Source organism: Ambystoma mexicanum, chromosome 10, assembly GCF_040938575.1.
Source record: "Ambystoma mexicanum isolate Mex_15411 chromosome 10, UKY_AmexF1_1, whole genome shotgun sequence".
Classification (NCBI taxonomy): Eukaryota; Metazoa; Chordata; class Amphibia; order Caudata; family Ambystomatidae; genus Ambystoma; species Ambystoma mexicanum.
The window spans coordinates 1,061,716,428-1,061,860,606 of NC_090932.1; positions in this window are offsets into that span (position 1 = coordinate 1,061,716,428).

Sequence of the window (144,179 nt, forward strand, 5' to 3'; positions counted from 1 at the left end):
TGTGTATAAGAGGTACTAGACTCCCCATCAAACTGAAAGCAGATAACATAATAGGCTGATCAATGGTTCCAGTAATGCAAAAATCAGAAGTATAATGCTTTTTGAAAATAAGGAGTGCATATAAGGTGACATATATGTTTGTGCTCAGAATAACCAGGATATGGAGGTTGTCTCCATATGGAGGAGTCATGCACATCATGACTATCTAAAAATATAATCTGAAAACTGAATAGAAAACAAGTTATACTCAAAAGTAAATAACAACTCACCATTGGTAGCTAAACATCTATGCTAACAGACTGAAATAGATTATAAAATGGATGCCAAAATACAAAATGGCTTCTTGGGAGCAGGTGGCAAAAGGCCTGCATTATGCTGATGGTGAATAATTATTTGCCAGCCGTTCAGTGTGAGATAGGTACGTTTGGAAGGGTATATTTAGAAATGTTGGCAAGAAAAGCAGACATGATCAATAGCAAATCAGATATGTGCATGGGAAAGCAACCAATTAAACAGACCAGCTACTTACTTAGCAACAAATAAGATGAGCTCATGAGGGTTCTCTCAGTAATAGCTGCCAAGTAAATTTGGCAGGACCTCAAAAAATAGATAAGAGCTGATTCTTGGCAGGCGTTAAAGGATGTATAATTATGTTAGCTGAGTTTGAAGAAAGCTTATCAGTTTAGGTGACAGTCAACCTATGTTTGCCAAAATGAGCTAATGTGGGCTTTGTAAGTGACATATAAGCCAACCAATCAAAGACAAGGAGGGTTTATATTCTAGATCAGTGAACCAATTTGAAATGTATCCTGAAATTGCATGAAAACATTGCATCATTAAAATAAGCCTATATAAGCAAGATGATTGTAGGAGCTCTGTGTGCTGCTTGCAGTGTCTTCTGAACCTGCATTATAGATGACTGTGAACTTATGCCCGGGCGTCTGTTCCTGTGTTCTTGTCTCCAGTGCCAGAGTCCACAGATGTCGAAGGGCTTGAGTGGATACAGAGTGTCCCCCTTTATAACTGTCTCAAAAACGTTCTGAAAAGATGGACACTGGATGATGCTTGTGTGGCACTCCTCCTAGCTCTGAACCAGGACAGCCAACCCAGCCCTTTAAGACGAGGTAGCAATACTTTGAGATGAATGAGTATGCAGAAGATACTCATAGATTAATAATAAAAACGACTCAGAAAGTTGACAAAGTCGACTGTTTTAATGTCAATTATCTAAAACAGGGAGTACAACGGACATTAACAGACATCTCACAGCATGATCTTAACAAAGTTCATAAAAACATCACTTTTATAGCAAAAACTTGTCATTGCCGGTGTCAACCTATGTGTTTTCTTAACGCCATCCTACGTGGCAAATTACAAAAACCTAGTGGTAAATGTTATAGGCTTAGAAAGAACATCTAGGTATATGTTCCATACTAGTCTAAGAGGGTGATAGGGTCTCTAGCATCAGGTGGGGAAACTAAGCCCGTTCCTGAAACAGATCACTATGAATGTCACTAAATGCACAACCTCCCATTGGTTATACAAGCTATAGGGCCCTTAACTACGTGCCCCCCTGAAATTGGTTGGCACTCTTATATTCGTCAGTACTTTTCCACCTACGGTAGTAGCACACAGGCTGGTCTCCAGGTGCTGGTGGGTTGGTCTTGACCATAGCTTCCGTCCAATTAGCATATTGTTATTGTTATTGTTGTTATTGTTATTTTGCACTTATATAGCGCCTTATATACCATTGGTATGGTCTGAAGGCGCTTGTAGGTTGAACGCCCTTGGGAACCGAAGTTCAGATCAGTAGAGAGAGTAGGGAGAGTCAAAAGGTGCGTGTGAGCACCGGGTATGTGTGCAGCTCGTGCGGTACTCGTGTAATAGCTGCTTCTTAGCGGTAGGTGTGGTGGTTGAGAAATCAGGAGAATGTGTTCGTTCTGGCAGGATTTATCCGGAACGGATGTGGCTGCGTTAGGCCTGAGGAAAACGCCTGGCTGGGGGTGTGGAACCAGCAGTGATTACATAGAATGATGTGGAGTAAGCGGCGGAATGTTGGTATGAGAACAGTTATACCGAATGGTGTCATAGTATCTCTGTGTTCTAGTTGAGTGGTGATGTAAGGAGAGAGTAAGCATGGTGGTGTGGTATGGTCGGTTATATGCTCTTTCACTGAGCACACTTCTAATTGCAACTTTCCCAGAGAGGGTACTGGGTGTATTTCTAAATACAGTTTTCCACAGAGAGGCTAATTGGGCACACTTCTAGATTCAGTTTACTAGAGGCTATTGGGCACACTTATAAATGAGACTTTCCAGAGTGTCTATAGGATACAGTTCTATAGTCAACTTTCACAGATGCTATTGGGGACACTTCTAAATTCAACTTTACAGAGCGTCTATTGGATACACTTCTATAATCAACTTTCACAGAGGGTATTGGTTGCACTTCTAGATGCAACCTTCATAGCGACGCTATTGGGCGCAATTCTAAATTCAATTTTCTACGTAGTGGATTCTGGGCGCACTATTAAGTCAATTTCAGAGAGGCTTTTCCAGAGAGGGTGTTGGGAACACTTCTAAATTGAATTTAACAGAGAGACTATTGGGCACACTTCTAAATGCAACTTTCAAGAGTGTCTAAAGGATACATTTCTATAGTCAACTTTCATAGATGCAATTGGGAATACTTCTAAATTCAACTTTACAGAGCGTCTATTGGATGCACTTCTATAATCAACTTTCACAGAGGGTATTGGTTACACTTCTAAAATGCAACCTTCACAGCGATGCTATTGGGCGCATTTCTAAATTCCATTTTCTACGGAGAGGCTACTGGGCGCACTATTAAGTCAGTTTTTCAGAGAGGCTTTTCCAGAGAGGGTGCTGGGAACACTTCTAAATTCAATTTACTAGAGAGACTATTGGGCACATTTCTAAATGCAACTCTCAGGGAGGCTATGGGTACACTTCTACATTTCACTGAGGGGATAATGGACATACTTCTAAATGCAACTTTTAGAGTGTCTATTGGGAACCCTACTAAATTCATAGCGAGGTTATTGGGCACACTTCTAGATGCAACTTTCCAGAGTGTCTATTGGGCACACTTCTAAATGCAACTGTCACAGAGGATCTTGGGTAACTTCTAAATTCAGTTTACCAGACAGGCTATTGGGCACATTTCTAAATTTATGGAGAGGCTATAGGGCACGCTTTCTTAATGCATCTTTCACATGTTAACATTTATAATTCCATCTAGATGCGACGCAGGCGGATATTAACAACTACATCTAAGTGTGGATATGCTAACATTCACAATTCTATCCAAGTGTGGACATGCTAACATTCACAATTCCATTTGAGAGTGGGCATGCTAACATTTACAATTCTGTCTAAGTGTGGACATGCCAACATTTACAATTCTATCCAGGTGTGGACATGCCAGTATTCGCAATTCCATCTGAGAGTGGGCATGCTAACATTAACAATTCCATCCCAATGTGGACGTGCCAACAATCACAATTCTATCTAGGTGTGGACATGCCAGCGTTCACAATTCCATCTGAGAGTGGGCATGCTAACATTCACAATTCTATCCAAGTGTGGACATGCTAACTTTCACAATTCTATTCAGATGAGGACATGCTAACTTTCACAACTCCATCCAAGAGTGGACATGCCAACATTCACAATTCTGTCTAAGTGTGGACATGCTAACATTCACAATTATATCCAGGTGTGGACAATGCTAACATTCACAATTCTATCGAAAACTGGAAACTTGAGAATCCATGCTAACAATCATGTTTCTGTCTAGATTTGGCGCGGGCTCGTCTTTGTGGTTCACTCGTGGTATGGTTAGCATTATACTGCAGGCAGTGTTTGATGTCCCGCCATTAATAGGTTTGGGCTTGTGGTCACATCTCTCTTATAATGCATGGTGCAGGTCTGTAGCAGTCTAGGCGATTGATAGGTAAGTTAGAGTGGCAGGAACTTTCTGGAGTAGAGTGATTGCTCTACTCCCCACCCATGCCACACTCACGGTTTTTGTTGGTGTCAGTTGGGTGCTGGCTTCCTTGGCGTCCCCTGCGGACACCTGCAGACACTTTCTGGAGCCGCCTCTGTTGGAGCCGCCCTTGGCCTCGGGGCCCTTGGCTGCCGGGCAGAGGGCTGCCCTGGGAGGACAAGTGATGAAGGGCTCACGGCCCAATCAGAGCGGGGATGGGCGGGTTGGGAGGCGGGAATCAGGAAGAGGGTGCGGGTGGGAGAGGGACGCTCGGAGGGCCTGGGGGCCCAGTTGGCGCCCGAAAAATGGGCGGCGTGCCCGGATGGGCTTCCTCACCTCGCGCCGGCTGCCTGCAGTGAATGCAGGGGCCGGTGCGAGGAGGGTCGCTAGACCCTTTCAACCTGGGCTCACGGCCCAATCAGAGCGGGGATGGGCGGGTTGGGAGGCGGGAATCAGGAAGAGGGTGCGGGTGGGAGAGGGACGCTCGGAGGGCCTGGGGGCCCAGTTGGCGCCCGAAAAATGGGCGGCGTGCCCGGATGGGCTTCCTCACCTCGCGCCGGCTGCCTGCAGTGAATGCAGGGGCCGGTGCGAGGAGGGTCGCTAGACCCTTTCAACCTGGGCTCACGGCCCAATCAGAGCGGGGATGGGCGGGTTGGGAGGCGGGAATCAGCAAGAGGGTGCGGGTGGGAGAGGGACGCTCGGAGGGCCTGGGGGCCCAGTTGGCGCCCGAAAAATGGGCGGCGTGCCCGGATGGGCTTCCTCACCTCGCGCCGGCTGCCTGCAGTGAATGCAGGGGCCAGTGCGAGGAGGGTCGCTAGACCCTTTCAACCTGGGCTCACGGCCCAATCAGAGCGGGGATGGGCCGGTTGGGAGGCGGGAATCAGGAAGAGGGTGCGGGTGGGAGAGGGACGCTCGGAGGGCCTGGGGGCCCAGTTGGCGCCCGAAAAATGGGCGGCGTGCCCGGATGGGCTTCCTCACCTCGCGCCGGCTGCCTGCAGTGAATGCAGGGGCCGGTGCGAGGAGGGTCGCTAGACCCTTTCAACCTGGGCTCACGGCCCAATCAGAGCGGGGATGGGCGGGTTGGGAGGCGGGAATCAGGAAGAGGGTGCGGGTGGGAGAGGGACGCTCGGAGGGCCTGGGGGCCCAGTTGGCGCCCGAAAAATGGGCGGCGTGCCCGGATGGGCTTCCTCACCTCGCGCCGGCTGCCTGCAGTGAATGCAGGGGCCGGTGCGAGCAGGGTCGCTAGACCCTTTCAACCTGGGCTCACGGCCCAATCAGAGCGGGGATGGGCGGGTTGGGAGGCGGGAATCAGGAAGAGGGTGCGGGTGGGAGAGGGACGCTCGGAGGGCCTGGGGGCCCAGTTGGCGCCCGAAAAATGGGCGGCGTGCCCGGATGGGCTTCCTCACCTCACGCCGGCTGCCTGCAGTGAATGCAGGGGCCGGTGCGAGGAGGGTCGCTAGACCCTTTCAACCTGGGCTCACGGCCCAATCAGAGCGGGGATGGGCGGGTTGGGAGGCGGGAATCAGGAAGAGGGTGCGGGTGGGAGAGGGACGCTCGGAGGGCCTGGGGGCCCAGTTGGCGCCCGAAAAATGGGCGGCGTGCCCGGATGGGCTTCCTCACCTCGCGCCGGCTGCCTGCAGTGAATCTATATCATCTATCATCACCTCAGTGGTCTGCACGTCAATGAAGCCTTTGAACTTGGCCTTGAAAATGTTCTTTGCTCTTTAGATAATGAGGGAGTGGAGGCACGCTCTGTCTCCTTGCATAGGTGTGGTTTGTCATTATTGTCAATTTTCACCCCTCCATTTGAACTCTGGTGCATTTAAAACACTATTTTTTAATGAACCTCTGACGTCTTCCTTGTTTTCGTGCCTGTCTTCTGAACAGGAGTATTGTTCTTTCACCCAATTGTAGCTAATGTCTGTTCATCCCAGCCTGACATGGCTTGGCTTCTTGGGGCTGGTCCAGCCACGCCCTTCTAAGATTCACTCCTGTAATTCAATTGCTTTCTCAACTGCGACACACTGGAAAAGGCCTTCCTTTTCTTAGTCCATCTCTTCTGTAATGCGTAGGGGAATCATTAGTAATTCACTCACTCCTTTATATATATATATATATATATATATATATATATATATATATATATATATATATATATATATATATATATATATATATACGTTGGTGCTTGCAGTAATCTTTTCACTACATAGCTAGCCTCAATAATACTATTTCTGCTTGCATTTTCTTGCATCTGCACACGTTTAAAATAACTTGATATCTTCATCATTTCTGCAGAATAAGCCTCTACATCTTGAACCTGAGATGTTACTTATCTTTGATACTTTCTTGATGCCTATAGAATGTCTATGTTCTTTTGCCTCTGCATCTCTTCTGGCTGCATAAGTCTTACTTTGTGTGACGTCACCAATGAGCTCTTTTGCTCATTTCTGACTCATCTTCTGGGATTTCATTCAAATGGCCATGATATTGTCTTGTATGCAGGTTTGGTTTTCTCAGTTGGAACCTTGCTTCCAATATTCTCCTGGGCATTGGTATTTTCACTGGTACTGAACGTACTTCACACTCTGGTTCCCAATATATAGGCAATATGGGTGGGGTGCTTGAGGTGGGAGGTACTTGGCTCATTCTCTACACTTCTTTGCAAGGCTTGTGTCCTTTTAAGGCAGACTGCCCAGAGCTCAAGAGAGTGATTGCAGGCAACAGCCTGGTCCTTTGTCCAGAGACTCTCCGGCACTTCCCACCTGGGAAGCTTGCTGGCAGAATCTAGCAAAGCATGCAGTGTGCTGTCTGGGTACTGGTTTTGGAGCTGCTGAACGGGTTCTCTGAGCCCTTATCTCCCTCTGTTCCCTGGGAGATGTGTAGGGGAGGGATCTTGCTTCCCTCTTGGAACTCATGGCCTTCCTTCACTGGTGGAAGGTATAAGGTAGACTGTATCATCAGCTTGCGTCCAAATGAGTCCTTCTTACTCCTTTAGAAGTCCTCAGAGGATCTGCTAAGTGAGGGTTTCAGGCCTCTTTAAAAGCCAAATTGGCCCCAGTGATTGGTGCTGGTTAAGCCCACCTTAATGAACTAATCCTGAATCCCCTCCACCAATCTTCTGTTATGCATGAGTGTTCTGTAACAGGACAGACAAAAGGTGAAAACATATACCTAAGTCCCACCGATCTTCCTGTCTGTTGGAGATCAACATGTCTCTCTGGTTAACTGAACCCTCTGTGTCTCTTTATTAATGTACAGGTTTCCCTTGAAGTATGTAGCAAGAACAGACTTCTTGTCTCCCCCAAATCACATTCTTCTCCCTTCTGAAAGGGGTCTGCTCTGCAGGGACACCTGCGGTAACTGCTGGACCCAGACAGGCAATTTACTGCCTTTCATGCAGAGAGGTTGGAACTAGCTTCAAGTTGACACATTGCATACCAAAGGGACATTAGGCCCACCTTCCTGTTGTCTCTTCCAGCAACCAAGCCTCTCAGGCTTGCCTCAATTATCGTGTTAGTATGTACTGCCACCAGCCACAGCAGAGAAAAGCAATGCAGATCCATGGATCCTTTGATATTTAAATTAAGCTGCCCATGGCTGGAGGAAGGTGTGCCTTTCCCGCCTTCTTGAGATGCTTTATTGTACCCATGGCTGTCACATTACAGCTGAACATAACAAGGGAGGACAGCACCTGTAGGCTTTGTCTGCCCAGAGTACACATGACTATGCATTTTGTGTGGGAAGCAGATGAAATGTGTGCAGAGTGGCCTCGCACACTTCTTGGAGGCTGATCTACCTTCATTCATTTTCATTATTAAAAAATCAAAAAAGCGCAGGCGAGCATACTCTCACTGTGCAGATGTTTGAATTCCTCATAGCAACACCCCAATTGAATACATTTACCTGGAATTTGATTTTAGGAACATTCGAGCTAAGGCCTTAATACAATGCCTTTCTCTATATTGAAAGCTAGGTAATGCTTCATGTTATTCCCTACAATGGCTCCTTTGGAAGGTTATAAAAACTTGTAAAGCTTTTTTGAAAAAAAAGTATTATTGTGAATATACACAAGAGTTTGATGTTTGGGCTGCATAGCTGCCGGAGGGTGTTCGCGGTAAATCGTTTAAATTATACAGTACGAGTGTACATGAAACATTGTTTACTCATTGCAGGGATCATGTTTATGTTGAGTTGGCCACTAAAAGTCTTTTTGAGATGTCTGCTATTTATTTTGCAGTCTGAGAATCAACTCCTAATTACATTAAGGCAATTATTTGGTGTTGGAATATCTGAAAATCAAATTTAACATGACTACTACTCTTTAAGTAACAGGAGCTTGGCTTGGGATCCCAAAGGAAGAAAGGCTTTGTAAATTATGTGGAGAACAGCTAATGGAAAGTGTAAAACATCTACTGCTAAAATGTCCCTGCCTGACCCTCTTTAGGATAAAACATTTAGTGGCAGCCGGCTTGTGCATGAATGACCCTGACATCACTGACAACATTTCCAATTAATCTATAGGTGTAACAATGATGCTTGTATTTATTATTTGATGAGATTTCGGAAACATATCAAAGACGTTTTAAGTATTTTTCAATCTGATTGTGACCTTTAATAACTGTCACATACTTATTGTGTGATGACATAACGACATTCGATTATGTGCTCATATCTTTTACTAAAAGTAATGTTGGTGTGTAGTAAAAGTCGACTATTGTTGGCTGTATAATACTAAATAAAAACATAAAGAAAAACCCAGCAAATACCACACATGCAGTGTAATTTAACACTGCAATTGTGGATTGAACAGATCGTGTGACAGGTTCCCTTTACTTACAGTCACAATAATCTTTGTGTTTATTTTTATTTTACCAATGTTTTTACATATCATAAGGGGATGTATTTAACTCTGAATTAGTTCTCCCTGGATACATTATGATCAAATTAGACTGAAACAATTATATCCTCGGTAATGTCTTGTATGGACCAGTGCCCTTGATTAGACCTTTATATCAATAAGTCCTGAGGCCTGCTGTCGTATGGCGTGTTAGAAGAATTCAAATAAATACATGCATACATGCCCCACTTACAAGGAAAAAGTGAATTCAGAAATATCCTTCAAGTCTCTGTATCAGTAGCCGTAACTGAGTAATTAAAATATGTGAATGTTTGAATAATGCATACATTTTATTATATCCTTCTTATATGGAAATTATTGGGTCCACTCCAGAAATGTATACGCATGACAATGCATAGATAGTAACATGGATCTACAAACAGTTGCTTGGTCGATGTACATTTATCAATAAAGTAATCCCAGGACTGATGTTCCAGTTACAATCAGGCCCCTTCATTATTCTCACTCTCTCCTTCAAACAAGTGGAATCTTCCTCCAACATTCCAAATTTCAAACTCCAGACAGCACAACACAATAATCTGCAAAACTGCCAAATGCAGATGAGAGCCATTTTAGGCGAAAACAAACTTTCTCCTTTATAACTTAATACAAAGTACTCACTCCCCCTAAACAGCTCATTAAAGTTAATGACGAGGCAGAGAACATTTACATTTGATCTTTGTGTGATTTGTTAGAAATCTTTCTATCATCATTCTTTTTACAGATCCCGACTACCTTGATATATTTGGAGAAGGTGGAGGGTTATAAGAATAGAGGTTGGTAATATTTCCAAAAATGTTATACTTAATTAAAATGCATAGCTAGGAAAATAGGCAAATTGCTTCTTATTCTGACCTTCTTTGCACTACACTTATAGAAAGAACAGCATCAGCTGGGTTCACAGGCCTCTGGTACCTCTTTTAAACAGGTTTGCTGCAATGTCTGCCCCAATGTGTTCAATGCCTGTTGTGTCTACATTCCAAACACACCGCCACAATTCCTTGACATGTGTTAATTAATGACCAGTTGCCATAATCTATAATAGCAAAAACACAAGTTGAGAGGTCTATTGCATCCCCTGGGCATGATATTTGCTTCCTGTTGTTCTCTTCTCACCTTGCCTTAGCGCCTACTTAACTCACACTGTGTGTGTCACATGTCTTATTTCCGCTGGCATCTTTTACTTTTTCATCAACAAATCACAAAACAATGTCCCTCTTTTGTGCTAATTTGATCACTTCATCCAGAGTGGGTTTTTCTTCAATCAGATTTCTTCCTTGATGCATTGGTTCATGTATCTAAATCTAAGTACAAAACTGGTCACCTATATGTTCATCATAAACCACCTTAAAAGTACAGTCCATGACCAACCTCAGTAGAGAAGTACATTGTTCTGCTATCACTTCTTGCTTCTTGTCTCGTGCAGGGAAGCACACTCATTTTTAGATTGTAATTGTTATCACATCCCCTAATGCTTTCTCATAGACATTCAAACAATTGTCATCTGCTACCTCTTCTTTATCTCCTTCTCATAGTTCTGGGAGACTTTTGAAGACGTTTGAAAACACATTTGCCTTTTTTCCTAAAGCAATGCAGTGGAAACTCAGACTTGTTTCCCCAGTGAAACAGGAACCTTTGTTGTCATACAATGATATGCTTTCCATGTGGGCATCCTTTAATATGGCAACACCTTCCATCGGGACTTGTTTTCCACTTGAACTGGAATCATTGATTCAACACCAGGATTAAAGATTTTAGTTAATTGCAGGTGGACACATCATCCCTCAGCACCACTGAATGTTCACCCACCTCAGAAAACGTGATGGGATGCAAAGGCCTGACGCAAGATGACGATTGCTACATTGACAATTCGTTAATGTGTTTAGTAGCCCCGAGCCTCTAGCAAGTGTTAATCGTTCAGCTGAGTCCCAATTATAAGTCCCACTCAAAAGAGAAACCTTGGGAATGACCTCCCACAACGAGATGTACAAAATAGTACACTTTATTTAATCACTCTATAGAAACTAATTAGAGGCACACAGCCAATGAAGAGAACTAAGGAGTACTTTGAAGTACGTCAGCTGGCTGTCCCTTTCATCTTTCAAAAAACAACACCAATGAGTCTTACTTGACTGGACACTTAAAGAAAGGGCTTATGAGGTCTAGGATACCATTTCTACAGCATTGCCAATAAAGGAGCTGCAACACTCTGTAGGCATGAACAGGAAACTGCAGAAGGTCATCAGAACACTGTAGTTTGAGCTAGTACATTTCACATTAAACAGACGCAAGATCTATGTTCCAGCTCCAACCAGGTCACACTATAACAGTCATCCTCTCCTTAAAACCTTCAGAATCTTCCACCAACATTGCAAATCTGAAACCTCAAACAATACAAAAGAACTACAAACCAGAAAGTTGCTAGATTTAGATACCATACATTTTGTGCAATGCAATACATGTCACTTGGAATTAATCTTTGTTTGACACAAATTTTGCAGATTGTTATTAATGATGCATTGAAGAACATGTAAATTTTAGTAATAGTAAAGTTGTGTGTCAGATAAGCAGACCTGACTATAATCGTGCCAGGGGCATCTGACATGTGGTATGCTCTCATCTCTCTATGACCCTTTGCAACCATATGGACTACATGAAAATAAATATAAAACAATAGGCTACACATTGCCACCAGCATGTTAGACTGGCAAACATTTTGAATGAGCACAGCACAGTACTACACAGTGACATAAGATAATTTACTTATTGACACAGTCCGATAGCAAAGACAGGATATTAGCTTCAATGCTTTGGTTCCTCTGTTCCGATTTATCTACCAACCAAACTGTCCCGACTAACAAAATATGCTCTTTATTGGGGAGTGATCAAAATAATGCCATCCTTGATGCTGCTGCTTAGTTTTTACAACCTGTGCTTCGAGGGAGAAAGCTCCAGGCTTGCACCTTAGTGATGTGATGCACATTTTAATAGCTTAGTTTTCTAGCACAGTAAATGTTATGAACACATTTTATCAACCTCAGAAAGAGGTAATGCTGAGTCACCCTTGCCAGGATTTGGCACCATGAGCTGGCATGTGAACACAGGTCTCTGCAAAAGTGCTTTGCACAGTGTAATATCTTCTGAAGCATTGAGAAACACAAATGTATCAATATGCTTTTCATTGTTGGTTATTGCTCAACAGCAATATAGTCCCAAATGAAAGGTGAAAACTCTAGCCAGGTTGTGTTATAGTTACCTCCCAAATTGTATGCAATACAACAGGAGTCTGCAACCTGCAGCTCCCTATATTTTTCAGACTAAACTGATCCCACATTATTAACCATGCTGGCTATGGCTGATGGCAGTTTTATCTGGGTAGTGTGAGAGACCTGACGGTGTCTCACCTGCCAATCCCCGGGGATCAGTCATCCATGTGACCAGGACAGGGCCATCACTTTTGAATCCATTTCCTGGAGGTGGACCAGTACGGGAGGATCAACTGGAGGAGGAGTCTTCAGGCAGTGGAAGCGGGACACCTGATGGTGAGACGCGGTATCCCCTTCCCTGTAACACCTTTTCCACATCTTAGGATACTTAGGTACTCAACCCCCCGCCCCTTTCCTAAAATGAACACATTCTCATGGACAGCTCACTGTGAGAGAAAATGGACTAACACCCAAGCCGCATACCGGACATTTCCAACAGAATGGTCAGGCAGCGTCAGGCAATTACTGATCATTACACACACTGACTTCTATCACACTTCCCCAAATGGATAAAAGGAGGAGCACAAAAGCACACTCTGAGCAAAGCAAAGCACACAAGGAAGCAGCAGTTCCAAGATGGAAGTTAAAACAAGTAGAAAGACGGGAAAAGGTTGCAAGGAGGAAAGTGCCCTTGACCTTTTCAGAGAAAGACTGTTACTTTAAAGAGCCTTCGAGAATAAGAAACATAAGACCTGGAATAAAAGCTGAAGAAACCTGTATTGTGTGTCAGAGGTACCCGGGGGTCTCCTGCATCGATAACCAAGGTGAGGAGGAGTGTTTGCCACCGTGGTACTATCCTTGGCTCACACAACAAAGCAGCGCCAGTAAAGTCAGCACAGCTGGTGATTCGGGAAGACTGATAACAGAACGGTCTGTGCTACAGCCAAGGCTGCAAGCTTCAATGTTGTATAGAGAAATCTGAAGAAAAAAGTGTGTGAAGCATATGTGATGAGTGGCACAAATAATTAAACAGCAGATGAGTGACTGAACTTTTGGAAGCCAAGATAGATACTGCTAACAGAGTGGTACGACACGACGTGGGTGCTCATTCGAAGGTCTCTGTTAGGAATCCAACTAAGAGGTGATGAATGTAATAAGGAATTTTGAAACCGAAGTGGTCCTGCAACAGGTCAAGTAAACCCTTTGCACATTTGAAAGTCTTTGATAGTACATACTAGCTGAAATTGTCCCAAACACGACTGAGGGATACTTATTGAGTAAGAGGAAGGATCTGAGCCCAGCTGAGGGGGATCCGGGGTGAACCGTGAGTCACCTGAGAAAGAATATTCTATGAACATTGCAAAAGGGTATCTCAGCCCGGAAGAGGGGGATCCAAAGTGATGATTGTTGTATTAAAGGGATCTGAGCACAGCTGAGGCGGATCCAGAGTGAAGAGTGAATCACCTGAATTGAGAACTTGCAAGAGGAGAATGACATTTAGTTGGTTTTGGTACATCAGGCCCTCTGAATCAAAACACTTTGATAAGTAAAGAGATATTGTGCTACGCTCGAATTAACTGCCTTATCCCGTGCTGAAAACATGTGGAAAGGAGGCCACTGGCCTGAACAGCCTGAACATCCTTACATATCATTTTTGTGAACACTTCTTTCTTTTTCATAAACACTACCTCCACACTATTTGTTTTTAGAGGTAAGGATCGGCAATAGTTTTTTTAGTATAGGCCGTTTCATTTTGACAAGTCACCACAAGGACTGCGTTATTATTATTTGATGGTTGCAGCTTGCCCCCATCTGTAGATTTAGGATTAGATAGGTGTTTATCGTACCCTTGCTGAAGTTCAATAAACATGCTTGAGCTGTGGTCACTTGTGTCTGTCTTACTGTTGATACCATGCCTTCTTTACAGTGGCCAAAGGTTATAAACACTTCACTAAAGAGTGAACAGAAAGAACAATTGGTTCAAATGATCAGATCAGAACCTATTTGTCAACAAAAGACACACATCAGTTTCAGAAACTCAGTAGCTTTCTTTACTATATCAAGATGTGTTAAGTATTGTACAGCACATGCTCTGGTTTCTCTGCATTAGGCAGAGAGGTGATGAAATATGGCACATACTGAATTCTCCAACCATTAATATATATGGGCCTGGGATTGTTATTCTTGTTTGTGGTCCCTCTGGGATAGAGAATGAACACTAAAGCTGGATAAAATGGCTATTTTTTTTTTCTTCTAAACATCCCATATCCTCTGGTGTTTTTTCTTTGGCATCCATCTCTCCTTAATGTTGGACTCATAGCCAAGGCCAACAATGAAAAAAGAGCCCTCTTCAAAGCCATCAAACACTGCTTGAACCCTCTGCCTGAGCCTCCCAAAGCACACTCCCTCAAAAAATCCACTGCCATCAGCTCTTTCTTCATATGCAAGGTCCACATGTTCCTCCAACACATAGACACCAACACCACAAATGACAGCTCACTACATATTCCATCTCATAAAAACACCACTACCATGAAAATCTTCAAGACACTAACTATGGAAGAGCTCACTGCCCCCTTAGAATCTGTCAAGGCAACGTCATATGCAGATGACAACTTCACTGCCTATGTACTCAAGACCTTTTCGACTGAAGCACTCATCCTTTACCTGACAATGATCAACAGCTCCCTAATTCAAGGCACCTTACACTCGACCCTCAAGACCAGAAAAATCCTTCCATTTGCAAGAAACCAACTGTGGACCCTGACGATCTCAGCAGCTACTGCCCCATCACTCATCTTCCAGTCCATGGTAAGATACTTGAGCAGTTGCCACACAACTCCTCCAACACATCAAAGCAATAAACTCCTTCAGTCCTACCAATCAAGCTTCTGACCCAGATTCAGCACAGAAACGGCTGCCATGGAGTCGATTGGCAATGCCCTTAAAATCTGCAATTGCTGACCAACAACACAGAACCCTGACATTCAGACCTTTCTCTCTGCTATGAACCTGGAAGGCTTCATACCCCATCTGACCACCTGTGCCAAATCCCTTGGGTATAACATCAAAAGACACCTCATATTCAAAAAGCACATTGCAAGTAAGACACAAATGGCTTGATATAATATGATATGATAGGTTATTTATAATGTGCTTAATACCCAGAGGTTTATAAGCGTGGACACGGGAATCGAACCTGTGGTGCTTCATGTTGTCTTGCTTCCAAGGGGAGCGTGTTTCCCCTGAGCTATCCTCCAGAGGCTTGGTATCAACAGTCTCTCATTTGGAAAATCAAGCTCTTTATCCCACAAAACAACTTCAGATCCTCTGTCCAAGCCTTGGTCCTCTGCCAACTGGATGGTGGAAATAACCTTTTGGATGGCCTTCTGGGAATCAACCTGGCACCTCTGAGATGTTACCTGCATGCTGCAGCAATACTCAATAAAGGACTCGGCAAATTTGACCACATCACTCCGATCCTCATCAAACTGCAATGGCTCCCATTTCAAACCTATTTTATATTCAAAACCTGCTGCATCATCTACAATGCTATCACCCTGAAGTCTGCAAGCAACCGCACTGAGGAACTCAGCATTTCTGGAGGCCTGCGATCCACCAGAAGTAAGGAAATGTGTGTGCAGACTTGAACTTCGAATGTGCGGGAAGGAAAGTACCAGAATACAGGCCTTCTCTGACTACTCTACAAGCCTCTGGAACCATCTCCCCATAAACATCAGACTTGCCCATCAATTTTGCAGTTGAGGAAAGAGCTCAAGGCTTTCCTCTTCAAGGAATGTCTCCTCCCTATTACCTAGGTAAACACACCCTGCACTCCCCACACTACCTGAGACTTAGTGATCTGCTCCCCACTGTCTCCTCCCCTTGTTGCTTGTGGATCCATTGCTGACAAATGCCAACCCTCCCCCTTCCCCTGTTATCTCTCTGCTCCCTTTTTCTCTGCTTCCCTCAATGAGTTCTTGCCCCTTTTATTATAAAGTGCTCTGTTGCTTACCGAAGCCAGGTCTCCGCTCAATAATCACCCTAATAAAACATAATAATAATTATAATTATAAAGGGAACTCACCTGCATGAGCTGGCAGAGAGAACATACACTTCAATACTTATCTTTGTCCTGGGCATGTGCATCCCCCTAGAGGGAAGTGACAACTGATATTCAATTTGGATACAAGTTATTAATCCCCTATAGCCTTCAATGTAAATTCAACATCTAGAGTTTGCTGTGGATCTCAGTACAAGAAACCGGTAAGCTGTTGAGACATATGTGCATCCTGTATTTTGGCTCTGCTAAGAGAAATAGCTACTATTAATTTTTTTTTAAATGATTCAGTTTGCATGATTCACCTATATCATGGTATTGTTCTATCACATTATATTAACACCAGTTCTGTTGTATTTAATGCTGCATTCAACGCTAGAATGTTCACCATTATTTTATTACAGTGGACAGTCAACTATTTTATTTATTTGTAAATCTTTTTATTCATTATCAAACATCATCCTCCAAAGCAATTAATGGAATTAACAGCATTCAGACAATACCATACCATAATCAACAATACCAACCAATTGACATAACAACTGTGTATATGCAGAAAGGGGTTAAAACAGCTTCTCACGAATACATACAGCAAAACAAATACATGCAGTTTTCTCCTTGCAACACAAACTGTTTACCCCTATTGATTGCATTGACTCGACTGCTTATACCATGCAACATTTCCATCTATACCAATGTCAATCCGCCTATTATACAGATATAAATAATAACTCACATCAAGCAGTACCAAGCATTCAAGTATGTTTATCATCTGATGTGCATAATAACAATAGAATGAGAGTATTCCAAACCTCCTTATTATCAGAGATCCCTCATGCTCCCTTTTGTAATGATCTGTACCACTCCATAGTCTTAGCTGTGGACCACCTCTTCATGTCCTCCATCCACCCCGAAAACAGTGGGCCAACTTTCTTCTTCCAAGACATAGCTATTCTACATTTAGCCAATATGCATGCCAAGTCATCAACTTGACTTCATGTTTAGCCTTCTTTGGCATGGAGTAAATGCCCAACAGACATACATCCGGGGTCCATTTAAATCTAGTCACTCCAGCCATCCCCTAAAAGCTTTGAATTACGAAGCAACTCCAGAGCTTATGCTCTATTATTATTATTAGGTCTGCTATATTATTTCTGCATAATGGACAATTAGGGTAGGTCTCCTCATTAACGCTTCAACCTATAAAGTGTCATATATGTCCTGTGCAGGACATTTAACTTCACAAATGTTTGTCTAGAATTCACAGAGATTCTCTCCACATATATCAATGTACTATCCCACTCCTCTTCATCAATATTTCTATTTACCAAAACTGATGTACCTGGAGTTTTTTATGGCATATACCAGCCAGCAATATGCCATACACAGCAACACTCACTTCCATTCATCTTCTTACTCATACATCAATGCAGTCATTTCATCTGTCTCAGGTTCCCAAGGTAGCCCTAACCACTTTTCTTGAGTAATTTTTGTCAACCTCACATACAACAAAAATTGTCTCAGATGCAGTTCATATTCCTCCATCACTTCTGAGAAACCTATTCATATCCTATCCATTAAAACATCTCCCCAAGTGGCAAGCCCTGCATTCTCCCACTTCCGTATATTCTGAAGGTCACCTCTATCTCTACATATAGTCATGGACAGCAATATGTCTGGGCAATATGGATCTTGTATCTTGATTAACCGCAACATCCATGCTCAAATCTTCCTGCCAAGCAATAATAAAGAGGATGTGCATAAAGGTCATCACACTGGTATTCATAGGGCCTCTTTTAGCATAACTGGCCTACTAGCTGCCTGCATCAAATCCATGCCTAATGATGCATTATCTGACAGCCTCTATGTCAGGTACTGCAATTGAGCCGCTAGGAAGAATATCTCAATCCAAGGAAGTTGCGCGCCACCACATTCAAATCCTCTACAAATAGTCGACAATGCTATCTTGTGTCTCCGAGTTCCCCATAGAAACCCTCTTATCATTGTGTCCAGTTGTTATCAAATGATCTGGCTGTGTTCTGTGCATGTGTATTCTCAATATAAATACAAAATATAATATCATAATCCTTTCGAATTTAGAATTGAGTTCCAACAATTCATGAGAAAATTCCATCTCAAAGAGTTTTTCATGGATAATTCTTTTGGTGAAAATAGTAACCTTAGTGGCCTCAGAAATCCCTCCATGTTTTGTGCACCCGCCTCATACTCTACGGAATTCATTGTCTTTGAAAAGAAAGTGATGGAAGAGATTAGAGCTTTGGAATCCAAAGGGGTTCCCAAACACTCAAATTTGAGCAAGCGTGAACAAGTCATTCTTAAATCTCTGGGCACTAACCAAAACATCATCATCCGGCAGGGGGATAAGGGAGGAGCTATAGTAGTGTTGAATAGAACTGATTATGTAGCAGAATGTCTCAAACTATTATCAAATACCAACCACTACCAAAAAATTGATAGGGACCCTAGTGATGAATTATCCATCATCATCAAAGACAAAGTCACTAAAGCTATAGATATGAAATGTATTAGCAAACAAGAAGGGGAATACCTTATGAGAGATAATGGCAGAGTACCAATCTTTTATACTCTGCGTAAGATTCATAAAAGTTTGGAAAGTCCCCTGGGAAGACCCATCGTCTCGGGAATTAACTCCCTTTTAGAACCCCTTTCCAAGTATGTCGATCTGTATCTCAGACCATTCATACCTACTATGAGGAGCTACGTAAAAGACACTACTGATGCCATCAATAGGATTGAGGGAAATGTGTTGGATCCTGATGTAAATCTATTATTGTGTTTGGACATACACGCCCTATATACTAATATACCCCAACGTGCTACCTTAGAGGTGGTTGAGGAAACACTTCTGCAAAGGGAGGATGATCATCCTGTCCCCAATTCATTCATCAAATGGTGCACAGAGATGGCACTCACAAACAATTTTTTCCAGTTTATGGGCCAATTCTATATACAAGTGGATGGTACAGCTATGGGAATCGCTATGGCTCCCAACTTAGCCAACCTTTATGTCAACATGTTTGAAGAGACTGTCATCTATAGTAACTTAAATCCGTACCAAGATAACATTCTATGTTGGTTAAGATATATAGATGATGTCTTCGTTATTTGGAAGAGGGGTGAAGCTAACCAATTTAACATCTGGTTGAATTAACAAAATAGATATCTTAAATTCACAATGAACATGAGTAACACCTTAGTGCATTTCTTAGACATATATATATATCATCATCAAGGTTATTTGCTCATCAAACCCTATACCAAAGACACAGAGAGAAATGCTCTCCTCCATTTTAATAGTCACCATGCCCAACATGTCAAGACCAATTTACCGTTTGGTCAGTTTTTGCGTATCAAGAAAAATAGCAGTACAAATGAATCCTATGAAGATGGGGGCAATAAACTAATTGAGAAACTAACCAAGCGAGGTTATCCAAAACGTCTAGGGAAGGATGCAGCAAAAAGGGCATTTAACAATAACAGGGAGGCTCTTTTAGATCAACAACTTCACAGAAACCGAGACAACAAATAAACTCTGCTGATATTTGTGAATACCTTTGGTAAGTTATCCTATAAAATCAAGGGTATTATAAATAGGAATTGGAACCAAGTTATGACTAAAGAGTAGGAGAAACCCCTCATAGCATTCAAAAAGAGTACTACAATACGCAATTTAGTGATGAGAAACGAAAAGGAATCCCGATAGACAAGACTATGGGGTTTACCACCAGTGTCAGGACACCATCCGTGTGGAAATTGCACTATGTGCGCACAAACTAGAAAAACAACAACAGTTGATTTAGGTCTTAAAACGGAATGGAACATCACTGAACACACAAATTGTAACACAGAAAATGTAGTATATGTAATCAGATGTCCATGTCAGTACATTTACATTGGCAAAACGATGCGAAAATGTAAAATGAGAATGATGGAGCACAAAAGTTGCATTAAAAATAAGGTGGATCAAGCACCATTTGTTAAACACTTTTTGGAGAAAAACCACAAATATAGTGATTTCAATTGGACCATCTTAAAACGTTTGAGAGGAAAAACACAAGAACAAATAAATAAAAAAATATTAAGCCTTGAACAGAAACTTATTTTCTTGACCCAGAGTCATATTCATGGACTCAATGAAAATATTTGAAAATATTGAATGGCATAATGCCTAGATGGGATACATTCTTTTGTTGCTCAATCTACCCGTTAATGTCATTTCATGTAACAGATTATAAAGTTGACACAATGAAGGTATTGTATGATAGAATGCCTAGAGGGGATAAAATAGATCCACCACCATTGCTCTCTGGAATTACTAAAGGTAGCATGCTACCTAATTGATATATGATACAGGTATTTCCAGAGGAAAGCACATGGAAGCTGTGTACCTTCTTTTCTCTAATCGCCTAAATGGGGCGATATATTTGAAATGATTTTGTGATGTGTTGAACATACTACATTGTATTTATCATAGTTTTCCCTGACGTTGAAATAGCGACCCATATTAGACTTGGCACTGGTTGCTAATCATGAATGACTTTGATACAGTTCATCTGTAGAACACATTTATATTAAGTGTCCCATTTGATATTTCAGAATGACTCTGTGACAGCCCAACTTCAGTATACATTTGTACCAAGTCTCCCATTGTTTCGAAACATGTCTATAGGAATGGGCTATCATCGTTTGTACTAATTTGATTTAATCTGGTGGGCAGCGGTAGTACATGGATTCACATGTGCTCTTTCGGTACATGCGGCACATATTGTTACCTTTGAGTGCAGTGGAAGATTTTGTAGGCCTTATGTCCACCACCGCCTTTCTTACCTCCCTTCCTGTATTGGAAATTTCACACTTTTTCCTTTTTGCGCTGAAATACCAGGCTACTACATTTGCCTGGGTGCGCTCTTACATAGACTACTGCATTTTCACAGCCCTATGCGCATTAACGCGCACGATGATGTCACAACATCGTCACGATGTTGTCACATTATGGCGTGATGATGTCATCACGTAATTAACATGATGACGTCATCGTGCATACGCGTATTTGCGCGTGTATTTATTGAGAGCGGCCATTTCCTCTCCTTTGTTGGCCAGTAAGGACATTTTGCCACAAATGGATGGTGCTAAACCTGGGTAAGTTTGGATTTGTAGCCAGTACTATTTAATGATTTGTTAGTTTTGTTTGGCCCTGGTGGTACTATGGAGCCATATAGCTCCAGTGCACAGCCTGGTTTAAATGAAATATAAATTCTATATTTATAGATTTACACCAGGACAGATACTTTTTCTACATCTTATGTAAGTCTTTGAGAATAATTGAAAATCCAATACAGAGTACAGAGCCTTGAGTAAATGTCCAGCTTTATAGTAAGTGGTGTGGCCTTTATTATTACACTTTCATGTGTATAATATGTGTTATATGGATTGGCTATGAAACCATATACTGAGCTAGGTCTTTGTCTTTCTTGTGTTTTTCACTTTAGCCACCCTCTGATCAATCTCTGAGCTATTTACTGCACTAAGGGTGTAGTGTTTACATTGAAGGGAATTCAGCTTTTGCCTCTATTCCACACAGGTAAGAGGACCCTCTGTGTTAAAAGAATTGTTAGTATGCATTACATGTATACTTTTCTAAGACAGTATCCTTTGTATTTACCCATTTTAGAATAGAAGATTTTTGGAGAGTTATTCCCCAAGAAAAGTAAATCTTTCCCCTCTTTTACCATTGGTGGTACAACACCGACTGTGGAACACTGCTACCACAGTCTGTAAGATATGTAAGAGAGAAACATACCCAACCCCCTAGGTGGATCGGGGACACCTCTATCAAAGTCTAATTACAAGATTTTAGCGATAGTAGATATGTTCAAATAAATGTTCTAATTGAGTGTCTTTAACCCACAGGGTTCGTAAATCACTGAACATACTTGACAAAGACAGAGTGATAGGAAAGAAGACTTTATAACTACTATACAACACAAGCAAAAAAATACCCCTGATGAATGTCCTACATATATCTGTGTTTTAGGGACAGAAACTTGTGCAAGTTGGGTCTAGGAAAGAATAACAATATTTCTGTAAAAAAAGGAAAAAACTCCAATGTGAAGTATCACATGGCGTTGACTTAGTGATCAAGAGATTTAACCCACATTGTTTGTACTTTCTTGTGTTTCTGTGTAATATCTCTTTTACATGTTTTTTATGGCGTTTTATGTAATGTGATCATTTTATGAATACTATCATTTATATGTTTAATAAAAAAAATGTTTTAACGTTCATGAGTGAATTTTGGGAGTAACAGATATACCCTTTGTCATAGTAATCTGCCGGGTTTCAGACACCTGTTAGCATACCTTCTTTTTGAAGAATAAATAGCTTATCCGTGTGGTAAGAAGTGTATGATCCACCCAATACATTGTTTATGCCGTTTGAGAAAAGTGTTCTCAATATAAAGACATATATTAATCCCTAAATACTGAAAGGAATCTGTAACCCAACGAATATCCAGCACAGGTAGATCTTAAATACCTTTCCTGCATAAAACAGCTAGTGGAAAAATACATGATTAATCTCTACTTACCGAAATACCCGAAAGCTTAGCAAAGTTATTCAATATCTCCATAATAAGTGGCATATTATGGATCGGTATAAGATGTCCAACCCTGTCCATATTATTCAAGTCACGCCAAATTCCCCCCAAATTCCCCCTCACATGCACTCCCAGAGGTCATAGCACCATTATGAACAACATTGGTGGCAGTTAGCAGCCCTGTCTAGCCCCTCTGTGTAACTCCCAAGGTGCCGGTATGTGTCTACCCATTTTCACTCTACCCCTAGGTTACTTTACCCATCTAAAAAACACCTCAACAATACCAAACACCTGCAAGGCAGCATACATCCATGTCCAAAAGACTGAATCAAAGGCTGTAATGACATCTAAATAGACCGCTGCATGCATACCGTCATGGGACGGAGTCCTATCAATGTCATAATGGATCCTCCACAAATTCAAGGATATGTTTCTCCTGGGCACAAATCCTGTCTGATCTCGGAGTATAATTGATCCGATCACCTGTCACAACCTCCCAGCCGGGAGAGCAGTCAAAATGTTTACATCTTGGTTCAGCATTGATAATTCCGTGGTCTGATGTTGATCTACCCATATATTCCACATCCACCAACTCATAAACATGTTCTATCCCAGAAAATAAGTAATCTATACAATTATATACTCTATGGTGATGAGCATAATATGATTAACTCCGGCCATCCGTTTTGATAGCCATATAGACATCTACCAAACTTAAACCCTTCAGTATGCTATATTTGATCCGGAATGTACCATATCTTTATTGTCTGACCAATCTAGCTTTGGGTTCAATGTGCAATTACAATAACGTGCCTCTCCGGATCAAATATGCATTGCATGCATGTGCCAGTTTGCCATATAGTTAGAGGAAAAAAACAGAAGCAGCATGGTCAGGAGAATGTATATTAACAATGCACAACTCGCTATTCTCAATAAAGCCCCAGAGTATCAACAATCCGCCCTCATTATCTGAGTGTATGCGTCTGTCTTTCAGCCGAAAGAGGACTGAATTAGCAATCCAAACAAGCACACATCTAGCATATGTAGAGTAACAAGAACCATACACAAGCCTCCCCATGTTGCAATAATATTATTTTGCCTGGCTTTAAAGTGGTGTTTTTCTTGGAGTAGTGCGATCACTACCTTTTTTCTATGCAAATATGAGCCCACCCTATTGCATTTAAGAAAACTATTCAGCCCCCGGTCATTGCATGTCAAAATCTTAATGCATGACATTGTTGTCTATAGCTCACAGATCCTATCAATGCCGTTGTTCCTTATTCCACATACTCATACTTCTTTGGCTTTCATATACATCTTGGATCTTCGTAGGTTTCTAGTAGATCCCAAAGAAGACTCCACTCCCACTGCACCACACGTAGCATTGAGGTAATATACCTCCCTTAATAAAGGAAATTCCATCATATGAAGACAAGCCATTTCAACAGAAAAAAAAACACAAAAAAAAATGTGTGCAATGGTACATCACCATTCAAGGCAACCTGCTCTTTCAGTTTAATACAGAACAGAAATCCAAGCAGGTAATAAAGTACCCTAAACATAGGTATCTTGTAAAAACACAAAAAGGTTGTGGGGTACTAGTCGCTGACATGGGACACTGTCTAATAGACTTCTGCTTGTGCAAAGAGTCAGAGAGTCTCCAGTGTACTTGCAGAATTAGCTAGTTTGACATTTACAACCACCAGATGAAACAAGTGTCCCAATGAGGCCATTCATGGATCTTCTACTTTGCTGGGGATTGACCACATCTCATCTCCCTCATCATTCTCCACAGTTACGCAGACTCAACGCTGCTATCCATTATTATCCATACACTTGTTTGCATCCTCTGGGTTTTCAAAGAGCAAAGCTTTCTCTTTATATAGGACATTTAATTTCACTGGATAAATTAGCATTTATTTCAGACCCAGTTTTCGCATCCTTTCTTTAGTAGGAACATACATGATGTGCTTCTTCTGTATTTGGGCTGTGTAATCTGGATAGATTGACAGGATGAAGGAACAACTTTTAATGCACCCGCCTTCTCTGGAAAACTTAAGGATCTGTTCTCTGTCCTTAAAATTAAGCGCATGTGCTATCATGGGCCTCAGAGGAGCACCCGGTGGAGGTGTGCATACCAGGGAGCGATGTGACAGCTCTATCGTTAACCCCTGCAAGAGTTAACCAAGTCCAATTTCTTGAAGCAGCATGTTTCCAATATAATTAGTTATGTCTCGGGAGGATAGTTCAGCGGCAACGTGCTCGCCTTGGAAGCAAAACGACAAGGAGCAACACAGGTTAAATCCCTGGGTCCATGCTTAGAAACCTCTTGGTATTAAGCATGTTATAAATAACCTTTCATATCTTATCATACCTCACCCCTCTTCACTCTCTGGAAGTCCCATAATTAGAACATTATTATGTCATGACCACCCCTTGGCGTCCTCAACATTCTACTCAAGAGCCTTATTCTTAGACTTGACCTCTTCCACAGCATGTTTCAGTATCTCTGTGGTGCCCATAGTGTCAGCTTCATTTTGCTATTTGCCACTCTATCTGCCAATGCTCAAACGTCCTGTCTCCGGAGGCATACATTCACTTTTACCTCATCACTTTTGGATTCAACCCGGGTGTGCAATGTCACAAAAGCTTCAAAACCCCCTTTTATCATCATCACATTCCTGCTGGTTGTGATCTGTGTCTTGTAATTCCAGCCGCACCAAGGGTATCCCTTTCAGAATAGTCTTCTGCGCATAAGAATCCATTTTAGCTTGTTTTGACCCAGCCTTTACTTTAGGATTCGACATGTGACTAGAAACTCCACCTCACAACTTTTGTGTCGGGAACCAAAGTCCAAATGGCTACTGTGAGCAATGGCTCAACCCATATATCTATATCGAGCAGGCGCGTATAGTACCATAATCTCAGAGACCTAGTGAGGTGCTTCTCATAGCAAGCACATTTAACCAAGCTCTATGTTAGAGGCAGCAGTTGCCGGAGATCCAGTTAGGACCACAGGCACTCTTCCCACCCAAAATGATTGTGTGTTGGGCCAAGTCCAAATCTATGCAAGGTCCTTAAGAACTCTCAGCAGCTCAGGTGATGATAAGGGCAAATGTTGACTAGTAATGGGGAATGCAATAACAAATTCAGGGCTGAAGCAATAGTAGCATAGACACTGCTAAAAAGCCAGAGCACATTCAGTATTGTCAAGCCTGCAAGCAGCTCTGTATGGGGACAGGGTGGGTCATCCCAGCAACAGCAGATTCCCCCAACCGTTCGCTCACCATCCAATCATGAGGCTAATCTCTAGACCCCAGGCCTCCCTCTGCTGGGATTATGCTGCACGGGCAGAGTCCTTCTCTCCCCGATGCAGCTTCTCCTCCATCGATTTCAGGCATCGGCAACTGCGGCACCCGCAGCGGTCCGATATCATCCGCAGCTCACTGTCGCCAAGTCGGGGGGGCGATGCACAGATGTCAAGGGAGAACCAAACATGCCATAGGTTCTCTTCTCCAGATCACAGCCTCACATTATAGTGCCATCCTCCTTGTTGAGACGTGCCTGACGCCTGCGGAGCAAATGTCAACTCCCTCATAGTGTGGGTGTTCCTCTCTGCACTCGGCCAGTATTATGCCCAGAAGTTCTTCTAATTGGAACACAATGTCACAGCCCAAAGAATCACACTCACACAGCTAAAGAATAATTATTGAGGAACATACACTGGAGCCTCCATCTACTGCGTCCTCACAGCATAGACATGTCCCCTGTGGACAATCGACTATGTCAAGCCTACCTACATTATAAGGAATAGTTAACTTCTTCTGTCTCTGTGGGGAAATTGAAATAAACCGAATGTAGGTCTCCAGCATAATTCCTAGAAAGGGTCACCCCTTCTTCTTCTAAGACACGTGTTTGAGCTTTCTGGGCCAAAACCTCATGTTTACATAACTAAGACCTATTTTGATGTTCGTGGTGGCTGCAGCACCATTTGAAAACTAGTTATTGTATACATGTGAACTAGAGAGTATTGTCTAGATTGAGTACCAAAACTAATGAAATTAGGCAATTCTTTGTTTTTTGTTTGTTACTTGTGCCCCATCATATTAATGGGTTAATAACCACTGCCGTTTGTGCATGTTTTGCCAGAAGTTATCTATGTCATCACTATGCTTACAGTATATAACTAACTGCACGAAAGAAAGCACACTATGGCATACAAGACAATTACATTTTTTATATATAATTGTCAGACCAAGGCTGTCACAAGTGCTTTTGTCCCAATTGTGGGCTATGGAACCACTGCAAAGCCGAAGGTGGTAACACTGTTTGCAGCTCTCCCTCCCAAGACTGTCACAAAAAGAGATTAAAAACAAATTAGAGCCAAACTGATGAAGGTCTGTAACACGTGTCACTGCCCCACACCCCGTAATGGCCTTGAGGTGAATTTGCAGAATTTCTGGTAGTGGTTCTTAGACCCTCTACAAAAATTGTCTATTTTTCAAGGACAGCTTGGGTCAGTGTCATTTTAAAATCGGAGCATTTGATAGGCCTCGAAAAAACATTGATTTATTTGATTTCCCGAGCCCCGCTGAGACGGTGAGCCAGCATCACGCAGTTCAAGTGACGTTCACGTTTGAGGACAGGATATAAAGTGTCTTGGGCTAGTTCACTGATTCACTTTGCCCCACATTCAAGATACTCCAATGTTATGTGGGACAACTTCAGCTGTCATACTGGACATGGCATTTTGGTCTCAAATAATCAGCACTTTTCCTGCTTGCACATTCATTTTGAACTATTATCTGTATAAGTCTCCAAGTAAAGTAACAGTATGCAACATGTTGGGCCGCTTGGCAGACAGAGAACGTCACAGTATGTTCTGACACAGGTTGGATCTTTAATAGATCATTTAACTGTGCTCTTGGCGCTGCTTTAAAAATGCTATCTCTCTTGCTCCTCATTGCTCTTCACCTAGAATGCAACCTCATCAGATTCAGCATAGATATCACAACCTTTCTGTTCCAGTTGTTGCTTCCTCACTTGCGGCTGCTCTTTCTGTTCCACCGTGTAAAATGCACATGCATGAGTGGATGGTAGTGTCCTGGCAGGATCCCCTGCTGTCACTTGTCCAACCTATGCCTTCAAGCACCTTCTCCTTAAGCCAACTGTTGAGGAGTCAGCAAGTACTAACATCAACTCCTCCTCCGTCCATGGGATAGTCCCGTAAGCATTATCAAAACCACTCTGAAAAAGGGGACCCTGACACCTCTAACTTAAATAAATTCAGGGCAATCTCTGTAATAGATTTCTCATGCAACCTATGGGCAGAGTACAATATTACCAACTTGATGAAGAAAATGACTTTTAAGATCATACATAAACAGGCTTTAGACCTAAACACGGCATACCATTGGCGCTCTTATTAATCTGGGATGAAATTAAACTATTTGGAGACCAAAGCAAGGTGGTGGCTTTTATACTGCTTTGCCTTGGAACACAATCACATTAACTTTCCACGCTACATAAAGTTCTTGTTCTTTCATCGGGATATTTCACTGTATATTCACTTTGTGTCATTGTGATTTCACTCTCACTGAACTTTGGTAAGTATTTAGTTACCTCTTGATCTGTCAATATAAAAACAAATGAAATATTGTGAGCTATAAGTGCAAGTGGTCTATTTCAGTTCATATGGAAACTATATAACTATATATGAACTGGTTCTGTGGGGGCGAACAATACTGGCTGTTATTGTTGGGAATACGTTTTAGTATTCTTGCTTCTGGCAATCTGCAAAAAAGCATAGATTTTGTGTTTTTAATGTCGCCAATTCAAATATAGTGCTTCCTATCTATACACTACTGACATAGAGACTCACAAACCATTAGAATTATTTAGAATTATTTAGGGAGCAAGATGAGTAACACCCACCTGATGGTAGTCTCATGGGTGCACTCTGGGTCTTAACTCCAGAAGATGGTGGGGGTCCATGTTCAATGTTCAATGTTGGTCACGGTTCTAATAGGAAATAGGGAGTGCGTTATAAGGATATACACTGTTATAACACGATAAGGTGTTCTGATAACGTAATACATTGTAAAGATGTTGGTACCAACCTTTCGAATGCTCTCGTTGGCTGGGGTTAGGAGTGGACACAAACTGGTGAAGAATACTGTTGTTGGCACCCCTCACGTCGACTTTGGGTCAGCAATGTATACACTATGAAGAGACAGGGATGGAATAAAGTCTCTCTGTCAGTCTTTAAAGTGCGCTGTGCAGTCACTTAATGTAACGCGGATTATGGCTGCCGTAGCAAATGCATAAAGGTAGTACCTTATATCCATGGATTTGTAGCTTGCGGTAGCTCACTGTGATAGCACACTGATGAAATCAGTCAAGTGATCTTGTCATCTCGGTCGCCGGGTAATTACAGTAGTTATTTAATGTGAAACTGGCGTAGCTTCGGTGCAGCTAGAACTAGTGTGTACCTAGTGGCAGGTGCATGCATGTGTTTGCCTAGGAGATGTAACCGATCGTAGTGAGGCGGCGGGCAGAGTCCGTTGTTAGTGTTCATCTATTAGGTATCGAGCAGAGCGCCATCTTTAAATGATATTCTCATGTGTAATTTACTAATATGGGGAAGCTACTCCTATGGTAATGGTAGCTTGTAAGAAGTTAATTACCTATATATGCCTCATATTGTGTATAATGGCAAATTATACATAAAATGATTATGACCCTGAGTCCAAAGATAGCAGCAACTGGACTATTAGTATAGATGTGATCTAGATAATATAGATACATAACATAATAAGGTGAAGATTAGATCCAACCATTAGGAAGTTGTAGTGGTCTAGATCAGTGATGGAGTTGTAACTCGCTGACCGGTGTAGCATATGTGCTAGGGCTCTGAGGTATAGTTGGCTGGAGAGCTAATGGGTCTGATAGGGTGGTAGTTATGACTAAGTTATGACTACCTCGGCATATGATGGATAATTTCACAATATGTTGTGACTATTGGAGCATATGGTAGCAATATGTGGTGTATGGTGGGAATACGTGCACTCCCATAATGTGACACCCTGGCACATGATGATAATGGTTGCCATCTACCAACATTATAATTATGGTATTTATTGAGTGCCGACCTAGCTTCGGGAAACAAAGTAATATTTTTCAAATCATGACTCATTCTCTCGTGAGCCCATGCTTCTTTGCATGCTTCTTCACTCACCCCCAGCATGTCTGCGTCTATGCGTGTGCCTGCTTGCATGCATACTTGTGCATTTATGTGTCTGAATGTGTGTGTATGCTTGTGTTTGAAAGCAGAACAAGTTGAAACATACAAAACCGAAAGTTACTGGTTTAGACATTTTTTTTGTTTGGATGGAGCTTTAAACAGGTCTTTAATCTGTTTCTAATTATATCACTGTGACTTGCTGTTGGGCCAGAGAAAAGAGGCACAGCGACATAATGAGATTTTGAGATTTACTCAAAATAACACAATTTTGGTCACTTAGTGAAGCCGGGATTAAAGCACAGCTATCCTGTAGTCGCTAGACAATATCTATTCCAATGACAGCCTGCTACAAAATTGCAGACCTCATTAATAGATTGAATTGTGTGGATGAGTAGTGCTGGTTTGTTCTTTTCAACAGTCCCCATTGCTTAGATCTTTGGTTGGTAATAGAAAGTGCGTAGTTCATCATGATGTCCGCATGAACACTTTTGTCAATTACAAAACTAACGAGGTTCCCTGCAGCGAATGGGGACACACACCACTTTCATTGTCCCCTAATTGCACATCTCCACCAAATCATCCCCCTCCCCCTCGAATGTCTTCTACTATCTTCCCAAAGCTCGGAGGTAAAAGGGCTCCTTCGTGGAAATGTCTCATTATCAAAGGAAGCCATTTTTTATATATATATATATATATATATATATATATATATATATATAAAAAATCAACATTTGACACTTGCCCAATTATCTCTGTTTACTCTGCAGCTTCTAAAAAAGCATCTGGGGAATGTTGGCTTTGTTCCAAAATGTCTGTGCTCTCCAGTTTCATATATTTACCGTCCATCAATATTTTGGCGATGATAACATTCAACTTTCATTTTGCGTTGTCTGTGTTTTCACCGGTAATGAGGAGGTAGAATGCACTGCTAATGGGAAGAGGCTGCAGAGAAAATATGCATTTTTCAGGCTGGAGTCTTAGCTCCTCCTTGATATATATATGAAGCTGGGTGAACCACCTCTTATTAAAGGGTGCCATTTTTGATTTGGCGGTTTGGCTGCATTTCAAATACCACCTAATTTTAGCATCATGCAGATATTGGGCGATATTGCATACACAATTTAATGCATACAGTGCTAATATAGAAATACGTAATGTGCTATACCACAAAAAAAGCCCCATATTGTTACCTACACCCAAAACATAGAAGTGAGAATATTTTTGTGTAGAAAGCAATGAGAGCACCACCAAAAAATCCTTATAACTGAAGGGATGCTCACAAGTTCAACACAATGTGCACAGAAACACATTTTTTCTGACACCTTGGGCCAGACTCTCAAAACGTGGAACAGTTCAATAGGCGGAGTGGATGCACAGGTTTTGTTTGCATCAGATTAAGAAATGAGAAGGTACCTTTACTAAGAAAGTTTACCTGTGCATTTCTTGGGGGCTGTATGACAGCGCAAAAGATGTGATAGTCAGCCCCCTTGTACACATTAGTGTCAGACGCGTGCTCCCAACACTGATGTAATTCAGGCTCCTAGAATCCATGTTGGTGGGGTTCAAACTGCTGCTGTCACACTTAAAGAAAAAGGCATGACAGGGTCAAAAAAGACAATCCGCCTCATTATAAATTTGCCGGTCTGGAAACAAGAGTGCTGGTAAGCTCAACAGAAACCCTTGTTTCTGGACCAGCAAACTATGAGTCGGCCGGTCGCAGCCGCTGTTCCCAACAGGTCTGACCCTGCTGGGCGCAGCCGCCACGGTATGCATACTGGTCATGGAAGCATCGGCACTGGTGCCGGTACTTCTGTGTCCCTAGACTCTATGCAAATTGGGATTAACAAATATATCGGCGCCTGACTTCCCGGCAGCCTGACACGTAATGAGCAGGTGGGCCCGGGAGGGCAAGCGCCAGGGAATTATTCTGAGTCCGGCGGCAACCCGCCGGTAGCACTGACAGGGTTACCGCCAGACTCGGAATGAAGCCGAAGTCATGATTTGCACATCCCATTGCACCTTTTCCCAACAGTCAGAAGGGGAATATGTCTTATTTCGGGGCGATTCAAGTTGCATCCCATTTTTGAATTTGGGGTGCATGTGAAAAGCCCTGTTTCTTGTGCAAATGTGCAAGGAAGGTGATAAAGAGCATCTGCATACCTATTATGACCACATGCAGATTCCATTTGAGAAGAAATGCTGTTTTTTGGCACAAGTGATAACATGAGAAAAAATGGATAATCTGGACCCATATTTCCAACTTGTGTAATGCACTGAAGGTTTTTAGGGAATACTCCTGTGAGATGTATTTCACCTGGACATATGTATTCTGCATCAAACAGAAATTGTAATTGCGTTATTTTAGAAATTCTGCATGTGCAGGATGGTTTTACTAAAGCTAAACTATTAAGGCATATTTTATGTAGTACTTGCCATTCTCAAAAAAAAAACAAAAAAAAAACGCTGCTTTGTAATGCACATCCGTGGATTTTCACAAAGAATCGAGATGAGGTATTTTGCCTCAGTTGGCTTCATGTGACGCCCTAATGGCTCCTTGTTAGGTATTTGTCATGCTAATTCTTTAGTGACTGTTATTGTGGTGTCAAGCACATCCTCCTAATGATGTGATTTTCGAAATCATATTCCCAGCTTCCACTGCAGTGAGGAGGAATTAAGTTTCTTTGTGTTTTGTCCCTGTTTGAAATGTCCTTGTTTCCTCCGTTGCAGAACAGCTCCTGCATCTAGAATGTTCGCACAATTTCCAGTAGTTAACGTCTTTGCACATTCATACATACTAAGCGTGCACCATTGGTATTGTTATCCTAGCACCAGAATGAATCTGCTAAGCCTTTCCGCAGTCATGAAGAACTGGTTAGAGGTTTGCTGTGAGCCTGTTGGCATGCAGAATAGTCAAGAGTTCGACATCATCAGCAGAGTCCTCAATTCCTGGGTCTGTCGCTTATTGCTCTTATTGTTTGGAGCCAAGGATGAAGAATTGATCCAGATTGCATATTCCGGTCTCACACAGAGCTAATCTCCAACTTGCTTCGATACTGACCTCATCTAAGGGACATGAGAAAATGCGGGTGCCGGTTACCAGTTATGCAAGTACAGCTTTAGTGAAAGGATGATAACAAAAGCAAAGACCGTTAAATGTTGGGAAATGGGCACATGCTGAGATTATACAAAGGACATTGTTAAACTGTGCAATCTCAGACGTGATTGTATATTTTATTTATCTTTAAATCTAATCTTGCAAAACAACTCTAAGCTTTGCGTATTTTAAGTGTATAGACAAGTGCTAAAACCTATATGTATTTGTGATGTTTCTGTGCCAAAGAGCTAAAATAATGTTAATTGCTAGGGAGATTTTTCCACAGACACTTGCTTCATTACAAGTTTGGCGGTCTGGAAATAAGGGTGTCGGTAGTGACGTGAGGTGAGGGAATTTGGGGCTTAGTCCCAGAAATCCCCTGATATGACATGCATGTTAACAATGGAACCATCCTCTGTTGCCACCATACATACAAAACAGTTTTCTATCAAGCATTATCTTTTGTTTCTTTCAGAACTACAGCTCCCAAAATTCACCTGTATGCCACCAAGAGAACCCAAATCAGAATCAGAGGAATGGAATCAAGAACAGAAATGGAAGTAACTTTCATTTATCTTGCCTAACAGAAATAAGACACTGAACACTTGGCCTAGTAAACCCAAATGTACCCCAGGTGAATGATGGGCCAATCGAAAACAAACTGAGAGTTAGAAAGGACTTTGGTGGAACAGGAGAGACATAGCCACAAACCGAAAGAACAGAAAATCCACCAGCACAGGAAGAAAAGCCCAATGAAAACCACAAGGAAAATGAATGAGCATTGTAAGCACCACTCTGCTCCCCTGGAAACAGAATGAAAAAGGTGCAGGCTAAGAGGGCTTTTTAATGCCTTGCACTTGTGTAACCCATCACCTAGGTACAGGCACAGTTTGGCCAACAGATTCAGCACTAGAACCAATGGTTAAGGGGGGCACAGAGTCAAAACCGGGAAAAGAAAAATATAAAAGGGAAAGGAATGGAATGCAGAGTGTGGGTTGCTGCGGTGTGATCAGGAGGTGTGTCTGTGGACGAAAAGACAAGGGGGAGGATGGACAGTGAACATTGTTGGTGATGATTTTAGGGCAGAGTGGAAGCAGAGAACAGGTGAGGTATTGCTTGTGACAGATGGAGTGGTATATGTTTTATGTAGGGTATTGTGGGTAGGTGAGTGAGAAAGGGAGACATACATCTAGAGGGAGTGGGGAGAAGTGTACAGGGGCATTAGACCAAGAGAGATAGAGATCAGGAGAGTTAATTATAGGAGTGTATGGAGTAAATAGTAATGTAGAGCTTAGAGGAAGAGATAGTTGGAGATAGTGTAGTATGATTACGGAATGTATGTGTAGATAGCAGGTTGTTTGTAGTAGAGCGGTGAGGAGAAGGGTGTGCTGAAAGCTGATGAGAAGGCTGTCTAGAGAGGTGAGGAGAAAGGTGGGTAAAGAGGTAAGAAGATGGGAATGTGGAGGTGGGGAGAGAGGGACTCCAGAGAGGTCAAGGGAGTGTGAACATCTTAGGGGCCGGAAAGTAGGGAGAGAGCGAGTGAGGGAGAGAGAGAGAGAGAGAGGAGAGGAAGAAAATGGATTGGTGTGATGGAAGGCACAGAAGGGAGAGGAGTAAGAGAGAGTAGAGAAGAGGCTCAGGTAGAAGGAGTAGTGAGATCAGGCAATGAAGAAGTGGAAACAGTGCAGGTTGGCTGTTACTGGCACAAGAAAACCCCCCATTGATAAACTGGTGTAGTGCTAGGTTTGGACTCACCTAGACTAACCTCAGAAGGATCCAGATCAATAAGTCCTTTTGCCACTGGGCCATTGCCTAGAGCCATATTAGGAGCAAATGTATTACTGATCAGTAGCTGAAAGACCCAATGCCCTTCTTAGAATGACAAATGTGATTTTTAAAATCCTGAAAAAATAAACCTTGAAACAACTTTCTAAGTATGAGACTTTTTGAGGTGATCTGTGACAGCGCCATGTGTTCATTTAATGTTGTTGTTCATGTCAATAGGTTAACACGTATTTCGGCTTAAAAAGCCTTTCTCAAAACCAGACATGTGCCAGAGTGTCGTATTAGCGCCTTGCATTGGTTTTTGCTTCTCTTTGTCCCGGGAGGAAATCCCTCAGTTCCTTGCTTCTTAAGGGTAAGATCCCATTGCGTGGCCACGATCCGTCTACGCGGCCCCGAGATGGGATCTTACCACTAAGAAGCAAGGAACTGATGGATTTCATGCAATATGGAACAACCAGTCCAACCAGAAAACAGAAATGGAAGGAGGACAAGTTAGTCCATCATTCTAAGAAGGCATTACACATAAGAACAAAGGATCCAGGGTCCAACAGACATGGTCAAAACATGTCATCAGCAGTAGTCCATTTTGCAGCAGTCCTCCAACAATTCAGGTAGGAATCTGAGGAATATTAAGCAGCTTTCATTGAGAACATAATCTCTCAGGGGCTGGTCTGATCTAGCCAGCCATTCACACCACAGAGCAGCACACGCATGTTTTCTCAGACAATGAATCAGTTTGGGCCTACAAACCATCAACCACACTGGTCCACCCACACAGGATGCTCATTGGGCATGTCTGGGGCATAATACTAGGCAGGCCCAGTCTAAACCACCGTAGAGGGTGCAGTGCTGGGCTTAGAGTGAGCATACACCACTATAACTGCCATTGTTGACCTAGCTCGTACTCCCCACATACACGGAAGGGCCACATAGCAACATGCACTGGTAAATTCACCATTGCCAGGTATTGCCATCAAATCCTCAGGTACTCACATCATTGCTAATCAATACTAAAGTACTCAGGGAGCTGTTAAAGGAATTCATAATAACACGTATAGCCTGGTACCATCGCGTCCAGTTAGAACAGCAACTCAGAATTCTTCAAAGCCTGGTATCACAGCAGTATCATATTCCCTTAAACCAAGTTAGCACTGCACTCACACATTTGAAGGTTCCCAATAAGTAGGGTAGTGATGGTTTGCATTGTGGAACTTAGCAAGCACAGTTACCTAGACTTTATTATTCTGCTTGCTTTCACAGTATTTGAGGGAGTCAGACAAAGAAGAGTGGCACACTGGAGAATGACTGCCTGTACTTACTACACTACTTGTTTTCCCACCCTCACTGACAGTGCGAGTGGGACTGGTAAGGTAGACAAGGCAGAGGTGGTAAACAGACATTCAATCCCTGCAGTGTCACTGCCCCACCCCTTCTCACTTGGTAAACTGACTGTTGCATCAGACCTTTAGACGCTGAAGGGGCATTCAAATTGCTGGGAACACTTTCACAAAATGCCATTTGTGAAGTGTACTATCCGCATCGGTTTTTAATGTTTCTAGGCAAAATAAAATTAAGTTACTTTCTTTGTAGGATAGTATGTGCTGCAGAGCAGACACAACCTTCAAATATGTTCTGTTGCTAAAAACATAATGTCATAACTTACAGCAGAGCTGTTTTGAAACCTTGTACGTCAGCCTCATGTACCCAACCATTAATATACTAAATACTATACTACCGATGTGCACTCTTTGCAGACAAACCAGCAGCTGCAATATGAAGCAGAAACTAGGTAGAAGTTCTGTATGTAAATTCCATTTTAGTATCTCATTTGCCACTAAGCAAAATATTAAATACCAAACATATGTATATTTACACATCTTACTCTATAATATAATCCTATGCAATCAAGAACATATTGTATAGATTCTAAACAGTCTGCTTCGACTAAATTCATTTTAGCAGAGAGTAGGAATACTATGTTATGTAACCGAAAATTGCACGTTGTTTCTTTTTTGATAATTATATTTTACTTTGTTAACCTTTTTGTCCCGGGAGGATAGCTCAGCGGCAACGTGCTCGCCTTGGAAACAAGACGACACAAAGCAACCCAGGTTTGTTCCCCGGGTCCGCGCTTAGAAACCTCTGGGTATTTAAGCGTGTTATAAATACACAACTAAGACAAAACAATTATGCAACTAAAAAACAAACAATTCCTGTAACAGCGCCTCGATGCCCGTGGGCTGCGTGAGCGCTTTAAAAATGCAAATAAAAAAACAACTCTATTTCAATCTCCTTTGGGTTTCTGACCTATGTGCATGCAATACAAATGCAGGGTTAAATGAGCTTCACCTAATTCTGCCAGTTTGAGGGAGGAAAGCCGTTGTGTCAATATAGAACACACCAGGTATTGGTTCACACAGCCAATATAGGGCACTATTTTTATGATTTCCTAATTCAAGGATGAATCCCCATCCTGCTTCCCTTCACAGATTGGGTTTCACAGGTTCACAGCACGTCCTCTACTGTGCAATATAGAGAGGGGAGAGGGTGCATTTATATTGGTATAATTGTTTCTAGGGATGGAATTAGGATGACTAAACTCCCTGTCGTTTCATATCTATGATATTATATGACAGGTTATTTATAACACGCATAATACCCAGAGGTTGCTAAGCATGGACCTGGGGATTTAACCTGTGTTGCTCTGTGTCTTCTTGCTTCCAAGGCGAGCACGTTGCCCCTGAGCTATCCTCCTGAGACATGGAATTCACAGCTTGCATAGTAGAAGTGCTCCTTGTTTAACACAGAAAACAAACCACAGAAAAAAGCCTTTTTGTTCTTATTAAATGTCATCTCCATCAGCTTTTTCACAATGCAATTCGGATATAACTCACATTAGCAAAGTGCAATACCCTATTCTCATCCTGATGTATACATTTATCAGCGACTGTGGTGTGTGCACAGAGCATGCTGTTTTCTAAAAACAGTCAAATCTCACCTGGCTTTAAATATAGAGAGAAAGCACTGCTGTATTTCACACATTGTATTCGGAAGAAGCACTGCCTGGAGGAAATTAACTCCCCTATTCCTCCAACTCCATGGACTTTTCAGGTCAGTGATTCTAGAAGACCTTTCTAATTGTATTTGGGGGATCACTATACACACTAGAGGCCTCATTACAAGTTTGGAGGTAGCCATGGTGCTACTAGAACCATGGCTGCCTCCAAACCGGGCTCCATTACCGGGTTCCTGCAATGGGGTCTTACCGGGTCATTCCGACATACCTGGTAATTCCTCCTTGCAGGAACCATTCCCCATTTCCATTTGAGCCCACATAGGGCCCAATGGGAATGGGGAGGGAGGTAATAATGGGCAGATTACAAGTGGCCCATTATTACCTCCCTCTTCCCCGCTCGGGACCCAGAAAGGACGCCTGGTTTTACCAGGCGTCTGATCCGGGTCCCACAAAGGGAAACTTGTAATCGGTGCTCCCGTAATGAAGGGGGAAGGTCCCGTACCAGCCCCCTTCATTATGGGAGTGCCAGGATCGCAATGAGGCCCTATATGTGTTAAAGCGCTGAGTCAGTGGAAGATCAAGCAAATATCGAGGCTTGGTACCACCAAAAATTAGATCCGCCAGTCACGAAGTCAAAGATTTATTTTGTACAGATTCAAATATCAAAGCAGATAGCTATCTGGTTCACAGCACCTCACAGTGCGTACAAGAAACACTGTGAGGGGAGTGAGTCCTGGTCATCACAAAACATGCAGTATGTATACACAGTCCTGGTCATAGCTCAGCCCATATTCAAACTAATAGGTTACAAATATGGGTTCGTGCCCAGGTCACATCGCAAATAGAACAATATTGTCTTTACATACTTCAAGTGTTTTCCAGTCTTCAAAATACAGTGGTAACAACTTTGTTCTGTCTGGTCATGTTGGTTATCCAGTTTAGGATGATCCTAGTTTCAAGAAACAAATGCAATAGCTTATTGTTAAGATACACAGTTCTCGTTTGTCTAACATTCAGTTCTTATGTTTGAATATGGCTGAGGCTATTGATACAGAAAACACTTCAAATTGGAGTTCATTTTAGCTCCAAGGTTCCTTAAACATACTGACAGACTTCATTGTCGTCAGCTGTGTGGATCTTTAGCTTTCTAAATTAAATTCTATTTCCAGAAATGTACACAGGATTCCTTCAAAAACACGCAGCATTAGTTTACATTCATTGTATAACACTGTTTGTGGGAGGATGAGTTTTGTAGACATAGATAACACTTTGAATGATAGTTTGTTCTGACTACAAGGTCCTGTTTGCACAGGACAAATAGTCTGCTCTGCCAGCACTAGTGTTGACATAGGCTCAAAGGTTGATTCTGCTCTGGCAGCTGAAAACTTAGCTAATCATTACTGAAGAGTGAGCAGAAGTTAGAACCAAGATGGAGGACTTTTTCCAAGATGGCGCTTGAAATCAATTCTAATTCAGAACTTTGCAAAGCGGTTTTCTCAATGGAGCAACTAGGCTTAGGCCAATATAAATCAAAAGGAGGCATAATCTGATTTCCGTTTAACATCAGAATATGACCTCATGAGTTTTCTAAGAGCTCCCATCAGCCTTTCCTCCCTTTTGGAAAGCAAGTCTGGTCCTGTTATTATTCTCCTCTTGGGTAGAGCCCAAATCTCCATTTAATGTCCATGGCCAACACTCATCCATTTGGAACAAGTGGTATCCCTTATGTGTAGCTTTTGATTCCAGAGTTAGTTCCCTTATTTCCTGCCTGTTTTACTTATTATAATCACTCATAATCCCACACTTTCTCATTGCTTAAGTCACAATTTTTGATTGGTCAAATATTTTCTTTGACTTGCTCAATATACAGACACTCCTATAGAATACATACACCCAATCGTCATTGGTTCATTATAATGTCTTTATAAGTGAAAAGAAAAAGGTGCTGTGTAATCTGCTGTTAATACTTTTGAATACAAAATCATTTGTATACATATTTGATCACAGCAAAAGGCCACCTCAATGAAATGTAGATTTCTGGGATTCCACTAGCGTAGAAGGTTATGGGGCATGAATGCATAGAATAATGTTTCATAAATATATTAGCAGTCTTACTTTTATAATTTATAAAAAAAATATGCAATTCAAATTTGTTTTCCTATGATAAATACATGTGTTATGATCATCACACATTTTTCTGTTTGTCTTTTAAGTGAATTGGTTGTTGTTTTAAAAAACTTTGTTTTTATTTTTATATGCATGAATAGTATGGGTTTACATAGCCCATTATATTTATGGTCATCTTTAAGTTTCAGCTTTGATTTTCATTTCTTGTGTTTGTGAAACCATCATACTAGCAGGCCTCTCAACAACTAATTTACTTGGATCTGCCGACACATATCCTCAGTTGTTTGAGTTTACATTATGATGACCATCTGGCCTTGTCATTTGGAGCTGAGGTCCAGAGGTTACACTTTAAGTGCAATTTTAAGTGTAAGAAAGTTCTTTGCATCTGTACCTTAGGAGAACAGGCTGGGTTGAGATGGGTGAAATTCTGATTGTTATCAGCCAGCACACCATATTTCAGCTGCTACTGGTATTTCAAATGTCATTTATTAGAAACCTCTTCTCTTGAGATGAGTTCACAAAGACCGCCCATTAACCTGGAGGGTCTGGTCAACAGATACATGTTTTTATCAGTGAGCCTAAAAGGCCTTCATGATAACTTTTTTTATTTTTTCATTTTTTTTATTTTTATTTTGTTGGCTTTATATGGTTCTACAATATAGAAAACATGTTGCCATTTAGATCATTAAAAGTAATGTCTTCACTTATCAGTCTAATTCAATTGCATGCTACATAATTTTACTTTCCTTCATTGTCTGATGCTCTGATGTTAGCAAAAACAGCCATGAGTAGCTTCACTAGAGCCAAAGTAAGTGGTGTTTGCTTCCCCCATTGAAGTCCGCACCACCAATCTTCTATAGATCAAGGAGAATAAAACTTTGTTATGTCTGTCATCAGCGACATTCTGCTGTCCTTCATACTGGGGCAAAATAGTACCAAGTATTTTAAAGATTTCACTGAGTCTTCTTCTTTACTTAATCTGCAGGTCAGTTCTCGTGTGTTATTTCTTCTGTGAGACAGGATCTCTCTTGTTGGAAAGAGGAGTTTAAGTCTGAATCGCATAAATTGGTCCGTGAAATACCAATTGGGAAATGACTCTAGGTATTTAGGTTTAAAGTTCAGCTTCCTTGGTCTTCAAAGGGTTTCCAATAGTATTTCATTGACTGGCCTTCAACCTGCGTTGCGATCCAAACTTTGATGTACCGCTTTCTTTTTTTTTTACTTTATCAGGATTCTCACACAACGATCGATGCCTTTCACCAGACAATAATTCTTTCCACTCTAGGTGACCCAAGACAAGTCTCATGGGACACATACACCTGCCCCACATTGAAATATATTTTCAGGGCAAACAGTAGAAATTGGTTCATGAGAGACTGGAGAGCTACCCAACATTGCCCAAGCCCACTTGGATCCTCATGTGAATTTGTATGCATGAATGGCATATTTACTTCTAATGTGTTGAAAAAGCGTAAGCGATTACCAAAACATAGCATTTCAATTATTTCATTCTTTTGCCGTCCACATGTTATGGTATGTTATGTTATTTAATATTTGTATAGTGCCTGCTGCCATTGTTGTGGCTTTGAAGGACTTTGGTGTGCAAGGCCCTTCGGAAGACCACAGACTGTGGCAGAATGCAATTAAAAGGGCATTATGTTTCATGTGAATAGTAAACAGAATTAGGTGACCATGTAATAACTAGCAGAGGACACTAGTTTAAATCACAAACACATGCAGAATATTGTATACGAGTGCAGAGATGGCTGCTATGTCATTACTCTGTGAAAGCTGGACCCCTTTTTCGTGGTTTGCAGTGCAATAGGGGGAATCACTATTATAAATAGTCTATCAACACCTAGTGCAACTGTCTAAAGTTAAGGGCTCTGCTATACTTGACATGCAGAAGGCGCACATGCTAAATAACATGCAGTCAAGGCAAAAAAACGTACAACACTGAACTCCCACCACTTGCCTATTGTATCCCATTTCACTAGCTCATACTGCACCTGCCAGGTCCTCCCACCCTCCTCTCTCTCTCTCTCTCTCTCTCTCTCTCTCTCTCTCTCTCTCTCTCTCTCTCTCTCTCTTGTCAGTCCAGACAAAATAGACACCCCTCAATTACAAGGCAATGTACTTTGTTTGCTGAAGACCAAGCGCCTCATGTGTTTAGTATTAGAAATATATAGCCATAAACTTGACTAAAGTGTCACCATTTTGTTTTCTAACGTTTGCCTTTTGCTTTCTGTTAAAACTGCTTTGCTGAACACTTATTCTGCTCCACTGGTACATTATTGTTCATGTAAAGTGCAAGGTCGCGAGAGACTTGTTGAAACATAACGCAGCAACCCAGACAGAAATGCCCGGTTTCCTCCCTCACAAATCCTTGGAAGTAAGCAGCAAGGCATTCTAATCAGTACACAGATGCCAGATAGTCTTGTTAATACAGTAGAAATGTTAGAAACGAACATTAAATGGCTTGAATTATGCCCTTTTTTTCAGCCCCCCTTTTCTGAGCCCTGTAGAGCCCTGGAGAGCAAGTTAACCCCCAGTACACTTATAGAAAGTAGGAGATAGCAAGGCCTGGAATGTGTCTCTCCCCTGCACGCAGCTTGCTTGCAAAAACAGAAGCATTGTGTTCTTTAAAACAAAGACTTGTGTCTGTAGGTTCGCAAAATTTCAAACTGTTGCTAAATGAATGTTCAAAGGTGTCATACTCGTCACCATTGTCAATCATCATGCCCAATTCAAAGGAAATGTATTAGGGGCGGTATTGGATGTGTCACTACTGATTGTAAGATGCTTGCTTTGTATATATGTAACTGTTGTACGATTCTCGCTCTCTTGCGTCCCCCGAGTGTGGAAACACCCGTCGCGGGGCGTGGGACCCAGTTGGTCAACTGAGACTATTTGCTTTGCAATAAACCCTAGCTTTTGGGAATACAACCTCGTGTCTGGCATTTCAGTTTGTGTGTGGTGATTGTGCCTTGTTTCCATACGCGAGGGACCCCTAGGGGCCCCTTAACTCTCTCTCTCTGTTTCTCTCTCACACACTCTCAACTCTCTCTCTCTGTTTCTCTCTCACACACTCTCACTCTCATACATTGAATCCTGTGTGCAGCAAATCAGGCATCTGTGAGTTGGCAGTTGAGGGGGAAGGGTTAGGCAGTCTGGAAACTCCACAGTCAATTACCAAAAGCAAGAGTTAAGTGTCCTTGGAAGCAATAACCTTTATTCCAACACCTGGATGGCTTTAGAGCTCCACTAGCTAGGACCTCTAGGACTAACAAGCTTCAGCAACTGATGATCTGCTGCCCTTGCACAGAAATATGACATGTAGAGACCAATGCTGGAGAAACTGCAAGTTAAATACCTTTAAAGTTTAGTTTCATGCTTGTGAACACAGCAGGGTGATTTGGTAAGATCCTGGTAGTAATACAAAGAGGTACTCAAAGTCTTAGCTCTGCACAAATCAAGTAGATTTATGTTACTGAGGCATGGTCGTGTAAGTTACCATTGCCATTCTACACAAAAGAAACGTTACTCACCATAGTGACTACTGTACGTATCTGTCCCATGGGGACAGCACCGTGCATTTCAACAGCAAATACATCACTTGTTCTCGTTCTAATAAATAATCATTTTGCAATGTAAACTCTGCCAATAACGAAGAAAGATGGTACACACTGGTGCTTTACTTTTGCTTGATTGTGACGACATGCAAACATTTTAATGTTCAACATTGCAGATTCATACATTTGCTGGTGTTCTTTTCAGCATTATGATATTTTCCTGGTTTGCAACAGGCGTCGGTTTATTTTAGCTCTCAGTACATTTTTCCAGTGTGGCAAAGAACCACTTTAAATGACTGCAGACACATTCATTGCATAAATATTTTCAGCCCTTTTGGCTGCGGATTATTAGTCAGATGCATATGTTGTGCCATGTGTCTCGTGCTGTCTTCCATAGGAGCCAATAACTAACTGTATCTCGCAGGTACACCCTATCGGTGATAAATGAAAAACACCAGTCTCCATTTGTCTTTTCCCCTAAACTGTTATGTATGATGCATAGTTTTGCCCGGACAGGATGCCGTAGGATAGAAAGGGACGGTCACACTTCAGCAAGAACTCGGACATGAGGGGTGACGCATGCCAATGCTTATACAAATACAAAGCCCACCATTGCAACATCAAAAACGGCGAGCACAATTAGCATCGCATGTGTGCTCTGTAACAGGGCTGCATTAATGCTACCTACACACACCAGGCAACACAACATCTAGTGGCAAGGTGGCTTGCCCCTCAGAAATACCCCATAGTAAGAACTCTATTGCACATCATCCTTCAATCCTTCACTTCAGGCCCCATATTGGTGTTATTTCTGTACTGCTGCACAGGTCTCCCACTGACAGACACGCTCCGTCTTCAAGTGGTCGTTGTCATTAAAGGAGCACATATCACCAGTTGCCTTTGCTATGCTGCATGATGGCTAGATTTCGGCACCGAATGCGGTTTCTGCCTCTGCTGCAAGCAGAGGTGCAGTGGCCCCTGCTGCCATGATAAGGCACAATACCACAGTACTGCCTTCATTGCTGCCTTTCGATATGATTAAACGTACATCCTCCCTGGGCCTGGAGTGTGTACTTTGGATGTTCACAGCCACATGAGCCCAAAGTCATAAGCTGCACTTCCCTACACCTTGAGAATGAGGTTGTGCACAAGCTTTCCAATGTTCTGCACAGAAAAAGGGGTTCATGACAACTATGTGGCTATGAAGGCTGCACTATTAACACTATTAGTGTGCCAATCTTGACAGTGACCTAAAGAAGCCATGCAAACCTACATGTCCTAGTATGTCACCTCGTGAGATCATGTAAACTTGCCAATATGAATAATGAGTGATCCAAGTTTGTGCAGCTGCATACTTTGTCTTACTATCCTGTGCAATACAGTATCACACTGAAAAGTAGGCTAGAGATAGCACACAACCATCAGTTAGTTGATTCAAGTTCATGGCGTGAAAGACTGACCAGCCTGGGACAATGCATGCATCCACAATCTGCCAAATTAAACCCAGCTAATGCAGCTATTGGGTTCCAAAGACTGTTTGAAGAATGAAAACCACCACTGATGAGGATGTGTGGGAAGGTGAACAAGACTTCAGAAATGATTAGCTATTTTTCATATATCAAATTCATTATGAGTCCAGTGCAAGGTACCCATACAACTCTATATAGATCAGCTGCAATCGACAAAGGAGCCTCGGTCAACATACTCCAACCATAAAAATACAGTCTAATGTTTCCAAGTTTCCATCTATAGTGCACTAACATGCACATCTTTTCATACAGCAAAAAGACCTCTTTCCACTCATTGATTAATTTGTCCTGTCCATCCCCCGTGGATGATCCAGCATTTCAGAGTATTTACTGCTGAAGTTGGCTCAGGAATGCTACTGAGTTACAAAGCCACTGAGTGCCTGAACTTGACTCATTCCTTTCTAACATGGACGTTCTCCTAGATCAGTTGAAGTCACTATTCTAGGGCATAGATTGCATACAATGTAAAACTGTCAAACCTCATGTTGGCCCCTACTGTCTGCCTTTGTGATCAACAAATTTAATTTCACATGCACGGCAAAGTCAAAGAAGAGCTCAACAAGCTTATAGCGGCTGGCATAATTGAAAAGGTTGCCAGCTCCACCGCTTGGATCTCTCCACATCATAGTTGTCCAAAAGCCAAGCAACATTGAAATATATGCGTCTGTGTTTATATGACCTTCAAAACAAAGCAATCATGACGGAGCGGCACATCACTTCATGTGCCAATGGTAGTAGTGGATTTAATTGGGGGAAGGTTATTTTCCAAGCTCTACCTTAAATGTTGGTACCACCAACTCAATCTAGAGAATAGCTACAGTGTCCAAACCGATTTCACCATTCATCCCAGACTCAGAGGGAACAAAACATTGAAATTTGGCATTTTATATGCAACAGATGAGTTCCAAAATGTTATCGAGAACATGGTCTCTTTTCTAGAAAGTGCCCTCAATGACAGCAATAACATCCCTATATATATATATAAAAGGGAAATGTGTGAATATGTGTGTGCGTCTGTTCGACATGTTCAGCATACTTCCCAACATGCAACAAACCTGAGATTTGGCATCTGTGTTGGTTCCATGGTGTAGACAATGGAAAAAGCATAAAATATACATGTTTCTATTTTTTTTTAGCATTTTATTAAGCGATCTGCAATTCTTGGATATGTGTGTGCGTCTCGTCTGTTTGAAATGTTCAGCATACTTCTCAACATGCTACAGACATGAAATTTGGCATGTGAGTAGGTTCCATAGTGCAGACAATGTGAAAAGCATAAAATATACGTTTTTCTTAAAAATTATTTAAGTGGTCTGCAATGCTTACCCCTGCCATATGGCTCTTTGCAACATAGTTCTGCTGTCGTTCTATGTTCATTTTCCCTGAAATTCTGCAGTACATGAAAACTTCAGCAGTTCATTGCACCTAATATTGTCTACAAAGAAGCATTGGTTCAGTTCATTAAATAAACTTTAAACCAGGACTGATGTAAGATTTACTGTGCAAAGCACGGGTACATCTTCTCGTTCTAGTATACACTGCAACAGAGTCTGAACATCTCTAAAGACTGCAGTGATTGAAAACAAATGGTGTTGTGGCCTCGTGTCCCACCACAAAATGTGTGCATTTCTCAAACCTATTATGAAATTATTTAGAATGGTCTTCAAAACGGAAGAACTCTACCTAAAGAAGGTGACCAACACTGCACCCACAGTGAGTATCAAAAGATCACAGGTGTCTCAGCATGACCAACTTGCCACCATCACAGAACCTCTCAAGGACATTACAAAGGCCAGCATGAAGTGGGAAAGGAATGAATGCCACCAAAGAGCATTTCAAGATGCCATTGACATACTTCTCTGTGACTCAAGAAATAGCATATTTCCAGATGCAGAAACCAGTGGAACTGCAAGTGGATGCCAACCCATGTGGTTTATGGCAGTAAACTAACAGTCAACAATGAAGGACAACACCAACATGCAGCCTTAGTAAGATGAGCCGTTTTCCTGATGAAGCACATGGTACAATCTTAATCTTGAGTTTCATCCAGGTGCAGACACCTCAAGATGTCAGAAAAACACATCAATATTAAACATGAATTATACATTTATGTCTATTTAACAATACCTCTTAGATACATTGGTTGCTCCATTGATTGCTGACATGTAATGCTACTAAGTGGCCACCCTATTGCCACAACTATTACTGGACACTTCTCGTGGACATCTAACAAAAGTAAGAATGAACAGGTTAATGCAAGACATAAAAACAACTGCATATGTCTGGCTAGAAATGGTAAAGAAGCATACATAATATATAGGGGTCATTGTGGTTGTCAAAAACAGGAATGCCCAAGTGAAATCAATGTCATCTTTTGAGGATGCCCCTTTCACCATCACCCCACAGACAAGGGATGCTTCTTTACCAGCACAGTCACTAGAAAACAGCCCCCTTTAAACGGATTAAAGGACAGCCGTCAAGTCCACTTTTGATGATAATATGAAAAAAGAAGGACCATGGATACCTTCAAATGCCTTCTCTGAATCCAGCGTGAGAAGTCCCACCCTAAATACCCCCCCCCACCTCCCCTTCCGCACGCACACAATTTGTCTGATAGGCATTAGCAATGACATGGCAGAAAAGCCTTGTTTTGTCTTTGGAAAGTCTTCTCTTCAAACACTCTGCTTGAGAACTGATTGGAGGGTGTGGGTGAGTCTTTTGGCCCCCAATCGGGCATAGATTTTACAACCCTGACTTATTCATGAAATTTGATGGGAAATTGCTCTATGAAAATTACTCTATTTACAGGGACCTTAACATGTTTTGGTATTACCACACCCATTGACATAGAGTGGTTAAAGACCTTGAGCCCTCATAGTTTTCCGGTAATGTGCAATCTGCCATCACTGCTCACTAAAATCAGTGGTGCCATCATCAAAAATGGCGATGGCACCATTACCGGCCTGTATCAGATGGAAACGCTGGCAACGGAAACACCGTGACCGGAAACAAGCTCACTAAAGGAACTGGAAGCTCGCCGGTGGGCATTTTGAAAAACACAATCCACAAAAAATCACCTACTTCCTGTTGCCATCCAGACACATTGATACAGCCATCCTGGCAGCAGGCATGACATCTAGAGCCTCAGCAATGCTTCACAGAGCAAGTACTTACTGTGCTGACGGACAACATAGTGCAACATGCTGAGGAGCTGTTTGCTACCGACCACCATCGGTGTACCACACTCTGCAAAAAAGCCACCTGGTAGGAGGTGGGCTACAAGTTGTCAGCTGTGGGTCCCATACCCCGCACCACAAAAAGACTGCCATAAGCAGTGGGATGACTGCCCCCTGAGGGTCTGCAACCTGTTGTCAGCCACAGGAAGAAATGCCTCGCCACTAGAGGTGGGACAGCCTTCCCAATAAAGCAAATGCCATAGAATGAGAAATGCAGCAGTTTGCTGCACCTTGAAGGGATCGCGGGAGTGGGTGCGGTGATGGTGTTACAGGGAAAGATGGAGAGGGCAGTTAGTACAACGTGCCACACCAAAACAACTATACACAGTGGACAGGCAAAGGAAGCACACACTATATAGAGACATGTCCAACTGCATGCCACAAAACCACATCCAACCCATACTGTAGCCAATACACCATGACCATTGCCCAGGGGTACAAAAGCCTTGTCCACCCAAACATCCAAACACACATATTTCCACATGAGTACTGGCCATGTGCACAAAGTGACAACATGAGAAGCAACACATACACGAGGCACACACCAGACCAAGGTGGCATGCACGCACCATGAGCAATGTGCCCCAGTAACACACTCACCTGCATGCACGTATCAAAGCCGTCCTGCTGTCATAACTCCATGCATAGGCATCATGTCACACAATGTATGAACTGCATGTAGCAAGGCCTCTGGATATCACAGAGGTGAACAACGGCATGCCCATCTCACCCCCACAGGCACCTCATCTGACAGCGAGCAAGGCGGACCAAGCACATCCCAACCACCCACACAGAGTAGGAGAGCCACACCCCATGCCACCACTACCAAGGCCACAACAGCACCAGCCATGCAAACTACGGCCATGTGAGCATGCTGGCTGCCCCTGCAGCAGCACCACTGATGCCCATGGAGGCACAGACAGTTGCCCCTTTAGAAATGCCAGCATCACCCATAGAGGCACAACCAGCTGCCCCTGCAGCAACACCAGCAATGCCCATGGAGGCACCACCAACTGCTCCTGACACACAGCAAAGCAGCCCACCAAGATGGCCATTCAGCCCTACCAGCTTCCCATATATGTCACCACCTCAACAGATGACAATGTTGGACAGGAGGGTGGGGACAACACTGAGGGGTTGCCAGACCACACCCTCTACCACCATCCCTCCTTCAGCCCACTTACACCACCGATCCTCAGTATCTGTCATTTGGATGCGCACATCGGGTGATTCGAGGCACGGCACAAGGAGATGGCTGGACTTGTGCACCAGCAGCTTGAGGAAACCAGGATGGTGCAGGAGAGTGTGCAGGCCACCGGCTAGTGCTGTGCTCATGCCCTGGGCCACTTCTCGTGTGCAACAGACCTGCTTGCAGAGAGGGTATGGGAGAGGAGCAAGGCAATCTGGCCACTAACTGAGTCCCTGAGCCTTTCCCTGCAGGCGGCCTTAGAGAGCAGGGAAACGACTTGTTCCACCCCCCATCAACCAACACCATGCCTGCTAGCTCCCAACAGAGAAGCCCAAGGCGCTGATCCCTGCACCTGTCAGGTTCACTGAAAACAGGCAGGCAGGTCCAGTGAAAGAGGCCACATAATTTACCCAGTAACTAAGTTTCTGGGACACTACTACAACCTATGGGGTGTTTTGGTGAGGCTTAGTTGGGGAGGGCATGGTGGGGAGGATTAGTTGGGGAGGGCATGGTGGGAAGGGTTAGTTGTGGAGGGAGTGGTGGGAGGTTAGTCGGGAGGGGGTGGTGGGACACACGTTTCTTTATGTTAGTTAATGAAAAAATGCAATGGGAATTGTGGTGCTTTATTATTGTGCTGCATCACATGCAGTGTGTGCCATGGGTTGTGTGCAGTTGATGGGTACTCAAAAGTAGTTTCCAATGAGTTCCTAGTGGGCTGCACGCCCATCCCTGACATCCCTGTGTTGGTGTTGTGTCATGTCTATTGCTGCATCCTCATCACCATCGTCATCAGCGTCTGCTAGGGGCATGTTCATGTCCAGGGACAGGGCAATATTGCACCTGATGCACGTTTTGTTCAACATAGAACATGCACAGACTGTCTTCTCCACCTTCGCTGGCCTGTGTATTAGTGCCACCCAGGAGCGGTGAAGGCACCAAAAACGTGCCTTCAACAGTACAATGGTCTGCTCAATTATTGTCCGTGTTCAGATGTGAGCGAGATTGTATGCTGGTGAGTCTGTGGATCTCTCACAGGGGTCATCAGCCATGATAGTAAAAGATAACCGGAATCACCTGCATGGAATGGGACACAGAGAAGGCAATTAGATTCAAGTGTCTGGGTCCTGAATACAAAATGGGATGTGAGTGAGTGAGTGACACATGCATCTGGGTCTGTGCACTTGTAGGCCCACATTCACCTTGATGCACCCTGTGACAAGCAATGCTGGTCAGGGCATGTGTCCGTTATGACTCCCAAGGATGGGTTGGTGGTGGTGGGTGGGGCTGAATCGGGAGGTTCTGGGTATTGTGACATGGCAATGATGCATTATGATACTTATAGTGCATTTCATGTGTCTGTCCCTCCGTGCCCAGATTGTGAAGGTGTGTCCATCAGCTGACACATGTGGTAGATGCCAGACATGGCCAACCACTCTTACGTGCTGATTGTGTCCCTGCATTAGCATGGTGGCTGTGGGCCATGCACTGGTGCCAGTGAATGCCCCCCTGCGCGGGTGCTCATGAAAAGAGGTGTGTTTGTTGATGCTTTCACTCACCCAATAGCCAGGTCCACTGTACCCCATAATGTGCCATGTACTCAGGCAGGATGTTATTCCACAGGACCATGCAGTCATGGGTTGATGCTGGGAAGCAGGAACAGCAGGGTGTGATTGTCAGTTCTGCATCACAGATGACATGCACATTCAATGAGTGGGACAGCTTTCAGTTTATACACACCTCCTCTGTGGAGTGGGCAGCCACAAGCTCTATATGTGTGCAGTCCACTGCTCCCAATACATTAGGCATGCCACCAAGTGCATGGAAGCAGGTCGTGATGGTGTTGACCTTTGTCTGTGCGGTTGGTAGGGGGATGTGCTGGGACACATGGTGCAGGAGAGAAATCACAACCTGCACCAGAACAGCTGAAATGCTGTCTGTGAGATGCCATGCAGCTCACCGACTGAGTGCTGAAATGTGCCAGTGGCAAGAAAGTGCAGCACTGATACCACCTTCAACAGGGTGGGTATGGCGGTCAGGATGCCTATGATGCTATGCTCTGGATGTCATCCTGGATGAGCTTCACAAGTTCTATGAGGGTCTCTCTATTCAGGTGGTATACTGTGTGGATATACCTGCCAGTCAGGGCCATGGTGTGGACTTTGTGTGGGGTATAGGTGCACGCCTCTGGTGCGCACCTTGCATGCCATTGTTCTTCGGCATTCTCCTTCTCATCTTCCTCCTCCTCTGCCTCCTCTTCCTCCTCCACTGCCTGTCAACCTTTTGCCACTGTTGCAGCTCCTGCTCAAAAAGCTGAACTTCTGCATGCAGCACCACTAGGTCCATGACTACTGCTACAAGATGCAGCATGGTTGTTTTGGGATGTGTGTGTGTGTTGTGGGTGTGGTCCTTTTCAGCAGTCCCTGTGCTGATTGTGTGCAGCTGGGTGCATTGGGTGCCCCTGTGGCCTGTTCCTGTACACCTGGGCCTGGTTACTGCTTGCTCCACAGTGCCAGTGTTTGCGGCACAGTTTTCCCAGTGGCACTGGTATTTTCGTGCCGGTTTTCTGGGAAAACCTCTGCCGTAAAACAGCCGTATTTTTGGAGTGCCAGTGTTTCCGGCCCGGCTTCCAGAGGGTCCCGCTGTTTTGGTTCACTGTGCTACCGGCAGCGGAAGCACAGTGTACACTGTTACCAGCACTGTTGTTACCGGAATTCCTTCTCGTAGTGCTGTCATCCAGAAACAGTTACGGTAATCAGAATCACTGGGACATTGATTCTGGACCGACACACTTGTAATCAGGCCCCTTGTTTTTGTTTTCCTTGAGGAAATATATGGGGCATAACGCATTATACAAATATGTTGCCGTTCCATCTAGAAATGGCACCTTCCTAGGCTTCATAGATTACATTGGTTGAAATATCTCTTCGAGGGAGGTTGCAGGATATAGCTACACAATCTGAGATGAATCTTTGAAGATGCAGATCTTTCAAGAGTTATTCAATTACTTTCTGTTACGGGTGGCTAGGTTCAAGTATAAAATTCAGTGAAACATCTTGAATTCCTCGCCTATATCGATTGTAGTACTTTTTCCATCCTGAGCAATTCTAACTCACTCCTGTGTGACTGTTGTGTTTTTGGGGCAATATTTGCCTGATATTTTTGGAGTATGCAAAGCATTTCCCATTTTCTTTTCTAATAGCATAATCTGCATTTTTGCTGAACAGTTCAGTATATACCATGAATCTCTTCTCTTACAGTTCTTTAAGAATCAATTAACAGATAAGGTGTGGAGTGTTTCCAACCTCCTGAATTATTTTTTGTAACTGCCTCTAACTGGGAGTTGGCCTTCTTTATATTATGTACCTTATCACATAGGTGGCAGAGTTCTGCAGAGCGGGGATAAGGTCATTAAACCCTAGGAGAATCTAAAGTCTCCCATTTGCTTCCTATATTCACTTGAGCTCATGACATCCACAATAAATCACCAGCCCGATGATGATGTTTTCATACAAAATATGGGGCTGATATGTTCATGTGGATTAAGGGTTGTTCTGAGATCCGCATATGTTCGATCTGGGCGTGCAACAAACTACAGAGTAGTTTATGGGGAGCAAGTAGATATTCAGATCTCATGTAATTGCATTGGAAAAGAAAGAGACCCACTTATGTGGGGTTGTGCAGCAGGACAGTCTTCTTCTCGGAGTACCTTATTCACAACCAGCAAGATTAATCTTTCTAACGGGCTCAGCCAGTTATTTCTCCTGACAACCAACTGTTAACACCCACTTACCCTCAAGGTACCCTTAAGCACTGTTAAATGTTCTCTACTAAATTAACTATGTGAACTATTCCCTACTACCATAAATGGTACGCTGCTAGTGAACATTACATTGTAATGCCTACTGTCCCCTTCAATCATCTAATAGATGACATTAACGCTTAAAGTACAAAGCTATTTTCCTTCCATTAGTGAGGTTTGTTCTTAAATAATTTCACAAAATGAAATAATTAAGTAAAATTGAAAAGGTCTAGAAGGTCTTTGAGTTGTATCTGTTATATGAGGAATTTGCACTGATATTTAATTCAATGTATGCTTTCTATCTATAAAGGATAAACATGTAGGTGTGGCAAAATGCCAGGAATTGCTACAGGGACCCTGAGTTAGGTGACCAATAGGGCCAGTTGTGTACTCAAGTAAGCGGACGATAGTGAAGTGGGAGAATGGGAGAAAAAGCTCCCCCCAATCTCCTCGCGACCATGGCCCAGAGGATCGCGGCTCAGACACCCACCACGAGATAAATTTGTCTATTTACCAGACAACCAAATACTCTGGTTCAAGAACATACGGATATGCCCACCAGCCTGCCCTACTCAAGCCGACACCTGCGGCATGGATGAACTCGACTAAGACCTCAACAACAAGCACCCACATCGTTAGAGATGCCATGACGACCTAGCCAACTTCCAGGAACACACGTGCCACCATGCACACTGGACACTCACGTACCAACCCACACGAAGAATATATTCAGTGCTATGACGTAGGTGATGGATACACCCACTGACGCGCATCTTTATTATTTTTCACATAGGTTTTCCGTAATGCAAAAATGCAAGACGCATAAGGCACTCGCGTATACGCTTGCTGACGCTTCTCCCACCCCTTGCATCGCGATGAGAATATAACGAAGACGTAATACTGCCTATGAAGCCATGTCGCACCGCAACACAGGTGCCGTGCATTACACATCCCCACCTATGAACCAGGCCCAAGTAGGCCGCAAGCAAGAGCCGCCATGAACACTGAATGAGCGAGAGTACAAGTGCTGATCTCGCAGAACGAGCCCAGCGAGAGGTCACAGCCAAGTGGGCGATGCTGCAACTCGTATGCTGCCAGCTGGCGCCAAGGTCACACCTGTAAGCAAAGCCAAGCACACAGAAGCAAAATACAACTTTAAATGTGCAGAATTCTGCCCCAGCCACGGTCTCTCCACACGTGACCAAGCCAACCTGACAGGTTGCCAGACCCACGAGGGAGAAGTCGCCTGGGTCCCACATCTGGGACACAGGTTGCAACAATGAAATGACCCGATGGACACCTACAGCGATGGGAATGGTCTGCTCTCAAGCCTATGAGCAAATCCGCACATTGTCTGCACGAACACATATTTACATATTGTTGCTAGTGACAGGTACACCGCGAGCTGGGAAAAACGATGGTCCCAGACTGGGGGGCTTGCGGGTGGATCAATCAGAACATGGGGGCACTCATCACTGACGCCACTAACATTAGCCAATCATTAGGGGTCTTTGTGTAACAATTTTCAAGTATCTAATAGAAGGGACAACCCAAGTATACCACCTGACTCATCCTCAACCACTAATACTGTTCTCTATATGTATGCTATACTAACCTTACCACTCGAGGAACCAATCCGGAGTGACGATAGGTTTTTCGCTAACTTTCCCAGGTGGCGCAAGTAGCGCGTCATACTGAGGCAAAAAGGGCCTGCGAGCCCCCCAAATTTTGAGAGTCTGGACGGACGCGTACGATCCTAGACCCATCCCTGCCGTTGTTTTAATAAACAGCAGAACCACCTTGCTTCTTGTGTGTGTCTCATACTCATTTTTGGGAACACGGGAGGAGTTGGGGCCACCCAGCCCGGAGGTCCACGCACAGCACAGCCGACCCCGGGAGAATCACCCCGACAATAGGCCTTGGGGTAGTTTGAGGAGGATACACTGGTCATGCTCAGTTAGACCCATCTCAGGCATGGGCAGTTAAAAGAGGAACCTATACAGACCCACTCTCCAGATTAAAACGCTTAATTTTACCATTAAGCAAGCCCACATTCCCAGAGAGTTAAATGAAACACAGCAACTAATTGGCATTCAGTTTTTCACGCATGATACTTTAGAAACACACCCTTACTGTCCTCAAAGTTCCCATGGTAGAGGCAAAATCACTTTAAATGTTCAGAGAAATGCTCTAGAGCACACAGTTCCAGTATGTGATACAATGTTGCAAGTTGATGGTTTAAGACACACGAATCATAGAGTCTTACGAATAATGTATCTACCGGCAGAGTTTCCTTGACAGGTGATACAAAATTGCAATGTTACTGAAGACAAAACTATTGTTAAGCAAGCAGTGTCCTTTCCAGGCAGTTCTATGTAGCAACAAGGAAGGGAAAGTGTATTCCATTATGGCAAGGGGGAAAGATAAAAGCTTGGTATGGCTCCTAAGACTCACTATGCACAGGTGAGCCATTGAGGAGCATCCTATCCCAGAACCTCACACATTCTTGACACCAATGCACACCCTCACAAAGTACCAAGCTCAGGGAGGGAGTACAGGGCTATAAAAGCCCACAAGCTTAACCTAGCAGAGTGGGAGTTTGGAATAGGAACAGGAGACTGGATGGAGGGGATAGAAGTTTGTTTGGAGAAGTTTGGAGCAGGGACCAGGAAGCTTACCGAGGCAAAGCAGTCTGAGGAGAGGAAGAAGGACCATTTTGGAGCATGGAAACTGGAGAGGAGACCAAGGAGGACAGACTAAGGGTTTAAGAGTACCATAGAGAGGCAGAGAGTGGGAAAGTGCTAGCCAACAAACCTGGACCCACTGCTTAGGAAGGTGGAAATGAGGGTGTTGCCCAGATGGCCAAAGTATTTAACTACAGGGCTGAATGTTGAGTGTTGTAATGAAGGGGAAGATAGAGGTCTTAGTTACGGTTGCAAATATTAGTGATTTAATGAGTAAACATGGTACAGAGCCCTGCAAGCCTTTCTCCTTCCTACCGTAGTCTCCAACCATCTCTGCTCGCCCCCTCTGTTCTCTCCTCGAATCATCCGCTGTCAGCTGAGGGATGCCCGCATAGTGTGCCCATGCAGTAACACTGGGGAATTACCACACTACACATCCCCTTCTCTTCTCCAAGTTTCTCAGTACATACAGCAACTGGAGCACAGCAGAGTCCTTCTGGGTCTTCCCTCTACCCATACTCCTCCAGATGTTTGGGCCTCTGACAGTATCTCCCTGACCTTGAACCGAAGATGTCCACATCTGTATGGCTAGGCAAGGAAAATTCACTGCCACAGGATACCATCATTCCAACTTCGCATTCTCACCAACTTTACCAAATCTCAAATTTATTCTATCGAATTCTCCCCACACCCCTCTCTCTTTCTCTCTCTCTCCTTCCCATTTTCTTGACAAGTGGTACTCTCTCCATGTTCCATACTCTGCTATCATCCAATCTGACCGGATGTTTAAAAATGTCTCTCACTTTATCGGGCTTGCACCACCTGCAACACCGATCTCTCAGAATTAACAAGGGGGTCCTCGGAGTCCCTCTGCCAGACATTAGACCTGGCTACGAGAGACTGACCCAGAGTCTTTAGCTCACTATCTTGCACAGAGAAGAAATATCCCAAACATATGAGTCTTTGTCCTGCCCTGGGGCAGTCCAGCACTGAAATGCTAGGCAATTCTCCTCTGAACAAGAGTACCAACAGAAACCCCAGACACGTGTTTCGGTCTGGTTGGACCTCATCAGTAGGGTGGATCTGTGCCTCTCTAAGAATAGTGAGCAAGGGGTCCACGTCTGGATTCCCCTAGTAACTTAGGGTGAGACCCAAAGTTACTTAAATATACAAATTAACAAGGGGGGTAATATAATTATCACCTTTTCTCCTACCTCAGGAAGAACATACCCTTTCTCACACCAAACCCATCACTCACTCTTTTGTTTCTCATTTGTCAGGTTCTGATGTTCTCAACCACAATCTCCAATTTGTAACATAAATCAGTGGCCTTGCCCATCAAAGCTGGCACTAATTTTGTTATTAGCCTTCCTCCCTCTGCTAAATTCAAAAGGAGAAACACCATTTGTAAAATGAAGGGTGAATATGTGAGTAACAATGACATATCTCACCGCCTCCTTCCAATCTTTGCTATTGGCACAAGCCCATCTAATGGCTTCTTTGAGAACTTTATTAAAGCATTCTATCACCCCCTTGGTTTGGGCATAATAAATAACACTCCTTCTGTGTTCAATAGCATTTGTATGACAGTACTCTCCCACGTCCTTGGACCTAAACTCCGATCCATTGTTAGTAACTATGACTTTGGGATAACCCTTATGTTCACACATTTCCTTACAAGAATTCAATAACATTCCTTGCTGTCACATTTGGTTTGATCGCGATTTCTGAAAGCAAGTCCCTTTACACTCATGCCAGAAACAAAATAACCATCTAGGGAAAAAGGCCAAGAGATTGCTTGCAAGGATAACAAGGTATTAATAGTACAAAAGGTAAATGTGTGAGCAGAGGACTCTGCTGCTCGAGAACGTTTTGCCGGAATTTTCATGAACAGTACATTATAAGAGTCCACAGCATCACTAATGACGTCATCACATAGGGTCTAAACCTGCACAGCTGATTGGTGAGACCATATACAAGGTCCTTCATAGAGGGATGCCAGGCTATATTTGGTTCCAGTCTCTGCCGTCTGGCTTTTCCCACGTGAGTCAGCTGGCTCATCTCTCCTGGGATTGAAGGACAGGCTCTTCACATGTTGTTATTCGAAGGCTACTATTATACACTAATGCTACTACTTCATCATTATGGCATGCAACTGGGAGGCTCGGGGACTGGCACCAGGAGCTGTGGGGATACAATCATGCTGACCCACACATTCTGTGCTCTGTCTATATCGCACCCCTTCGCACCCAAGGCTTCCACCCTTGTTTGTATCTATAAATTATCCTTCCCTGTACCTCGTACTACAAATGATATATTTATGGGAAGAGGTGAATGGTTGTGCATTTTCATATCATTTATGGACATTGTTTTTTATCGCTGGCGGCCTGGGGTCACCCATTATCGTGGAATGCAGGGGTTCTTGGACTGGGTCAGTGGTGGGTGCATTACTCCTGGTGGGCTGCATGGGGGTAAGAGGTCTGCTGTTGGCCTGGCTGTGAAGAATGTGGTGCTGTCTAATGGCCTTGCAGGGTGCATTCCTTTGTGGGATAATGCGTAATTGCAACAGTTAGGGGACAAAGGAAGTTTCTGTGAGAATTAGCAGTGTGTCACTTCTTCCCTCCGTGTTTGAGTCTGCTCACGTCTCTTTCCCGGGCCTATGTTTTACCACACAGCCATGTAGGTCTGCCTGTTTCTTCTATAACTACAAAATGGCATTTCAATATATATACGCCCTAAGATTATGTTTCTGTTATTTCCCCAGTATTATGTTTGTGCTGGTTGTCTTAGCACAACCTCTTCCCCCCTGGTATATCTCACTGTTACCTATGGGCTTTGACTCTAAAGCGCCTAGGGGGATGGGACAGACTAATTTCCAGCCCAACACTTCCACCCAGCTGGTGAGCATATCAATGACAACTAAGCAGAAGGAGTGTATGCCATTACTCCTCACAGGACCTAACACATCTATTCCCAACGTTTTCCACGGTCTTTCTGGAATATCAGTAACAACCATGGTATTTTTAGAACTCACGGACACTTTGTCACTCTTATTACAAAGGATGCAATCCCTGACTCTCCTTTTCAATCTGCAAATCGCATGCTGGCCACCAGTAGTCACTTCTTATTCTTTGCTTCGTTTTAACGATCCCCTGGTGACCTTCATGAGCCAGACTTTTCAGTTGCTCCTGGACCTTCTCAGTTAGAATGATGTTGTCACTCTGCATTAGCATCCCTTCTTGCACATACAGGTCCTATATCACATTCCAGAAGGCCAACAGCCCGAGCCGCTCAAGGTTTTATTTTCCTGGTGAGGGTTGTATTCTTCTAATTCTCACTTGAGAATACTGAAACTTGTGTCTTCTTTCATCTCCTCTTCCACTCTTCTCACGGGACAGGTATGGAAGTCATCACCAAGACAGTTTCTTGGTCTGTTTCTTCCTCACACACTTCACTGTGGATGTCAAACTCAACAGGCAATCTGCCGCACAGTTCCTTTTCCCTGGTAAATATTTGATTACACAGTTATATTCTTGTAATTGGGACACCCATCTCCTGATGCGGGCAGACACCTAGTATAAACCTTTTGACATCATTATTTCTACTAGAGTTTTGTGATCAGTGTGAAACTCAAAACGTGTACCACCTAAATTTCTCTGCAGTCCACTTGATAGCGAGTGCTTCCTTTTCTATTTTAGCATAGCCTTCTCAGCACACTTCAGTAAGCTTGATGCGAAGGCTGTGAAGAACTCTTTCCCACTCTTTCTTGTGTCACCACGGCGCCTAGGCCAGCATTGCTGGCGTCCATCAATATTACGGTGCCAATTCTAAAGCTTTGCAGTACAGGAGCTCTTGCCAAAGCTTTCTTAATGAATTAAAATTCTTCTTCATATTCTCTGCTAAACACAAATGTGCTCTTCATTTTGATAGTTCACGCCTGGACACAGTGTGCTTTGCAAAATGGCAAATGAACTTGGTGTAATACTCTGCCATACGCAGGAAAGTCTGAACTTCTTCATGATATGTGGGTATGTGGGTCTTGCCATACTTTCAATGGCTTCTGCTAACTGTCTCGTAAGACGTATCCCTTTAGCAGTAATAATATGTCGTAGATACTAAACCTCCCATCTATTAATCTTGCATTTCTCACGACTTAAGTTTGAAATCTTCTACATAAATTAAAATGTCATCCTGAAAGCATAAATTTCCTTCATCCTCACTGAACAGTCTGAGCATAACCTTCTGGAAGACTGAGGCCACTGACATCAGACCAAATGGCATTCGTTTGTATTGGAATAGCCCTTCAGGAGTGATAAAAGCTGTCAAACACTTGGATTCTTCATGTAATCTTGCTTGATGATAGACTGAGGTGAGATGTAAGGTTGAAACATGTTTTCAAGGGCCTATGGTCGATATGATCTCTTGAATGTTGGGTAATAGATGTCTCTCTGGGACAACACATGTATTGAGTTCTCTCATGTCTACACAAATCCTGAGTTTACCTTAGCTTTTCTGTAAGACAACTAAAGGTGATACACATTCCGCTGCATCTATGCTCTCTATGATGCCTTGGTCTTCTAATTTCTTTAGTTCTCATTTGACTTCTCCTCTCATAGATAAAGGAACATTGCATAACTTCTGTGCAACTGGTATACAGTTGTCTTTCATCTTTATCTTATGCACAGAGCCACGTAAGCAGCCTATTTTACCCTGGAAAACATCATCTGTTTTCTCCCTGTCCTTAACATTTTCAATGGCAAGTACTCTCTCCTCTGCATTGGTGTCTAACTTCACTTTAAGCTTTTTTCAATGTGTCCAACTCAATAAGACAGTTTTTCCTTTTCTTGTTACATATACTTTTCCTTTGGATTCTGTATCCTCTGTATGCTCTGGGATTGATATAAATCACGAAAAAAGCATATTGCTGTTCTAAGGGTTTTGAAGCAAATAGGTTAATACATATTTAGTAAACTCTTTTTGCCAACCCGCCAATTTAAATGCGTTAGTGAATGTCACCTCTATTTCTTTAAAGAAGAAGGAAAACACCAGAGAATTAAGAAAAGTATATATATATTTTTTTAAATTGTTCTGTATTTAATCGTACAGGGAAGGTTGGAGTCACTGTTCACTTTTGATGCTCAAACCAGATATAGAGTACAAACAATTAACCAAAAAAGGGTGTAGATACATACAACAAGCCACAAATGATATTACTCATAATTAGTTTACAAATCAGGAGAAAACACACCTATAAATTCATGTTTGTTAATCACAAAATTGTAAATTTGAATCGAGGAGGTGAAGAGGAAGAGAAGGGGAGATGGTCAGAAAGGAGAGAGAGGGAATTAGCACAGATATAGGCGAACGCAAAGGTGATAGTGGTAGGACAGGGACAGAGTCATTCATGTCCTAACATAATACTTAAGGCAAATCATTTAAGCTAAACAGTATTTGTACAGTTAAGCTTTAAAAGTATCACTTTGACAATCCCACATTTGAATTAAGGGAAAATTCAAAAGGAAAATAAGTAAAATAATGGTGGTACATCTCGGGAATAACTTTGTTTTCCGAGGTCAGGTTTGCCAACGCATTGGGGGAACCTAATTCAAAACAGGATTTCCTATGTGGGGGTATATGAAAAACCTACAGGCCCCTCACAATCATTGTGTTTCAGCAGTTACAGACCATATAACCGTAGAAAGTAAAATATTCTGCCTTCATCAGGGCAGTAGTAACCAAATTCTGCAATGCAAAAACTGCTCTGCGATTGATAGCAACTTCATTTAGGTAGTTGCAACCCATTCTCTCCCATTCATTTTGTGGTAGGAGTGTATATTTCGCACCTGAATTAATCATCATGGACATTGAAATTCTGTCAATATGTAGAATAGCTTTAGGACTGTCTATTGCTTCTTCATCATCTACTATCATTGATATGCACTCATCACTCTCTTCTTCACTGTGATCACTACCAATCCAGTTGGTGGAAGGTTTCTTGTTCCTACAACACCCTGCAAGGTGACCTTTGCCTTTACATATCCGGAATATGATCTTTAAAGCAGGACATGCTGGGTTATCTGCCCAATGATCCACGCCATCACACCTGAAACATCCCCTTGGGCTGCTCTTCCTTGGAGTATTTCTTCCCCTTGCACAAAAGGGAAGTCTCCCTCTCCTGTATTCTCTCCATGTAGGTTTCAGCATTCTGTGCATTCTTTCCCCTGTTTTCTTCTGTACTTTCATTGATGGTCGATATGGCATCATGCACTTCGAGTGTGGTTGCAAGCTGTAGTACTACTTCTGTCTTTACGTTAGCGTCCTTTATCCTGTTGGTTAGAACTTTGACATACTTTTCTGTGTGTCCCACTTCTTTGGCGACTCTTAGGACTGTGTCTAATGGGGAGGTCATCTTCTGACATAGTTTTTCTCTGACCTTAGCACTGCTACACTCTAGCAAGAATTGGTCTCTGAGATGTTCATCCAGTTGATTATTGAAATTGCATGTTCTGGCCAACATCCTTAGGCTTGTAATATATTGCTCCACGCTTTCCCCACCTTCTTGTTTACTTTTTCCAAATTTGTAGCATTCTAGTATTGTGCTTAATTTATTTTCATAATGTTTACTCATCTTTTTGACAGCTTTTTCATATTCATTGAGATTTTCACCCTCATTTTCCGGTAAATCTGGTAGATCCTCACATGTTTCCCCACAGACAATGTAGTAGTAGAGATTTCCTTCTTTCAATGTTGTAGTTAGTTTCACATATTACACTGGCGTAGTGTTCACATGATTTTACCCATCTCTTCCAGTGAATTTTGGGTTCCCCTATCTCTGGTAGAAAGATGGTCGGTGTGGGAACAATGCCAAATGCCATTGTAGTTATCTGAGTAGGGTGGTACAGTCGAGGTTGCAGTCTGATTAATTATGACATTCTGATATGCAGTGGTATGGGTTGCTGTCAGCTTTTAAGTTAATTGCTCATTTATTGTAGGGCGTTTTTGTAATGTAGTGTTTTTTTTTTTGGTTTATTGTGCCCACGTATTACGGTTAATGCGGTAAGGATACAGTGGCACTGTTGAATGCTAATCTGACCAGTAGGCGCCGTTTACAAAGAGCAGAAAAGTCATTGCCTGTATAATAAGGCTAAAATGGTAATATTGTTTGAGCGTTATAATGTTGTGTGCCCTTCAAACAGCTGCTGCACAAGGGGATGTGATCTCTGAGTCGATGCCACAGTCACAGAACTGATTAGGGAATCCAAGGAGCAGTGAGGCACAGATTAGGGGAAATCAAGGGAGCAGTGAGGCTTACTGTTCATTCAGGCTCACAGTTTGATGCAGGATCAGCATCCCACGCGGTAAGGTGACTACAGGGCTCATCAGAGCCGTCTTTATTGGAGGGAAAAAGGGGCACTTGCCCCGGGCCCCCACCTTGGAGGGGGCCCCAAGAAGGAGCCTTATTAAAATAAAAGTCAGTTTCCCTAAGTCAACAAAATTATTATCAAACATCAGGATTTTCTATGGTGTGATGCTAAGGCTAAACCTATTTTGTGTCTGTTGTTTAGTAAACAAAATTCTGATCTTTTCATCCTGTAATGCTATGTTCACAGTGGTATTCATAGTTTGCGTGGCACACCGCCTGTCGCATTCTCACCTTTCTGTGGGGATAATATTGATCAAGTGCAATAGCCAAATTTGAAATACATATTGATAACTGTGAGTGCCCCGATGGTTCAGAGGATAGTTCAGTGTGTTAAGCACTCATTGCAGAGATATGCGTTCATATGCAAGATTACAATACCAAATTTCAACAAGGACGACTCAGCATTTCAAATGTATGAAGTTGTTAAGCTTGCATGTATATGTACTTTGTATTATAGCACTCCAGGTGTTAGCAGAACCAATGTACCTGCACCAGATAGCTCTTGGTATAGAAACTAACATAGCGTCATTACGATGAAGGTCTAGAAATTGGTTTGTTTAGATGGGGAGTTGTAAAACATAGCAAGCAAATTCAATGATCACAATAAAGTGTTAGAGATGTTTATGTATCCAAATTCCAGACTGTGGAACCAAAGTGTGCATGCTTGGATTCTGGCTTTGCCAGCAGACGATACAGTGATCTTGGACAAATCTTGTATCACTGACAGTACTGTACTTCCTCCTATGGAAAGGTTTTCCTCTCACATACTGGTGGCATTGTTACAAATGCCATATCCTATCATATCATATCATATCATGTAGGCCATTTGAGTGGAAGGAGTTCTAGACAGAAGAGAGCAGACTAGATATTGCAGGCTTTGCTTTTTGTACAATTCAAAGATTTTCCTGCACGTTTTTAAATACCATTGTGCAAGCCTGTGTTTGGGGTGTATTTAAAGCTTTAAAATACAAAGGAGAAACCTATCTGAAATCTTTTAAGATCACATCCATTTGTATGCTGGTATTTATATGCTTCCCTTGATGATGGAGACAATTAAGCTAGAATCATTCCCATTTTGCATAATATGTTTCTATAACGTTTTGTTTTTAAAATGATTATATTGGCTTATGTGATTTTCATATTTTCCAAGTCAGTCTGTAAAATGGAATCATTTTAATTCAGTGTAAAAACTAGAGAAGAAATTGGTAAAGAGCAGAAATTGCAGAGTGGGCATGAATCCCAGCTTCACCTCTCAATCCATGTGTGATCCTGGGTATCTCATTTAATCTTGTATTTCCTCACCTGTCAAAATTGCAACTAAACCTTTCAAAATTGGCAGCCCTTTGGAGTGATTTTGTTCTGAGGGCATGCTCTTTAAAAAAAAGTCTCATTCATGGTTTCACTGGCTATATATAGTGTTGCTTCCTCTATTATGATAGTGAGAATTGGTATATTACACACCACAGCCACCTGTTTCTTTGCTCTCGAATGGCAACACTGCTTGAAAACCATGTCCCACTTCTAATCTCAGTCTGTCTGGATACAGACACCTTCCTGGTATCTTGAAATTGTCATCCACTCCCTAAGCTATGGTATGTGTAGATATATCACAGCTAATCTGAGTTGTTTGGCTATTCTGTATTATGTGTACATTTGTCATAAAATCTGTGACCTGCAGTTGTACTATGTCCAGTATACCTTCCACGTGGCTGCTATTGATGAAATCTTTGCTGTACCTATGCTTGAAAACAAGTACCCTTGTCATAGAATGCTAATGCTGCCCTTGAAATGCTACTTGTTTATCACTCTGATTACAACAAGAATTAAGAGGTTAAGCTATCTGAAATGGAGTTTACCATGCTTATTTTGATCTCTGCGAGACAGCATATCAAGCTTTGGGTTGTTTTCGTGACACAGGGTGTGGTGCACTAGATATTCTATACTCCTTAATTCCTTTGGTTTGTTGGAGGGGGGCCACAGAGGTGTCCATGCCCCAGACCCCCAAAGTACTTAAGATGGCTTTAGGGTTCAGTGCATTTTGAGTATCCTAGTCGCCATGTTTGTAATGAATGGGAAGACGGAGACCTTAGTTATGGTTATAAGTATTTGTGATTTAATGAGTAAACATGGTACATACCCCTGCCAGCCTTTCTCCTACTCCCCATAGTCTCCAACCTTCTCTGCTGGCCCCCCCATTCTCTCCTCGAATCATCTGCCGTCAGCTGAGGGATGCCCACACAGAGTGCACTAGCGGTGGTACGGGGGAAGCACTACGCTACAAGTATGTGTGAGAGCGAGAAAGACAACTGGTCAGGAAAATGGAGAAAAGGACAGTAAAAAGGGTGTTGTACAGATGAGCAAAGCAGGTAGCAGATGGGTCATGTAGTATAATTTAGCGTGTTTTGGAGTGCAGCGTCACTGCATGGGATCACAGTATTGCTGTAATGTGGTACAGCAAGCCATTTGTTGCCAGGGTAACATATGGACTGGTATATGAAGACAGGATATTGTGTTACAGCACACCATTTTTTTCTCTTACTTCAAATTACAGGAGAAACATTAGATACTTAATTAATTAACTTAATTAACAAATACTAACACGATTTTAACTCCTTAACATTATAATGTGTTCTACATGTGCAAAATGAGGCAGGTTGAGATTAATTTTAAACGAGTGTTCAGATTTTTTTTTTCCTCTCTCTTTGCTCTGTTCACGGTCTTTGCAGGAAGCAAAATTCGAATAGCCGGAAATCAGTTAGATACAGTTGCTTACTGTAAAAGTGAGCCATTGTTGAGGAAGGAGGGTAGATTATTGTGTATTTTGATTGGTGACACGTCACCTTAGGGGCTGTAACAGAGGTTTCTTGAAGCAGCTCGGGGAGAAGGAGAATTATTAGACATTTTGTGGAGCTGCAGTGAGGACTTGGCTGGAGCTGCCATGAGGTCGCTTTACTGGGCTGCTGGGAGGGGTCGTTCCAGTTAGACTGCTGACCTTCAAAGAATGGGGTTTGCTAGTCACTCGGCACTGGCTTCAGAACTGAAGATTGCAGATTGAACTGCATGTTCTCGCCGTGCGCTTTAAAAAGAAAACCATTGGCCACTTCTCGGAGGCGACAAGCCAGGAAATTTGCGTGCTGAAAAGCTACAAACAGCTGGTAATTATCACATACAATTGAGGGAGTGTTGTGTGTTTGAAGTCTTTTTCCGGCAGGCAGTGTAGCGATAGTTACCACTGGGGAATCACTGTGTTTAAATGCCACATTCTAATGTTGTCATCCAAATGTAAAACAAATGATGTAATCTTTCTTTTTCTTGCTGCAAATATGAAATGAAATTCGTGGTGTTATTGCATTTGTTTTTCTCATGTTTATTTCAGAGAATATTGCCTCACAAGAATGGTTATGTATCATTTTGATATGAAATTGTGATAACACACAATCTGCCTAAGAGTATTCTTGCTTCTGTTTTTCATTTGGTGCCTAAAAAAATGTGCCAAGTTTCTATACAGATGGAGTAATGTCATGAGCAGTTATAAATAGCTGTGTGCGTGATTCCACTCAGGGTATGTGTGTGTGTGACTTCTGAGTGCAATATAATACAATAGTCTGCTGGGCGTACATGAATCAGCAGAGAGAGAGAGGCCTCTGGAAATATAATCTCAATAATGTAAATAAATTAGTGATAATACCACATGGATTTGTGAATGGTGTATGTGAAAATTGTGGTATCCATAGAATGTAGGCCTGAGGTTTCTCTAATGATCACACGAACAGACCAAGCAAGAAGAAGGGGGGGGGTTGGATATTGGGACCACAAATAGAACGGAGAATTATGCTCATCACTATACCACAACAAAATGCATACCAAACCCAATCTGAATGCAAGAAGTAGTCATTGCTAAATCACCATTATCTTTGGCAGTAAGAAGATACCGTCAGGCCCCAAATCTACACAAAATACCCAACATATTTATGGTGTGTTGGCCGGGAAACGAACCTGGGCCAGCTGCTTGAAAGGCAGCTATGCTCACCACTATACCACTGTAGTATAATTTAGCATGTTTTAGAGTCCAGCGCCATTGCATGGGATCACAGTATTGCTGTAATGTGTTACAGCAAGCCATGTGTTGCCAGGGTAACATATGGACAGGTATATGAAGACAGGATATTTATGTTAAAGCACACCATTTTCTCAATACTTAGTTTAAAAGCACACCATTTTTTTTTCTCTCACTTGAAATGTCTCAATTACAGGAGAAACATTAGATACTTAATTAATTAACTTAATAAACAAATACTAACAACACGATTTTAACTCCTTAACATGATAATGTGTTCTCCATGTGCAAAATAAGGCAGGCTGATATTCATTTTAAACGTGTGTTCAGATTTTTTTTTCCTCTCTCTTTGCTCTGTTCACGGTCTTTGCAGGAAGCAAAATTTGAATAGCAGGAAATCAGTTAGATACACTTGCTTACTGTAAAAGTGAGCCATTGTTACGGAAGGAGTGTATATTATTGTGTATTTTGATTGGTGACACATCACCTTAGGGGCTGTAACAGAGGTTTCTTGAAGCAGCTCGGGGAGAAGGAGAATTATTAGACATTTTGCGGAGCTGCAGTATGGACTTGGCTGGAGCTGCCGTGAGGTCGCCTTGCTGGGCTGCTGAGAGGAGTCGTTTCAGTTAGACTGCTGACCTTCAACGACTGGGGTTTCCTAGTCACTCGGCACTGGCTTGAGAACTGAAGATTGCAGATTGAACTACATGTTCTCGCCGTGCGCTTTAAAAAGAAAACCCTGGGCCACTTCTCGGAGGAGACAAGCCAGGAAATTTGTGTGCTGAAAAGTTACAAACAGCTGGTAATTATCATGACAATTGAGGGAGTGTTGTGTGTATGAAGTCTTTTTCGGGCAGGCAGTGTAGCGATAGTTACCACTGGGGAATCACTGTGTTTAAATGCCACATTCTAATGTTGCCATACAAATGTAAAACAAATGATGTAATCTTTCTTTTTCTTGCTGCAAATATGAAATGAAATTCGTGGTGTTATTGCATTTGTTTTTCTCATGTTTATTTCAGAGAGGATTGCCTCACAAGAATGGTAATGTATCATTTTGAAATGAAATTGTGATAACACACAATCTGCCTAAGAGTATTCCTGCTTCTGTTTTTCATTTGGTGCCTAAAAAAAATATTATGCCATAGAGGGAATGATGTTTAATGGGCCAAGTTTCTATACAGATGGAGTAATGTCATGAGCAGTTATAAATAGCTGTGTGCGTGATTCCACTCAGGGTATGTGTGTGTGTGACTTCTGAGTGGAATATAATACAATAGTCTGCTGGGCGTACATGAATCATCAGAGAGAGAGAGGCCTCTGGAAATATAATCTCACTAATGTAAATAAATTAGTGATAATACCACATGGGTTTGTGAATGCTGTGTGTAAAAATTGTGGTATCCATAGAATGTAGGCCTGAGGTCTCTCTAATGATCACATGAACAGACCAAGCAAGAAGAAGGGGGGTTTTGGATATTGGGGCAACAAATAGAACGAAGAATTATGCTCATCACTATACCACAACAAAATGCATACCAAACCCAATCTGAATGCAAGAAGTAGTCATTGCTAAATCACCATTATCTTTGGTGGTAAATCTACACAAAATATCCAACAGTCAACAATGTGAGAGAGAGTGAAAATATATTGATGAAGGCATTTTTGAGGAGGGTGTTTCCTAGCCGACCAATACAGACACACAAATGGATGCAGAAGCTAAGATAGTAAAAGAGAACCTTAATCAGGTAGGTGCAGAGAAAGGTGGAGCCAAGATAAGCAAATGAGACACCCAGGAGCATGAAGAAGGTGATGTGGAGCTAGGAGACTCCAATCAAGAGCGAGAAAGGAAGAGAGAGAGAGAGAGAGAGAGAGAGAGAGAGAGGGAGAGCAAGAGGGAGAGAGAGAGGGAGAGCGAGGGAGAGGGGTGAGCTCAGAGGAGTGAAGATGTCCATAGGAGAGAAGAATGTGTGGAGGTGATAGACACTAGATAAATTGAAACTGGGTATAAGCGGGAGACCTGAAGGAGTGAGGAGTTGCATTAGTGTTTAGTTGGAAAGAAGAGAAATACTGGAGTAGCAAAACAGTGAGGGTGAAAGTACACAGAAGAGAAGAGGTACCCGAACGGGTGAAGAAGCAATGAGAGTGAACTTAGATATGGGAAAGAATCCTCCAGAGATGGAAGAACCAATAGAAGAAAATGAGAGGAATGACTGAAGAAAAATGTGGCTGAGGAACTTGAGGGGAGAATAACACAAATTCCCGCCTGGTCATTGGTTATATAGCTTTGCATTGGAAACACAGGAAGAGACTGCAGAGTAGGAAACTACTTCAACCTAAACCTGCTTATATGGCTGAACTCAAATTCAGGACTTTGGGAGTAGCCATGCTCTCATACAGGGCCCTCACGCCATTGGCATGGGACCTTGTTTTTTCCACTGTGGCAGACCGTTATAAGAGATAGTGGAGAAACCTATTAAGAGTATCAAACCAAAATGATCAGGTCACAGAGGAGAAGGAGGAGAAATAGAGAGACATTCCATAGAATTCCATAGAAACCAGTGCTGGTTGAGGAATGTAAAAGAACCTTAGTAAGAAGGCAAATTCTGGGCATTGGGAGATACAGAAACGACTTGGGAAATAACATTGCATGAGAAGGTAAACCCAGACAATCGTTATGGTATGATAGAAACCACTCTGAATTTTCCTTAAAACTTAAATCAGTCAAAGTCACCAGCCTAATTCTGACATTTCTATGGCACTTTGTGTCTACATTTATTTTTTACCTGTACATGTTTGCTAATATACAACATAAATTACTGAGTTTGTCTGATCCATCATACTCAATGTCAGCGATCAGAGCACTATTTTTATTAGTCCAGGTGTATGTCATTAAGGATTTCTAGAATAGCGGATAATTGGCAACAGCTAAATACACATTCAGGAAGTCACCTGTAGACTGCACAAGCAATGTTTTTCTGAAACCGCCGGCTTCAATTCTCCACTCTATCAGCTAGTATCATAACATCCACATATGTATTTATTAGAATTGCACACTATTTTTCTTCTATTTAACTGGTGAAGAAAAATTACTTGAGCAGGGTCTTTTGCAATAACATAACAGAGTATTTGACCAGCTAATCAGATAATTAATAACCATTATCCTCTTAGAGAGGTGACACATCCCTATCTCATTTAGCAAGGCTATTTAAAATCCTTGGAGCATTGCCATCGTGCAAGATCATGTCTACCATTGTGCATTGATTAAGGTTGACCTAAATCTATGGCAACATAGCTGGTGATGTTACAGTTCTTAAGTCCTAGTAGATCTGCAGGTTTCCAGCTTTGGTCAACTTTGTAACTCACAGCCGGGTGCTTACAGTAGTCAGGTTTGAATGGTGTTAACAGCACCAATCACATTTGTCCAGTCATAAGAATGTAAAGGTCCTGGTTACTCAGAGCATTTGCTTTAGATTCAAACATTGTGTGCAACAGAAAGGGTTTTCTTCGCACAATCAAATTTGTGTATTTGATCTGGAACACCAGACAGTAAAAACGTTCCTAAATTCCTGAAATGGTCTTGGTCTGATTTGTCTATAGTGTATGACCATTTTAGCAACGCCCAATTAATTCCTCTTGGGTAAAAACTACATGGTTATTTGGGCTACGTTACCTTTACTGTGGTGGCTAGCAGGCATTCTCTCTGAGCACCTCGCGTTAAGAAACTGAAACAACCAGTCAACCTCAGCAGAACTAGTCAGACAAGGACTTGCCGGTGGAATTTGAGAATTATGTTGGTTAAAACCACACTGCAGAAACTTAGGCCTTCTGCAACGTACATCAAAAATGCAAGATTCTGTGGTGTAAAGGTCAGAAACCAGATGTACTGGAGGAAATATAATAAATTGCAATGATTTTTAATATCATTATTATTATTGTTCTTATTATTGTATTTATGGCGCGGGATATGTTTTGAGAAGCAACACAGTGCTTTATAAAGGTAAAGAACAATACAACACAATGGACCACTTTTTCAGAGGTAACAGCAGAACAGATATACAGTGAGGGTAGCATACAGAGGGGCACAGAGGAGGGGTACAGCTCTACAGGGTGGCAGCGAGGAGAGGGGCAGAAGGAATCTAGTGAGTCAGGTGGCATGGGGGGATGTGATGGCCTAGATGTTAAGAGGTGGGTCTTTAGTTCTTTTCTGAATTGTAGGAGCGTCGGGGCAAATCTGATGCTGGCATGGAGGAGGTTCCAATGTCTTTGGGAGTAGGCAGAGAAGGATTGTTTTCTATTCCTTTCCTTTCCTTTTTTTGCAGCAGTGGACTTAAAGTTACCACGTGCCCTGGTTTTTGTGGTGCACTGTCCCATGAGATGCTGAGTTTCTCTGCAAGGTAGCTGGTTGACTTGAGGGTGACTGCCTTATAGAATATGCAGCTAGATTTGAAGGTGATAGGTGCGTACAGTAAGAGCCAGTGAAGGTGGACGAGGGTCAGGGTGATGTGGTTGTACATGCATAGACCCCTGATAAGGCATGCATTCACACATAGGACACTTATCAGGGGCACAAGGGAAGACAACAGAAGCCATCAAGGAGGGCATCGCCCCCCCTCCTTGAGGGACAGGACCCGTGCTTGAACGGTTGTTCTAAAGCTGGCCGGAGGGAGGAAAGGCTGATATCGAACTGTCTGAATTTTCTTAGCTATGTGTGTCTTGCAAAAGAGGTATTTGAGCAGCACAGTAGACAACTTTCACTCTGATGATTTGACTGAACAGGTTTACACCAAAATATTGAGAAAAAAGGCTGAATGTGCATTTAGTGTGCATTCGGCAGTAATCAAAAAATCAAATGCCATAATGTCGAACAGTGGCAGTGGGGGTTGCGGGGTGTCCCCAACTCCACAAGTTTGGCATTATGGGCTTCAGAAGTTGTGGGGGTGTCCCCCGCTTCCATGACATTGGATCCGGGGGACAATAAAGAAAACAAAATAAATAGAAAAAAGTACTCTGCGGTGTCAGCTCTGACCCACGTCAGTGGGAGGGTACTGGCACTGAAGGGGTACATGAGTATGGGCAGCACACTTTTGTGTGTGCTACCCAAAAAGGTAAGTGGGGTTAGGGAGATAGTGGATAGCGATCCACATGATCACTGCACAACAGGATTTTGCGATTCAATCTATTTGGGTTCACAATTTCCTGATGTGCAGTAATCACGTAGATCAACTGTGAACATTCACATCCCCATCTGGATGCCTTTGCATTTTGATTCAACCTCTTTTTGCATCTTCTCTTGCACAAAGCATTTTCTTTATCACCAAGTTTCTTGACCACAAGCACCAATAAGCTGATCTACTGATTTAAGGAACTCATTGGACGGTACCTGAGGCTGATCTGTGACCTACATCATATAGAGAGAACAGAGTTATGTGCAAGCATACAAGGTTTTAAGGTCTGTTCTAATCTATTTATCATGTGTGTACTATTGTACACTATGGAGAAGGACAAGGCCAAACAGGCTTGCTCAATTCATAAAGTCTGATTTTCTCAAAATGCCATGTGTTAAAATGAAGCCACAATGTAATTAGTTGAGCAGAACATTCCTGCTCTGGAAAAAGAGGGAGAGCGTAGAAAGGCCCACCCACGCAAAGGGCTTGAGAGCAAGACAGTGCATCTTAAATTGCACTCTGTGACAGATAGGCAGTGAGACAAGGGAATTGAAACCTATACCATCATGTAGACCCCTGTGCAACCTGACTTGTTAGATGGTGTCCAGCCCTCTGTTCCCCACCACCCTGCACAGCTGTACCCCTCCTCTGTGCCCCTCTACATCCTACCCCTGCTGTATATATGTTCTGTTGTTACCTGTGTACGGTGTTCTGTTATGCATCTGTACTGTATACCTCTGTAAAGCACTTTGTTGAGTATCTGTATTGTTGCCTACCTCTGTAAAGTGCTCTGTTGAATAATAATAATAATAATAATAATAATAATAATAATAATAATAATAATAATAATAATAATAATAATAATAATAATAATAGAAAAAAAGAAGAAGTGGTTATTCATGCACTCCAAACATCCTGTCACAGAATGCAAAGTTATGTGGTGGAAATACCCAGATGTGTGTAGTGAAACTATTACAGCTAGTAAAGCTGTTTCTTTTATTTTGGGGATGAGCTCATAGTCAATTTGTGTTTCTTGTTTCTTTTTTTTTACAGTGATTACACAGGAGGGGGATGTTGACACAGAAGGAGACGATTCTTGGGACCTATGAAATCTGGACTGGTACCAATTATGACAACCTTGGTCTTGCCAGAAATACGATTTGCACTAGTGGCACCGATTGATTCTGAAATGGCCAATAATCTGATGGAATGACTAGGGAGCCTGCATCTATTGATGCTTAAGAAAAGGTGAATATCTTTGCAAAGTGTGCACTTGAAGGCCCAAACACTACACCCATTTGGTTACATTCTGACAAAGAGTTTAATTAAGATTAGAGACAGTGTAATTGTAATTGGCTATTTATACTGCGCTTAATACCCAAAGGTTTCTATGCGCAGACCCAGGGATCGAACCTGTGTTGCTCCGCATCATCTTGCTTTCAAGGCAAGTGCGTTGGCCCTGGGCTATCCTACCGAGATCAGTGCAGGTCTCTGAGAATGCCCACTAATAGTATTTGAATGGGACACTGATAACACTGTACTCTGCAGGTTACCAACCAATGCGATCGTGCACTTGGAAGGTTTACCTTTTGACCCCATGAATAATTTGTTTATTACTCTAGACATGGAATCTGTATATTCCAACATTCCACAGTCAGAGTCACTATCTCTTATTAAATTCTTCTTGGACCTTAGAAGCGATCCACAGCTGGTCCCCAGTGAATTTATCATTGGCCTTCTGGAAATCGCTTTAACTAAGAACTACTTTAGGTTCAAAGAAAGTTTTTACTTACAAATCAAAGGATCCATGATGGGTGCTTCTTTCGCCCTGAAATACGCGACCCTGTTCATGTGGGCCTTCGAAAAAGTTTCCATCTTCGATGCCTCCAATCCTTTTTTGCAATCTATCATCTTCTACAAGAGATACATAGACAACATTATTATCATTCGGGACAAAACCAAAGGGACACATGAGCATTTTTTGACATGGATTAATTCCCTGAAAGAACATCTTCGGTTTACTATGTCCGCCAACAATACATCTATCCCTTTTCTGGATCTCCTGCTAAAAGGATGGAGTCATCACAATTACCTTTACCGCAAAACTACAGATTTTAACACAATCCTGTATTTCTATAGTCTTCACCCTCAATTTTTAAGGGAAAGTATTCCCTACAGGCAATTTCTAAGGGCCAGACAAAATTGCACAGACAAAAAAGACTTTGTGATGCAGTATGGTACCATAGAGGATAGATTGTCCCACAGAGGCTATCCACAGCACATACTGCGGCAGTCTCGTAAAAGGACACAACATCAACATCGAGAGGTGCTATTGGCGAAAAATACTCGTGAGAATTCAACCAAGCCACGCATGGTCTGTGCAATGACTTACAGCACATATCATGTGGACATCAAGAAGGCCATTGGTAAACATTGGCACCTACTCCAAATGAACAAGTCAGACTTGGAGCGCCATATGTACACCTTTAAAAAGGGTAAGAACTTGAAAAGCTGGCTTTCCTAGGCAGATTGGTCACATGCTACCAAGGCACCTAAAACCATCACCGAGATGTGGGGCATGGAGAAGGTCACCGGCCACTTTCCATGCAGCCATTGTTGCCAGTGCGGGTCAACGACTGCCACCAATACGGTCATTATCAATCATAAATCCTGGAAGCTTAGGAACCATACCACGTGCAACTCGAAGAACGTTGTTTACGCTGTGAGGTGTCCATGTGAGATGACCTATATTGGTAAAACATCTAGACCAATCAAATTAAGGATCTCAAGACATAAATCCAGGATCGGGACTCGCAATCTCTCCTCGCCGCTTGTTGCTCATTTTCTAGAGCACAACCACAGTTGCGAAGAGTTACGGTGGTGGGCATTGGAATGCATAGTGGGGCCGGATCAATACGTGGTGGCAAACAGGCTTGCCACCCATGAACATTTGTGGATATACAATACCCAAAGCCTTCTTTCTGGTTTGAATGCCCAGGAGGAATGGCAATCAGTGTTCAACGGACCGCTTTAGAACTAATGTTGCGGCCGTTAGCTGCACTGGGTCCGTGATTTGCTCCTCAAACCTACATAGAGGTGAATTTTGCATGTTGCATTTTGCTTCCTCGAGTTGGAGGTAGGTCCCCCATGCCAGCATCCTGCACCCTGGCTGTTTGCCCTTGCGAACATGCATTATGGCTCTTTAACATTCAGACCCATTCATGTGGTGGCTAGAGTGTTCATTCTTGGCTTATTTTCATTTTACTCTTGGGGCACCCTGCCAATGTTGGACTTCCCCCCTCTTGCCCCCATTCAGTTTTTGGAATTACGTTGGCATTGCCCCATGACTGCACTATCCGTGCAACTACAGTTATGTGTGCAGGCATACTCATGTGGATGCTTTATGATACGAATTCACCGGCATCACTTTGCTTCCCTCGTCAAATGTTCAGTCTAAGGCAGAGTCAGCAATCTAGCTCTGGACCGGCGTGTGTGACGTCAGATGCAACACGCTGCACGCCCAGTGTGAGTTCTTATGTCTGGATATGAGGAAAGATGGTAGTCCATCATTTCCGGTCTCTTCTCTTCGGTCCCGGTCAAACAACTCTGAAGCAGGTGAGCATTAGGTATTTCTGCGGTGCAATTTTATTCTGCCTCTTAATACCGTAATATTTGTAACCCCTTGTCATCCAAGGGGGACGCTTGATGCGACCTGATTCATTTGTAATGGTGAAGGGTGGTCTGGGTACATGCCTTGCCGGAAATGTTTCTCACGTTTGATATACATCCGAGGGATGACAGCGTTTATGGTTGTTCTAATGCCGCTTCCCCCTATTGGAACCTGGCTGCTGTATATGCCTTGCTAACAGGCTAGTCCATACATTATGCAGTTCCAGTGGCAGTATTTACCTGGCGCCTAACCTTTTCTAGATGGAACATTAAGCTAGGCTCTTGCTTTATATCAGCCAAAGGCCCCCTCCTTTTTTGGATGGGGCACTCGACAAGTACCTATACCGTATTCTTTGGATGACGCTAAGCGGCTAGTTGATTTGCAACACGCTACCTTCAAGTAAAGGACGTTTGTGGCCCTCTGTTTTTTACAGTTCTCTTTGAGGAGCCCTCAGATGACATTGGAACACTACGGCGCAGTGCCACTGTGAAGTATTGTCCAGCTCATGGCTTTCCTGAGGTTGGTGCAATCACTCCAACATTGCCAACTTTAGGCAGACCACCACGATGGAAACAACATAAAATCTCGGGATCCATCAGTAGCCGCCTGTAGGTGAGTTGCCCTCCATGTCCCGCTTTAGCCTTTGGAAATTTAGTTTTGCATGCATGGGGGGACTTGGAGGCTCGGATCGACTAGTATACCACCATGAGCCTTTTTAATTGTGAAGGGAGGTCAGGCAGCCACGTGGGGCCCTCTCGCTTCACTCAATTCTGGAGAAATTGCCAGCCATGTGATTCACGGCTGTTTAACATTTATATTTTATCTTTGCATTTCAGATCTAATTCATAGAGATCTCTTTTCGGCACAGCCCATTACATTTTCCTGGATTTATAGACAGGCTTCTGGAACCAGTCTTTAGGGTCGAGATATGGTGATTACCTTTTCTCCCTTATTATACTTTATGCCCCATGACTTATCTGAACTGTAAAGAGTGGGAGATGCTCCCCTTGTTGCAATCACAGATCATCAGTTTTTAACCTGTCATTCATTACGTGCTTTTTTTTTCTTATTCGTCGTTTTGTTTTAGGTATGACTTTTGCTCTTTTTATATTAAACTGAATCATTCAGTTTTCTAACATTGGGTGTGTAAACAAAGGCACAGATGAAATTCTAAGAACCATGATGTTTATGGGAATGCTCTATCCTGAAGAAGATGGGCATCATCTGCATTAACGTTAGATGCGCTATTTCCATCGAAACTACCATTAGCCAACAGTGTCGGGCCTATTGTATTGTTTGTAATTCTTCTGCCTTGACATTTGATTAGTTGAAACACGGCATCCCATGGTTGGCTTTAGTGTGTTCCTTTGATTATTGTTTGTTTGTTTCATTCTTTGTACAATGTGGTTTCATTATTTAAATGTGTCCAGATTGCTTGTTTGCTACATAATTGCTGGTTTGTTCATCTAGACTTATTCAGGTGACCGGGGGCTCCCCACTCGAGTGATCTCCTTCACTCGACTTGGTGAACCGTTTCAGTACGTGCATACCAGCATCTAGGAATATTTTTGAGGGGTTGGTTTTCCCTCTCCTCTTTTTTCTGTAGTCAAAATTTGAAATAAGAACTTTATATTATGCACTTTATTATTGGTGTATAGGTGTTTACTATTGTACATTGTATATGAACTTTAGATGATTTAATAATTATTTTAATGCAATACTAATTTAAATAAATACTGTATTTTAAAATGATTCATTGCTTCTTGTAGGATGATCTGTGATGTGAAGCAGGGGGTGTCCTCCCTTTCCTGTCCTTGTCGGATTAAGTCTCTTTTGATTGGACATAGGTACATTCCGCTGGTTTGACCTCTGTTTAATATTGTCTGATGCTTCCCCTCTGAGAGCGAGGTAGGGGTAACCCATCCATTGTCTTGGTGACCAACCAAGATGTCACAGTTGAAGATGTCAAAGACAATGGAAAGATCCAACAGGACACATATATTTCTAAAGACAACTTTGCTCAATGGACCACATTCCTGCCCTATGACTGGCTTTCTCGGCTATGATCCATATCCAGATGAAGACTGCATTAATACCAAAGCCCTATATATGAATCTCATTACCATTGTGCATGCATACCTAACATTGTTTTAGCATGATTACGCTGGGGGAGTGGTCAAAGGAACAAGACTAAATCAAGAAAATGTCTAAAATATGCAAACAGTATGTCAGAAATGTGTTTCTGCACACTAACATAACATTACAGCATGCATTTCAAATAGGAAGCTCTGCCTGAGGGAAAAACAGTATTTGAAGTCTTACATGGTGTAGTTTGCTGAGTTCTGCTGTGAAACCACAATGCCCATCAGTGTGGTTGAGGTGGAGGGAGGTGGGCTCACTGTGAAATAGTTCCATGGTCACGCTAACAGCATGTTTGATTGTCATTGCTGTGTAAACCCCATACTGTGCAGACATGCCCACCAGCATGTGCAGTCACACACCGCCTTCTCTCATGTGTTGCTCAACCTCTACCACTGTAATTCAGTAGTGAGCCATGTTTGCCCTTCTGGAGTGGCAGCACGATTCTCCTGTCTCTGTGACTCATGCTCTCTCTGACTGCCTTACCATCACCCATGCATGGCCCTTTCTAGTGATTGTTCACTGGCAGGTATTTTGCCACCCATTCCACCCAAGTCACTGATACTCAGGCTGTGACACGCCTGGTCATTGCTTTTGGATCTTGCAACATCTTTGGTTGTTTTGCTTCGGCCGTGGGCACACATTCAGTTACTGTGCTTTGATGCCTTGTCAAAGGGCCATGGACAACATACACATGGATTTGTATTCACTTGTCACATGTGTATGGGGTAGCTGTTTAAGGCCTGGAAGGGTGAGTGAGCAGATGCTCCATTCATGGATGGACCTCTGGTGCTTCCAGTTGGTCATATTTGCAGTGTAAATGTTGGTGTAGCACTTCATGGTGCTGTTAGACCACAGAGGTCCAGGTGAGCAACATTAATTGCACTGGTATTGTGGCAGACTGTCAGGGGGCTCTCTGGCGGCTGTCCAGTCGGGAGTGGGCTGCCTAGGGGGGGGTGCAGTTTGGGGTGGGCTGCCTGGGTGGTGCCCATTCTGGAAGGGGATGCTTGGGTAGGTGTCCAGCCGGGAGTGGGCTGTCTGGGGGAGGTGTCCAGTCTAAAGGGGGATGTCTGGGAGCTGCCCAGACTGGGGTGGGCTACCTGGGGGGTTGTTGCAGGTGACAGGGGCTGGTCAAACTGGATGCTGATTTTAGGCACGTGCATAATAGGGAGAGTTTGCACACCATCCAATTAATGGCAGCTCGTACTCTCAAAGTTCAATCCTCAGGCAACTTTATTAGGCAGAATCATTTACTTCTCTCTTGCCTGGATTCATTTTAGCGACTTCCCTCCATCTAAGTGACAGCTTGTAAGGGACAACAGGGCCACTGCCAGTCTAGCTTGGGGAAAGCCAAAACTCTGTGTATAATCAGCAAACTGAGGAGACTGAAGGACATGGTGCTAGAAAATATTAGCCACCATCCCTGGCTGCATATTGCACAGTTTAATAGAGAGGAGAAGCATGATTCCTGAGGAACCCCATTAAGGTCATACATCTTACAGGATGACATAGGATCCCATGTTCAGATGCTCGGTCCAGTCCTACAGGGTTGATTAGATGTGTTTATGAATAGTTCCCTCCATCTCTTTTGGTCTGTATGGGTGGGCAAACAACCTTCCATTATCAATGTTGACAAATGCTGCTTACATCTCTGGCATGAGAAGGTATTGCATGGCACATTTGTGCATAGAAAACCACAATTCATGACTGGGTCTAAAGCCAGCAGAATCAAAGATAAGGAAAAGGACGGCATGTTTGTGATAGCATGTTCTCATCTGAGGGATTACTATCAAACTAACATACCCAGAAAGGAAGAAACTGGAGATAGTTGTTGAGAGCATACAACATCAAGGCCTTTGCTCACCCTCCTGCTTCCCAAGGGTTAACAAAAGCTCAATGTAAACCCCCAGCACCCCCGCACTGCCCAAAAACACAGACAAGAGATTGCTGGTGCATATTAATGTATTTGGATCGTATTCATTTTATGTTGTGCCTTATGTCATGATGCTTGAATGGCGAATGGTCTGAGCGCCCATCACAGTCTGGCAATGCCAATTCACTAGACTACTTTGGAGAACGGTTAATGCAATTAATACAATGCACACACACAAGATCAAATTGAACATACATTTCGACCCTGTGATTTGAGCAGAAGACCACGTGACTTTCATTACCCTCGCCATAGAACCCCACTTTCTTTAGGTTGTACGTCTGCGCAGGATTAATTGTCACTGGAAGAAAGAGGGATTTTCACGATTCATCAACTTCTCCTCCCCGGCAAACCCTGCGACATCTTCATTCGAACAAGTTCATAAGAGCTGATGTATTATTTACCTCCAGAATTAAATCCTATCGATTGCCAGGAAGATGATTTGAGGCCGTCTGCCTGGAATGGAGAATCGCACATCACTGACATGCTGCCTAAGTGGATCCCGTTAATGGCAAACAATTGCACACTTACAGTATCTGTCACCTCTCCCCACGAAGCGCAGAAGCTTCCTCGAGATGTACAGCAATTTGGCAGCCAAGTCTTGCATTGAGTAGAAAAAGAAAAAAAAAGAAAATGACTTGTGTTTAAGTGATGCTGGGTTTCTGGGGAACAAGTAGGTAGCTATTTCTGTCTGATCAGTTTCAGTTCGTTCACTTGCGAATCCACATTAGATTAGAAACACTAGAAAACTGGAAAATCTCCTCGCCCAGCAGATGCCAGCAGATACCCTCCAATGGCTACAGAGCCAGGACTCCAGACTGTCAGTAAAACAGCTCAGTGGCTGGAGGGCATGCTGCGGAAATCGCTGTACCCTCCGGACATAGCTACATATTTATGGCAGACACATTTGGGCCGATATGGATGTTATCATAGGGCTGAAGCACCACACTATTCTTTTTTCATGGCTCGTGCCCTGTGTACCTTGTTTATTTCTTTAAAGAGACCCGCACTGAAGAACCCTTGCATTTTGGCGGATCCTCTCCATAGGGTAGAATATCTTCATGGGGAATATATGCTATCGCAAGCAACCCTTGAGGAAATAAATTAACCACCTGCATCAAACGTGCATATGCCTGCAGTGCCCGAGGGTGGCTTATCACATCAGAATGTCCATCACTAATATTTTCCTGGCTAGAATGAACATGTTACTGCAGCTCCTCGTGCATCCCCACTGAATGTCTGCATCTTGCCAATGGGCAGTCGGGCCTCTTTAAGTGAGTGACGTACTAGTACACAAGTATAGGCAAATGCAAAGATACACCCTCATGCCATTAATGCCACAGAAAGAGGAGCTACACAACTATATACGTTTGGACAGAAAAGAAATGTTTTCATTCTCACTCTAAGAAGGTATCCAAAACTCCTGTGTGCCTACTTCAAAACTAATTATTTCAGTTGCAGAGTTATTCCTATCTCCAGGTTCGTTGAAAGCTTCTTCTTTACCTGCATTTCAAGTGCCCAGTCTATCATCCCAGAACCATTTTAACTGAAGTTGAGAGCTTTGTTGTACTATGATTTCTAAGAAACAAACGAGTTTGGAAAAGTTACACCTATAAAACGTGCTTTCATAACTGCAATGAAGAGAGCCAACTACCAGATCATAATCTCGAACCAAGCTGATCGAACGGGAGTGCAAAGGAGTGTATCCGCAGTTTGGCAGGAGATTCTGGTGCCCCCATGAATTGCTGCCTCATACTCTGCTGGCCCGCCAACTGCTGTCTGTATATTTGCAGTGTCCATTGTGCTGCGATCTCTTATTTGGTCTGGCCCTCTCCATCATTGCCTGAAACAAACATAAATCTGCATGGAGTGGGAAGTGCGCACGAACGGGAGTGCAGAAGCAGTGTATCTGTAGTTTGGCATTAGATTCTGGTGCCCTCATTAATTGCTGCCTACAAATTTGCTGGGCTGCCGACTACCGTATGTATATTCGCAGTGTGCATTTTGCTGCAATCGCTTATTTGGCCTGGGAGCTTCCTGCTCGGCCCTCTCCATCATTGCCTGAAACGAACATAAACACGCCTCCAACACGAAGTGCGCAGAAATGGGCGTGTGGAAGAAGGGGGATCCGCAGTTTGGCAATTCGTCAGCTGGGCACCTTGGCATCTGTCCTTTAATGTACGACTTGCACAGTGGTAAAAGTATGTCTACAACAAAGCTTTTGACTTTTGACACACTATTAGATCAAGAGATTCTCATGTTAATTTACTATTACCGCCTTCCCCGTGCGAAGGTCCTTTCAACCACTCACCCACTGTGATCAGCAAGCAATGGTCTACTAAGCAAGGTAAGACATTGGAGAAATTACACTCCCTCTCCACTCAAGCCAAAATTACTGATAATTTTTTCATTAATCTACTTAACTATTCACTGGTGCGTTCTCTTACACCGTCCGCAAACAAATCTGACAAGCTCTCTACTCCAATAATTTTGGAAACTCCTTGCTCTTATGCTCAAGAGGTTCCTTTGGAGGATAAGGATTTTAATATATCACAGAACTATGTACTTAGTCAGTTTAATACACCCACTATGATGGATACTCTGCTGGACCTCTGTACTCTTTTCCCTTTAAATAATACTTCTATAACTGCTTCATCTTCACCTTCTCCGATTCAGAAAACATTGGGGCGTCTGATTCTGCTATCGTGCATGTCGAACCCATTGTGGAGGTTCACTCTGTCACACGATCCAATGGGCAGCTTATCACTAATGTGAATCCTTTAACATTCAAAGAGAAAGCTTGAAATACATAAGTGAAAACTGTTACACCCAGCCAACCAAATATGTGTACAATGTCTTTGTCATGTTAATCTTCTAATGTATTTAATAAGTCATTGCATGCAGCAGCCCCAAATTGTTTACCGTCCCATACTTAGTTTGAACTTATTTTCTTGTAATAATCTTGTTAATCCTGCAATTGAAACTGCAATCGTGAGCAGCAATCCTGTGCATTCTCACATAAATGTGGTTAAAGATCTTACTACGCTGTTTCCCTGAACTGACTCTCATAATACTGAAAGTAGTTTGCGACATACTAGAATGTACCTCAGGGACCTCAAAAGTGTGTTTCCTTATAGTGTCCTGCTTGAAATTATTCTACCTGAAAATAGATGTATTATTCTGAATCGGACAAATATATTATGACTTTTAAACATTATTGCTAGGCTTAAGGATATCACTTCATGTGATAAAGATCAGATTGTCTTTGGTGATTGTTATAGGACTGACTAAATGGATATACATTTTCACTCAAAAATGATATTTGACATGGTGTTGGGTGAACCCTCCACTATACACACCTATGGCTTTGATAAGACACCATATGTAGATAGGGTTCATTCTAAAGCAGGTGCCCACGTTAATAGATTATCCCACCCCAAAGAAATGTTGATATCAGTGAATTAGAATCATTGCTCTGAGTGGAATAAGGGTACCTAACCCCAGATGCCCATCTAATGGAGCACCATCGTTGTGTACAGTCCTTTCATGGAACACCCAGGGACCTTCTCATCTGATGACTAATCCAGCCTCAGTACTATGTTATATTCTTATCCTTTAATATCTCTCTAAGAGACCTGGCTTACTGTATCACCAATTTCTGATGGTTATATCACTAGTCTTCCGTCAGCAAAAAAAAAGTAACAATGTTCATCGCTCAGGTGGCCTAGTTACCTTTGTCAGGTCTTGCAGTGCGTTATCAATTGTGGATAGTTTCCTTCCTTCAGCACACTGGTTCCACATTCCTAGGCTTAAGGATATCACTTCATGTGTTTTAGATCAGAGTGTGTTTGATGATCATTATAGGATTGACAGAGTGGATATACATTTTCACTCAAAAATGATATTACACGTCGTGATGGGTGAACACTCCACTATACGCACCTATGGCTTTGATATGACACCCTATGTTGATAGGGGCCATTCCCAATCAGGAGCCAATGTGAATAGTTTACCCCACCCCAACGAAACCCTGATATCAGTGAATCAGATTTAAATGCTATAGGGTGATCCAATTCTCTATCAACAATCGGAGTACTTCTAGCCAACCAAAAGATTAGTCTTGGATATCTAAAGCACTAAGTGTCAAAGAGGATACCTTTCCCCAGGTGCCCATCTAATAGAGCACCATCTTTGTTTACAGTCCTTTCATGGAACACCCAGGGACATTCTCATCTGATGAGTAATGCAGCCATCGGTACTCTGTTATCCTCTTATCCTACAATCTATTTCCAAGAGGCCTGGCTTAAAGTATCACCAATTTCTGAAGGTTATATCACTCATTTTCAGTCAGCAAGAAAAAAGTAACCATGGTCATCCCTCGGGTAGTCTAGTTACCTTAGTCAGGTCTTGCAGTGCTTTAACAATTGTTGCAAGTTTACAGCCTTCCTTCACCACACTGGCCACACATATTAGATATCAAATGGATTGCCAATACAATATCTTAAGTAATAACATGTACTGGCACCTTGGGATAGAGAACATCAACAGCTTTATTAGCAATATATTGAATTGCATTAACTCTTGGCTGGGCATTTGGACAGACAGCCAGATTTTTTCTGAGATCTTAATGTTTCATGCATTAATTTGGATCTCAAGCGAAGAACATATTCTAAACTAACAGGGAAAGAATATTTTGGTCACATATGGTTGGAAACCATGAATGGGTTAGGCCTTAATCTTTTGAACGGATCGGTCAATGGAGATATTCTCAGCCAACACACTTAGGGCCTCATCACGAGTTTGGCGGTAACCCTTAAATGCGGTGCTAGAGCTATTACCGCCACATTTAAGGGTCCGCCAAATACCGGGTTTGGCAGATTTCCCCCCAGCTCTGAGCTGACGGGAAATCCCATGAAATTTCATGCTATTACCACCAGCAGGAAATCTGCCGGCGGTAAGAGCGCAAAAATTCCCCATTGAGCCCAATGGGGAATGGTGAATTCCCGAATGGGCTCAGTGGGGAATGGGCAATACCCGTTCCACCAAACCCATGATCCCGCGCTATTAGCGCCGGGGGTTTGGTGGTAGGGCTATTACCACCGGCTTTACCACCCAACTCGTGATGAGGCCCTTAGACTAATGGATCCTTAAGCTCTATAATTGATTATATTTTTGTCAGCAAAGGTTTAATTTAAAAATGTGCAACTTTTATTATTATTGGTACTGAATATAGTGATCACATTATATTGAAGTTAGAACTTGACTTGGGAACAGCTTGATTTGAGACCTCCGTCCATGTTCGTTGTGATCTTTGCACACATATTGCTGGAAATAGAATTAGCTGGAATCCTGTCACATTCTACGAGTTCAAGATTCTGTCACCCTATCTCGAATGGAACTGCCACTCACGTGTTCTCAGTAGAATATATTGGTAACTTCATCTCTGATCATATAAGCCACAACTTTAAGCTAATGGAGAATCATTCTAGGATCTCTTATAAGAAAAATAATCATTGCTTCAATTTGGAGGTGACTGGAGAGAAAAAGGAGGTGAAGTCACTCATTAGGTTGACTAATAAATGTAACACTCTGGGGGTAATTCATAGAATTTAGCGCACAAGTGGCGCACGCGGCTGGTGCACAGTGTGCACGAGCGAATCTCTGCGCCAGCCGCGTGCGCTAAAATCCATTTCCGCGCACAGCGTATTCATGGATTTCAGCTACCAAAACCAGCCGTGGCGCACAGTGGCGCAGCGATCCTGCAGCAGCGCCAGTTACGCCCCCAAGAACGCCCCTCACTCAGGGAAAAGCCATCAAAATCCCCAATCCAGCGCAAAGGGCTGCGCTAACCCTGTACCAGCATGGCAAGCGGGGTACGTGTATTACTGGGGTTCGCGGGAAGTTTCACATGCGATTGGCCCTGTGCGAGCGGAGTACGTGTATTATAGGGGTGTGCGGGAAGTTTCACACATGATTTCAGCAGGGTACGTGTATTTCAGGGGTGCGCGGGAAGTTTCACACGCGATTTCAGCAGGGTACGTGTATTTCAGGGGTGCGCGGGAAGTTTCACACGCAAGTTCAGCAGGGTACGTGTATTACTGGGGTTCGCTGGAAGTTTCACACGCGATTTCAGCAGGGTACGTGTATTTCAGGGGTGCATGGGAAGTTTCACACGCGATTGGCCCTGTGCGAGCGGGGTACGTGTATATCATGGGTGCGCGGGAAGTTTCACACGCGATTTCAGCAGGGTACGTGTATTTCAGGGGTGCGTGGGAAGTTTCACACGTGATTTCAGCAGGGTACGTGTATTTCAGGGTGCGCGGGAAGTTTCACACGCGATTCCAGCAGGGTACGTGTATTTCAGAGGTGTGCGGGAAGTTTCACAAACGATTTCAGCAGGGTACGTGTATTTCAGGGGTGCGCGGGAAGTTTCACACGCGATTTCAGCAGGGTACGTGTATTTCAGGGGTGCGTGGGAAGTTTCACACATGATTTCAGCAGGGTACGTGTATTTCAGGGGTGCGCGGGAAGTTTCACACGCAATTTCAGCAGGGTACGTGTATTTCAGGGGTGCGCGGGAAGTTTCATACACGATTTCAGCAGGGTACGTGTATTTCGGGTGTGCCGGGGAGTCCTACACGTGATTTGGCAGTGTGGGTCCTCCCAGGTGTTCGCTGTACATCCTCCACGGCCCCTGCAGGCCGCCCACAGCACAGGGAACTACCCTGCACCCCTGGTCATGTCCCACAGGCAGCCCACCCAACATGGGCATGCCCCCAGCAAAGGCACATGTCTCCTTGCACTACGATCACCAACTCATGTGCCCTTGCACCCCCACACCCAGCAGTGTGGGGCACCTGCCAGCAGGCCCCCACTCATGTCCCAATCATGTCCCCTTGCACCCCCACCCCCTAGCAGTGTGGGGCACCTGCCAGCAGGCCCCCACTCATGTGCCACTCATGTCCCTTGCACCCCCACCCCCAGCAGTGTGGGGCACCTGCCAGCAGGCCCCCACTCATGTCCCACTCATGTACCCTTGCACCCCCACCCCCCAGCAGTGTGGGGCACCTGCCAGCAGGCCCCCACTCATGTCCCACTCATGTCCCCTTGCACCCCCACCCCCCAGCAGTGTGGGGCACCTGCCAGCAGGCCCCCACTCATGTCCCCCAAACACCACGCCATGACTATACAGACCCATGGCCCTAATGCCAACCCAAATCCCACCCCTCCACCCCCCAGTGCAAACACCCAACGAACCACTGCACCCACACCCTAGTAAATCACCCATTCCATGATAGTCTGAAAAGAACCAGCATGCCCATCAGCAAATGTCCTACAGAGCCACACAGTTGCAACACATGGCTGTGCCAATGCTCATGGAGACATGCACCAAAATCATCACTGTACACCACACCAATAATGTTGAATAAAGAAATGTATTAAAAAGTATAACAAATGTCAAAATGAAAAGCACACATGCAAATGAAGAAATAATATTTGAAATAAGAAAAAGAAAGTCAAATCCAAGCAAGAACAGAAATCCAAAACATGAAAAAATATAAGTGGTGCATCCCCAAAGTCCATAGAATGAAATCCAAAGATGGAAAGCATAAAAACACATTACTCCATGTGAATATGACTAAAAGAAAGTATATACATGTCCTGAAAATTGAAAACGAAAGTCTGAAGGGTCCATTATCCCACAACCAAATGAAACCTACCAAGAACCCTAACTAAAATACAACTATATACAAAAAGTGGAGCAAAATCCGTGGACTCCAAATCATAATAATAAAGAAATGAAACCTAAGCCTAAATAACTATATACAAAGGCGGTGGGCTAGTCCGACGGCTCACTGGTTGATGTCATGGGCCAGGGCATCATCGAACTCCTGTTCAATGGCTTGGAGGCGGGCATGTTCCCTGGCACGAGGTCTCGCAGGGATAATGCGGTGTCCAGCTCCAACTCCCTGTGAATACCCTCGAGGCACTCAGCCTGCCTCAGCGCCTTCCGCATGGAGTTCTCCGCCCTGACCATCATGAGCCGTTCCTCCTCCGCCCGCCGCCGCTCCGCACCTATCTGCTGGCCCAACCGCTCCCACACGGAAGACACTCCCATTCCAGGGTTCTCCTGACCTCTGGCCGATGCCTGCCCCCCTGATGTTGATGGCCCGAGCCATGATGCCTCCCACGTCGAGCCTGCCGCTGCCTCCGATGCATCTACCTGTGCCAGCACGACGGCATCCAGGCTGATGGAATCCACCGATGCCGTCGTGCACGTGCCCTGCTTGATGATGCCGTCACATCCTCCATCTGCTGGGGTCCAGTTGCTGGTGTGTCCACCCCTGCTGGACCTCCGACTCCCGACTGTGGCAGGGATGGGATCCCTCCGAGTTGGCTGCATTGGTCGGGGCAGGTCCACAGGGGGCCCTGGTGGCATCTGGGCCAGAAGACGGCATGGAGAATGACTGGCGCATAGCCTCCACAGAGGAGGAGAGGGTCGCCAGAGTGCCCGACACATGTACGAAACCCCCGACCATGGTCGCTCCCAACTGGGCCACTTTGGCACGGTGCTCTTCGTGATGACGTGCGTGCTCCCCCCGGGAAGCACGCACGTCATCACGAATGACACCCGTGCGCAACGCGACACCAATCAGGACCTTCTCCATACGGCCAGGGGTCCCCTCGTCTGCAGGTGGAGGGGAGTCAGATGACATGGACATCCCCCCTACCTGCGGACGGGCCTGGGATGGGGCATCCCTGCTGGTGCATGGTGGTGCAGTCACAGTGTCAGGGACAGTAACATGCACAGGCCTCTCCACGGCGACCTGTGCTGCCTCCTGCCCCTGGACTGCACCACTTGCACCAGCAGGGAAGCCCCCACCAGGCCCCATGTGCGGCTCAGTAGCGGCCTCCTCCTCCTCTGCGGAAACCACCAACCTGGATGGCTCCACACCGCCTTCCGCCGTTGCAAGCCACTGTGGGGGCTCACCCACCCCTTCCGCTGCAGCCGTGGGGGCATCCCCGCCGCTTTGCTCCACAGCGCCGTCTCCGCCCTCTTCTTCACTTGGCGCTGTGTAGAGGGAGACATAGAACACAAGCATCAGGGTACTGTACAATGGTCCCCTAGACAGGAAGCAATAGCAGATGAGTGGCACTGTCAAAGATCACTTCCATCATGTCCCTCCACAACACATGGGTCAGTGCAGGCAAAACACATGCAGTAACAGGCATGGCGCATGCTATGGACATTAGCATACATGTCCAAGGGACTCTTGAAACATACAATGTTGTTTTGGAACTCACATGCATCATGGGTCATGCCTATCACATGCACACACTTCACCGTAGTTTCATCCATCTAGCCTTGTACACCCCAGACACAGTGGATGCAAGGATAACTAGGCTGCATCAGTGAATCTGAACATTGTCACAGACATGTGTCATGCATCCATGGCATTCACAAGTCACAGACACGCAGGTCAGACACACAGACATGGACACCATACATGTACATGGCATCAGCACCCATCCCTCACCCCCACCCATGTCCAGGAACAGAGACTGGCATGCTCTCATGTACCAATTCCACATAGGGTTCCCCATGTTGCATTTAAACACATGCACCAACCGTGTGGTTCACACATTACTGGTCTCACATGCATGACCATGATGTCCCTGCACACACACATGCGTACATGGCCTATGTCACACATACAGTCAAGTATCAGACAACCAGCACAGTGCAACATGCCCTTTCTCACACAGCAATGCTTGGCCACTTACCGCTCGACTCCAGACGGGTCTGCCTCTCAAGGATCTGGGCAAGGAGCGCTGGGCGTACGCGTTCCAGGGCCCTCATCTGGATGGTACTCATGCTGCCCCGGACCCCTCCATGAGGGTCCTGGACCACAAGTCCTCCCAGCGCTTCTTGACTTGCTTGATGTTGCGGGTTGCCACCCCCTCTGCATTGATGGCAACCACAAAGTCATCCCAGATCCTGTCCCGTCCTTCCTTGTCGGCGCATGATGATCCGAAGAGGGCATCATAATGCCCCAGGACAAGCTCCACCAGGACACCAACTTCCTTCTGACTGAAGCTGGTGGCTCTCTGCCCCTCTGGCTGGGGGTCGCCAGTGGCCTCAGATGGTGTTTTACCCCGACATGGCGACCCCCGAGGCAGGCGTGGGTGGGCAACTGGGTCCTGGGGCTGGGCTGTGGAGCGATGGTATCCCAGTCGGGAGTCTTCTGTTCCAGCAGGCGTGGGCACCGCAACTGGACCCCTGCAGATGGCTGATGTGCAGGCACCAAATGGCAGGGCACGAGGGCAAGAGGCAGTCAGGCAGCAGCATATGGCAGGTGGGAGCGTGCTCGGGGCTCTGGGGGGCAGTGATTCGGCCTTTTGGGCAGGAGCCTGGACTTCTGTGTGTTTTCGCGTGGCCAGCTTGATACGGAGTGATTTGGCACGTGAAAAAATTGCACATCAGCGTGTAATTCGAGGAAAGGCCCTTAGCGCGTAAGCGCGTCAGCACGCATACGCGATTTAATTGGACCAAAGGCCCTTAGCGCGTAAGCGCATCTGTGACGTATCACGCACGGGAGTTGCCCTGGCAGGGCTTGAAGATCCCACGTGGATTTCCATTGCTCTGTACGTGCTTTCTGTGGGGTGCGGTGCGTGGGTTTTCCAGGCGTTGGGGTTCACACGCTATTACTTCACAGCGGGTGGGTGTTGGCTACGTGTTTTTCTACACGCAGACGGTGAGTGGTACCCCGCTCGCCCAAGGCCTATCGCATGTGAAACTTCCCGCGCACCCCCGAAATACACGTACCCCGCTCAATCGCGTGTGAAACTTCCTGCGCACCCCCGAAATACACGTACCCCGCTCAATCGCGTGTGAAACTTCCCGCGCACCCCTTGAAATACACGTACCCCGCTCAATCGCATGTGAAACTTCCCGCACACCCCCAAAATACACGTACCCTGCTCAATCGCGTGTGAAACTTCCCGCGCACCCCCGAAATACACGTGCCCCCCTCACACACGCCCAATCGCAGTATGGGACATTCATCATTGCTGTATATTGCCACTTTTTTAATGCGCAGGGACGCTACCGCCTGCCTTCGTGTGGCGGACGTGTTTCGGCTTGTGCGTGTCTTTGGCTGTGTGCGGCTTTGCCCTATTCGATTCCATGAATACGTGTGGTTCGAGTGCGTGTGGGCGTTCCGTCTGCTTCCCAGCAGTACATCCCCAGTTACGCCCTTATTTTCACGCGTTGTTCCCCATTCCGCGCGTTACGCCCCGTGTTCCGCCCACTTTCTGGTGTATGCGCCGAGGTTGTGTGTTTTCATTGTGCGCGTCACACACGCCGTTCGGGATGTTGCAGTGACCTGTGCGCCATGCACGGGTTTTGCGCACATCCCGAGGAAAACACGCGCAGGGACTTCCATGAATCGTGCGCGTGCGCCTGTTTTTTCGCGCTTGCGCCTGCTTGCGCCAAGATTTTCGGCGCACGTTTGTTCCATGAATCAGTATCTCATGTAGAGAAGGGTGTGAGTGTTAGGAAAGTTAAACAACATTACCAGACTTGGCAAAGAGGGCATTATGCTCTCAGAACTCAGAATGATGCCTAAGGTATCTTGATTTCTTTGAACAAATGCAGTAGTCAACCTATTAATTCTATTGATAAGCCTCAAATAGAGAGTTTACTATACGCTACCCCTGAATTAACTTGGGTGACACGTTATTCCAATCTATGCGCTTCTCCAGTAATGCAATTGGTTGTTCCTCTGCTTGCTCATCAACAGCTTAGGGTTGGCATCTCAATGTGGACACCGAATCTATTAAAAACATAATTAATCAAATTAGTACTTCTAGGGCCCCTAGGCCCAACAGTCTATCCAATCTATTACCTAAAGGAAGTCCTGATCAATGGGCATCAATTTTGGCCACCCTTTTTAATGATATTGTTCTTTCCAACTTCTTCCCTGAATCATGGTATACTGCCTACATCATACCTATTTATAAGAAAGGCTCTGCTCAAACCAATGAACTATCGTCCAATAGCTATATTGGATGCCGACAGCAAAGTGATTGCTGCCTTGCTGCTGCAACACCTGGAGGATTGGAAACTAGGCATGGTATGATTAAAAAGTGGCAAACAGGGTTCCAAAAAGATCTTGGAATGTCTTTAAACTGCTTTACTCTGAAATGTATTATCAGTAAGGCACAGTGTAGAAAATATGACTGCATTTATGTTGCAACAATTGCCCTTTCTGCTACCTTTGATGCAGTAGACAGATATCCTGTGGGCCAAGTTAAGGAAATGAGGGATCCTAGAGGGACTACTTGCCCGCCTCCAACTCCCTCAGGGTCAGTCGCTTCTATAAGCAATGAGTTCGAGGTAGATCTCCTGCTTCTGCTGGGTCCTTCCTCTGGAACAGCCTCCCTGCCTCTCTGAAACTTGAGGAGAACCACCTCTGGTTCCGGAAGCACCTCAAGACTTTCCTCTTTGCTTCTGCTTTCTCTCCTCCTCTCCCCTCCTGATCACCTGGCTGAAACTGAAACTGCACTGGTTACATGGCTACACTCTGATCCCGGGCTCAGGTCTCCTTCCGGCCAGCTGCACACCTTAACTGCCCCCTTGACAACCCTTGCACTTGGGGACTGTTCTGTATCCTTACAACCCCACACCAGCACTTAACACCAGCTGGTCGAACTTTTTATTTATTGTCTTTATTTATTTTACTGTTTATCCTATGCACTGCACTACCGCTTCCCCTTTCCCCCCACACGTTTCCCCTTCCTCTCTCCCCTGCACTTGCACAATCTCAATGTCACCTGGCCTAGTAAAATCATGTTCTCTGTCTTTCCTCTCCCTTGCCTCGTTGCGCCTTGAAACACTTGTTTATAGGCGCCTTATTAATGCCATATCATATGATATCATAATTCGACTAATTATCAGTTTATGTGGCGAAACCAGCATGCAAGTCAGACTCAATCACAAAGGCACTCTTTCATGCAAGATATCAACTTTTAGAGGTGTTAGGCAGGGAAGCTTGTTTGCACACTGCCTATCTATTCAATCATTAGATGTCGGACATCGAGAAATATTTTTCGTCAGCCGCATTTGCCACACCTTAAATTCGTTACATGAAATCTATGTGGTTGGTGTACGCCGACAATTTTTTTATCTCGATTGATCCAAATTCGGCTTTCAACAGCTGATTAATGCCTTTTTAGACTTTGTTACTGCTCTTAGTCTTCGAATAAATTCTGAGAAAATGAAAGTAATGTGCTACTCCGCCCATAATAAAATAATAAAATAAGTGTTATGCTGGAACAGCACTACTACAACTAGCTAAGAGTTTTGTTTATCTGTGTTTCCACATTTTTGCTAAACAGTACAAAAATCTAAATAAAAGTGAGTTTAACACACGTATAATTGCTCTTTCAGACCAAATGCTAAGACTGGATGCTAAATATGGCAGGCATTATTTGGTTCCAATTCTGCATTTTTTTCAAAGTAAAATAGTTCCAAAAATCTTATATGGTGTTGAGATACTGCTATTTTCAAACTTAGAATATGTACCCATTTTAGAATCAGTGATTTGGAAAAAAAGGTTGTAAGGCTTCCTAATTGTGTTCCGCTTCCTGCAATTTTATATGAATTAGGCTTGCAATCATTCAGATCTAGGGCCTGCTGGAACCTTTTGGCACATTCTATATACAATTCTATGTCCTCTGAACAATTCTTAGATTCAGGACTACAACATAATTGAAGAAATGAAGAGTGATAGTTTTGTTAATGATTATAATTAATTCTGTATTAATCTGCTTGACAAAATTGCCCTCTCAAAAAATGATTTCATTTATAATCCTATGAGAGTGAATTAACTTGTATTTAGATTTGATTGGATTGAAATCATGTCTGGTATGCACTCATACAAATCTCTCAGTCACCTGAAGAATGATTACAAAAATGTGGGGGTTCTGGCTCTATATTTAGCTAAATGCCCAAACAAGATGTACAAGGAATTGATTTTTGCGCTTTAGTTTTAACATTCTTCCTACTCACACAGTTTTGTTAAGATATGGGCTAATTGACTCTGACTTTGCCATCTGTCGATTTTGTAAGATGCGGAATCATTTGGAAATATTACAACATTTGGTCATGTCCTGCTATGCGCTGGTAGCAAAAAGACTTCTCCAGCTAAATGCCTTCTTTAATTTTCTGAGTTCGTGCAAAAATGATTTAATTTGGTGCTATTGCCTAGCTGGATGGGCCACTTCCACAGTGTTGGCTGTTTCTGTTTTTTTATTATCTTTGCAATTGGATCAAAAAAGAATGTATCAATATATTTTTCAATTAATACCCGTAATATTTATTGTTTTTGCCTTGTCTTTTTATGTGGTGTTCTTTTTAAATTCATTGTAAACACAAATTAGATGAATTTTATATGGCGGTATTTGATGATGTTTGATGTTTTTCTAATACCAATTTTTTACATGCTGTTTCTTATTCTTAGATGTTGTCTTTGTTCTTGCTGATGATTGGTCTGTTTTCTATTTTGTGCTTGTGTTAAAGCGTGTTTATTAACCAAATGACAAAAGATATTTCAAAAACAAGATGATCAATCACCGCCAAAATTTCAATCTCCTTTGCACTGCAGTAAATGGAACATCAAGGGTTGACAAAAACAACATTTTCAGTTAAAAGTCAAGTGCTCCTAACTCAGTTCTGAATTTTATAAGAAGTTGGATGCAGTCCAATTTGTAAATGTTTAGAAAACAACCTAACTTGTAGAGACATGCAAGTGTAGAGAAAACTAATGAATCTCACACTTTAATACATTTACCAGACTCTCATAATGAAGATGATTTCATCAAAGCCGATGTTGATCAAAATTAGTGGCCTAAAGGAAGGTATATAATTATGTTATCTCAAGGTTAGTAATGTAAACAGTTCAGTCCTAGAATGTAACCTTATTTCACAAATTAAAATAAAGTAGCAATTGCTCAAATGTCATATTCATAGCTTGTATATAAAAGTTCAAATGAAATTTCATAATTAAGCAATATGCCCCGAGTGGCGGGGCATTACTGAGTCAGGTAATGCCCCAGGGCCCATAGTTATAGGCTCCGAGCCGCTACACAGCTGGAGGCTGCCATGCCGCCCACCGTGGACTAAGGAGGCAGAAGGCAAGTGGGGTGGGGAGGGTGCGGTGGTGGGACGAAAGGGAAATAAAAACATACCTGAGTCCACGGCGGGGGCGAAGGCAGCTTCTCAGTCGTGTGGAGGCTCAGAGCAGGGATAGACCGACTTTGAGCCTTCTCATTGGCTGAGGAGCTGCCACACCAGCCCGCCGGGAACAACGGCCATGGAATCCCAGCCGAGGGATTCCCGGCCAGGTAATGCCCTGTGCGGGCCAATCAGAATGCTGTTTCATTCTGATTGAGCCCTCGCTGGGTACTAATATAAAATATGCAAAAAAAGGGGGGGTCTGGGAAACTCTCTACCAGCACAAACACAGCCCATTGACTTGTTATTGGGTGGATGCCCCCTGGAAGAGTCTCAACCAAGTCCTTAGCTCACTGTCCTTTTCACAGAGAAGAAATTTCCCCACATATCAGGCAGTCCAGCACCGAAATGCTAGGCAATTTTCCTCTGAACAAGAGTACCACAGCAACCCCATACACCTGTTTCAGCCTTGTTGGGCATCATCAGTGAGGTGAAGCTGTGCCTCTCTAAGAACAGTGAGCAAGGGGTCCACGTCTGGATCGCCCTGGTAAAAACACAGGCCATTGACTTGTTCTTGGGTGGATGGCCCCTGGGAGAGTCTCAACCAAGTCTTTAGTTCACTGTTCTTTTCAAAGAGAAGAAATGTCCCTGCATATCAGTCTTTGTCCTGTCCAGAGGCAGTCCAGCACCGAAATGCTAGGCAATTCTCCTCTGAACAAGAGTACCGCAGCAACCCCATACACCTGTTTCAGCCTTGTTGGGCATCATCAGTGAGGTGAAGCTGTGCCTCTCTAAGAACAGTGAGCAAGGGGTCCACGTCTGGATCGCCCTGGTAACTTAGGGTTAGACCCTAAGTTAACTTATGCAAAAAAAGGGGGGTCTGGGAAACTCTCTACCAGCACGAACACAGCCCATTGACTTGTTCTTGGATGGATGGCCCCTCGGAGAGTCTCAACCAAGTCTTTAGTCACTGTTATTTTCACAGAGAAGACATTTCCCCAGATATCAGTCTTTGTCCTGCCCAGGGGCAGTCCAGCACCGAAATGCTAGGCAATTCTCCTCTGAACAAGAGTACCACAGCAACCCCATACACGTGTTTCAGCCTTGTTGGGCATCATCAGTGAGGTGAAGCTGCGCCTCTCTAAGAACAGTGAGCAAGGGGTCCACGTCTGGATCGCCCTGGTAATTTAGGGTTAGACCCTAAGTTAATTTATGCCTAAAAAGGAGGGGTCTGGGAAACTCTCTACCAGCACGAACACAGCCCATTCACTTGTTCTTGGGTGGATGGCCCCTGGGAGAGTCTCAACTAAGTCTTTAGCTCACTGTTCTTTTCACAGAGAAGAAATTTCCCCACATATCAGTCTTTGTCCTGCCCAGGGGCAGTCCACCACCGAAATGCTAGGCAATTCTCCTCTGAACAAGAGTACCACAGCAACCCCATACACCTGTTTCAGCCTTGTTGGGCATCATCAGTGAGGTCAAGCTGCGCCTCTCTAAGAACAGTGAGCAATGGGTCCACGTCTGGATCGCCCTGGTAACTTAGGGCTAGACCCTAAGTTAATTTATGAAAAAAAAGGGGGGGTCTGGGAAACTCTCTACCAGCACAAACACAGCCCATTGACTTGTTCTTGGGTGGATGGCCCCTGGGAGAGTCTCAACCAAGTCTTTAGCTCACTGTTCTTTTCACAGAGAAGATATTTCCCTGCATATCAGTCTTTGTCCTGCCTAGGGGCAGTCCAGAACCGAAATGCTAGGCAATTCTCCTATGAACAAGAGTACCACAGCAACCCCATACACGTGTTTCAGCCATGTTGGGCATCATCAGTGAGGTGAAGCCGCCCCTCTCTAAGAACAGTGAGCAAGGGCCCGACGTCTGGATCGCGCTGGTAACTTAGAGTTAGACCCTAAGTTAATTTATGCAAAAAAAGGGGGGGGTCTTGGAACCTCTCTACCAGCACGAACACAGCCCATTGACTTGTTCTTGGGTGGATGGCCCCTGGGAGAGTCTCAACCAAGTCTTTAGCTCACTGTTCTTTTCACAGAGAAGAAATTTCCCCGCATATCAGTCTTTGTCCTGCCTAGGGGCAGTCCAGCACCAAAATGCTAGGCAATTCTCCTCTGAACAAGAGTACCACAGAAACCCCAAACACATGTTTCAGCCTTGTTGGGCATCATCAGTGAGGGGAAGCTGCGCCTCTCTAAGAACAGTGAGAAAGGGGTCCACGTCTGGATCGCCCGGGTAACTTAGGGTTAGACCCTAAGTAAATTTATGCAAAAAAGGGGGGGTCTGGGAAACTCTCTACCAGCACGAACACAGCCCATTGACTTGTTCTTGGGTGGATGGCCCCTGGAAGAGTCTCAACCAAGTCTTTAGCTCACTGTTCTTTTCACAGAGAAGACATTTCCCCACATATCAGTATTTGTCCTGCCCAGGAGCAGTCCAGCACCAAAATGCTAGTCAATTCTCGTCTGAACAAGAGTACCACAGCAACCCCATACACGTTTCAGCCTTGTTGGGCATCATCAGTGAGGTGAAGCTGCACCTCTCTAAGAACAGTGAGCAAGGGGTCCACGTCTGGCTCGCCCTGGTAACTTAAGGTTAGACCCTAACATAATTTATGCAAAAAAAGGGGGGTTATGGGAAACTCTCTACCATATAAAATATGGACATTTCTGACCAGTATTGATGTCACAGTAAAGGTTATTAGGGCCACTTTATTAGGCCTGAAGATATGTTTCAAATGAGATCATAGCGATTCAAATCAATGGATAAACTGTATTGACAGACACTCTGTTAGCATCGTCAATTAACACTATTGACGTAATTTTACTATTGGTAGTTTCTTAAAACACAAGGCCAGTCCAACAGTGTCCTAACTAAATCTTCCACGAACGTGCATATGTTTCCCTACTACATCTGCCTCACAAACCTGAGAAGTACAATAATCCCTCCTGCTGAACTTCTAGCACTGTCTCATTAACATGCTCATAAAAACCGATGCAGTTCAGCGTTTAGGTGCCATTGTAAATGTCAAAATACATTGCATGCTGACTGTTAGGGCACTTTGCCCTGTTTCCACATTCCAGCACAGCCGGATGCAAATCCACACTGCTGTTAAGCATCAAAATGACATCTTCATCAAGAATGAATTTGGGCCCGATGAAAGATGCTCATGGCTTCGCCTTTTATGAGTTGGAGTCATAGCACAGCAAACATCGAGATTCGTCCCTCAGCCTTTTATACTGCTATGGTTGGTACAGCAGATACCACTGAGTTGCAGAATAATTATGCCTATTATTAAACCACAAATAATGTATTTAGTTTGTGTTGAAGACTGCATACATGGCCATTAAAGCTTACTTAAATTAGGAGGTATTTGCAACAGGTTTGCTCCAAACTATAACGTGTATCAGCTCAGGCAACAAACCGGTTATGATGGTGGCATCAATTTCTAAGGAGATTTTCAAAATTTGAGGTGGGTGCTGTAAATGCCAACCTTATTCAAGTGACCCCCAGATAGATGGACCTTGCAAAGAAAAACATTGTTTTTAAAGTCTTGTAGCTTTGAATGTGCTCAAAATCTGAAGGCCAGAGTCTAAGGTCCTCATTACAAGGTATGAGGTAGCCATGGTGCTATTAGCACCATGGCTACCCCCTTGCCGCATTCTGGGTCCGGGTTCTCGGAATAGGGACTTACCGGGTCATTCCAACCTTGGAGCATCTGGTAAATCCCCATTCTGAGAACCATTCCCCATTCCCATTTGAGCCCCCTTAGGGCTCAATGGGAATGGGGATGGAGCTAATAACGGGCCCATTATTTGCTCCCTGGTCCCTTAGCGGCTCCCGCTAAGGCCACCTGGTAAAACCAGACACCCATAGCGGGACCCGCAAAGAGACCTCGTAATGCGACGGTAAGGGGTTAACGGCAATGGCACCCTTACCGTTGCTGTTAACCCCTTACCGCTGACCTCGTAATGAGGCCCTAAGAGTCAAAAGAGGTGCTCTTTGCCCAACTCATGGGTCTCAACAAGTGTCCATCTTAGTACATAACCTGTGACCTCCCCATTACATAATTTATGATATCACCAGTAACCCTCTTGATGACATTACTAAACTAATGATTATCAAAACACTGATGGCAGTTTATCCTCTAGGAGGAATACTTATGCCGTTGCCTTTTGACTGCAGCCTTTACCATTCTTTATGGAGATTGGTTATCTCCTAGGATTCCTCCAAGTGCCAATGGTATCACTTTGGGTTCAATATGGCTTTGCAGCTGAAACATATATGTGATTCTGGAACTAGCTACCCACTGGGTAGTGGCAAGCAGCTCTAGCCCTCAAGCCAACACAATTTCCTAGTTTTCTAGAAAATCACATAATGAGTACATAATTTCCCTTTCCAATGTATCGCCCACAGTTGTATATCATGCATGTTCATGTTGCGTTTCCTAAAAACCTTAACGGCTTGCATCCCTCAAGGACCCAATAAGGGCAACCCTGATGTTATGTATCGATGAAGACCCATTATTTGACCTACCGGCAGCAGCATGGCAGGCTTAGCACTGAGGTGGGCAGTGAAGAATGAGACTAACTAAAGGCAGAAGCAGTCCATATTCCTAGGCATCCCTGAGTCCACAGCTAGCATCTTAGTCACTGAACTAAATCAGATTTCCTGAAGATGGAATCCTCCACTTGACAAACAGGATAACACAATGTCCCGAGCCCAGGTCATTAACCATGCATTGGAATGGAACAAAAATCTATGAGATCATTTTGGATAACAGACAAACCTTAAGAATGTGGGCGGGTCACTGGGGTATCAAAATACATACCTTTGAAAGTCACCCAATCCATTTCTTTCCAAAATATGATTTGATGTTTAAGAAATCCTAAATTGCCAAGCTGAGCACAATTTATGCATTATGGTTGCTCCTACTGGCAAGGGTGGTGGCCTCTTTGGCGTTGTTGAATTTTAGAAATGTGTGGTATGCCAGGCCTCGAAATCCAAGTGAATCCCTCTTGCTTCCCGAAACTCTGATCCTTCAGATGGCAGTGGAGAGTCAGTAGGAAGACAAATGCGTTGGCTTGATGGTTAACATAACTGTCTCTGCATACACATTCTTCATCACCTGAGCACACTCCGCTTTAATACAATAAAAAAAGGAAGCTTAAAGTGAAGGATGCAAATGATTATAGCATTCTAGTTCACCAATATGCAGCTTGTTTGTTCATTAACAGAAGGGGACCAAGCATATGTAGACAGGTCCACTAAAACCGAAGTGGGAACTGCACACTGAACTACTCGGCCACTTTAGTAGAGGATCTCAAGCAACCGCAGGATGTTTTGTCCAAACTGGGCCTCATCAGTGAGACTTAACTTAGAGTCTGCATGCACATTAAACATTGGATCGAGCAAGGGCTGTGTATAAGCTTTGAAATTGAGACTCCCAAAGATAATCAACAAGTAAATTATAAAAATGCTTAGGCCAATGCATGTTCACCACAGAGAATGCTTCGTTCAATTGTGCATTGTGTGAAGGAAAAGCATGGAATACCATCCAGTGGACTCCGCAGTGGTTTAGAAGCATTGCCTCAAGTATTTTTATCACTGTTTAGTTCCTCCCGACCGCCTTTTATCTCATGACAGCCTAATTGTATAATGCACAGGGCCCTGCGCAGGCCTCTTATAGTCTGTCTCGTAGCTTGGCAATCAAGTTCAGAGCAATTACCATTCCCTCTAAAGTGCTTCGAAAGGTGCATGGCCTCACACAATGCCACCTTTTCAAATACAGCTTCTTTGAAGAGTAACCTTTCCTTTAAATCTAAAGCACACATATTGTGGAAGTTATGCTAGATTTCTTTGTCATAATGTTCTTGGCATTTAGCGAACGTATACATCAAATGAGATGAAGCGAGAGGGCAGAATCCGCATTCATGCTGTGTCTACAGAACCCTGTGTAACTTCATTTTTGATGTAGACAGTGGGGGAATATGCTTCATGTCACATTATTTTCTGTCTCGAGTGTTGCATTTTATGACAACATTTGTTTTCCTCTTTTATATAGAAGACTGCAATTGTAGTGTTTGGTGTTGTTGCTTTCTATTACTCTGCCAGGCAAGTGTACTAAACCAAATACCCACTCATTATTCTTTCAGAGGGAGGACATTAAGCCTTTCAGACCAAGTTGTGGCGCGAGGTCTAAAAGGCTTCTGGCACATAGGAATGTTAGCAACGGATGTTTTGAGGTTCTGGTGGTGAAGAGATAATGCTGCTTTAAGGGTGAGTAAAGTAAACAGAAAAAGTGAGTGAGTAAATTAAATGTGTTTTAATTTTTTGGTATTTAAATAGTAGGGTTGTCTTGATAATGTAAGCAATGCTATAACAAAGTAGGTAAAACTAAAGCAGGTTTGAGCATTGATTAGGTGTCAAATAGGAAAGTGAAAGTATTTTCCCAAACTTTAGCCTTTTCTTTGGAATGTTAAATAGGATTCTGCAGCAAATAAAAGCTACTGTCAAGCAAGAAAGTGTCTTGCGGGACACAATATTGCCTGGAAATTGCATTGTTGTTTCCCTGTTTCCTTTTGAAGGCAGAGTGTTAATAATGCAGTCAACACCAGTAGTTATTTACTGCATTCTATGCATTCTGAATGACTAAGAGGAGGTAGCGAGCAATAACGATCTCTACGTGTTATAGAAATGTGTTGCTTGTTTGGAGAAAATGTTTCAAAGGAGATGGAAGAAAACAGGTTTCTGTGGGCATCATGTTAGAGATAGCTGAAATGCAAACTATGCTATTTTATGAAGGATTGTCCAAGGAGTCATATAAAGTCAGAAAGAATACATCACAGGGCCTGCAGTAGTGGCCCAGTAGTTATGGTTAAGTTGTTCAACCCATAGGAAGAGCACTTTTTGTACGGTTTATAACTTTGCCCCCATGGATGAATCCTCATGAAACTTTGCAAAAGAAGTATACGGCCAAGTCAGATTGATTATGCAGAGTTTGGTGAGGTTTTGTCCGGGGGGGGGGGGCAAAGTTATAGGGGGGTCCCAGAATGTGTGTTTTTTCCCATGGACTCAATAGGAAAATAAATTTGCTCACGTCTACAGCCCAAACCGCTGGACAGATTTCACCAAATATGAGGCAGGAATGACGGCTTGTTCCCGAAAACGTGCTTTTGTAAATTTGGTGTAAATCCATCAAGCTTTTTTTCTTCAAAACAGCCAAAAAGATCATTTCAGGGTTCGGTCCGCAGGCTCACTGCCCTGTTCAGTCTGTGGACGGCCCTCCAATTAGTCCAAAGGGCAGCCTGATGTTCATGGACATCGGTCGTGGGCGCTGATTGGATGGTTGAAAAGCATGAGCTGCGTCATATTTTTCTTAACTGTCTGCCATTTTCGGATTCATGGACAACAGCCAGTGTCCGCAAACATTGTGGTAAAAATATGTTAAAAAACACAACATTGCACTTGTCAAAGTAATGAAACAATCTCTGGGAGGTGAGGGGCGATGATGATGCGATGGGATATGGCCATAAAAAGCCCAAAAACTGGTGTGTTTTTCCTCTCCGAAGTTCACAAACAGTCCGGATGCCTGAGGCAGTCTTGTGATGTTCACGGGCATCGTAGATGTTTGGGGGCATGCATGCCTATTCTGAATTACAGGATTGGTGAAAAGTCATGTTTGGATGGCTTATAACATTGGTGCCTCCCAATGAATCTGCATGAAATGTTGCTATTTCATTCTAGACCTAGCTCTGAATGGTTCTGCAAAGAATGGTGTTCTTTTGACAAGAGGGAACAACCTTAAAGAGGGGGTCCCAAAATATTTTAAATGCGTATACATGTGGTGCCTTTTGATGAATCTCCACATAAGTTTGATTTCAGACCTAGATATAAATGTTTTTTTGCAAAGTTTGCCAGGGTTTTCACAAGAGAGGACATAATTAGAGGGGGGTCTCAAGGTTTTTAGATGGCTTATACATTTGTTGCTGTTTGACAAATGTGCACATACGTTTTCAGAAAGATTATATACCCAATCTTGAAGGTCTGTGCAAAGTGTGAATGGATTTTGTCAAGTGGGATTTAAGTTATATAACTAGTTCATGGACACACATTTTGACACTTTCCAAAAAATAAAACATAGGCAATTTTGCAGCAAACCCGTGCAAGGAACATTGGCAAGGACCTGAAAGCATGGTTTTGCAAATGTGCCTGTGTTTTATTTTTTTAAAAGTGTCATAATGTAGATATAAAAAGTTGTGATATATCTTTGGTGACTGAGGTATAACCACTGGCCATGGGCAGTGGCCAGATTGTCGGGTGGACAATCTGGCTATTGGCGATGACCATGAAAGACCAGCAATGGGGTTAAAGTGGAGATGGCCACCATGGACCAGCTATGTGGTAAAGTTTTTTTGAAATCGGAATAGGTTTGAAGCGAACAGGTTGTAGTACTGGATGGGATTGCATCAAATATGTACGAGGCAGATCAGCAAGAACTTCAAAGCACGGTTTTGGCAATATGCCCAGTGTTTTTTTTTTGGAAAGTGTGAAATGTACCTACACAACGCAATGATATAACACTGACATCTGGGCATTGGGCCTGGTCGTCAGCAAGGAGAAATGTGCACTGTAATTTTTCTAATGGGGCATGCAACATGGCCAAAGTGGTAGGTTTGAATGGGAACAAATATTCTGCTTGCGATTACAGCCTGAAGTGGTGGACTAGATCACAACAAACATGGGTGACAAGCATCACCAATGAGCTGAAAGCATGTTTTTGGAAATATATCTTGTGTTTTACATTTCCAAAGTGTAAGAATGTAAGTACAAAAACTAGTTATTTAAATGTTGTGTCTTGGTAGTGGGCCTGGCTGTCAACACACACAATTGTGTACTGTGGTTTGCTTATTGTGGAATGTGGCATGACTAAAGCCCATGCCCCATGGATTTAGAGACAGACCATAGGTGCAAGCTATGAGCACTGGCCATGGTCATATTATTAGGGTATTGTGGACAGTGAGCTAGGATGCAGTGTAGGTGCAGTGAATAATAGACGTGGTTTGGTGGGGCTGGGGTAATGGCCCTATTCCGTAGGGCTGCTGATAACGACAGACATAAGTATGTGTTGCAAAAAATATGTTTCTCAAATGAGGTTTATAGTTCTTTGATACATATGGAAAGAGGAATTGTTAATATGTGTACACAGTGATGTAAGGTCGTTAAATATTTTCACTTATAAAAACCTATCAAATTGACAGAATAAACATTGTTAAAGGGACGTTACGGTTAAAATGCATCCCACATTTGCTCCAGTAGTTAGCCAGTGGTGTCCCACCTTGGCACTTTCCTCCTGGGTTCTCATGAGCACTTGCCCATCCGTACTACCCCTTCTATTTATGCAATTCTCTCACTGCATAATGCATGTGTGAATGTATAGGAGCACTATGTATATTTTTTGTATTAGTAAGGGAAATGCAGATGCAAAAGATTTGTTAAGTGGCAGTTGGTGTGTGGAAACATAATATGGTGATAGGGTTATATGTAAAGTTGGAAGTGATTGGTTTATGGATATGTGACTGTTTGAAAGCAGGCATTGAGGAAGTGTTACAAATATAAAATCAAAAAGGCTAGAAGGGCTGCCCTGTGTGATGGTGTGTACGTGCATCCAGGTCGTTTAATGATCCATGGCCTAGAAAGGGGACTGTGGAGATCACAAAAAATTATAATGGTCCATCGATTATGGTCCTTATTGTATGCTAGAGAAAAGTATTTGGGAAAGAAAATTGTTTCTATCCTTATATCATTTTCTCTAGTATACAATTATGCATTATTTCCACCAACATAATACAAAATGTTAATGGAAATGTTGGAGAATCTTATTGAGTCTACGTACTTTACAGAGTAATGTAAAGTAGATGGAGTCTATAAGAGGTTTTTTTTAGTACTATTATTTAACTGTGAAAGGTAATTCCTAAAGGAACCTTTTTTGTGTATTTTCTATTTTTCTGTGAGAGTTCAGAAAGAGGTACCAACCACAAATATGGAGGGGCAGGTGGACAGGGCCCAATGTTGCTTGTGTGTTACATCTAAGGTAGGGGGCAGTGTTTCTCATGCTCCTTGTTTGCAGCTTCAAAAGCACTTCGCAGTTGCTCCCCCCTGCAGAGTGGTGTGTTGCAGTATATACAGAGAACTGTTGTCTTAGAAAGATATGGATCAACAGCCTCTTTTACCGCTTGCATGGTAGCTGGTGGGATTTTATGTCCCACAGAAGTAGGCTGTGTATTTACAGTATTAGATGAGGAAGATGAGGTAGAGGAAGACAGTCTAGTACTTCCTAAGAAAGGAACAGCCTTTCTGAGAGCATTACAGTGGTTGGATTTGGTGTGGTGGCACATGGTGGTGGCTACGTAGGAGTACTGTCCAGTCTGCAACTGAGTACAACACTCAGTGAATTTCACTTTGTTAGATTTAGGCTTTGGTACATTCCCAACAGTGGTAAAGAACTGCCACACACATGATTCTCTCTGGTTTCTAGAGGTAGGCACCTTGTCTACCTCATCTTCTTGGTCCTCTTCATTGTCTTTTGAAGTACTGCACTTCTTTCATTTTGTAGGTCCTCTAGCTGGTGGTGGTGTTGGCTTTTGGGGACGAGGGATGGCTGCAGCTGATACCATTTTTAAGATAAATAGCAGTTTTGCTAATAGTCTTCCAAGTATATCCTGTGTGCTTGATTGTTATTGGATAATGAGTAAGAATAGGTGTAGGAGCTGTGTAATGGTAATTGTTGAGCTTCAAAGTTCCAAGATGAGCTGGAAAATGCAGTTCTGAACTGTTTGCAAAGCACTGACCCATTTGCAAAGTGTGGTGGTGGCGCGAGTTATGGTTGCTTAGTTTACCATTACTGGGAAATTTCTGTGGGTTTTACTTGTAACGATACCGTCCCTTTAACAAAGTTTTTTCATTGAATTTCATAGGTTTTTATTAGTGGAACTTATTCATTAAGTCCCTTTAACAAAGTTATGTCACAGAATTTCATAGCCTTTTACCAGTGCACCCCTAATTTGCTACAAGTTCCTTATATTATACCCACCCCCAATGTAGCAGCTGTAGAGTCAGCAGAATGTGCGATTGTCGGAAAACAGAAGGTATCATTCACAAAGCCAAGAAGCACAGGGGAGAACAAAAAATGTTTTACCAATCACCCATCACATATACATAAAACAACATTTCTTATATTTACTGCACCCAAATATACCTTTTTATACAATTCATCACTTCGTAATGTACACATTATTTTTTTTATTTATAATGCTATATAATGCACTGCACCAAGTACAAACCATGACTGTACACCTCATATTATCACTTCAATACAACTCTTCATGCAGACTAATTTACACTAGGTGTGCATTCTAAAGCAATCTCTCACCAAATAGTAAGTACAATGTATTTATTTCTCTATGTTTACCTTTCATTATGTAAACATTTCTTATTTGCAAATATCACAATTTTTTTTATTTTAACAGAAAAGCAAACACACTTGAGTGGTTGGAAGAACACATTCCAAAAGAAGAAAGAAGTGATGATAACATCTCTAAAGGTAAACAATAATATAAACATAATGTAATGTATACAGACCTCTGTGAAATAATAATTCCATCTTTTTTCATTGTACATACTTTACATGAAGAAACAACACCCCAATTTAATTATGGAGAATCACAAGAACCACAAAGACAATCTCTATCTCCAACTGCACATAATGAAATAATGATCTTGTCTGCAAAATTGGATGAACTTAGTAATGACTTTAAGGAACATTTAAATTATGTCTATTCGATATGTTGATTATCACTGTCCTCCTTGTACCTGTCTCCCTTGTCCCCAGCAATCATCCCCTTCAAATTCCTAAAAATATAAATGAAAGAGGCTTTGCTGAAACTTCACTCCCTCCCTCCCCTGATCATCATTGCATAGACATTACAAATTCTCCCATTTATGTTTCCCATTCTGATACCACATCCCTTTCATAGATATATTTATTTTGTATACTATGAATATGTTGTATATTGTTCTGTCATAATGTAACTGTTTTTTAAAACCCCAATTAGTAGTCTGCAGACAATATGACTGTCCGGGCAGTCCGTTCTCAATATGCCGTGTCCAGACTTGTCCGCACTCACATTACATACATTAAATTGGTCAGCGGACAGCACACCCATTTACAGACATCCATTGGCATGCGCCAGATGGTCTCCCACCGAATGGTGTCGGCGGACAGCCACCAGCTCCGCAGACATGCCCGGATGTCATCATGTGACCACACCTGTGCAGCGTGATGGCCTGCGCACGAATGGTGTCTGTGCTCCAAAGACAGTTTAATTCTGTGTTTTTGGGCAATCTAGGGTATTGAAAGTTTCCCCTTAGAGCTCATGGACACAATATTAGTTGATCTGGCAACCTTTTGCAACTTTCCAGGTCCTCTCTTTGACTCAGTAGTCTGCGGAAAGTCGTGAGGCCTTCCTAGGTTTCCTCTGAAAGGATCCAACCATTACTTTTAGTCATTCTCAATCTGGCTCTCAAGGAGAGAGCAACAAGAGAGAACCTGGTTTGTAGACCATTGATAAACTGATACAATGGCATCTGTCATGGTCGTCCCTCCTCCCCAGCCATCCCCACCACCACCACCAATCACATTCTGGAGGGCCTGGTGAAAGGAAGTGGTGCAAGGATGCAGAAGAGGTATAAGATGAAGTGCCTACCTCCGACACCTTACTTGAGTACTGGGTGTGGTGGATTTTTACCACCATTGGGGGTGTACCATAGGTTCAGGCAGCCATGGTCAGATGCACTGAGTGAGGGGACAGACTTAATCACAGAAAACCTGGGCTCTACTCCTATGAGACCCCCTCCATGCACAGTCACACCAGATCCAACCACTTGGAATGTCGTTTCTTTCTCAGGAAGATGCAGGTTGACTGTCTCTACCCCATTCCTCGACCACTGCTGCCACCACAAAAAATACTTCTCTGGGGCAGAGGAGCCTGGTGGTGGACTCACAGGCCATTCAGAACACTGTTCATCCATATCTTTCAAAGATCAAAGTACTATGTTTATACTGCAAAGCACCGATCTGCAGGAGGAAGCAATTTCAAAATGCTTTCAAGGCTGTGGTCAAGATGCATGAGAAACACTGCCACATACCTTAAATTTAAGGCCCATCCAACAGTTTCCTCTGTCCACCTGACCCTCCATCTCTGTGGTTGGTGCCCCTTCCGTCCCTTACCTTACCTTGTGTCTCCTGAAAAAAAACAAAAAAGTTATGAAAAATACAAAAAAACCAAACCACAATAAAAACAGTTCCTTTAGGAGCCACCTTTCACAGTTAAAAAATATAACTGAAAAAAATGACAGGCCCCTTTGCAGCCTGCATAACCCATGGACAGCATGTGAATGGGGTGAAGGAATGAAAATAATTGTAATTGTTTTTCACTCAAAAATGTTGGCTATTATAAGACCCCTTTTTTCTCTTTATGAATTTAAATATTTTTTTTCATTACTTGGTGTTATGTACTAAACGAACAAACATCCTACTGAAATGTTTTCTACCTTTCACAAAAAGTGTTAATCATTTTTTTTCTTTTTCCTTTTTGTTTAATTCAACTTCTAAAGACAACTTGAATCCATATTGTATGTGTTCACAGAAACTGCCTCAATGCATTTTGAATTTTTTCAAGAAAAATCTGAATGCCCACATTAGATGCACTCCATTTCCTCAAAAAATTATGTTGACAATATCAAACATCCCGCAAAAAGCACATACATCTTTGTTGGCATTGCGCCTTGCTTTCTCAATTTGTGAACAACATAAATTTGAATGCATTTGCATTTGTCTCCGAGTTATCTGAGAAAAAAATATTTTTGAATGTGGAAATAGTCCCATCAACTTTCCAAATGTACCCTTCATTGCAAACTGTAATGATATTCTGGTAACATGGCCACAACTGTTCCTTCCACAGTGAACTACAATGATGTCCGAATGCTTCAAGTGAACCATATTCTCACAAAACGGGAGGAATTCCGGCCACTTCATTTCTCAAACTCCATAGAATGAAACTTGAAATTCATTGAATTCAAGATTCTCAGACAATCCACAGGGCTCAAATACACCTTCAGCCAATGGATCCAAGAGTCTCCCAGGATCCATACACTGCTTCATCAAAGACATAGCCATAGCCATCTTCGGTGCACTCACCAAACAAAACTCCTGCTACCCTCTCTTCCGGTACACCACACTCAGGAATCCTGATTGACTGAACCCCGATGTCCATCGACATCCACGACTGCCCACGGTCTCTGCAGTCCCCTTTTCATGTCAGGCATCCTTAAAAGACCTGTATGGCACGTGCAGTGTTCACGGACTACCACAGTGACTTTGGATACTGTATCACAGGGCGGCCCCTTTACCCTTTCTATTTTTATGTTTCTAACACTACCTCATTGGCTGCTTTCAAACAGTTACATTTCCATGCACCAATCACATCCAAAAACTCCACATGTAATCCTATAATCACAGTTCAACATGTCAGATGTACTCTTGAACTCACAGAGTGCATGTCTCTTTTTACTCACAGCCACCTGCATCATAAACAACTGTAAAACTATCCAAGATTTCTATTTGCAGATTCAACATCTGCACCTCACAAGACATAGTACAGATATGCTTATATTTGTTTAAGTATTTTTTTCAACGCATTTAGACATGTTTATATAGAAGGTTTCTTCCACTTACCCTGTAATAAGCTTCTCACTAAGCATATTCTCTTTTTTACCTATTTTGCAAATGCCATGTAGTGCAGCATTCAGCACCTCCTCACATCAAGTGGCAGTTACTTACAATGTGGTGCATTTAAAATATTTATTTGCAGCATGTTCATGAAATTAAAAAAATGCATATGTGCATTTATAGCAGCACTGTGTGTAACTTTTAAATAAAAGAAAGGAAAATCATATATATTTAATTTGTTAGCCATTTTTATGTGGCACTTAGTGTGTGCCATTTAAAATGTTGGCAGTATATGCATACTTGTCAACATTACCCATTCCAAACTATAGCTGCTTAGTTTCTTTCTTTGTATTCTTTTACTTGTAATACCACTTCTCCGATTAAACAACTCAGACTACACATCCCAGAATGCCCTAAAAAACAACAACCGGGCCTGGAGTGCAAGATTCAAAAGAGTCACATTTAAATAAAATGAAAAATGGGAAATGCTCCACGTATACAAATTTTACAGCAGCACTGTGTGTAATTTTCTTGTAAAACAAAGAAAAGCAGATGCAGAACACTTCTGCAACACTTTTAAGTGCCACTTAATGTGTGAAAGTTTAATATATTGACAGTACATGCATACCTGCTAACATGACCCATTCCAATCTGTAGGTAATTATCTGGTCCTAGTTTCTTCTATTGATTCTGGGACTTGTAGTTCAAGTTTACTAATGGGAAAAGTGCATCTACAACTCCCAGCATGCAACAAAAAACAAGACTTCATGAGCATCTACATGTTGCAATAGATCATTTGGCAAGTGTGCATGTAATGCCCACATATTAAACTTCCACACACCAACTGCCACTTAAAAATGTACTACAAATCGTTTCCATCTGCTTTTCTTTTCTTTGACAGAAAGGTTACACACAGTGCTCCTATAAATGCACATCTGCATTGTTATACTTTCATGAAAATGCTCCTAAAACTATTTATTTTTAAACGGTCAGCATTTTCAATTTTCATTCCATATAATTCTCACATATTCCAACTTCACTCATTGCATTCCTCACACTAGCACCATGTCCACCTGCTCACACATATGTGTGTAGCACCAAAGTATCTATATACAACACTTCATCTTACATATAAAGTACTCTTATTTCCAAACCTCTACTATAAGACACCTAACACTGCTGCAACAGCAATCCACTATTGCATTACACTAGGTCACCGTTTCATATTCTTTAAAAACACTGCATCATATTACAAATACATTACACCACAAACAAAGCACTTTTTCTTTTGAAATCAGCAGTACACAAATAACATAGATGTGCACCTTTTTCTCACACCCATTTTACCCTTCATTTCTAATGTACCAAACAACACTATTCATACTCTAATTGTTTTAACAACATGGTTAACACACTTTCATACACCATCCATTACACAACTGTATTAACTCTTTTTCCCAACAACTCCTCCTACCTTTATAAATAGCAACCTCACCTATTAAAAGCACTTCACCGTTACCACATATACTCACTAGTTTTCTTTTTCAATTACAGGAAAGAAGAAGATTGCCAAAGACAGCTACCAAATAGAGTACACTCTTCACATCCTAAAATGTAAGTTCATCAATATAGCATGTATATTTTTATAATTTTAACATTGCACTTTCACTATATATTAGTCAAGACAATTCATTTCATCTAGTTCACTCTATTAATATTGCAACATTCACATTCTTTATATTCCCATCTAAACACCACCATTACAACAGCCACTGCTTTCCTCAAAACATTACAATGTCCCTACGTATTAAATCACACTACCACTCCACTAAGCCAAACCCATCACACCTGCACACACTCTTACAACCTTCCCAACTAGACCTATCATCCCACTACACAATCACAGAGTACTTCTCTTCATCTCTACAATTACACTCACACACCCATCCTCAATATATCCACATACATTTCACAAATTTCACACCCACACTTTATTTTTTCCTAACAGACGGAATAGAATACCAACTGATCAGCAACGCTGTAGAAAAATAAAAATAAACAATTCAGCAGATAAGAAGAAAAGCAAGCCATATATTCATCCACCTCTAAAATTATGTATAGAAAACAATAAAACAAAATAGCAAGTAACCTCACTCAACAAAACAAAACCTGCAATCACTAACAAAAAGAACATCCCAATTTCCAAAAACTAAAAGTAAAAAAAGATGTAAAAACAAAAGTAGACCTACTAATGGAAACAGGTGTAGAAGCACATTATTTTCCACTATTCCTTCCTAGAGGAAAAGGAGGAAGAAATGATGAAAGATCCACACAAATTAATGCATAAGAATATCGCTATCTATAAAAGTATTCTGAAGACCCCTGATTCAGACAAAATGTAGAATACATTTTCCACCTCCTGTTTGGAAAGTGAACAAACAACTCCATGTAATGGAGTTGCACACACATTAAAATCAGTATCTCATTTTTTAAACATGTCCGCTACACAGCTGCTTCAAAAGATAAAAAACAAAAATTAAGTTTTGCTGTCAAGTATCACAAATCTCTTGGTAAACATGTGTGGTACGAAAGAATACTGATCCGATGTCACGCTCATGTACGTTGTAAGCTAAGGAACGTAGGCCAACCTATGTGGTTTGTTATATTAAGTTGTGCAGAGTATGCATGGGATGATTTGCACGACTTCTTACTATGAGAAACCAGAAGGGGTCTCACCCACTAGTCCCCAGACATCTGTCATCCGGGGGGCCAGGGCACAGCCATTGCTTCTGCATCCCGTTCCTGGGGGTGGACCAGTGCGTAAGGATCACCTGGGTGAGGGATTTACGTGGAGTAGGAGTGGGACACCAGATGGTGAGATGCTGTCATGGCCACTTGCCCAGGATCACAAGAGTGGCACCATCAAGTGGAGGGAGCAGGGGGCATCATGGTTCAGGCACAACCCTTTGGGACATTTATACATGGGGGGCATGGTTGGAAGCAGTCTTATCGCCTTTGGCGCCAGGCTCATGGAAGAACTTAAACAAGTCATTTTCATTATGGGCAGAAGTGCTTGGAATAGAACAGAACTCTTTTATTATGGACAAGAATACTCTCAAGAACTTCAATTGTGTGTAATTAGTCCGGGTGTGGCCTCCATCTGCATCTGCATGTGCAACTTCTAGGAGTGGCAGGGTGTGGCAAGCAGGACTGAGATAAGGGGTGTGGCCTTAAGAGCTCAGCTATAAAAGTAAGCCAACCCCAAGGTACATGCTTCGTGTTTTTCTGCACCTCCGTGCAGAGTCACGCTCACCGTCGCCCGGGATTCATCCTACCTGTAGAGATCCTGCCATCTACAGTCATACTTACCATCCGGAGGATGCTGCTCTCACCTGTACGCTTCTTTCTGGCACAGCGGCTCACCTGCAAACATCTCGCAGCGCAGGCATCTTCTTTCTGGCACAGCGGCTCACCTGCAAACATCTCAGAGCGCAGACATCTTCTTCCTGGCACCGCAGCTCAACTGCAAACATCTTGGAGTGCAGACATCTTCTTCCTGGCAACACTGCTCACCTGCAAACATCTTGAAATACTAGCAGCATCATCTGGGCACTGCGGCACTACGCACAACATAAAACTCAAAACATTGGGAGCAATAACATCAAGATATTGAGAGAAAGCATAAAGAGTGGAACAGACAAGAGACATTGAGAGCAAGCAGAAAGAGGGTAAAAGACAAGAGATATTGAGAGAAAGCAGAAAGAGGAGCTTAGTCTCAGCTGGACTGGACTATTACTCAGGAATCAGTGAAGGAACTCAATTCCATCAACAGGCGGCCCTGCCAGAAGTAGCAGGACTGAGAGCTTATCATTCACACTTACCAGGTGAGCCTTATGGACTGGTACATGCCCACTGAAATCGCACCTTCAGTCGAAGGGTTTGGGAGATACCATAGTCACCTATCAGTGCATTCACATTTTCCCATATCCACGCAGGAGCAGTGCCACCGATTGTCGCCGCCCGGAGTGGATCCGCAGGGGACGAAACCAGAAGGGGGTGATCTAACTCCAGGGAGGGCTGCAACTGTGCCCCAACGCCTCCGCAGAGACCAGGTGAGCATAACAGACATGGTATCACCTTCTCTGTAACATCTTTACCCCATCCAACCAGGTAGGATATTTAGAAACTGAAACCCCCTCCCCTTTCACAACACTAGCACTTTCTCATGGATAGCCCGCTATGAGAGAAAATTGATTAATACCTGGACCGTATACATGACATGTCCTAATACAATGGTCAGGCAGGGTCAGGGAATTACTAACCATCACGCACACCTGATTTCCATTACACTTCCCCACATGGACAAAAGGCAGAGCACAAGAGCACACTCTGAGTGAGGCAAAGCACACGAGGAAACAGCAGTTCGAAGATGGCAGTTTAACATGAGGAGAATGACGACAAAACAAATGGAGATCACAAGAAGGGAAGTGCCCTTGACCTTTTCGACAAGGAACCATTACTTTCACAAAGCCTCAAGATTAGAAATTGTAAGACCAGTGAAACAGGCTGAAGAATTATGCATTGTGTGTTGGAGGTACCCGGGGCCCTCCCGCATCGATAATCAAGGCGGGGAGCATTGCCTGCTGCTGTGGTACTGTCCTTGGTTCCAACAACAAAGCAGCGCCAATGAAATCAACATAGCCGGTGAGTTGGGGAGATCGATACCAATCTGGTCTGTGATAAAGGCAAGGTTGGAAGCGGCAACATTGTATGGTGGGTGTTGTAGCGAACAGTGAATGAAATGTATGTGATAACCAACACAAGTTAAATTGAACAAAAGATGAGCTATTGAACTTTGAAACCAAGATATTATACCTTTGACAGAGTGGTCCAGCACCGTGTGCATACTCATTTGAAGGTCTCTGTAAGGTATCCAACTGAGAGGTGGCAAAAGTGAAAGAGTGGGAAAGTATTGTGAATCGAAGTGGTCATGCAGCGGGTCAACCAAAATCCTGTGCACACTCGAAAGTCTTTGATGTTGATACTACCAAGAAAGTTGATGACAAACTAAATAAAATTGGTCTCAGCCCAAACGAGGGACATCAATTGAAAGCTTTGGGTTAAAGCAAGTTTATGTTAAAGTGAATTAAATCTGCCTGAGCCGGCGGAGGGAGACTGATTGAACTTTGTCTTAAAATGGATCTGAGCCCAGCTCAGGGGGATCCAGGGTGAACCTTGAATCACCCAAGAAAAAGCATACATGGAAATTCTTCAAGCATTGTGTTAAAGCGGAGCTGAGCTCAGCTGAGCGGGATCCAGGGTGAATAGCGAAGACCTGAGAAATTGTGGATTGAAATCCTAAGAGGAAAGGAACTTACTGTTTGGTTGTCGCATGAGACCTTCTGAAAGAAGAGACATGGACACAGAAGGCCCTGATGTTAATGTTTGAACTGCACCCTCGTGCTAGAGAAACCGGAGACTGTGCTAAGCTTGAGTGTGCCACCTTGTCCCGTGCTGAGAACGTGGGGAAGGGAGGCCCATGCTCTGAATATCCTGACATATAATTTTGTGAAGAGAGGCCAATGCACTGAAATCTTGACATATAATTTCTTTAACACTTCTTTCTTTTATATAATATCGTTTCCCTCATGGTTTGTATTTCGAGGTAAAGATTGGCAATAGGTTTACTAGTGTAGGCCCTTTTATTTTGACAAGACACAACTAGAACTGTGATATTGTTATTTGATGGTCGTCGCTCACTCCCAAATTTACATTTAGGATTAGATAAGCATTTTACACACCCTTTTTGATGCACAATAAACACCCTTGAACTGTGGTCACTTGTGTCTGTCTTACTGTTGATATTGATATTGATATTTTATTTGTATCACGCTCTTATCAAGGGTTTCAGAGCACAACAAGGCAAGGGAGGGGAACACGGGAGAACACAACAACGATCTTACTAGGTATAGTGATATAGAGAACGCGCAAGTGCAGGGGAGAGGGAAGGGGGAAGTGCATGGGGTAGAAGTGTAAAGTGATGATCAAAGTGGTAATGCAGCCAGCAAGTGGCAAGTGATAGGTTTAAGGCAACAGACAGGCAACAGACAGGGGGTGTTGATACCAAGGGCATGTATGTTTGGGGAAACCAGGTGTAAGGGTGCTGCGAGTAGTCTCAGAAATTATGTGTGACGTCTGTTATCACCTGCAGACAATGGAACTCTAGGCTGCCACTGCATAGTGTAACAAAAGCAGAATTAGGATTGTCCCATGCACATGCGCTGGTATTTGCAAAATAGATGTTATAGCATAACAGTACTGGTCCACATGCATGTATGGTAATATCAGTATTTATTCCATGGTGATCAGTAAACAGAAACTATGCCAAAATGTGTTTCAACCACATATGTCTTTTTCACAGCAAAATAATGAATCTCTCCATCAACTTCTTATACCGTTCTGTACTGGTCTAATCCCCTAAGGTGTGTGTGTATTGGGTTATCTGATGAGGTGCCATCCACTCAAAATAAGCCCTGTAGGAGTGCTAATATGGGCTCTGGAGCTGTTAATACAGCCCAAACTCCCTCTCCAAGTCAGGAAGACAAAGAGAACTTGAGACCTGAAAACATTGGATCATTGTAGAGCCTACAGTTGATGAGTATTGATGCCATAGTTCCGACCAAAAAGCCAAAGGTCTCAGACGTGGTGCTGGCATTGAAAAATAAATTAAACCGATCAAAAAGTGACCATACACCTTCAAACATGTTAGAGCCCTAAATGGATAAAAATATCTTGTGTCCTGATACAAAAAAGCCACGGGATGCACTTTAAGAACCTTCGTCCAAACCTGTTGTTTCAAAAACAGTGTCTTTCGGAATATTCAATGACTATAAGAAATCAACAACAAGCCAAACGGGCACAAATAAAAAAATGAAAGAGGTGACTAAATCCACGAAATCTAAGGGTGACAATGCACAGAAATCTAAGTCTAATCGCTCAAAGAAGTTCATTAGGAACTTAACCACACCTCCTCCAATTTTAATATTTTAATGACTGAAGCAGATCAGCATAACAGAACATGATACATGATAAAATACCTCTGAATAAAGGATTGGAAGTGAAAAAAACTGCAGACGAGTGTGGTAATGCACACAAAAGACTGAGAGTCGATGAAGATGAACAAGAAGATTTGGAATATTTTACTTCCGAAGACCTAGCACATATTTCATCCTATTCGATCGAGAACATCGATGACGAAAGCTCAATTTGTTCTTCTCCAGACGGCATGCGAAAAAACAGTCACATTCAAAATGCCTCGATATTAACTGTCCAAGAAATTGATGATGACTCTACACGACACAGAAAGTTTAAAGTTGCAAATAGAAACGTAGAAGTAAGATTTTTCAATGGCATTGCATCGCCCGCTCCCAAAATGGAAAGTATCACCACTATAATAAAAGCTGTGAAACTGCAGCGCCTGCACGAACCAAGAGGTTTGCTCTAAAATAAATCAAAACATACCACAACACAAATAAGAAATGTAGGCTTGACAATCCAACTCGAGAAGCAAGCCCCTAGAGATCAAATATCCTCAACAAAAAAGCTCCAATTTGAATACATCTTACATGACAAAAATGAAGTAAATTTAAATAGGAGGACTATAATGAAACTCCTCTACTGCGTGCCAGCTTTGCGGATGATCAAGACCAAAAATATTAAGATAGCAGAGTACAATGTCATAAAAATACTGTGACAGGGTACTCCTGCACATACATTCTCAATTAGTAGCAAACACCTTAAGAACAGCTAAGAACGAGCTACTAATATTTGGTTATGCTATAATTGATCACTCAGATTTTGATCCAAGAGTCTCAGAAAAACCTCAGCCTGCCATGTCATCGAGGAGCAGCAGACCATCTGATAATGATTCCAGACAATGGTTCCTCCAAGAAAGACATGAGAGAGGAAGCGAGAAAGGTGTAACAAACGCTGATAAAGAAATGAGGCCGGTTCGACCCACTGGAATGTTTGCTTGCCAAAAAACATTGGGAGAGTGTTCCCTGATCTCTTGGAACACCCGCGGGTATCATGCATTTATTATACGACAACAAGTTGAGCAAAGGCAAACATGATCTGATCTGCCTACAGGAAACCTGGTTGCAGGATGCGCCAGTGTGTGAAGGCTTCACTAGATTTCTAAATCCTGCAATGAATAACTTGATGGGACAACCTTTTTCTGGGCTTTTAACATTGGTGAAAAATGATGTAAACTGGAGGGTTTTGAGCTCTTCAAATCCCAATGCTTTTGTCCAAGGGACTTTCATGCAACATTTGGCCGACGAGAAAAATTGAAGCAAGCTGATCCTCTTGTTGAACATTTATTGGAATCCGACAAAAATCTCAGAAAAGAGGTTTTGAAAAGCGTAACTAAATTCATTGACGATTTCATGCTGGAACAAAATAATGCCATAATAATTGTATGCAGTGACATGAATTATTCATGGGTCGACACGAATGGGAACATCAAAATGACAAAATATGACTCGATCAATGATCGTTGGAAATGTTGGAGGCACCAACTTAGTAGTAGAAACTGTGAAATGCTGAATGGACAGACAGATGGCGATATCCCGGCGAGCCATACTTGGCACAGGGAGGACAGCCATAAAACACAAGACTATATATGGGCCTCAAGCGAGCTTACCCAAATAAATCATACATTTGAATATATTGAACAGTGATCATGATGCAGTAAATCTGACCTGGCAAATTGAAGAGTCCTCAATTGGTGACCAATACAGTCCATCATTGGAAATAAATCAAGGACTAAATCAGATAAGATTAGGACCAAAAGAGATCACTGAATTAAAAGCAAAAATAACAAAGATGTCTGATACAGGTGAGAATACAGCAAATTATAGTCCATTGTTACCTCAATTTAAAGCAACAAGAAGTGGATTTAAAGTAACTCACCAGAAACATAAATATCCATTTAGCAAGAAAATAGCAGACGAAAAAAAACAAATCCAGAAAGAGCTGAAGCTTCTCAAAGTCAGTCTTTCGAGGAACCTGTTTTAAGAAAGGAGAAAGCAGCGCCTACAGTGATATCGGAATTGCTTGCTCACGTTCTAACAACTGTGTGAACAAGAGCAGGCTGAAATTATGCTAAACAAGATATGTACTCAAAACAGCAGAGAAACGTGGTCAATTATAAATGCTGAATCGCTTACTCAGAAAGCCAACTTGATTGTAGGAGTTAATGCAACCGCATGGTTAAACATTTTCACAAAAGTCTTTAAAGCCCCCTCTCCATCTAAAGAGGTCCAAAACCCCAAACTGTCGGTCGAGTGGAATGTGGCCCAAAGGCAGGCTGACATAGAAGATGCCATTAACAAGTTGAAAAATGTGGGTGCAGCTGGCCCAGATGGCCTGTCAAATATAATGCTGAAGAAACATAAAGAGCATTGGGCTGTTTTCATAAATACCTTATTTGAGAAAATTGTCATAACAAGATCAATTCCTTCCTCTTGGAAATTGGCGGTATTTATGCCGATCTTTAAAAAGGGTGATCGAGTAGATCCCACAAACTCCCATTCGATTGCCTTTCTGGATGTAATTGGAAAAATATTTGCATCATTTTATCAAAAAACGATTAGCAAAAGGGACAATGGACGCAATATTATTGATGATAGGCAGTCTGGGTTTACAAAAGGAGTCGGAGTCAAGCTAAATCTAATATTTCTGAATCTGCCGAAATTAGACTCCTTCAAGAACAACAAAAACTTTTTCTGGCACTCATTGATCTCTGTCAAGCCTTTATGGAAAAAATTGGAAAAATGAATTGCCCCACAGAGTTGGTCCAAATCATTAAGCAACTTCACTCAGACACATCAATTTGGGGAAAAACGTAATGCTAAAGGTGACTTATGTGAGAAGATCCCCACAGAAAGAGGGGTTAAACAAGGCTGTCCTCTTTCAGCACTGATCTGTATTGCAGATCTGCCAGACACCCTATTGAACTGTAATTCCTTTCCACTGAAAATAAATGGGCATAAGATCAGCTGGGCAACATATACCGACGACATGGTTCTGGCATACTCCACACAATAAGTCCTACAGCGAATACTGGCAAAAATGGAGATCTACTGCACTCCAATGATATGAAAATCACTATAGAAAAATCAAAGGTCATTGATTTTGGGTCCAGTCTTGGTGTGAAAGGGAAAAACTCAAAATGGTACATTGCAGGAAAACAACTGGAGAGATTGGAAAACATCAGATATCTTGGGATCTTACTTAATAAATCAATAAGAAAGTGGCAGTGGACTGAAGATTTGAAGTCTAAAATGTGCAGCCTAAAATTACAAGGAGCAAAATTGCACTGTGACTTCGGTACATATATACATCATAATTCATATTCTTTCCTTTTCTTTCACTGTGCTTTCCAAACTTCTTAATTATGAAATCATGGCAGATTCAGCCATTCAGAGGCAGTCGAGCACTGATTTACTCAAAGATTGTAAACCAAGTTCATAACGAATTGGAGCAAGCGGCGCACGTTTTGGCAGCTGTAAAACTTTCTGTCAAAACTGCCCTTCTAATAGATCCCAGAAGGTGTTGTTGATATTAAGTCCAGCTTTGCTACTAAAAGTGATCGCAGCTACCACTTTCTGGCGGTAAAACAGAAGTATTGGTATGCATGTGAACTTGCCGAAGTCACAATGTAATTTTGCTTCCGGAAGAGCTTATGATGTGGCTAGGAAAACAGAGCTGGGGTCAGTGCAGGTGCAGTCCCGCTGATGTCATCAGCAACAACACCACGCTCAGTGACAAGCAAGGAACGTCTAATGTTGCAAAAGTGGGTAACACAAGGTCTTGGAATTCTGGGAGAATGAACCTGGAGACTGGAGAAAGATTATCTTATCTTAGATGATCACAGACTCATGCGTAAACATTTCCTAGAGCCTCTATTGTTGAGTTTTGTTGAACACTAGATTTTTTGGTTTCTTCCTTGGTGCAATCTGAGCTAATGCAACTTTGGTATCTAGACGGGGTTCTGGTACACCTGTCTCCTTCTCTGCCAACATTGTTAGTACAGAAGTAGTTGGAGTCTTAGTAGGAGACAGAACTACAAAGGATCTCTCCGCAGGTGCCTGTCCCGTTTCCTTCAGTTACATGTTATTGTTACCACTTGTGCTTGACACCGGCACTATTAGGAGCGTCCTAAGTGCTTCTAAAATCACCAAATTCGCTCTAGAAAGAACCGGAAACACTGAAACACTTCAGCTGCACTCTGCTGTCGCTCTGCTGGTTAGCATGGTCTTTCAATGATACTCTCCTCCTCCTCGCAATAGTCAGACTTCAGGGTAGCAAACCACACCAAAACACTCCAACTGAACTACGCTCTCTGCACTCAGGCTGGGGCTGTGCAGTAGGTCAGACTACAGCTGCTTTTATTAACAGGGTGCAATGAGAGCAAAGCATGTGGATTTTAGAAAGGATGGGGCAGATTTTCAAAACCTTTTGCGACCGAAGCGATGAGATGTGCCTGTTTGTAATAGGCACAAAGGGATGCACAATGCATCAAAGAGAACTTTACGACTCAACCACTGCTGTACCACTTGCATTTCGATCCCTCAAACAAGGATAACAATGTTTTGATTTTCTTTTGACCATTCCACAGTGGGTGAAATACGCTGTCAGCACACATGTGTGTGCTGGGAGGCTGTCACACATTAGTGTCAGGAGTGTGTCACCAACATTATTGAATGCCAGGGGGTGGGCAGCACATCATTTGCACTGTCCGTCTCCCCTGAAAGATGCACTTGCACATCTCATCACTTGTGCTCAAAAACCTAGAGCCCTAATCCCAAAGACAGCTGAATATGTATTTAGTATTTTTTATTTATTTATTTATATTGCGCACCTAACCCGGGGGTTGCGAGGCGCATCAAGTGCATCGCTCGCCTTTGCACATTTGTGCAAATGAAGGCAAACTGCTGTGCATTTCAAAGTGGATCCCAAATCCACAAATGGAATGCTCTTTGGAATGTGCAGAAAATAGTTACATTACCCTGCACCTATTTGGAATATGGGAAAGGGGATGCAAAATGCTGATACACTTTCATTTCTATCCCTCACATAACAATGTTGTAATACGCACCCAGTATCTACATGTGTGCTGGGAGCCTGTTATACATTAGTGGTAGGAGTGTGCCCCAGAAACAAATGTATGTAAGAGGGATGGCCAGTGCATTATTTGGGCTGCCGCTCTTCTCCTTCTAAATGCACAGGTCGACTTTGTGAATGAGATGATCTGTGCGTTTCAAAATGAACGCATAATGCATCTGCATTTCTTTTTTCTCCTGCATTCATTTGTATGTCTCTATTGTAACATTTCTATAGCCACCAGTAACAGTGAATTCTAGGAGAGTGATCTAGCATCCCAGAGGTCAGCATTGCCCAAGAGCTGCATTAAAGTTGACCCGAACCATCACATACTAGTATCTATACGAGCGTCTTGAGCTCTGGTTCAAAGGTTGCTAGCCATTTCGAGCCTGAGCCCCAAATTGCTGGAATCTTTTGAGCCGAGTTGAACCCACTTTTCTTCGCAAGGCTTGAATCGTTTTTGAGCCGGTTCGCCCATCCCCACAAAACCCAAAAATCCCAAATGCTTTTGCACATGTTTTTTAAATGGTGAGTCAGATAAGGAACTTCACAGAACAAACACAAGACAAAGTCAAATTACACTAACATGGTATTAAATGTGAAAAATGCATACATATGCTCTCAAAGGATCCAGCATACCCCCATGTGAATCAGCTCTGCTCCTCCCTCTTATATCCGAGCATCGTATAACCCACAGAGAGCCGGTCCTTTTATCATCCCCAAAAAAACCTCCCCAGGGAATGGAGGGTATTGCTTGGTCTGCTACATTATTGCGGGATGGGCTCACCTTTGTATGCTCTGCACAACAAAACATTTTCATGGTTTCATGCTCCATTTTCAACTGTTTGTTGTCCCGGCGAGTACTCCAATTATTGCTGACAATATAAGGGTCACTCTGTGGGGCGGTCCCCACCACCCTTGCTACTCAAACATGTTCTAATTAATCAGTCTTTATTTCTCGCCTCACTCTCCATGCTTTACCGTACGAGATCACCTTCCTCCCCCACCATTCCCCGGCCCATTAGTGTTCTCAGTCCATTCATGTACCCTGTTCATAACATTGAGCCGCCCCGCCGTTATTTGCTTGAGTTGTTCCCTTTCTTGTCAGGCTTTTCCTATCTTAATGAAAAAATGCTCTGTGAAGATTTCCCTGGATATTTGTCTCCAATTCAATACTTTACTCCTGCTTTGTTTCAACAATAATGCGTGGTAATCACGTGAGGCGGGAACATACGAAGAGCTGAAGGATCTCATGCAATCAACAGCTTGAGATGACTTGAATTCGATCAAGTCCCACATGGGAGGGGTGAAACAGATGTATGCAGAGCAGTCATTATGCACCTCACAGGCCCATTGTTTAGCCAGGCGGCGCACGTATGCTGCATAGGAAAGAAGGCGCAGCACATCTCATCTCCTACTGTTAGAACATGTGTTGTCATCAGGGATCTTATTAGCAGGGGCTCTCGTGGTACTGAAATCCAGTAACCTGAATTGTCAGAATAAATGCTGCCTGACACCTCTGCAGGCCCCTCTTGATTCTGCTCTGAGGTTCGATAAATCTCGCAGAGCCGCATGTTATCTACATCTCGTTAGGGTGTTAGGAAATGGCTTGGGTCAAACACTTCATTTGCCACTTACCCAAGAAAAGGGTATTTTCTTGAACTAAACCCCGCTTTCACAACTGAATTAATTTCATTGTCTGTTCTCTTATTTTTTCCCAAGTAATCACCCCATCGATTGTCAAAAACGTACTAATCTTCATTACATTTTATTATTCTAGAGAGCAAGATTGCATTTCAGGGACGTACGACGTATTGCGCATGATTTGAAAAAGCTTTTTACAATGGCGCACACCCATTGAAAAACACTTTGGAGCTCATGATTCATTGGGGCGTAACATTAATGGATGGCATAAAAAAACCTTGAGTAAGGCTTTTAAACCTTGCATTAACGTCACACCCCATTTTCATTCCTCTGATTCGTGAATAGGAGGGGTGGAATGCAACTTGTTTTTCCACAGCCCACTTCCTCTCCCCCATACAAATGCCCCAGCATTTGCACCGGAATGCATTTCAAAACCAGCACAAATGCTAGGGACATCTATGGAGCCCCCTCTCCTGCTTTATGTGTCAGCATAAAGCAGGCAGACTCCATAGTGATCCATGGCAGGCAGCATTTACAATTGCAATTAAATGCTGCCTTTCATGTAAGTATAGTAGGCTGTGTTTACTCATTTGCATGACGCAGTTTAAATATCCAGGGAAAAGGTGCTCTACACGCATGTACACTGCCTTTTGCCCTGCAAATGTGCACTATGCCAGGCAAATGACCAACTTTTGGTGGTGGGGAGCTAACTGCGTTTATGTCTAAACGCAACAGCTCCCCGCTGCCAAATTCTGCCCAGGATGAAAATGAGCTCCTTCGTAAATCGGGCCCATAGACTGCTAGGGAAATAGATTTTTTACAAGCGATCTCTGTTTAGAGGTGATTCTGATATTATCATTGTACTGCCTTTTAAATGGCACTTCAACGATTTAATTAAACATAATCCACATGACTGCTTATCCTATGATCATTTTGTGGAACTGAAGTAAGTCATTTGAAAAGGTATATACGTTCTATGAAGACGACAGTTCTTTACATCAATGCACGATTGCCAACATGTCCGCTTCGTCGTAAATGCAACTTTTGTATGTGATTTGTTTTTATCAACAAAGAACCTAAAAAAAGGCTAAGAAAAAAGGAGCGTGTACGCTGAAAACTAGAAAAAAAATATACGTTGGGTTTCACTACATGCTGTGCAAAGACAAATATCTATTAAAAAAAAAACATGTTTTCTAATGAAAAGACCTCCACAGGGTAGGCACTGGTGGTAAAACCTGGATCCAAAATCGCTTCAAAGTACACTTTGCAGTGGGAAATTGGGTGGCTGGGAATCATTAAAATGAAGATGGCTTGGACGTACAATAGACATAGTAGGAGTTCTACTGTGGCACAATCTGCAAGAGCCTTACATGGTGTTGATAGTGTGATGTAATACTTCAGTAGGGTCAAGAACCACAATATGGTATTTATTTTTGCTTTACTTATGTTCTTAGTTTGCAATATGTTTCTACATATGCTATTGGTTCTGGAAATTATAGCACTGTAAGGATACCAGTGTTAAGATTCCTTTTTTACTTATTGCCTGATAATAACAATCATTGTTACTGTCTGCAGGATAACACCACCCAATACAAGAGCAGTCAGAGCTGACCAATGGTGTCCTCTGGTGGGAAGTTCCTGACAATGGAGCTCTCTACGTACCTTGCTCTATGCTCATTAAGCAGACGGCCTGTCATGGTGGCATGCCACATGGGAATATTGCAAAGCCCTCGACTCTGCTGCTGCTGCTGCTGCTGCTGCTGCTGCTTTAACTCATTTGGAATTTCAGTTCGGGCGGAGCAAGTGCCAAACATTTAAATAATAGACACAGCTACAAGCTAGATTTACTTGTGCACGATGCAGCATGACACTACAGTTCAGTCCAAACACTCCCCAGCGCCGTAACCAATATGTCACACTGGAGGACCAACATATACATATTTGCCAGGCATACAGGCAGGCATACAGCATGGGTCTCATGATGGCCCTGTAACATAAAGAGGCACATGGTCATGCAAGGACTCACTGCAGCTGCATGGGCAGACGTGCACATCATCGATGGAGTGGACACACTGCCTCCATGACAGGACTACTTACCTGGTATACATTCAGATTCACAATCACACAGAAATTGTCATTCCAAATGACACACCTGCCTTGGCCATGTGGAGGTTCATGCTCCACCTCATTCCATCCAGCACAACTTACATAAGCACTAACTATGCACACATAAGAAAATGGACAAGAGTTGTTGATGGCACACAAAGTATATTCAAAAGCACATCACAGTGTGGTAAGCAATGCAGAAAAAAGGTGCACACGAACATGGCTAGGGAATACATGAAGGAAAGGGTGTGTGCAGGTAAGTGGTACATGTACAGTGAAGATGCAATCCACAGAGTGACCCAGGGTTGCAAGTGGGCAACATAAACTGGTAGAATAATAAACAATATACTAGCCACAATGGGCAGGGAGAGTGAAAAGGGGTTGACACAATAGGGACAATGAAAAACGTTTACTGGTCTCCTTCTGACCCTTCATATTCACTGTCCACCATCACCTCAACCTCCTCTTCCTTCGCCTTGCATTATAGGGAATACTGGCTTGGCGGGATGGAGGAAAAAGCTAAGGAGATGCGCACTGTGTGTCCCTGTAGGTCATCCCTGGGTGTAGGAGGAGTTGAAGTGTCTGAGAGTGTAGAGGACCAGTGAGGCGACGGGTCTATCTATGTCAGCAACAGATGTTGTTGAATGACACTGACCACATCCTTGATCACCCTCAATTCCGCTCTGCCCACCCACAATTCTGCTCTTATCTCTGCAACCTCCTTCCTCAATGCCCTCTCTTCCTGGAAAATGTCACTCCCTTGCTTCCTGCACCTCCCTTGCCACCTCCTGATGCCCTGCCGGACCTCCAGCAACTGTTCATTGTAGTCCACACCGCCAACTCCAGGAGTGGGGACCTGAGCCATGGTGACATTTGGCTGGTACCCTGAAAGTGCATTGGCAGCAGTCACTGGGGCAGGTCCGGTTGACTCCATAGATGGGTCATATGCACCCAGCACAGATGGTCCGGGTAGCACAATGGGCTTAGTGGGCTCCTCCCCTGCAGGTGTCACAGAAATCGGACATGCCCCATGCAGGATGGCAGGAGTGGTACACTTACTGGACACTTGTTCTTAACCAAGCTCCAGTAGGGGGGCAAGTGTCATGGGGAACAAGGGTGTAAGACAGTCCAGGAAGGGGAGCTACCCTCAGCCAGCTGTATGGGTGACACACAGACATGGGTGGGGGACAGGTGGAACAGAAATCACAGGTGTCACAGCAGACATGGCTACAGTACTCCATAGGGGAGCTACATGTCCCAGCATGCCATGGCTGATGCCACTCCTATGACTCATCATGCCACACTGGGCCCCCATCTCTGAAAAATCCACTTCAACCATACTTCTCCTTGTGTTCGTCCTATGGGTGGGTGAAAGCTCTGACACATGGCCGCGGTCCTGGTCCATGGGGTCACTAGCAATGCAGGCTGCAAGAGAGGAGAAAGGGACGCATGAGACAAGAAACACACAAAGGAATGTACAGCACATAGATGGGGTGCACAAATAATGTCTACATGAGCATCAGACACCAGGCCCATATTCACATGCACGCACCAAGCCAATACTACCCTGCATTTGGTAATGAGAGAGCATGCATGTGGCACAGGCACTTGGGGAACCACAGGCATGTCATGATATTCAACAACAGGCTGTAGTGGGTGAAAAAGCAGAGGACACCTTTCGAGCATATGCAGGTGACTATTGATCCGCAGGAGCCTTTGGTAGTCCTACAGGCAAATCCGGCGTAGGGCATGGAGTTCCAGGGACCTTTTTCGGGGACACAGCATGGGCCAGGATGGTTCATATGGGCCTAACTCCAGCAACTTCTGTGCCTAATGCCAGTGACCTGAGTGAGGTTGAACTGCTCCAGCTCCTTGGTATAGCGCTGGTAGATCTCAGGCACACTGATGTGACTTTCGATATTGGCCAGGACTTTTGGCCAGTGCTGCCACCTTGGTGTGCAGTGAGCTGCGACTGGTGAGGTGCCCATATTCAGTAAGCACCTCTGACCCCAGAACCTCCACCACCTTCTGGTTGAAGTTAGAGTTTCGAATTCCAGGAGTGGACAGGAGGAGCTGTCCCCGGAAGGTGAAGAATTGTCGGGTGGTGTTGTGGGGTTGGGCGGTAGGTGGCAACTGCATGGTGGGAGCAGTCATTGCAGGCAGTGATGGAGGGACTCCTTCCCCACTGGGGTACTCCACAGGTGCCATGTGGCTGGAGGTCCCCATCCTCCCCCTCTTCCTCATCTGGAGTCAGGGGAGGCTGTGCGTGTGAGAACCAACTCTGTCCTTGGCTGGGGCAGTAGGGAGGTTGCACACAACAGATAAACCAATGATGGTGAGCCTGGTGGTGCCCTGCTCACTCATGGTGCACCCTCCTAACGGATGCTTCTTGGGTAGAGGTGCCTGCATCCACCTTGGTGGGCTGACTGCCTCTGCTCCTCATGACCCTCCCGCACAGGCCAGATAATCCCATCTGTCTTAGCCTGTGTTAGCCCTGCCTACACAGCGTTTCCTGGTCCTTTCCATGTCAGCTGTTGACCATGTGTACTGTCACCATCAGCCTTTATGCAACAAGGGTGGTCTAAGGCTGCTTGGCATGCACACTGCTGCCATGGTGCCAGACTGAGCTGAACGTTACACCATGATATGATATGATATGACATTTATAACGCGCCTATACACAAGTGTTTCAAGGCACGACGAGGCAAAAGAGGGGGAACAGAAGGATGACAGACAACAATCTTACTAGGCCAGGTGTCATTCAGACCGTGCAAGTGCAAGGGAAGGGGGAAATGAAAGTGTGGGGGGGAGAGGGGAAAGTGCAGTACATGGGATAATAAAATAACATAACAAGATAAATAAAAGAGAGAAAAACAAAGATGTTCCCAGTCTCACTGCGCCAAGAAATTATAATTAGTTGTTTGTGCAAAGAAAAGCCTTTATTGTTTGTGCGAAGAGAAGCCTGACACGTGTTTCAAGCTGTGTACAGTTTTTCATCAGAGGCTTAAATTGCATAGTACATCATTTCCATACAAATTGGGTAAAGTTAAAAATAAAACATACACACGATTGTTTTGTGCAAAGAATTGTTACATAAAGAACATAGGCACAAGTTGTGAGCAAGCAGTCCAGGGCGCGATGCAACCACAAAAAATATAACACATGTACATCACATGTAGGAAGAGTAAAAAAGTAGAAATTAAGTTACCACAAATTAACCAATTTCATTCGTAGTAGTCCGTTGACAGACAAACAAAAAAAGAAGAAAAAGAAACATGATTTTAGAAACAAAAGTTGGCCATAGCAGCGCAATCAAGTTCCACTTAGTAAGCTAAGTCTTAAATCAAAGACTGTAATGTATTCCAAAAATAAGTACCTTAGGTTGCAGCAATAAGAACTCCACATTTAGAGTAGGACAATGCCAGATACAGTTCTGTAGGCAGATAGATTAAGTAATTACTGGAAAGCCAATTGCAGAAAAATATTACGTAAGTTACCAAAACAAACCATAATGCTGTCAATAAAATCAATAAAAACATACCTCAAAATGCCCCGCAGTTGCGGAAAGCTAATTTAGCCAAAGAAACCAGGAAAAGAAAATAAATCTAAAATTAGTATTCAAAAAACCACCAAAGTACCCTTTAGATTAACTCCAATTAACTTGTGATTCAAAAGGACTGTGGAAAATTCCTGACTGGTTAACCAAAAAAGCCAATTAAATGTTAAAACTACAACATGGGGAGAGCAAAATAAACAGACCTACCTCAATGACCGCTTGTTTCAGTCTACTCGTGTTACCATTGCACAATGCACGAAAGAAAGATAGGACTAAATATACTGGAATGCAGTATAGCACAATGCATGGCCTTCCAAGTAAGACAAACAGAGGCAAAAAGGATCGCCATGTTGGGTGAACTAAACACCCCTTTAGAAAAGCCTAACTTAGTTAAACCGGTCCATAAACCCAAATTAGCCAAAAAATAAAAAGGAGAATTTAGCAAACAATGTTTTGTTGATGAAATGTATTTTTTGTTTTTTGTTTAAATTTATTTATTTATTTATATATATATAAATATAAATATAAAAAAATGTTTTTTTTGTTTTTTTTTTAGAGACACAATTAATTTAAAAGTAACAAGCCACCGCTAGTCATGAATAATTGAAGTGGTATTTAAATAAACCAACAATTCCAATGCACTAAAAAAGTGTGGGGCCTGAGTGCGCTGCTACTGAACAACATTACAAATAAAGGCACATTGCACAGTAATAATACACGTGGAACAAGAATATAATTACAGGAGGGGCTCCCCCAAGAGGATAATTAAAGGCACTTGTCAACCCCAACAGAGGAAATATGAATTATAAAAATATGGCAAACTCATGATCTGAATTAAGTCCTTCAGAAACAGTGCGATATTTACAAATTAATTTGGCCTCCAATTGTCGTAATTTTAGTGTAAGGTTACCACCCCGTGGGGGCAATGACACTTTGCACAGCCCCACAAAACGAATGTCATTTATGCAGTCCATTTGATGAGATTTTTGCCAAGGATAGGCAAGGGGGTATTTAGCATCTTGGCTCCCAATGGAAGCCAGATGTTCACAAATTCTAATTTTTAGTGGGCGAGTAGTGCTCCCTATATATTTCAGGCCACAGGTGCATATAATGCAATACACTACAAACTTAGAATTGCAATTGATGAAAGACTTGATTTCATGATTACCTCGTAGCCCAAAAGAGACTGCAGATGTTTCAAATGTAAAGTTGCACATATTACAAACACCACATTTATGAAAGCCAAGGACTCTGTCGGAATTGAGCCAAGTCTTGGGTATAGATAAGGGGCTCATAAATGATGGACTCAATACATTTTTAAGGGATGTACCTTTGCTGTAAGTCACACTGACATTAGTGTCCAACCAATTTGAGATGTCTTTGTCGAGATGTAAGAAGTGCCAATGTTTACTTAAAATAGCATGTATTTTGTGACTATCAGAGTTATAACTTGTGATGAACCTGATATTTTCAGAGTTTAATGATTTAGACCGAGTTTTCAGCACCAATAGATCCGCTCTCTTAACCTGACGTACTGTGGCTGATGCTTGTTCGACACACTTCTTATGGTAACCTCTATTCAAAAACCGGGATTTGATAAGAGTACATTCTTGATCATAATCCACGGATTGGTAGCAATTTCTCTTAGCACGAATGAATTCCCCTTTGGGAATATTCGCAATGACATGTTTTTTATGGCATGATTCTGCATGTAACGTGGCATTCACTGAGGTCGATTTGCGAAAGGTTTTGGTAATTAGGCCGTTAGGGGTTAGTTCTATGGAAAGGTCCAAAAAGTCAATGTGAGATTGACTAAAGGTTGAGGTAAATTGTAATCCCCAATCATTATCATTTAAACAGGATACAAATTCAACAAGAAGATCTTTTGTACCAGTCCACACTAAAATAACATCATCAATATAACGTTTCCACAAATAAATAAAAGGTGAATACATGGATTTAGAAAACACACATGTGTGCTCGAAACAATGCATAAAAGCATTTGCCAGTGCAGGTGCAAAGCTTGCACCCATAGCTATGCCAATCAATTGCTTAAAGTACATCTGATTGAAAATAATAACATTGTTTTGCAAAGTAAATAATAATAATTCCTTGACCATTTCTAGATGTTCAAAATAAGAAGCAGAAAATGTTTGAAACAAAAAATCAACACTTTGTAATGCTTTATGGTGAGCTATTGACATGTACAGAGCTTTGACATCTAAGGTAACCTACCAACAGTCTTGGTTAAATCTGAGGTGATCTAACATTTCCAAAATGTGCATGGTATCTCTAATAAATGTTGGGGTCCGCAATACCTCTGGTAGTAAAAATGAATTAATGTAGATGGATATTGGCTCAAGTACCCCACCGCCTCCACTAACTATCGGTCTCCCCTCAGGTATATCTGAGAAAGCCTTATGGATTTTCGGAAGAAAATATACAGTGGGCATGATGGGCACGTCAACTGTGAGGAAATTCCTTTCAACATCAGTTAAACAACCTAAGTCATGCCATTTCCAAATAAGTGCATTAGCCATTTCATGAATAGAATGTAGAGGATTGTGCGGAATGACTAAGTAACAACCTGACGAATATAAGTGATGCATACCCATGGCAATGTAGTCACACCTATTCATTATGACCACATTGCCACCTTTCTCAGCCTCTTTAATAATCAAATCTTTGTTACGAGACAAATGATAGATTGCAACTTTTTCAAGTTTATTCAAATTACAATTCACTTTAAATGTGCGTCCAGGAATAGAGTCTTCCAAATGATGAATATCATTTAACAACGCCTGATAAAATGTATCAATAATATTATCAGGCGGAAGTGTTGGTGAAAATTTAGATTTCCTGGACAGTTCCTTAATACACACATTTTGCTGTACAATATCAAGTTCTTTAAGAACATCTATAACGCTAGTAGAGGTATTGGATATTGCATCATCCAAAGTCATGAGTACATGGGTGGTAAATGGAGTGTGAAGAGAAATGGGAGACGGGATAGGTGTCGGTGGCGTAGGTTTATAAGTCCGTACTTGTGTAGCAAAAAATTTCTTCAGTTTAAGTTTCCGAATGTCTTACTTGGAAGGCCATGCATTGTGCTATACTGCATTCCAGTATATTTAGTCCTACCTTTCTTTCGTGCATTGTGCAATGGTAACACGAGTAGATTGAAACAAGCGGTCATTGAGGTAGGTTTGTTTATTTTGCTCTCACCATGTTGTAGTTTTAACTTTTAATTGGCTTTTTTGGTTAACCAGTCAGGAATTGTCCACAGTCCTTTTGAATCACAAGTTAATTGCAGTTAATCTAAAGGGTACTTTGGTGGTTTTTTTGAATACTAATTTGAGATTTATTTTCTTTTCCTGGTTTCTTTGGCGAAATTAGCTTTCCGCAACTGCGAGTCATTTTGAGGTATGTTTTTATTGATTTTATTGACATCATTACGGTTTGTTTTGGTAATTTACGTAATATTTTTCTGCAATTGGCTTTCCAGTAATTACTTAATCTATCTGCCTACAGAACTGTATCTGGCATTGTCCTACTCTAAATGTGGAGTTCTTATTGCTGCAACCTAAGGTACTTATTTTTGGAATACATTACAGTCTTTGATTTAAGACTTAGCTTACTAAGTGGAACTTGATTGCGCTGCTATGGCCAACTTTTGTTTCTAAAATCATGTTTCTTTTTCTTCTTTTTTTGTTTGTCTGTCAACGGACTACTACGAATGAAATTGGTTAATTTGTGGTAACTTAATTTCTACTTTTTTACTCTTCCTACATGTGATGTACATGTGTTATATTTTTTGTGGTTGCATCGCGCCCTGGACTGCTTGCTCACAACTTGTGCCTATGTTCTTTATGTAACAATTCTTTGCACAAAACAATCATGTGTATGTTTTATTTTTAACTTTACCCAATTTGTATGGAAATGATGTACTATGCAATTTAAGCCTCTGATGAAAATCTGTACACAGTTTGAAACACGTGTCAGGCTTCTCTTTGCACAAACAATAAAGGCTTTTCTTTGCACAAACAACTAATTATAATTTCTTGGCGCAGTGAGACTGGGAACATCTTTGTTTTTCTTCAACTATTCCTGTGGATGTGTAATGGCAGTACACCCACACCGCCCAGATACCCGCAGCCTTGATGTTTATTTTCTTAATCACTGTATAAGCGCTGTGGACTTGTGACATTTTCTGCCATAACTTTGTTCTTGTCATTTTCAAGTCACTATACCCAGCAGCTGTATTATGGCTGAAGCAGCTGAATATTTACTCACTCGAGATGATGACATTAAAGCATTATTTGCCCCTCGGGGCTCAACTCTGAATCCTTTCAAAAGAATGGACACTGCTAAAACAGACCTTAGATCCTTATTTTTTAAACTAGAAAAACTAAGTATCAAGGAGATTAACATATTTTGGGAGAAAACAACTTTGGCTCATTATTTACACGAACAAAAAATCCCCAGGAGACTCAGAATCCTAATTTTACCGGATTTTGAGGATCCCCTAGACACTGATCTTCTATCAGAATGGGAAACTAATTTAACCTCAGTTCTAATAAAATGTTGGAGCTCTTAGTAGCACATGCTACTCGGGTACATTCCCGCATCGTTATTGAAATTGACAGAATTAAGGAACAGATCAACTCATTTGAGGCTCCCAGCTCAACCATTAACAAAAACTTTAGGACACTCTATGAAATTTTGCGGAAGCATCAAGATGAGGTCAAACTCCGCAAATCTAGGAAATTTTCCAGGGATGATAAAGATTATAGAGACAATAGAATTTACACATATCAAGCCAAATATGATGAGGTCTCGAGATCTCGCTCTAGCAGTCTGGCGTCTACTCCAGACAGTTCTGAGATTGATAATGATTCTGAAACAGTCCCTCCTCGCACATCTAATGTTTCACTTACTGACCCTACCTCATCTGTTACACTCGATAATTCTGAAGAGGATTCAGTAGAGCCAGAAATTGTGCCATCAGGTCCATCGCCTTTTTTGGAACAACTCAGGCGCTACAAAAAAGGCAACAGAATAGCCGCAGCAAAAAAAGTTTGTTTCCAGACCCCACTATCCGCAAATATTGCAACCCTAGGCATACCACACGGGGCACAAGGGGCGGCAGGCCCAGGCAGCGGACCCGTACCACCGTCCCGAAGACTAACCAAGGCCATGTCACAGAAACAATTTCCCAATCAGAATCTGTAAATCTTATTACCAATTTAAGTACATATCAGCTCTCTTCAGCTGAAATATCTGTGGTGAACAAGGGACTCTCTTTTGTCCCCACAGTTATGAATAACTTCGTAGACATCCAAATTGATTTGTTCAAGTTTATTCGGAAACTTAAACTGAAGAAATTTTTTGCTACACAAGTACAGACTTATAAACCTACGCCACCGACACCTATCCCGTCTCCCATTTCTCTTCAAACTCTATTTACCACCCATGTACTCATGACTTTGGATGATGCAATATCCAATACCTCTACTAGCGTTACAGATGTTCTTAAAGAACTTGATATTGTACAGCAAACTGTGTGTATTAAGGAACTGTCCAGGAAATCTAAATTTTCACCAACACTTCTGCCTGATAATATTATTGATACATTTTATCAGGTGGTGTTAAAGGATATTCATCATTTGGAAGACTCTATTCCTGGACACACATTTAAAGTGAATTGTAATTTGAATAAACTTGAAAAAGTTGTAATCTATCATTTGTCTCGTAACGAAGATTTGATTATTAAAGAGGCTGACAAAGGTGGCAATGTGGTCATAATGAATAGGTGTGACTACATTGCCATGGGTATGCATCACTTATATTCGGCAGGTTGTTACTTAATCATTCCGCACAATCCTCTACATTCTATTCATGAAATGGCTAATGCACTTATTTTGAAATGGCATAAATTAGGTTGTTTAACTGATGTTGAAAGGAATTTCCTCACAGTTGATGGGCCCATCATGCCCACTGTATATTTTCTTCCGAAAATCCATAAGGCTTTCTCAGATATACCTGAGGGGAGACCGATAGTTAGTGGAGCCGGTGGGGTACTTGAGCCAATATCCATCTACATTAATGAATTTTTACTACCAGAGGTATTGCGGACCCCAACATTTATTAGAGATACCATGCACATTTTAGAAATTTTAGATCACCTCAAATTTAACCAAGACTGTTGGTAGGTTACTTAGATGTCAAAGGTCTGTACACGTCAATAGCTCACCACAAAGCATTACAAAGTGTTGATTTTTTGTTTCGAGAATTTTCTGCTTCTTATTTTGAGCATCTAGAAATGGTCAAGGAATTATTATTTTTGACTTTGCAAAACAATGTTTTTGTTTTCAATCAGATGTACTTTAAGCAATTGATTGGTATAGCCATGGGTGCAAGCTTTGCACCTGCACTGGTGAATGCTTTTATGCATTGTTTCGAGCACACATGTGTGTTTTCTAAATCCATGTATTCACCTTTTATTTATTTGTGGAAACGTTATATCGATGATGTTATTTTAGTGTGGACTGGTACAAACGATCTTCGTGTTGAATTTGTATCCTGTTTAAATGATAATGATTGGGGATTACAAGTTACCTCAACCTTTAGTCAATCTCACATTGACTTTTTGGACCTTTCCATAGAACTAACCCCTAATGGCCTAATTACCAAAACCTTTCGCAAATCGACCTCAGTGAATGCCACGTTACATGCAGAATCATGCCATAAAAACATGTCATTGCCAATATTCCCAAAGGGGAATTAATTCGTGCTAAGAGAAATTGCTCCCAATCAGTGGATTATGATCAAGAATGTGCTCTTATCAAATCCAGGTTTTTAAATAGAGGTTACCATAAGAAGTGTGTCGAACAAGCATCAGCCACAGTACGTCAGGTTAAGAGCGGATCTATTGGTGCCGAAAACTCGGTCTAAATCATTTAAACTCTGAAAATATCAGGTTTATCACAAGATATAACTCTGATAGTCACAAAATACATGCTATTTTAAGTAAACATTGGCACTTGTTACATCTCGACAAAGACATCTCAAATTGGTTGGACACTAATGTCAGTGTGACTTACAGCAAAGGTACATCCCTTAAAAATGTATTGAGTCCATCATTTATGAGCCCCTTATCTATACCCAAGACTTGGCTCAATTCCGCCAGAGTCATTGGCTTTCATAAATGTGATGTTTGTAATAATTGCAACTTTACTTTTGAAACATCCGCAGTCTCTTTTGGGCTACGAGGTAATCATGAAATCAAGTCTTTCATCACTCCAATTCTAAGTTTGTAGTGTATTGCATTATATGCACCTTTGGCCTGAAATATGTAGGGAGCACTATTCGCCCACTTAAAATTAGAATTCGTGAACATCTGGCTTCCATTGGGAGCCAAGATGCTAAATACCCCCATTGCCTATCATTGGCAAAAATCTCATCAAATGGACTGCAAAAATGACATTCGTTTTGTGGAGCTGTGCAAAGTGTCATTGCCCCCACGGGGTGGTAACCTTACACTAAAATTACGACAATTGGAGGCCAAATTAATTTGTAAATATCGCACTGTTTCTGAAGGACTTATTTCAGATCATGAGTTTGCCATATTTTTATAATTCATATTTCCTCTGTTGGGGTCGACAAGTGCCTTTAATTATCCTCTTGGGGGGAGCCCCTCCTGTAATTATATTCTTGTTCCACGTGTATTATTACTGTGCAATGTGCCTTTATTTGTAATGTTGTTCAGTAGCAGCGCACTCAGGCCCCACACTTTTTTTAGTGCATTGGAATTGTTGGTTTATTTAAATACCACTTCAATTATTCATGACTAGCGGTGGCTTGTTACTTTTAAATTAATTTTGCCTAAAAAAAAACAAAAAAATATATATATATATATATATATATAATGTTTTTATATTTAAATATATATATATATATATATATATATATATATATATTTAAATGAATAAATAAATTTAAACAAAAAACAAAAAATACATTTCATCAGCAAAACATTGTTTGCTAAATTCTCCTTTTTATTTTTTGGCTAATTTGGGCTTATGGACCGGTTTCACTAAGTTAGGCTTTTCTAAAGGGGTGTTTAGTTCACCCAACATGGCGATCCTTTTTGCCCCTTTCTGTTTGTCTTACTTGGAAGGCCATGCATTGTGCTATACTGCATTCCAGTATATTTAGTCCTACCTTTCTTTCCTGCATTGTGCAATGGTAACACGAGTAGACTGAAACAAGCGGTCATTGAGGTAGGTCTGTTTATTTTGCTCTCACCATGTTGTAGTTTTAACTTTTAATTGGGTTTTTTTGGTTAACCAGTCAGGAATTGTCCACAGTCCTTTTGAATCACGAGTTAATTGGAGTTAATCTAAAGGGTACTTTGGTGGTTTTTTGAATACTAATTTGAGATTTATTTTCTTTTCCTGGTTTCTTTGGCTAAATTAGCTTTCCGCAACTGCGAGGCATTTTGAGGTATGTTTTTATTGATTTTATTGGCAGCATTACGGTTTGTTTTGGTAACTTACGTAATATTTTTCTGCAATTGGCTTTCCAGTAATTACTTAATCTATCTGCCTACAGAACTGTATCTGGCATTGTCCTACTCTAAATGTGGAGTTCTTATTGCTGCAACCTAAGGTACTTATTTTTGGAATACATTACAGTCTTTGATTTAAGACTTAGCTTACTAAGTGGAACTTGATTGCGCTGCTATGGCCAACTTTTGTTTCTAAAATCATGTTTCTTTTTCTTCTTTTTTTGTTTGTCTGTCAACGGACTACTACGAATGAAATTGGTTAATTTGTGGTAACTTAATTTCTACTTTTTTACTCTTCCTACATGTGATGTACATGTGTTATATTTTTTGTGGTTGCATCGCGCCCTGGACTGCTTGCTCACAACTTGTGCCTATGTTCGTTATGTAACAATTCTTTGCACAAAACAATCATGTGTATGTTTTATTTTTAACTTTACCCAATTTGTATGGAAATGATGTACTATGCAATTTAAGCCTCTGATGAAAAGCTGTACACAGCTTGAAACATGTGTCAGGCTTCTCTTCACACAAACAATAAAGGCTTTTCTTTGCACAAACAACCAATTATAATTTCTTTGCGCAGTGAGACTGGGAACATCTTTGTTTTTCTTCAACTATTCCTGTGGATGTGTATTGGCAGTACACCCACACCGCCCAGATACCCGCAGCCTTGATATTTATTTTCTTAATCACTGTATAAGCGCTGTGGACTCGTGACTTTTTCTGCCATAACTTTGTTCTCCTAAATAAAAGAGAGGCCAGCTGATGGCAAGTGCAGGGTGAATTCAGACATAAGTGCTGATGGGGGGACTGTAGGGATACAGGAAAAAAGTCCCCAAGTGCAGGGGTTGCCAGGGAGGCAGTGCAGGCATGCAACTGGCAGGGCTTGGGCCTGAGATAAAATGGGTGGCCAGGTAACCAGTGCAGTATCAGCCAGGACCTCAGCAGGGGAGAGGGGGAGAGAAAGCAGAAGCAAAGAGGAAGGTTTTAAGGTGCTTCTGGAATCGAAGATGGTTCTCCTCAAGTTTCAAGGAGGTAGGGAGGCTGTTCCAGGGGGAGGCCCCAGCCGAAGAGAGAGATCGACCACCAACTTGTCGCTTGGAGTAACGACTGACCTTGCGGGATTTGGAAGCAGATGAGTGAAGAGCTCAAGAGGGAAGATATTTAGGAAGAGATAGTTGAAGGTATAGAGGCCCCAGGCCCCAGAAGGCCTTGTGGATGATGCAGAGGGTTTTGATCTTAATCCTCGGAGCAACTGGGAGCCAGTGCAGAGATATCAGTCCTGGAGAGATACGATCCCTGGGCTTAAGGCCAAGGACAAGTCTTGCAGTCCTGTTCTGGATGAGTTGCAGAGGGCGGAGGGTAGAAGCAGGCATATTTAGAAAGAGGCTGTTGCAATAGTCCAGCCTAGAGAGAACCAGAGCTCTGGAGACAGTGAGCTTCTGGGGGAAGGAGAGGAAGGGAAGAATACCTCTGAGGAGGTGCAGTTGGTAGTATGACTTCATAGAGATGTCAGCGATGTAAGGAGAGATAGAGCGTTTGGAGTCGAAGATGACACCTTTCACTGATGACACACCTGTACCGGGAGTGGTGCATGCAGGGAACACAGACTCTCCCACACAAGGGTGGTGGTGTAGACACGCACACACATGCAGATTCTCAAGGGTACGCAAACCCATGTTTGCATGTCTGTGACCAGCAATGTGTGCCATCTCAACTGGGAGGCAGTGTTTGACCTTGCACAAAGTGAACAGACTGGGCAGTGCCCTCCACTAGGTAAGCTGTGCACATGCTGAGGATAGCCTCATCCTTTCAGTCAGGAATGTGATGCAGTGTGCATAAATGTTCACCTGTGTCATATTATGTAATTCACATGTTTTTTCATGTGCCATGGGTACCTATGAGTCGTGATATGCAACACGTGTCCTTGATGTGTGTTGTGATGGTGGGGCTGGTGATGTGTACCGAGTCTGTGCTGCTGGTGTCCTCATCATATTCCTCTGCCTTTGCGAGGGGAATACTGTCCTCTGCCAACACCTTTGCGTTGTCTCCTCTGCAGGCAGAGTGATTTGTAGAACCACGCACATGTCTCCTGCTGGGAATTCTGCATGGCACTCCTCTTGTGTGGGAGAAAACTGGTCCTCCAAGTCTTCCTCCTACTGGAACTCCTGAATGGGTGTGCTGCAGACAGTCAGGTCTTGTTCTTCCTCCTAACTGCTGTCAGAGTGTTCCGCAGGGGCTCCTGCCTCTGTAGTCACAGATACAAAGTTAAAAGAAACAAAGACATATCAGTTTGTGGCACAGGAATTATGTTTTCAAGCAGGTTATATTGCTTTTGTGACATGTTGCTATATATTGACCTGCAGGTGGCCCTCATTCATCTTCACATTTCACCATGGGCCAGCTGTTGGTGCTCATGTATGTATGACCCCCTCCAGACATAATCCTGCTGCCATTGCTGATGAATGGTGCATGTCTGGGCAAGATGACAATGTGACAGGTGTTTGTGTGTTTCTGCATGGTGGCATGGTGGCTTGAGGTCTGAATGCTGTTGGGGATGTTGGTGATCAAGTAGAGCTGGTGTGGAATATGTTGCATGTTAACAGTGTACAGGTGGCACTCTTGGAGTCATCGAATGCTCGATTTGTTTGTGAGTGAGATTTCCTTCTGACTGGTTTTTGTGTGTTTTCTATGGAGTCTGGGGTGCATGTGCCAGTGGTGGTGTCATCTACCGTGTGGTATTCTGACTTATGTGTCTACATGTGTTTCTAGGTCCATACATGGTCTGTGCTCTATGGTGTGTCCTTCATCCAATCAGACAGAGTGGTGTACTGGCAATGGATATGGGTCATGGCCTGTGTGCATCCATGCTGAATTCTCTTTGAGCCAGTTATATTGAATGTTCAAGTGCTGCGTGTATGTCTGAGCCACAGTTTAGGGTGAGTTTGCATAGGGTATGTGTTTTCTAGAGAGGTTTGTGCCTGTCGCTGTGCCTCATAGGCCAGTGCACACCTGCTCCGGGATCAGGCTCAGGGTCTTTCTTCCTTGGGTGTCAGTCACAACACAGGGACTGGTGTATCTTCTCTGGAAGCTTGGTCCACGTGGAACATGGTGCTTTATTTTGACCCTCTGCTTCTTGTCCAATGGCTTCTTTTTTATTTCAACCCATGTGCATTGCCCAATGCCCAGGGCATTGATTCATGACCCTGATCCAGTATACATGTTGCTGGCTCTGCATGTGTGATGTCCAGGCATCCAGAGCATGCAGGTCTAGCTGATGCAAAGATCGGCACCAGCTTATACAAAAAATCAACTCAAAAGAAAACTCTATTACAATTTCAGAGTTTTCACCATCAAAGTTTAAGGGAAAATCTTCGCTTCGGACAGTTTCTCTGGATCAGGCAGAACTGCACCATGAAAGAGGATTTCAAAATGCACAGTCAGGTTCTCAAAAACAACTTAAAAGCCAGAGGATATCCTTCCTATATTTACCGCAGAGCATATAAAAGAGGTGCCAACGTTTCTAGGACCAACTGTTTATCAAAACAATCTTAAATCAGTCTCGATAAAATCACCTGTGTATCGTCCTTTTCCCCTATTTCCCCTAAGGAAATCCATACTAAAGAATTGGAACATCATCATCACTGATAAATTCATGATTACCCCCCTCGTTTTGCATTTAAACATATGTTCAACCTAAGAGACAAACTGCTCCATACCTATCCCTTACCAACAACTAATGCTCCTCTGCAAGGCAGTATCTCTGGAATCATGCGGAAAATGCTTGGTTTGTAATTTAACTCAGAATCTGAAAACTATTGACCAATATGGAAGAAAATGACACTTCAATTCATTCACCAACTCTGGCACCAAATGGGCTATTTATTGTATTAAATGCCCATGTTATTTAATTTACATTGGTAAAACCAAAAGACCTGTGAGACAAAGAATTGGAGAACACAGATCCTGCGTTAAAAACGGTATCATTGATAAACCGTTAATCGAGCATTTCAAAAAAGCTAATCACACCGATAAGGATATCTTTGGTGTATTCTGCAAAACTTTAAAACCACACCCAAGTGAGGGGGACCGTGACTTAAACCTCCGTAAACCTGAGCAAAAATGGATTTACAATCTAGATTCAGTCAACCATGGGCTAAATCTTTACATTGAGTGGAACCTCTTTCTGTGAAAATGAGAAAAATCCTTCTTTGAGAACCTTCAAAATATAAAATACATCCTATATACATTGGACAGTGACATTTCCTCTAAACACCTGTCAATAGAGTGCAGACCTTCTTTCCTTGGCCGATATTTTGGCACACTTTTGAAAAAAAAAAGGGAGATGCACACCCTTGACACCACAGTGTGTATAAACTGTTTGATTTTTTCCCGGCCGATATTCTGGCACACCTTTTGGTAAGGGAGACGTTTCTTACACTATTGTATGTTAAAAAATACACCCATGGTTGTATTAGCTGGCCACCACAAGCGGGTAAGGATCTCTGCACTCTACCCTCACCTAAGATGGCGGACAAAATGTAACACCTTTGTGTTTATGTAATGCTGACCTTGTGATTTAAAACACATGACTCTTTACTGCCGGAGCTCTGTTCAGTTGTTACAGAGGTGACCGGCTCGCGAACAACAAGAAACGTACATCCAAGTAAGTAAGACGGGTCACTCGGTTTCCCCTAATTTTGAATGTAATGGCTGTTCAGTAATTAAGGGCTTTTTCTTCCACCTTTATATATTTTTGCAGCGGAATAAACCATCAGGCGAACTGCCTTGAACAGCACACATGAGACCGCTTTTGTGGCTCCCTCGCACTCTATGGGCTAGCCTGCCATAATCATCAGGGATCTCGTATAAAATAAAAAACATGTCTGAGTAAGTAAGACAGGTTACCATAATAACCTTTCCGAATTCCAATGTTTTTTTTATATTGGGTGGTAGCTAAGTGCCTTTTCCCTTGTTTGCAATTTTTTCAGCGCAATCACAATGCTGATAATTTTTATCAGCACGTAGGAGGTCTCTCCCTTCTCCATAAATGCAATAGTGTTCAAGATGTGGCACACCCAATATAAAAAAAAGGTAGGCTTGACTCATAACTTATATCTAGCGCTTCAAGTAATAGATCATTGAAATATGGGCTAAAATCTAACTATGTTTAACTTTAGGTTGCCTAACCACGCTGTGCTGCATATAAAAACGTGATTGTACACATGTTCATCCTGGTCTTACAGCCACTTGGTTGGCAATACGGCTAGCCAGTGAAGACGTCTCTGTACTTCACACATACAAGGTACTATGATTAAATACAAAAAATAATCAATATAAGGAATGAATGGATTTCTGTAGCAACTACTAAATTAATGTGCAATACAGAGCCAATGGCCCTCATTACGAGTTCGGCCGGTAGCCATGCCGCTATTAGCGGCATGGCTGCTGCCGAAATCGCATCCATGTCCGGGTCCTCGGAATGAGGACTTACCGGGCCATTCTGAGTTCGGATGGCCCGGTAATTCCTCCCTCAAGGACCCGGACACGGTCCTTTCCCAGACGTGCTTAACGTGTCCCGCGAGGGGACCTCGTAATGTGGCGGAACAGGTTGAACGCCCCGTCACCTTTTAC